The sequence below is a fragment of the Canis aureus genome, chromosome 3 (assembly GCF_053574225.1).
Source record: "Canis aureus isolate CA01 chromosome 3, VMU_Caureus_v.1.0, whole genome shotgun sequence".
NCBI lineage: Eukaryota > Metazoa > Chordata > Mammalia > Carnivora > Canidae > Canis > Canis aureus.
In genome coordinates this window covers 56,137,636-56,272,689 of record NC_135613.1, presented here as the reverse complement: position 1 = coordinate 56,272,689, position 135,054 = coordinate 56,137,636, and the positions used below count along the sequence as shown (strand labels likewise).

At 54.4% G+C, this 135,054-nt stretch overlaps 7 protein-coding genes, 4 long non-coding RNA genes and 8 other non-coding genes across 27 annotated transcripts; 8 read left to right on the top strand and 11 right to left on the bottom strand.

Moving 5' to 3' along the window:
• Positions 1-13,388: 13,388 nt before the first annotated feature.
• On the top strand, positions 13,389-23,568 carry ALOX15B (arachidonate 15-lipoxygenase type B). 2 transcript variants are annotated; one of them, XM_077892737.1, is made up of 14 exons: positions 13,389-13,615; positions 13,696-13,918; positions 14,096-14,177; positions 17,303-17,425; positions 17,701-17,804; positions 19,279-19,451; positions 19,662-19,808; positions 19,898-20,101; positions 21,090-21,176; positions 21,288-21,457; positions 21,649-21,775; positions 21,853-21,948; positions 22,034-22,204; positions 22,547-23,568. In XM_077892737.1, exons 1-14 carry the CDS (start codon positions 13,469-13,471, stop codon positions 22,769-22,771), a joined length of 2,079 nt encoding a protein of 692 aa, XP_077748863.1. In that variant the 5' UTR covers positions 13,389-13,468; the 3' UTR covers positions 22,772-23,568. The 2 variants fall into 2 exon arrangements, with proteins under 2 accessions (XP_077748863.1, XP_077748864.1); XM_077892738.1 differs by having other exon boundaries at positions 13,391-13,615; positions 22,611-23,568.
• Positions 23,569-34,696: 11,128 nt separating this feature from the next.
• On the bottom strand, positions 34,697-46,703 carry ALOX12B (arachidonate 12-lipoxygenase, 12R type). The gene is made up of 15 exons (XM_077884253.1): positions 46,273-46,703; positions 44,349-44,560; positions 41,176-41,250; positions 40,979-41,065; positions 40,696-40,818; positions 40,399-40,502; positions 39,961-40,133; positions 39,602-39,745; positions 38,408-38,611; positions 38,088-38,174; positions 37,624-37,793; positions 37,363-37,484; positions 35,474-35,574; positions 35,156-35,326; positions 34,697-34,946 (listed from the first exon to the last, which is right to left on the bottom strand). The coding sequence occupies exons 1-15, from the start codon at positions 46,417-46,419 to the stop codon at positions 34,767-34,769; spliced, it is 2,100 nt and encodes a 699-aa protein (XP_077740379.1). The 5' UTR covers positions 46,420-46,703; the 3' UTR covers positions 34,697-34,766.
• A 6,234-nt stretch (positions 46,704-52,937) lies between these two features.
• Positions 52,938-76,741, bottom strand: ALOXE3 (arachidonate epidermal lipoxygenase 3). 3 transcript variants are annotated; one of them, XM_077892729.1, is made up of 16 exons: positions 76,112-76,737; positions 75,765-75,971; positions 73,529-73,733; positions 72,388-72,469; positions 71,564-71,683; positions 71,173-71,298; positions 68,733-68,836; positions 68,117-68,289; positions 67,054-67,197; positions 66,764-66,967; positions 66,576-66,662; positions 65,905-66,074; positions 65,244-65,365; positions 60,352-60,452; positions 59,582-59,752; positions 52,938-53,990 (listed from the first exon to the last, which is right to left on the bottom strand). In XM_077892729.1, the coding sequence occupies exons 2-16, from the start codon at positions 75,909-75,911 to the stop codon at positions 53,811-53,813; spliced, it is 2,136 nt and encodes a 711-aa protein (XP_077748855.1). In that variant the 5' UTR covers positions 75,912-75,971; positions 76,112-76,737; the 3' UTR covers positions 52,938-53,810. The 3 variants fall into 3 exon arrangements, with proteins under 3 accessions (XP_077748855.1, XP_077748856.1, XP_077748857.1); XM_077892730.1 differs by lacking the exon at positions 59,582-59,752 and having other exon boundaries at positions 76,112-76,741; XM_077892731.1 differs by lacking the exon at positions 76,112-76,737 and having other exon boundaries at positions 75,765-76,105.
• A 327-nt stretch (positions 76,742-77,068) lies between these two features.
• On the top strand, positions 77,069-77,141 carry TRNAK-UUU (transfer RNA lysine (anticodon UUU)). The gene has a single exon. It is a non-coding gene; the product is annotated as a tRNA-Lys (tRNA).
• Positions 77,142-77,791: 650 nt separating this feature from the next.
• Positions 77,792-77,863, top strand: TRNAQ-CUG (transfer RNA glutamine (anticodon CUG)). The gene has a single exon. It is a non-coding gene; the product is annotated as a tRNA-Gln (tRNA).
• A 38-nt stretch (positions 77,864-77,901) lies between these two features.
• LOC144310975 (uncharacterized) lies at positions 77,902-83,915 on the top strand. The gene is made up of 2 exons (XR_013376616.1): positions 77,902-78,583; positions 80,999-83,915. It is a non-coding gene; the product is annotated as an uncharacterized LOC144310975 (long non-coding RNA).
• On the bottom strand, positions 78,340-78,421 carry TRNAL-UAG (transfer RNA leucine (anticodon UAG)). Its single transcript has one exon. It is a non-coding gene; the product is annotated as a tRNA-Leu (tRNA).
• Positions 78,915-79,001, top strand: TRNAR-UCU (transfer RNA arginine (anticodon UCU)). The gene is given in 2 exon segments: positions 78,915-78,951; positions 78,966-79,001. It is a non-coding gene; the product is annotated as a tRNA-Arg (tRNA).
• HES7 (hes family bHLH transcription factor 7) lies at positions 79,591-85,012 on the bottom strand. 4 transcript variants are annotated; one of them, XM_077892733.1, is made up of 6 exons: positions 84,751-85,012; positions 82,565-83,119; positions 82,031-82,137; positions 81,062-81,157; positions 80,366-80,453; positions 79,591-80,039 (listed from the first exon to the last, which is right to left on the bottom strand). In XM_077892733.1, exons 3-6 carry the CDS (start codon positions 82,070-82,072, stop codon positions 79,591-79,593), a joined length of 675 nt encoding a protein of 224 aa, XP_077748859.1. In that variant the 5' UTR covers positions 82,073-82,137; positions 82,565-83,119; positions 84,751-85,012. The 4 variants fall into 4 exon arrangements, with proteins under 4 accessions (XP_077748859.1, XP_077748858.1, XP_077748860.1 ...); XM_077892732.1 differs by lacking the exon at positions 84,751-85,012 and adding an exon at positions 83,610-84,400; XM_077892734.1 differs by lacking the exon at positions 84,751-85,012 and adding an exon at positions 84,222-84,400 and having other exon boundaries at positions 82,565-82,766.
• On the top strand, positions 83,844-83,914 carry TRNAG-GCC (transfer RNA glycine (anticodon GCC)). The gene has a single exon. It is a non-coding gene; the product is annotated as a tRNA-Gly (tRNA).
• Positions 85,013-91,574: 6,562 nt separating the features above from the next.
• Positions 91,575-91,656, bottom strand: TRNAS-CGA (transfer RNA serine (anticodon CGA)). Its single transcript has one exon. It is a non-coding gene; the product is annotated as a tRNA-Ser (tRNA).
• A 424-nt stretch (positions 91,657-92,080) lies between these two features.
• On the bottom strand, positions 92,081-92,154 carry TRNAT-AGU (transfer RNA threonine (anticodon AGU)). The gene has a single exon. It is a non-coding gene; the product is annotated as a tRNA-Thr (tRNA).
• A 579-nt stretch (positions 92,155-92,733) lies between these two features.
• PER1 (period circadian regulator 1) lies at positions 92,734-107,694 on the bottom strand. 2 transcript variants are annotated; one of them, XM_077892728.1, is made up of 23 exons: positions 107,594-107,694; positions 101,639-102,043; positions 101,437-101,535; positions 101,177-101,331; positions 100,959-101,080; positions 100,665-100,866; positions 100,458-100,509; positions 100,184-100,326; positions 99,718-99,796; positions 99,534-99,640; positions 99,225-99,378; positions 99,028-99,136; positions 98,802-98,933; positions 98,469-98,574; positions 98,193-98,364; positions 97,975-98,105; positions 97,586-97,762; positions 96,919-97,161; positions 95,392-96,002; positions 94,780-94,966; positions 94,418-94,607; positions 93,976-94,126; positions 92,734-93,628 (listed from the first exon to the last, which is right to left on the bottom strand). In XM_077892728.1, exons 2-23 carry the CDS (start codon positions 101,911-101,913, stop codon positions 93,341-93,343), a joined length of 3,885 nt encoding a protein of 1,294 aa, XP_077748854.1. In that variant the 5' UTR covers positions 101,914-102,043; positions 107,594-107,694; the 3' UTR covers positions 92,734-93,340. The 2 variants fall into 2 exon arrangements, with proteins under 2 accessions (XP_077748854.1, XP_077748852.1); XM_077892726.1 differs by lacking the exon at positions 107,594-107,694 and adding an exon at positions 103,519-103,677.
• A 1,772-nt stretch (positions 107,695-109,466) lies between these two features.
• VAMP2 (vesicle associated membrane protein 2) lies at positions 109,467-113,272 on the bottom strand. Its single transcript, XM_077892725.1, has 5 exons — positions 113,169-113,272; positions 112,547-112,667; positions 111,934-112,092; positions 111,783-111,834; positions 109,467-111,203 (listed from the first exon to the last, which is right to left on the bottom strand). Coding segments are annotated over exons 1-5 (351 nt in total). The 5' UTR covers positions 113,171-113,272; the 3' UTR covers positions 109,467-111,186.
• A 345-nt stretch (positions 113,273-113,617) lies between these two features.
• Positions 113,618-117,781, top strand: LOC144310971 (uncharacterized). Its single transcript, XR_013376615.1, has 2 exons — positions 113,618-114,418; positions 117,303-117,781. It is a non-coding gene; the product is annotated as an uncharacterized LOC144310971 (long non-coding RNA).
• A 622-nt stretch (positions 117,782-118,403) lies between these two features.
• LOC144310969 (uncharacterized) lies at positions 118,404-125,912 on the bottom strand. The gene is made up of 2 exons (XR_013376613.1): positions 122,872-125,912; positions 118,404-122,824 (listed from the first exon to the last, which is right to left on the bottom strand). It is a non-coding gene; the product is annotated as an uncharacterized LOC144310969 (long non-coding RNA).
• LOC144310970 (uncharacterized) lies at positions 124,888-126,620 on the top strand. Its single transcript, XR_013376614.1, has 2 exons — positions 124,888-125,902; positions 126,255-126,620. It is a non-coding gene; the product is annotated as an uncharacterized LOC144310970 (long non-coding RNA).
• LOC144311612 (U8 small nucleolar RNA) lies at positions 125,790-125,925 on the bottom strand. The gene has a single exon (XR_013377209.1). It is a non-coding gene; the product is annotated as a U8 small nucleolar RNA (small nucleolar RNA).
• Positions 126,340-128,662, bottom strand: TMEM107 (transmembrane protein 107). Of its 2 annotated transcripts, XM_077892723.1 has the most exons (5): positions 128,415-128,655; positions 128,159-128,226; positions 127,946-128,046; positions 126,857-126,953; positions 126,340-126,613 (listed from the first exon to the last, which is right to left on the bottom strand). In XM_077892723.1, exons 1-5 carry the CDS (start codon positions 128,499-128,501, stop codon positions 126,544-126,546), a joined length of 423 nt encoding a protein of 140 aa, XP_077748849.1. In that variant the 5' UTR covers positions 128,502-128,655; the 3' UTR covers positions 126,340-126,543. The 2 variants fall into 2 exon arrangements, with proteins under 2 accessions (XP_077748849.1, XP_077748850.1); XM_077892724.1 differs by lacking the exons at positions 126,857-126,953; positions 127,946-128,046 and having other exon boundaries at positions 128,415-128,662.
• Between the last annotated feature and the right edge of the window lie 6,392 nt (positions 128,663-135,054).

Sequence of the window (135,054 nt, the reverse complement as noted above, 5' to 3'; positions counted from 1 at the left end):
ATCTCAAGACCAGAGCCGGTCCCAGAAACTGGTCCTTCCAGGAGTCAAATGCCTTCCAAAAAAAGGCCAGAGGACACACCCCATGATAACATGGCTGTATAAGACATTCAAGAACTGTAGAAAGGAGAAAGCATCGGTAGATGTGTTGGGTTTCTTTTTTTGAAGAAGGGAGAAATTTTTGCCTGTTAACGGTGGCAGTGAGTGGAGAGGGACTCACTGGAGGGGGGTGACCAGGAGGAGCCAGGCTCCTGTGTCTGTCAGGGGAGATCCAAGCCTAGGAGGAGGGATTCCCTTGGGTAGGAGGAGGGGAAGCCCTTGTAAGAGAATTAGAGCAAGACAGGATGGGCCTTGGGAGCAGGTACATTTGGGGATTTCTGGAAATCTCCACTGGAGCTTTCTGTTTTCTCAATAAAATAGGGAATGAGGTCATCTTTGGGGCATGTGGAAAAGAAGGAAGGAGCACTGTTTTCTTGGGTGCTTCCTATATGCCAGAAACTCTACTAAGCACTTTACTCATGAAAGTATCAACTCCTTATGAGTATCAGGTTCAGTATCAACAACCTTATGAGGTAGATCCTATTTTAACTCCATTTTACAAACACTAACTTTAAGGCTCTGAAAGGTGATATGACCTGCCTAAAGTCACCTGTTGTTGTTGTTTTTTTTAAAGATTTATTTATTTATTTGAGAGAGAATGTGAGAGCAGGGGCAGGGGCAGGGCAGAGGGAGAAAGAGACTCTCCAAAGAACAGGGAGCCCGAAGATGGAGCTTAATCCCAGGACCCTGAGATCATGACCTGAGCCCAAGGCAGACACTTAAATGACTGAGTCACCCAGGTTGCCTGGTTATTAAATAATAGGATTGTAATTTTCCCAAGGCCCTAAATTCTATGCTGTTAATAAGGAGGCAAACACCAATGGGACCAAGTCCCTGAGGAAATGGGGAAACAGATTTAGAGAGCAGTGGCCCAGCCTCTTCCTCCAAGTAGGAGTAAGAGAGGTGCAGTCTGCAAGTGTTCACTGGGAAGAAGAATCTGCCAACGATTTTCTCTTCCTATGTCCTCGGTGTGGTCAGGGATGAAGATAACCATGCATCTGCTGGCCACAAGAGGATGGGAGCTAAGGAGTCAGGTGAAGATTTGAGGTGACTCTGGTGAGTGTGGGGATCAAAGAGGAAGCTCAAGAGGAAGGAGGTCTCTAAGAATCCCAGATCCTCTAGGGCTCTACCCCCTCAGAGTCCTTGAGTGTGGAGACCCCAAGGAAAGAGCTCCTCTCTGGTGTTCTCAAGGTGCTTTCCGGCATGCTGGGTCCCAAATAGCACGTGGACAGGAGAGGTCATTACAGGACTAGGGGAGGGGAAGCAGGTGCTAAAGGAGGTAGGGTTGGGCCAGAAGCCTGGGGCCTACAGGCAGTGCTGGGGCCCAGGCCATGGTTGGGGCTAGGGCCACTTCCTCCCCACACTAGCCAAAGCGGACTGGGATTTCTGATGACTTGGATTAATGAGTTTGGAAAATGCATAAAGGAACCACCAAACAGCTTAGGGCACCAGCCCTTCACCCGGGGATGGGAGTCCTCCCAGGTGCGGAGGCTCCAAGATGCAAGGCTGTGCTTTGCTCTCCTGTGTATTGGCAGTCCCAACCCGGGGGCCAGGAAGGGGGACGGAGCTCAACCAGGGCATCTGGTACAAGGAGGGCTGGCAGGAGGGCCACGGGGGATGGGGAAACAGTGGCTCTCCTCCCACCTCCATCACTCTCAGCCTCTTCCACAACTTGGCACACCAGCAGTAGTGGTCGTCAGCACCCTCTGACGCCAGGGAGGGGCTGAACGTAGAACCGGAGGGAGGGAAGTCTTTTCTCCAGGTTGTGTCAGCACCTCTCGTTTAGACACCGCAGTTGCATGCCCACCAAGCACACACCCAAGGCCACCCCAGTGAAAGGGCTGTGACCGAAACCCCTGCGAAAGGACAGCCCTGGATCAGCCACCCGTGTGGGGGAGTGGCCTTCCTTGTCCAGCCCCAGATGATTGGATAAGGTGTCACCACCTGACTCAATCCCAGCCACGCCATTGGTTGAAGTGTGACCAATGATGTGCCCTGGAGCAAAAAAGAGGCGTTGAGCCAATTGGAGTCTCAGTCTTGGAAACCGGAAGAGGGAAGTGTGGAGAGAAGTGAGGAGTGATTGGCAGCGCTGGAGCGGAAGGCTCAAGTTAGGAGGGGTGGGGGTTAGAATCAGGTCAATACAGGGTCGCGGTAAGAAAAAGGTAAGGGGCAGAAAAAGAGAAGAGAGGAATGAGGAGTGGAGCCACCGTGAGGAACAGAGACACCTGTGCCTTGAGGGAGGAGGTCGAGACCCCAGAATTGGCCCAGATTCGGGGGGCTCAGGGTCCCGAAGCTCCTCTGGCCTCTACTGGGCCTGGACACCCCCCCCACCCACCACCCCCGCCGTGAACAGGGGTCCCTCTCCTCAACTCCGCTGTCTGCAGCAGCCTGCACGGGCCTCTGCTCTCTCCCCAGAGAACCTACCTGCTACAGCCAGTATCCCGCAGGCAGCATGGATAATCGAGGATAGATCATCACCAGTCAACACCCGTTTTCCATCATTCCATCACCGTGTCATGATATCATGACAGTCTGGTCGGGACTGGGAGAGATAAAAATGATGTTGTTTGCACTTCTCCCACTGAAAGGTGGAGATTCCATCTCCTCCCCCTGGAAGCTACCCTGGCCCTAGGGAATGTCGGAAGGGGCATCTAAGGACTTCTAAGGCAAAAGACACCTGGGTGGCTTAGTGGTTGAGTGTCTGCCTTTGGTTCAGGGCATGATCCCCGGATCCTGGGATCAAGTCACACATGAGCTCCCCGCCCGGCCCCTGCATCTCCCTCTGCCTGTGTCTCTGCCTCTCTCTGTGTCTCTCATGAAGAAATATATAAAATCCTTTATTTAAAAAAAGGATTATCATAAGAAGCTTCTCACCTCCTGTCTGAGCCTCCTGGACTCTTTGTGACCTTGAGCCTTGTTGTTAAGAAGTCACCATGCTGAAGAGACCATGTGCACCTGTACCTGTTGACTGTCCCAGCTGAGTGGAGCCTTGGAGCCATCTGCTTCAAGCTGTCAGACACAGGGATGAACTTCTCTTTAGCCTGTATTCCAACCCATTTGCCCCGAAGAGGACCCAGTATCCTTGCCGGTGCCATAGGAAACAGAAGAACCACCCAGCAGAGCCCTATTCAAATTTCTGTTATGCAGAATCATGAGGCACCAAATGATTGCTGTCAGCCACTAAGTTTAGTGTACTTAATCATGCAGTCATGAACAACCAGAGCACACCTCTCACTTAGGAAGTCCTCTAAACCTTTGCCAAGAGCTTTGAAAGACCTCAGGTCAGCAACTCACTGACAGGTAGTTTCTGAGAGGGACTCTGCCCAGAAAAGGCTGAATAGACAGATGGTGGTTTTGCCCCCTTTTTTTAGTAGCTACATCTGATTTTCCTTTGGGGATCCACTCATCCTTCCGTCAGCTCATGTGGTTTGTGTGGAGCTAACTCCTGCTCCTGTCTTGGATTCTGTGACCAAGAGGGGTTCAATGAGGGTCAGCCCCAGGATCTTTGTTAGAGGTAGTAACAGGGAGGCACTGCACTGGTTTTTGTGCTGCGGTCGCTAAGCTGACAGGATAGAAGCCCACAGCTGCTGCAAACCATCTCTGCCACCACTTGGGAAGAGTTTACCTGAGAATACAGTCAGCACGGTTCCACACAGAAGAAAGCAGAACTGAAACAGTGAGGGAGAACAATTTCTGACACATGTTTTGGGCACTTGGATCCATCCAAGCCTGAAACCGGTTACTGCTGAACTTTCCAGTTACACAAGTTGGTATATTCCCATATTTTATCAAGCTAGTTTGAATTTAGAATATCCTATTCATTCAGCTCTGCTAATTAAAATTGTACCAATTTTTCATGACAAGTTTAAAACTCACCTCCTACAAGGAGACCTCATTGAATGATACAGGGAATATTTATTGCCTGGGATTTTCTGTTGGCCAGAAATCACTTCCTCACATACTTATGAAAAAATCTACACTATCCCCACAGCTCCTTATCACCACCAACGTGGCTGGACACACACCCAGCCTGGCATCTTGTCTGACTCCTTCTTTTTGGACAGAGGAACTTGGGCCAAGGTGGATCCTTGTCCCAAACTGGGCCACTGAGAATCCTTTACTGGGGAACTTGAAATTTGAACCAAGATGCTCTAAACCCGTCTGCTGTCTTAGACTGAGAATATGTAAACTTTGGAAATACAAATCAAAACCACAATGAGATACAACCTCACACCAGTGGGAATGGTGAAAATTAACAAGACAGGAAACTACAAATATTGGAGAGGATGTGGAGAAAGGGAAACCCTCTTGCACTGTTGGTGGGAATGTGAACTGGTGCAGCCACTCTGGAAAACTGTGTGGAGACTCCTCAAAGAGTTAAAACTAGAGCCACCCTATGACCCAGCAATTTCACTGCTGGGGATTTACCCCAAAGATACAGATGCAGTGAAATGGCAGGACACCTGCACCGCAATGTTTGTAGCAGCAATGTCCACAATAGCCAAAATGTGGAACGAGCCTTGGTGTCCACTGAAAGATGTGAAGATAAAGAAGATGTGGTCTATATACACAATGGAATATTCCTCAGCCATTAAGAAATGACAAATACCCATCATTTGCTTTAATGTGGATAGAACTGGAGGGTATTATGCTGAGTGAAATAAGTCAATTGGAGAAGGACAAACATATGGTCTCATTCATTTGGGGAATACAAAAAATAGTGAAAGGGGTTAAAGGGGAAAGAAGAGAAAATGAGTGGGAAATATCAGAGAGGGTGACAGAACATGAGAGACTCCTAACTCTGGGAAATGAACAAGGAGTAGTGGAAAGGGAGGTGGGCGGAAGGATGGGGTGACTGGGTGACAGGCACTGAGTGGGGCACTTGACGGGATGAGCACTGGGTGTTGTGCGTATGTCGGCAAATCGAACTCCAATAACAAAATATACAAAAAAAAAAAAAGAATATGTGAACATGAATGGTGTGGCAGCCATCTCTACCATGTGGACTGGGAAACAGAAAGAACTGGTCAAGGGAGAAAAGAGATGGAGACAGGGAATTCCCTGAGTTTGTATAATGCTCCAGTCTCTGCCTCTAGGCTGTCCCCAAGGCTTACCTGTATCTCCAGCTTTGTGTCCTTATAATAATTTCTCCTTTTCACTCAAGTTCTCTCTCATGGGTACCTGTTACTTACAGTCTCCCTGATCTCTGGAGTGGTTCGATCCCATCTCCCTTCTCTTCTGAATCCATATTGCCCTGGACCACACCCTACCTTGAGGATGACAATAGGTTTCATCATAAATGCCGACTCCAATCGGATGGCTGTGCTTGTCTTGAGTGCTGCAACGACAAAGATTCTCAGGTTACTTTTGTGCTCAAGAAGAAAAATACATGGGTTGATTGGCAAGGTCTGCAGTGGGCACGAAATGGGAAGGGGCTGAGTGTCCACCATGTTTGTTCTCTAACCTTGTCACACATCCTTCCCCTTCCGTACAATATCCAACTCAGTGCCTCACCTGGTCTAGACTCATATTTACTTGTTGAATGGATACATGACAAGAATGAGTGTTTAAGAGACCCATTCAGGGAGAGTGACAGGAAGTGGACAATGTGAGGATGAATCGTACAGAAGAGACCGAGGCATCTGGTGCTCTCAATTTAGGAATCAAATACATGGGTGTGGTGGCAGGTGGGTTGGAGCACTCTTCTCACCTCCATCTGCATCTTGCTCATCCTACAAAATGCAGGTGAGCATTCTTTTTTTTAAAGACTTTATTTATTCATGAGGGAGAGAGAGAGGCAGAGACATAGGCAGAGCGAGAAGCAGGCTCTCCTATGAAGAATCTGATGCAAGACTTGATCCCTAGGATCATGACCTGAGCCAAAGGCAGATGCTCAACCACTGAGCAACCCAGGCACCCTGCAGTATGAGCATTCTTACCTGAAGGAAGCTTTCTCTGATATGCCCTACTTTCATGTCTGACATGGACCTTTGTACTAGTCAGGATTCTTCTGGTTGAAAGGGTTCAAGAGTTCATGAGTATTACATCTCACTACAGGCATGGCTGTATTCGGGAGCTCACATGAGGTGTCTCTATATAATCCTCAGGTATAATTTCTTCTGTTGTCTTCATTCTCAGATGGGCCCTCCCAAAATGGTTACAGAAATGGTCAGCAGCAGCTTTAAGACTTAGAAGTATCTTGTCAACTTCACAAGTCTAGGAAATGAAAGTGCTTTAAAAAACAAAAACAAAAAACCCAGAGGTGCCTGGGTGGCACAGTCAGTTGGGCAGTTGACTCTTGGTTTCTGCTGAGGTCATGATCTCAGGGTCCTGGGATCAAGCCCCACATTGGGGCTGATCCTCACTCAGCGAGGAATCAGCTTGAGACTCTTTCTTCCTCTCACTCAGCCCCTCCCCACTTCATGTACACACGCTGTCTCTTTAAAATAAATAAATAAAATCTTAAAAAAAAAAAAAGGACAATTTCAAAGACAGAAAATCCTAGGACTGATTCTTACTGGCCTAGACAAAACCACCTATTCAACCCTGAATCAATTCCCAAACTCTGCCCCAAACTGTTTGGGTAGAACTGGATCATGTGCCTGCCCTTGGAGCCACAGGGTGAAGTCAGTTCCACTGTATCCATTTGGAACTGAGGATGGGAAGGGGCTCTTCTCTACAGGGCAAGGGGCTTGTCACCAGAAAAAAGGGTACGGGAGCTGCCATCCACAAACTGTCCTTTATGCTCCCCGTGGGCCCTACAGTTTTCCCACCAAATCAAGAGTCACTGGAGAATAAGGACTTGTTCTGCTTATCTTTTCACTCCTGGCCCCAGCACAGGGCCTAACACACAGAAGTTTGCAGACCCCTCCTAGCTAAAGACTTTGCCCATATCTCAGCAACAAAGTAAAATAACCAGAAAAGAGCTCCCTCATCATCCTCTTCCCAGACAACAGACCATCCTGCAACTGCATCCAACTAACCCCCATCTACAACAATAGAAGGTGTATCTCTCTGTTACGTTTTGCTGCCTAATCTTTCTCTTCCTCCTATTACCAACCCTTCACCTTTCCCTAATGAAACCACCCATTCTCACATTCAGCTGTGTTCATTTGCATGTAGTTGTGTATAGTTGAGTGGGACTCACCTTGGGATACTCCTTTGGTTGACTTTTGGGTTCCATCCTCTTGGCCACATTGGTTGGTTTGGGGATCCTAGTGTAACCCATTTAGAGCAATGAAAAAGGATGAGGTGAAAAGACATTCGACAAATTTTTGGAAAAGGAAAAAGTCAGCCCTCTTTCATAGGTGCTACCTAAAGAAAAGTGCCTCTGTTCTCTTAGTTGGTGTGGTGTGAGGATGCGAGGTTTGGAATTGCCCCTGTCACCGCCACACTACAGGGAACCAATGCTGCAGAAGGCAGAGAGGAGAGATGGAAAGGCAAGAAGTCTTAGTCTTATTTAGCGCGGCCATATGACAACCCCAAGGTGGAGGATGCACAAAACTGTCACCCTTGACATGCCACAGTTCAGCACTGGGGCTAGCTACCTTCCTACCCTGAACCAAATCTGGGTTCTAGGAGGAAGGTAGACAGGAGAGTAGATGTTAGATGCGTAATTCATTGCGTCTGTTAAACACTTTACCTCTGGATACTTCAGTTCCGATCATCACCTCTACTGCTAAAGTTGATTTGAGTTGGGATTGTCTATTGCTCCAACCTGTAATGGTCCTGCTGGTTGCACCCATGAGAGGCCAGTGTCCCCATCTGGGCTCTGGGCCCTACTCTTTCACCTTCTCAGGATTTTACTTCTGAGATTAGCCCTTCCTTTGCATCAGTTTCTCTCCTCATTCTCAACAACTTAAACATGCTTTAGGGCAGTCCTGGGATGAGTCCCGCATCGAGCTCCCCGCAGGGAGCCTGCTTCTCCCTCTGCCTGTGTCTCTCCCTCTCTTTCTGTGTCTCTCATGAATAAATACATAAAAATCTTAAAAATTTAAAAAAATCACCTGGGAATCTTTAAAAAAACAAAAACAAAACCGTGGGTCTAACACCCAGGCCCCAGAGAGAGACCCGAGCATTGCTTTTTCGAGTGCCCCTGGTAGTTCTAATGTGAAGCCGGGATTGAGAATCACTGTAGGAAGAATTGTTCATCTTGCAAGAACCTCTCCTTCAGTCTTATATGCCTTCTTACTGCCTCATGCCTCTGCTCACTTTCACAGCAAAACTTATTTAAAACTATTCTACCAGGCAGCCCCAGTGGCTCAGTGGTTTAGCGTCGCCTTTGGCCCAGGATGTGACCCTGGAGACCGAGGATCGAGTCCCACATCAGGCTCCCTGCAAGGAGCCTGCTTCTCCCTCTGCCTCTCATGAATAAATAAATAAAATCTTTAAAAAAATAAAACTATTCTACCCTTGTTCATTCTTTCTTTCTTATTTTTTTAAAAAGATTTTATTTATTTATTCATGAGAGACACACAGACAGAGAGAGAGAGAGAGAGAGAGAGAGAGAAGCACAGACACAGGCAGAGGGAGAAGCAAGCTCCAAGCAGGGAGCCTGATATGGGACTCCATCCTGGGTCTCCAGGATCAGGCCCTGGGCTGAAGGTGGCGCTAAACCACTGAGCCACCTGGGCTGCGCCCTTTATTTATTTTTAAACAAAACAGAAATTTATTTCTCACAGTTATGGAGGCTGGGTTCCCTTGCTGTTTCTAATTGCCTTCATTTGGTTCACTTCTTTTTATCATTTTGCAAGTTTAAAGAAACCAGTAAGACAAATGCAGAAAAAGAAAATAAAGATGAATGCAGACCTTTTACAAGGGCCCACATTTTTTTTTTTAAGATTTCCTTTATTTATTCATGAGAGACATAGAGACAGAGGCAGAGACCCAGGCAGAGGGAGAAGCAGGCTTCCTGCGGGAAGTCAGATGCGGGACTCAATCCTGTGACCCCAGGGTCACACCCTGAGTCGAAGGCAGATGCTCAACCACGGAGTCCCACCTAGGTGCCCCCAGGCCCACCACTTTTTGTTGAGGCTCTACCCCACAAAAGTCCCCACAATCCAGAGAACATAACTGTTGCCTCTTTCAAGATATAGCCTGCTTAGGCAGAAGCACACAGCAAACAACAAAAGGTAATAGAAGGGGGCCTAGGAATGAAACTGATGGGGGGAATTAGAGATGAAGAAATGCAACAAGTTGATCTTCAAAGTTATTCTGGATGAAACCAGGTGCAACACAAACTTTGACTTTTACCTCCTACCCAAGGTCCATTAAAATGGCAACAAAGGGATTTATTTATTTATGTTTTTTAAGGGTCTTGTGGTAGGTGAACTGTATTCAAAGATTCCTTCCTTTTCTGTCAAGAGTCCATTTCCCCTCCCACATCACTCTGAGCCCCTCGGTGATTTGCTGTGACCAATGGAATGTGTGGGCCCTGATGCTGTGTCAGCTCCTGTCTCAAGGCTTCAAAGCCTAGGGAATTAGAGCTTTGGGTTTCTCAGGGACCAGGCAATCTGTAACGAAGCTAGGCAGGATTTACTGAATGGTGAGAGGCCACGCGACAGAGAGAAAGACCCAGCCAGCCCCCTAGCCGCTGACATGTGAGCACAGGCAATTTGGTAGCCCCAGCTGCAGGGTATCTCCCAAGCAAATGGGAGAGAGACCCCGTCTGATGCTACGTGGAGTCTTGCCCAAACTGTAAAATCGTCAGGAAATAAACAATTCTTCATATTTTTAACTATGATTCTGGCTGGTTGGTGATACAATAGATGACCTACATAGATGGAGGCCTATCCCACAAATATCAAAAACAAATCCCAGCATTAATAACCTCAGGGAAATGAAAAATTGCAACCATGAAACACAAACAGGGCACTATTAGAGAATGTATGCATGGAACAACAACAACAAAAAAAAAAAACAGCTCTTGAAATGAAAACTATGATAGAATTTAAAAAAAAAAAAAAACGCAATCGATTGGAAGAGGAAGTTGAGGAAATTGACCAAGGGCAACCAGATGGGAACTAGGGAAGAAAATAAAAGAAATTGGAGAACCAGTGCAGGAGATCCAACATCTAAATCATCAGAGTCCAAGAACAAGACATTAGATGACATGAAGAGAAGAAAGTAATCATGAAAGAATCCCGTGGTGAAGGACATGAGCTTCAAGATTGAGAAGTCCTAGTAAGAGGCCTGAACAAAGAGGAAATGATGGCCGTGCGTCATCATGAAGTTACAGAGCCCAAGAGACAAAGGGAAGATCCTCAAAGCTTCTGGAAGGAACATCAGGTCATATGAAAAGAACCAGAAATCCAAATGGCTTTAGGCTTCTTTATAGCAACACTGCTTCCATGAGGCAATGCTCTCCAGATTCGGAACCAGAATCACTTCCAAGTTATCATGCAGGTGTGCGGGTGGATTATGGGCGTTTCCAGACATGCGAGGTCTTGAAAGCTTCTCGTCCCTCCCCTGTACCCTTTGTGAAGCAGCTAGCTAGTGAAGAGTGTGCTCCATGGAAATGAAATAAGCCGAGAAAGAGGAAAGCCTGGGGTACAGGAGACGGGTGCACTAGTGGGGACAGAATCCCTAGGGTGGGGGGGAACGATGCCAGAGCTCAGGATGACAGCTAAGTAGGGAGCCAGAGGGCACCGCACTGCTGGTGACAGCCTAGGAGTATCTGATGTGCCTGAGCGTGCTTGGGGATACAGATGAAAGGTAAAGTTAATACAAGCATCTAGACAAATAATAACAAGTAGATAATTATTACCTAGAGAAGACAGAAAGGGTTTTGTCAAGGGTTTCTTTCTTTAGGCAAGAAAAAAATAACCCTATAGTTCACTATAAAAGCATCCACCTAGTCAAATCACATGACTACTGAGTGCTGGTTTGCTGCAGTCCTACTGAACTTCTATCTGAAGGTGAGGTGAGATAGGTTTGCAGGTGTCATAGGAGCTAGGAGTGAGGCCAGCAATCCTCTCTTCCTAAAGCTGAAAACAAAACAAAACAAAAACAATAAATAAGTGATACTTGCAAGCTGTTTGAGATGTGGCAATCAATACCAAGAATACACTAAAAGAGAGGAAAGCTATTGTCTTTGATGAGAGGAAAACAGCAGGGGTGGGGCAGAGAACCCCTGTTGTCAGTGAGAAACTTCCAGAACTGTTTGTCTCTCTCTTTTATTTTTTTTTTAAGGTTTTATTTATTCATTCATGAGAGACACATAGGGAGAGAGGCACAGGCAGAGGGAGAAGCAGGCTCCATGCCGGGAGCCCGACTCGTGATTTGATCCTGGGTCTCCATCCTGGGTCTCATCCTGGGTCTCCAGGATCATGCCCTGGGCTGAAGGCAGCGCTAAACGACTGAGCCACCAGGGCTGTTCCTGTTTGTTTCTTTGAATTGTGTGCATCTACAGCTTTGATCAAAATTTTAGAATTTGAAAGAAAGAAGAAGAGGAGATAGGAAAGAAGGAAGGAAGTGGAGGAGGGAGGCAGGGAGAGAAGGAGGATGAAGATAGGAAGGAGCCAAATCATTCAGGAATTCAAAGCAGGGGCACACATCATCTGATGGGTCTTTTTAAGCTTTGAGCAAGTTCCTTTACCCATCAGGGCTCTGATTCCTTCCTCTGCATCTCAAATGGTCAGATGACAGCTCCCGGAAGACCCTGCCAGCTCATCCCGGGCTGTGGGCCAGAACAGAGGCAAATATTGAAATGCTCTGGGGCAGGAGGTCTGAAGAAGAATCACCTTATTATGTCTCTTGAAAACGTAGGTTCCCCACGTTCAATCTCTGGAGACAGCCTCCCTGGTGTGAGGTAGGCAGGCTTGGGGAGGCATTTTTAACAAGCACCCGCGGTCCTGTTATCTATGTTGTGATGCAAGTGGTCTACTTGGCATGCCTTGAACACAAAAGTGCTCTAGGCCAGAGCCTAGGAGGTGCGGGGTCACAGTGAATCACAAGTCAACTCTCATTACACCAGGGAGAGACTGCCAATACCTTGTGAATGTCTTTCCCTAAAACAAGGAACAAACTACTGGCAAACAGATCCACCTAGAGTTGAGTAACTCTGTTCTCATAGGACTTGTGTCTACTGGGACCCTCTCTATGGCAACTGAAACTGATTTTTTTTTCTTTTTTAAGATTTTACTTATTTGTTTGAGAGACACACACACAGAGCACAGCACAGGCTGGGGAGAAGGGGAGCAGGAAGGGCAGAGGGAGAAGAAGAAGCAGACTTCCTGCTGAGCAGGGAGCCCCAGGTGGGGCTCTATCCCAGGACCCTGAGATCATGACCTGGGTTGAAGGCAGTTTCTTAACCCCCAGAGCCCCTCAGGCACTACTGAAGCTGATTTTCAATTTACAGTAGTGACACAAAGTCTCCTTTAAAATAGATTCATTTAGGGACACCTGGGTGGCTACGTGTCTCTGCCTCTCTGTTTCTCATGAATAAATATATAAAATCTTTAAATAGGGATCCCTGGGTGGCGCAGCGGTTTGGCGCCTGCCTTTGGCCCAGGGCGCGATCCTGGAGACCCAGGATCGAATCCCACATCGGGCTCCCGGTACATGGAGCCAGCTTCTCCCTCTGCCTGTGTCTCTGCCGCGCGCTCTCTCTCTCTGTGACTATCATAAATAAGTAAAAAAAAAAATAAAATCTTTAAATAAAATAAAAATTCATTTAAATTTATAAAAGGGAAAAGGAAGCAGAAAGTAACAAACAAAGGGAATCCAGTGAGGTATTTTAGGGTGGGAAAACAGTAAAGCATTCCTACTTTTCCTTAGCCTCACTGTGCACCCTGGCACATGCACATGTACAATATTGACTTATACCACAAGAGTGACCTACAAATAAAAAAATTTTTAATATATTAGAGAAGTGTAGTTCTTGCATATAGTTTACATGATAAATGGAAAACCTGGCCTGACAAAGGATCATAATGCAGAATAGATAGTTTGGATAAAGAACATTAATAGACGGGACGCCTGGGTGGCTCCTTGGTTGAGCATTTGCCTTTGGCTCAGGGCCTAATCCCAGGATCTGGATCGAGTTTCACGTCGGGCTCCCCGCAGGGAGCCTGCTTCTTCCTCTGCCAGTGTGTCTCTGTGTGTGTGTGTCTCTCATGAATAAGTAGATAAATCTTTAAAAAAAAAAAAAAGTCCCCAAACCTCAGGACCCCCGGATCCTGCTCGACCCTGCACGCTGAGCATCCCTCCCTCCCAGCCCCGCCCCTCTCCGCTCCGCCCCGTTCGCTCGCGGGGCTCCAGGGCACTCGCAGCGGGTGACCGGGGCAGGGCGGGGCAGGGCGTGTCCCCGGCTGAGCCGCCAGCTTTAAAGCTGTCAGCAGCCGCAGGAGACAGCCAGACTTGGGCTGGAACTATGGCCGAGTTCAGCGTGACAGTGTCCACTGGGGAGGCCATCGGGGCCGGCACGTGGAACAAAATAGCCGTCAGCCTCGTGGGGACCCAGGGAGAGACGCCCCCCCTGCGCCTGGACCATCCGGGCAAGGAGTTCAGCGCGGGCGCTGTGAGTGCACCGCGGCGCGGGGTGGAGGCGGAGGAGGGAGCAGGGGCCGCCCCCTCCGACCCTAAATCTCTCCCCCCCAGGTGGAGGACTTCCAGGTGGCGTCCCCCCAGGACGTGGGCCCGCTGCTGCTGCTGCGCGTGCACAAGGCGCCCCTGCTGCTGCCCGCCCCGGTCGGGCCGGTGGCCCGTGACGCCTGGTTCTGCCGCTGGTTCCAGCTCACGCCGCCCCAGGGCGCCCCCTTGCGCTTCCCCTGCTACCAGTGGCTGGAGGGCGCGGGAAGCCTGGCGCTGCGCGCAGGGGCCGGTGAGCGGGTCGCGGGAGAGGAGAGGCCGGCGGGTGTGGCCCCCAGGGACCGGTGGGGACAGCCCCGTGTGGGAGCAGGGATGCTGGTAGGACCCGGGGCGAGGGGCGGAGCATCTGGGGCCGGAGGGGGCGGGGCGGGGGTCCCTGCCCCCCTGACCCTCTCCTGTGCTCTCACAGCCAAAGTCCCCTGGGCGGACGACCACCCCATCCTGCAGCAACAGCGCCAGGAAGAGCTGAAGGCCAGGCAGGACTCGTACCAGTGAGGAGCGGGCCACTGGGGGGGGGGGGGGGGGCGGCGCTGGCCTCATAGGGATGTGGGCAGCCTGGCCTGGGCTGCCCTGGGAGACACCGACTCAAGTCCCGGCCAGTGGCCCTCTTCTAAGACAACAGTATCCGGGAGCTTGTTAGAAATGCAAATTCACTGACACTCAGGCCTACTGAATCACATCCTGAGGGTGGGGGCAGCAGAACGGCTTTAGCCTTAGGGAAGACTCTGCCAGAGTGTGAAAACCAGTGCTGGGAATGCCTGGGGCTTTATCTTACATCAGCTCGTTTTATCCTCCTGGAAATCGGGCAGAACCAGAAATCCACCACGCCAAAGCCCCGGAAACTCACCCTCCAGGGCAGGTGGGAGGAGGGCGCTTCTCTGCTCTAGGCTCAGCTCCTTAGAGGCTGCCCTGGTGGTGCAGGGTGGCTGCAGGGGAGTTGGGGCTTGGGGGGAAGGCTCCTGAGAGGCAGGGGGCCAGGGACCACCTGTGCTCAAGTGCAGGTTTTCAAAAGGTTGTGGTCTGGTCCACTCGGCCACTGCCTGAAGCCTTTAGCTCCAGGTCTCTGGGGGGGGGGGGGGTCCAGTAGCTGCTGGCTCATTTGGTTCCTGATGATTGCACATGTGTTGTGAATTCTGTCCCCAAAGAAACCACTACACCCAAACAGCCCGCCCTAGCGCCATATCTGCGAGAGAACAGATATGTCTGTAATGTGGCCTTTCTTCCTTTCCTATCAAAACGAAGACCTGGGGCGTCTGGGTAGCTCAGTCGGTTAAGCTCTGTCTGCCTTTGGCTCAGGTCATGATCCTGGGGATCATCAGGGCTTCTGCTTCTCCCTTTGCCCCTCACTCTGCTGGTTCTATCTCTGCCTCTCTCTCAAATAAATGAATAAGATCTTTAAAAAAAAAAAAAAAAAAAAAAAGACCCAAGGGTTCAGAGACCTAGAGCTAGACTAGGCCCTGCCGAAAGGAGGCATCATTTAACTTTTTAAATCCTTATTTCCTTCTGCAAAAGAAGCTAAGATTACCAATCTGATCTGTGTTAGGCCCACCCACTCCACACCTGCTAAACCAGAACCTGCATTTTCCCAAAATCTCTGGGTGAATGGGTTTGTACCTTCACATTTGAGAAGCCAGGTTGGGCCACCACCTAGGACAAGGTACTGTAGCTGCAACTTGTTCTTTAAAGTTGAAAGTTCAAACCCAAAGGCAATGACTGAAGGCAATGACTGAATGAATAAGAGAAGTCACCAGGGGTGGGGAGCAGAGGGGCGGGGCTCAGCTTTGCAGGGACTTGATTTCTACCACTGAACTGAAAGTCTTCAGGCTGTATTGCTTGCTTGAGAAAGATGCCTTAGGCCTTGGGCAGAGCAAATTTCCAGGTTCCCCCAAGCTATGGAAGTCAAAGTGTCTCTCCGTGGGATGCCTGCCGAAGGCTACTGAAGCCTTCTGAACTCCCTGCTTCAAGACAGCCTCAGTCTTTGAGATGCATCTGTGTAAGTCAGGGATCTTGGGTTGTAAGGAGAAAATAGATCCTCAAGCAGACCGGAGGGGGGCTCTCAGAAGTACTGGAAGCATAGCCAGATCTCACAGGCCAGAAACCAAGCTGATTCTGTCTCTGGGGGCCTAGATGCTTCTCTCTCTTGCTTCATGTTTCTCTCTCTCTCTCTCTCTCTCTCTCTCTCTGTAGAACAGCTTTCTTTGGATCCCAGTCCTCATAGTGGAAAGTGGCCATCACTAACAAACCTTATGTTTACATGTGGTAGTCTAGAAATCCAGACTGAGACCCTCATTGGCTCAGCCCTGTTTAAAAAAAAAAAAATTTCGGGATCCCTGGGTGGCGCAGCGGTTTGGCGCCTGCCTTTGGCCCAGGGCGCGATCCTGGAGACCCGGGATCGAATCCCACATCGGGCTCCCGGTGCATGGAGCCTGCTTCTCCCTCTGCCTGTGTCTCTGCCTCTCTCTCTCTCACTGTGTGCCTATCATAAATAAATAAAAAAAAATTAAAAAAAATAAAAAATAAAAAATAAAAAAAAAAAATAAAAAAAAAAATTTCAACCAAGTACATTTGAAGATCAAGTTGGCTTTATTCAATGATTCACAAATTAGGCAGCATCCCCTGAAGCAGAAAAGAAGGAGTTCTGAAGGGGTGCCTGGGTGGCTCAGTGGTTGAGCAACTGCCTTTGGCTCAGGGCGTGATCTGGGGGTCCTGGGATCGAGTCCTGCATCGGGCTCCCTGCAGGGACCCCTGCAGGCTCCTCTGCCTGCTTCTCCCTCTGCCTCTTTCTGTGTGTCTCTCATGAGTAAATAAATAAAATATTTTTTTAAAATAAAATAAGGACTTCTGAAGAGCCATACAAAATAGTAGCCTTTTATAGGCAGATGGAGGCAGCAAAAGGAAGTTTCCAGCAAAAAGCAGAGAGTTTCAGACAAGGTCACCTTCCTGTGGGGTAAGGTGGGGAATCTGTTAGGAGATCACCTCACTGGTGATGACCCAATAATTCCAGATTGACTGATGTTAAAGGTCACATTCCTGGGAGAGGCTGAACTTGCAAATAGGTTAGATATTAAATCTTGGTTTGTGGATGTGGGCTTAGCACAAGTGACTCCATTTTGGACTCGATGTCTCTTTTTCTCTTTTTTTTTTCTTTAATTTTATTTATTTATTTGACAAAGAGAGAACACAAGCAGGGGGTGCAGGAGAGGGGGAAGCAGGCTCCACGCTGAGCAGAGAGCCCAATGTGGGGACTCGATCCCAGGATCCTGGGATCGTGACCTGAGCCAAAAGCAGATGCCTAACCAACTGAACCACTCAGGCACCCCCTCGATGTCTCTTTTTCAACAGCCCCAATCTCTGATTCCCCAGAAGAGACTTTGATTGGCCTCGTTCTGGTTAGGTGCCCAGCCCTGGACCTGTCACCTATGCTCAGGGGAGAAGTCTCACTGTGGGAACGTGGCAGCTCCCCTCTCAGCTTTGTAGGTGCCTGGCAAAGGCAGAGCTCGAGAATACTCTTGCTTGCAGAAGGTGGCTGGCTGTGACAAGGGCCTCCCTCTGCCCTTGCCCTAGTCAGTGGGCTCCTGAGTCTTCTTGTTGACCACCTTCCTGCTCCTCTCTCCAGCTGGAAGACATACAGCCCGGGCTGGCCTCACTGCCTGGATGAGAAGTCTGTGAAAGATCTGGATCTCAACATCAAATACTCTGTAATGAAGAATTCCTGCTTCTACCTGAAAGTCAGCTCCGCGTAAGGATGCCCGCTCCCTCCCGACCCTGGGCCTCAGATGCCCTAGAACTCCTGCCTTCTGCCCTCTCGCACCATCAAGGATCTGGGTCACACAGCCCTACCCAGGGCACAGCCTCTGCCCGCCACCTTCCCACAGGACAATGATTATCTCAGGGACAGTGGCTACTTCAGGATCTGGGGGCTGCTTCAAGGACCTAGGAAGGATAAGGCTAGCTGACAGGGGAGGGTCTCCCAGGGCCTCTTGCCCCCTCCCCACCCTTCATATTCTCTGGCAGGATTACGGAGCTGAAACTCAAGGGGCTGCTGGACCGCAAGGGGCCCTGGAAGAGTCTGAATGAGATGAAAAGGATGTTCAACTTCCGGAAGACCCCAGCCGCTGGTGAGGATCCCGGGCTGGGGCTCCTGACTTCTTCCCTGAGATGTCAGCTGTCATAATTGTCCGGAGCCTCAGAAAACCAAGCACTGATTCACTGCGTGACCCTGGGCAGGCCCCTGTCCCTCACTCAGCCTTACTTCCTCCACATATAGAGGAGAGAGTGTAGACTGGGTGCATTCCTAACCTTCTCATGCTTCTTAATCCAACAGACATTGGTGGGGCAGCTGCCCATCAGACACTGGGTTAGGGGCTGTGGACAGTCTTTGTCCCTATAGGGCTCACAGCCAAGCAGGTGAGTGGATGTTAGGCTCAAAATCAAAATAATGAGTTTCACTTTTTTTTTTTTTAAGATTTTATTTATTTATTCATGAGACACAGAGAGAGAGAGGCAGAGACACAAGCAGAGGGAGAAGCAAGCTCCCTGCGGGGAGCCCAATGCAGCACTCGATCCCGGAACCCTGGGGTCACACCCTGAGCCAAAGGCAGACACTCAACCACTGAGCCACCCAGGTGCCCCGAGTTTCACCTATGAAACCTGTTCAATGGCCCCAGCGAGAGTACAGAAAGGGGGGACCTGCCTAGTCTGGGCAGTGACGGGGTGGGGGGGGGTGCGGTCCCAGAAAGCTCTCCCAAGGAGGCGACTTCTGTGCCAAGACCTGAAAGTCTGACAGTACCAAAAAAGGGCAGATAGTGAATGTGAAGGCCCCGAAGATGGAAGGACCAGAGGCCTTTGGGGGGCGGGGGGTAAGGTGGTAGGGAGAAAGTCCTCTCTGCTTTGACCAGAGGGAGGGAAGAAAGAGACAGAGGGGAGGAGGTGCATGGGACCCAGGGGTACAGGGCTGTGTAGACCAGGATGGGAATTCCGGCTTTTCCCAGGCGCAGTGGGAAGCTTTGGCTGGCTGCCAGCGAAGGGCTGATGTGGCCAGATGTGCCCTGTGGGTGGCAGGTCGTTAGCAGATGTGACTGGCAGCAGGAGGAGCTGTTACAAGGCCCTAGCCTCAGTCAGTAGGGGATGGTGGCCTCAGCAGGGCAGTGACAGCAGAGACGGAGTGGACAGGTGGGGCCAGAGCACCTCAGGACGGAGCATTAGTGGGACCCGAGGGGGAGAGGAGGAGAGGGAGCTCATGCAAGGGGTCCTCAGCTGTGCCATGGCCACCGCTGGATGGAGGAGCCCGTCCTCAGATGCCAGGTGATGAGTGAGGTGGGGCCAGAGCCGCAGCCCAGTCTGTCTGACATGGTGCATTTGAGGCTGCTGAATCCTGGGCTTGGGGTGTCAGGGAGACGGCAGGACAGGTGGGCAGGGGACTGGGCCTTGCTGCTTTGGTGAAAGGCAGTGACTGAAGCCCAGGCTGAGAAAGGTATAGAGTGAAAAGCAGAGGGAGCCGGACGGACCCGGAGCAACTCCACCCTGAAGCTCCCAGATGGGGCTTCCGGGCTGACGTGACCTGGCCCCCCTCCCCCGCCGCCCTTGCCCCAGAGTACACGTTGGAACACTGGCAGGAGGACACCTTCTTCGCCTCCCAGTTCCTGAATGGCCTCAACCCTGTCCTGATCCGCCGCTGTGGCCACCTCCCAGAGAACTTCCCCGTCACTGATGACATGGTGGCCCCGGTGCTGGGCCCCGGGACCAGTCTGCAGGCCGAGCTGGAGGTGAGGGACTGGGGATCCAGGCTCTGCACACTGCCGTCCCAGTGCCTCTGGCCCATCCCCTCCTGGAGAGGGCCCTAAGGACCTGCCCAGTGCCAGGGGCACCCTCTCCCAGGCACACTCCTCTCCCTGCCCTGAGTCCTCTCCCCGCCCCACCCCTGCCTCCCTTAGAAAGCCAGATGGCAGCCCCTGCTCCCCTGCTCTGTCCTGCAGAGGGGCTCCCTGTTCCTGGTGGATCACGGCATCCTCTCCGGCGTCCGCACCAATCTCATTAACGGGAAGCCTCAGTTCTCCGCAGCCCCGATGACCCTGCTGTACCAGAGCCCCGGGGGAGGGCCGCTGCTGCCCCTTGCCATCCAGGTCAGCAGCAGGGCAGGGGGACGGAGGAGTTTGGCCGAGGGGTTGGCAGACACCCGCGGCCACCTCTCCCTGACCCGCTCCTCCTATAGCTCAGCCAAACTCCAGGACCCGCCAGCCCCATCTTCCTGCCCAGTGACAACAAGTGGGACTGGCTGCTGGCCAAGACATGGGTGCGCAATGCCGAATTCTCGGTCCATGAAGCTGTCACGCACCTGTTGCATGCGCACCTGCTGCCAGAGGTTTTCACCATGGCTACACTGCGCCAGCTGCCCCACTGCCACCCACTCTTCAAGGTCAGTGGCTCAGCAGGGTGGCCTGGATCGTGGTCTGCACCTCGGGGTACTCTGCGGCCTGTCTCCATACGGCCCTATCCTTCCAGGCTGGGGTGCAGGGCCCCCATCCTGCTTCAGCAGCTTCTCCCTGTATGACTGCTCCCCCCACCCCAACCCTGGGAACCTGCTTTCCCACAGGCCTTGAGCCTGGGTGAGGTGAACGGGGACTGGGGTGAGGGAGGAGACTGCATGTGACTTCTTGGGGCAGAGCAGACCAGCAGGCAGCAGCCATCCGCAAGCCTAGTTCTTATGAGAGCTCTGGGGCTTGCAGATGTCAGGGTGTGCACACGGCTCCGAGAGGCCAGCAGGTCTCTTGTGGACGGCAGCAGGGAGATGGAGCCCTCCGAGGGAGACCTATGTCTATAAAGTGGTTCTGTAGGTTCCCTGGCTCTGCTAAGCCTTCAGATGGCCCCAATTCCTTTCCCCCAGGGACCTGGGGCCTCTCCTCTTCAAAGGGCAGCAATTCTCCTGTGCGGAGTCCACGGCATGTTGGATTCACCGATTCTTACTTAGACAGTGTCCTGGGTCCCGGACGCAGGCCTTTCTCTATCCTCTTCGGTCCAGGCTGATTCTTTCTGACAATCTGCAGCTTCTAGGGCTTGGTGGTCTGGGGGAATGGCTCCATTTTGCTCCACAGGCCCTGCTTTTCATGGTGCCTTGGTGAATCATAGAATGCTAGAGCTGGGGGCTTGTCGTGCTCCTCCAGATCAGCCCCTCATTTGTCCAGAGAGGGGAAGGTGGTGCCAGGCCCGGGTCCCAGTACAAGGTGCTGGTGGCGCGCAGCCCCCAGCACTAGGTCTGGAGCCCCAATCCCTCTCCCAAGCTGGCCCTCTTGTCCCCGTCATCTCTTTCTATGGGTGATTTCTAAGACCTGGTGCCTCCAGGCAGGGAGGTCTGGGGCTGGGGAGACTCAGGCCTCACCCATCTCTGTCTTCTCTGACCCTTCTAGCTGTTGATCCCACACACTCGGTATACCTTGCACATCAACACTCTGGCCCGTGAGCTGCTCATCGCCCCGGGGCAGGTGGTGGACAGGGTAAGCTCAGCCTCTGGGAGGCCGAAAGAGGGTGGTGGGACACTCCCTGTCTCTCCCGCCAATGCTACTTCTGGGGCTAGGGCTCGGGCACCCAGGAGTTCTGTCTTCCAGTCCACAGGCATTGGCATTGGAGGCTTCTCTGAGCTGATACAGAGGAACATGGAGCAGCTAAACTATTCTGTCTTGTGTCTGCCTGAAGATATCCAGGCCCGTGGAGTCAAAGACATCCCGAACTACTACTACCGGGATGATGGGCTGAAGATCTGGGGTGCAGTGGAGAGGTGAGGTGGCTGTCCTCAGAGAGCTGGGGGGTCGGGGAGGTAAGAAGATGGGAGAGAAACAGGGGGTTGGTCGGGGGGGCCGCCAGGGAGGCTCGGGGCAAGAAGGAGGGCTGGACATTGACACTGAGCAGCGCTGCTCCTCAGAGAGGGTCAGGGTCCAAAGTCGGGACTGAACCCAGTGCCCCTTGCAGCTTTGTCTCCGAGATAATCAACATCTACTACCCGAGTGATGCATCCGTGTGTGAGGACGGTGAACTCCAGGCCTGGGTGTGGGAGATCTTCTCCGAGGGCTTCCTGGGCAGGGAGAGCTCAGGTATGGGGACCTCAGGCCCCTGCAGCATTGGTCCTGGGGACTTGGCCACCACATGCCCAGCCCCCCTCTTCCCGCAAGTATGCCCTTCTCACTGGAGACCCGGGAAGCCCTGGTGCAGTATGTCACCATGGTGATATTCAACTGCTCAGCCAAGCACTATGCCGTCAGTGCGGGGCAGGTGAGAGGGCTCGGTGCCAGGCCAGGGTGGCGGGATGGAGATGGGGTGGGCTCCGAGAACTCAACGTGGCCTTCTCGGCCTACAGTTTGACTCCTGTGTCTGGATGCCCAACCTGCCCGCCAGCATGCAGCTGCCACCCCCCACCTCTAAAGGCCAGACAAGGCCAGAGGGGTTTCTAGCTACCCTCCCGCCGGTCAATGCCACATGTGACATTATTGTGGCCCTCTGGTTGCTGAGCAAGGAGCCTGGAGACCAAGTGAGTATGGGGGCTGGGGGCCGAGCCGGGCCAGCTCTGGGATGTGCAAGGGGTTGTTGTTTCCCTTCTCTGGACCAGACCCAACACTGCCATCAATTGATGGACCTGGGTCCCTTCACCTCACTGAGCTTTCCCAGGGGGACACATGAGCATTGGGCATATTGCAAGGAGGGTCAAATTATCAAATGAGGTGATGCAAAGTCACCCTAGCTTCAAGGTGATTGTGCTGGGGGGTGGGGATGCCCCCTTTAAGACTCTGACTTGAGCTTAGTCTCCAAGAGCTGCCTGCAGGGATCTCTAGAGGGAGGGGCACGAATGAGGCTCAGTGGGGTCTGCTTCCAGGAGGGTGAAGGCGAGTCACACCTGTTGAGTGTCCCCTTCACTCAGCCTTGTGGTTGGTTCCCAGCGGCCCCTGGGCACCTACCCAGAGGAGCACTTCACAGAGGAGGCTCCCCAGCAGAGCATCGCGACCTTCCAGAGCCGCCTGACCCAGATCTCAAAGGAGATTCGGGAGCGGAACCAGGAGCTGGCACTGCCCTACACCTACCTGGACCCTCCGCTCATTGAAAACAGTGTGTCCATCTAACTCCCCTGAAGAACGAGGTGCTCTGAAGCCTCCCTTTGACCCATCAATCCAGGCCACCCAGACCAAAGGACTCCCCCAGAAAACCTGTGCCCCATATGCCTCACCTGGGACAACCAAGCCACCTGTAACTCACCCCACACACACAACACAACAACAGAAACAAAACAGAGAAACAAAAGGCCCCAGAGAACAGGACTTTCATGAGACAGTACCTTTTGAAGAACCCAAGCTTCCAAGTGCCTGAACACCCACAGTTCCCTTAAAGGGTTTTATAACTTTGTTTTGCTTTGCATTTATGCCTTACATTACGATGAGAGGGGGATGTAATCCTACCCCTGATCCCACTGACCGCAGCTGAGTGGACCTAATGGCCACCTCACCTCCTACAGGCTTCCCAGCAGCACAAGGGGTGGCAGGTGGAAAAATCGCCCAAGAGGTTGATAGTGACCTATGGTCCCAGCTAGAAAATGAACAACCCACAAAGAAGGGGCCACCAGAAGCAGGGCAGGAGAAGGACGACTTTCTGGGACACGCAGGCTGTGCCCACATATGCTTTCTTAAAAACTTGCTCCAAAGTTGGACAAAAGGCACCTGGGTGGCTCAGTCAGTTGGGCATCTGCCTTCAGCTCAGATCATGATCCTGGGGTCCTGCGATTGAGCCCCCAAGTCGGGCTCCCTTCTGAGCGGGGAATCTGTTTCTGCCTCTGCCCCTCCTCCTGCCTGTGCTCTCTCTCCCTTCCCCCATTCAAATAAATAAATACATGTTTTTAAAAAAAGAAAAGAAAATAGCATACCATTAATCACATACTGCCTTCCAGATTCAACCCTCAGCAGTGGAATGTCAACACTTCATACACATTCTTTCATTCTGTTTTTCTTTTTTCTCGGTCCAAATCAAGAAGTGTCCATTGAGGCCAAAATGGGTCCCCTTGAATTCACCTAATGACTTCCATCTCTTCCATAAAACAATGTGGACAGAAAGCAATATGTATTCTAATCACTGCACACACATAACCATTAAGATAGAGCAATGCCTCAGAAAGTGCCAGCAGGCAGCTCCTGAACTGTCCCTTCTCTGTCAAGATTGTGTGCCACAAACGAGTCAGAGATATAGAGCTGTTAGACTCCTTGTTTTCAAGCAATAGGAAACAATTCGTCATAACTTAAGTGATTAGATCAATAAAAATGGAAGAGAAACTGAGTATCTGAAGGGATTAAAAAAAGCATTAAGCAGGGTCCTCAGGAAGGACTGGAAACCCAGCGGGCTCTGGGCATAGGACCCCATACATCTGCCTCAGATGCCACCATCAAAATGATCATGCTCCTATCACTTTTTTGTCTTTGAATTATTTGCCTCAATTTGCAAATTCCACAAAGAAGAGTCTGACAATTTGCAGTGGCAAAAACTAGGAGTTGCTATGGCAGAAAGTTGGTGCTCAATATTTCAGATTGGGGCCATATGACCAATGCTGGCCAATGGATTATGGAGGAAGCAACATATGTCACTTCCACCACAAGGCAGTTAAGAGCTGGTGTGCCTCCCCCCTCTTTCCCTCACCTATGAGCCTACCTTAGTGGAATGTTCCAGAAGACATGAGCCCCCATCCTCCCCTTTACCACTAGACCTCAAGCTCATGAAGATAGGGTTCATAACTGCCCACCACAGCACCTGGCATACAGCAGGTGCTCAGTGAGTAGGTGTTGAATGGAGGACTTAATACACAAATCATTCCTCAAAGCCTTCTGGGTGCCCTTTCCATTTACCTGTGTGTCTCCCCAACTGGACCATGAGTGTCTTGAAGGCAGGAGCTGGGACTCATTTAGTATATATTCCTGGTGCTCAGTGCTGTGCTGACACATGAAAGATAATCTAACAAAGGTTTGTTTGATGTGGATAAAAGGAAGAATGATAGAATGTATGTATGTGTGGGGACACCTGGGTGGCTCAGTGGTTTAGTGCCTGCCTTTGGCTCAGGTCATGATTCAGGGTCCTGGGATTGAGTCCCACATTGGGCTCCCTGCAGGGAGCCTGCTTATCCCTCTGCTTATGTCTCTGCCTCTCTTTCTCTGTCTCTCATGAATAAATAAAATCTTTTTTAAAAAAGGAATATATGTGGGATCCCTGGGTGGCGCAGCGGTTTAGTGCCTGCCTTTGGCCCAGGGCCCGATCCTGGAGACCCGGGATCGAATCCCACATCGGGCTCCTGGTGCATGGAGCCTGCTTCTCCCTCTGCCTATGTCTCCACCTCTCTCAATGTGTGACTATCATAAATAAATAAAAAATTTTTAAAAAGGAATATATGTATGTGTGGATGGATGGATGGATGGGCAGATAGATGGATTAACTACTGAGTTGGAAGGCAATCGTGCTCCAGTCAATAAGCCAGTATTTGCTTCAGTGTATGTTTTTTGGGAGCAACTAACATCTCCTGGAAAAACTAAGGCAGCTCAGCAGTAGAAATCTAAATAGTCAGTCTCCAATCCTCCTTGGAGAAGCCACCACCACGTCCACTGCCCAGGCCTCTGACTCTCTTTCTCTCTGTTTCTATCTCTCCTCTGTCTCTCACTACACACACCCTTAGTCCTTGGACTCTTGGCTGACAACCCATAAGAAGAGAAGGTTGTTACAGGTAACATTCAACTCTAGGAGAGCTCTAGTTCAGAATGGTGGTCGTCTTGACTTAGGATGGCGACTTCCTCATGGACAATTAGGCATTGGGCATCCAGGTCCCAAAGTCATGCTGTGGAGACTCCCATTCCAGTTGGGCTTGCCGGCCAAAGAGAGAGGAACAGCTCCCTCTTTACCACCCCAATGACTCCAGCCTTTCAGTTCAGGAATGAGGGAGTGTAGGGCACATGGCCCTAAAAGTGGAGTGGAAGCTCAGCTTACCCCTGCCACTCCCTGCCCAGTGTTCCAGGACTAGATGGAATGAGTCACCAGAGAAGGAAGGGGACAAAGGTGTGGGTAGGTGGCAGAAAAAGAGGTAGAAACAGAGATGCAAGGCTCTAAGACAGTAGCACAGAATAGGTTAATGAAATAACGCAGAGCCAGGGTGCTGCCAGGCATAAAATTGCAGGCAAATAACAAAGAGGGAAAACTATATACAAACAGGAGCAAATATCTAAAATATATAAACAGCTTGTACAAATCAGTAACTCCCTGGAAAAGAGGGCACAAATTTTACAGGACATTCTTAAAAGACAGTCCATAAAATAAACCTAAATGTCTAACCAACCTGTGAAAAGATATTTAATCTCACTGATCATTAAGAAAATATATTCAGGGACACCTAAATGGTTCAGTGGTTGAACGTCTGCCTTTGGTTCAGTTGGTGATCCCGGGGTCCTTTTTTTTTTTTTTTAATTTTTTTTTTTTTTTTTTTATTTATAGAGATGCAGAGAGAGAGAGAGGCAGAGACACAGGCAGAGGGAGAAACAGGCTCCATGCAGAGAGCCTGACATGGGACTCGTTCCAGGGTCTCCAGGATCACTCCCTGGGCTGCAGGCGGCGCTAAACCGCTGTACCACCCGGTCTGCCCCTCCCGGGGGGTGGAGGGGGTGGGGGGGTGGGGGTGGTCCCTTTGATCAAGTCCCATATGTCTCTGCCTCTCTCTTTGTGTGTCTCATGAATAAATAAATAAAATCTTTTTTAAAAAATCTAAAAGAAAAAGTTTAACCCAACAAACCACCTATAAAGAGGAGTCTTACTGAAAATTCCCACATTTGCATAAATAAATGTTTACAACACTGTTCTTATTTATTTATTTATTTATTTGAAATATTTTATTTATTTATTCCCAGGACCCCAGGATCATGCCCTGAGCAGAAGGCAGATGCTCAACCACTGAGCCACCCAGGTGCCCTGGTGGCTCAGCGGTTTAGCGCTGTCTTCAGCCCAGGGTGTGATCCTGGAGACCCGGGGTGGAGTTCGACGTGGGGCTCCCTGCATGGAGCCTGCTTCTCCCTCTGCCTGTGTCTCTGCCTCTCTGCATGCCTGCCTGCCTCTGTGTGTGTGTGTGTGTGTCTTGAATAAATAAATAAAATCTTTAAAAAAAAAAGATTTTACACATTTATTTTAGAGAGAGTGCACATGAGTTGGGGGAGGGGCAGAGGGCAAGCGGCTGAAGGGGAGGGCCATGGGGGAGGGAGAAGAATCTCAAGTGGACTTTCCACTGAGCAGAGGAGCCTGACTCAGGGCTCATGATCCCATGACACTGAGATCATGACCTGAGCTGAAACCAAGAGTCAGATGCTTAACCAACTGAGCCACCCAGGCACCCCTGCAATGGTGTTCTATGCTGTATTATGTATAACAGGAAAAGTACTTTTAAAAAGCCAAGTGTCCCTCGGGAAGAAAATGTTCAACTAGGAAAAATAACATAGCTCATAATAGGGTCAACCCATAAACGGCAACATAGGGAAAACATCCATGATGTATTAACATAGGTGGAAAACAAGTCATACAACAATGAGCATGGTGTGATACCTTTTACGGTTTAAAAAAATCTGATTTTGTTAATAAATACCAATGCCTGGGAGGAAGTCTGGAAAGATGCAAACCCACCTGCTGGGTGAAGAAGAGAAGAGATTGCACAGCAGGACCAGGTGAGGAGTCAGGGCATGGGGACTTTCCATTGAGAGAGAGAAGAAACCCAGAAGAGATCTATGTGATCACCTGCTGTGCTCACAGGGAATATCCTTGTTAAGAAAAATTACCCAGGACTGGAGTGGGGATATGGGGGAAATAGGTGATGGGATGAGGGAGTGCGTTTGTCATGAGGTGTACCAGGGGATGGATGGAAGTGTCGAATCACTATATAGTACATCTGGAACTCATATTACACTGTATGTTAAGTAACTGGAATTTAAATAAAAACCTATTTTAAAAAAAAAGAAAGAGAAAGAAAAGCAACTCCTCATCTGATTAGGTTTTTTCATGAGATTGCAGTGATTCGGTCCCATTTCCGGGCTCTACTTCTGTCTCCTGCTGTTCCCGCCACATCTGCAATAACTTCCCCACTCAAGTCTGGACCCCCTCAAAGTCATCTGTGAGGGTTGAATCAACTTTCTCCAAACCCTGGGTCATGTTGATATCTTGACTTCTTCCCTTGAGTCACAAGTGTCCTCAAAGGCATCTAGAATAGTGAATCCTTTCCAGAAGGTTTTCAATTTACTTTGTTCCAATACATCAGAGGAATTGCTATCTGTGGCAGCTAGAACCTTATGAAATGTATTTCTTAATTAATAAAACTTCACAGTCAAAATGACTCCTTGACCCATGGGCTGCAGAACGTTAGCAGGCATGGAAGCAACACCACCTCATTGCCCACCTCCATCAGAGCTCTTGGAAGACCCAGTCCACTGTCAATGAGAAGTCATATTTTGCAGAGAATCCTTTTTTTCTGAGCCATGGGTCTCAACAGCGGGCTTAAAATATTCAGTAACCCAGCTTGTACACAGGGGTGCCGTCACGCAGGCTTTGTGGACAGCGCACAGAGTAGATTCAGCCTCATTCTGAAGGGCCCCAGGAGTCTCAGAATGGCAAATGACCACTGGCTTCAACTTGAGGTCACCTGCTGCACAAGCGCCTAGCGTTGACTTCTCCTCTCCAGCTGTGGAAGTTCTAGATGGCATCTTCTTCCAACAGAAGGCTGTTTCATCTACACTGAGGATCTGCTGCTGAGCGTAGCCACCTTCATTCCTTACCTTAGCTCCCTCTTCTGGAGCACTTGCTCCTTGCCCTTGCACTTTGAGGTCACCACCTCTCCCGGCCTTCACAGAATGGATGAACATTAGGGTCTTGCTCTGGATTAGGCTTTCGTCCTAAGGGAATGTTGGGGCTCGTTTGGTCTTCTATCCAGACCACTGACACTGCACATCTGCAAGAAGGCTGCTTCTCTTTCTTATCATTTGTGTGGTCACTGGAGTAGCAGTCTAATTTCCTTCGAGAACTTTTCCTCTGCATTCCCAACTTGGCTAACTTTGCTTTGGCACAAGAGGCCAAGCTTTCAGCCGATCTCGGCTTTCAACATGCTTTCCTCACAGAGCGTGATCACTTCTAGCTTTTGATTTGTGAGAGACGCATAACTCTTCCTTTTACCTGAACACTTAGAGGCCACTGTATGGTTATTATTCATTAGCCTGATTTCAGTGTTGCTGTGTCTCAGGGAATAAGGAAGTCAGAGGAGAGAGAGAGAGACCGGGGAATGGCTGGTCGGTGGAGTAGTCAGAACACCCACACCATCTCATATGGGTGCAGTTCATGGCACCCCAAAGTAATTGCAATGGCACCATCAAAGATCCTCCCTAATCACAGATCACCACAACAAAGATAATGATGAAAAAGTCTGAAATACGGCAAGAATTGCCAAAATATGACACAGGGGAAGTGAGCAAATGGACCTTATAGACTTGCTCAATGCAGGGTCACCACAACTCTTCAATGTGTGAAAAAAAAAAAAAAAAAGCAAATAATATCTGCAAAGCACAATAACCTGAAACACAACAAAACGAGGCATGGCCGTGAATGCCGCTAAGCACGCAGCATCCTAACTGCTCTTGGAACCACCATTACCACCTTAACCAAGTGGAATTAAACCTTTAACTTGTGTCCATTCTAATTTTATGAATCGTGTTGGTAATTTTCATGAAAATGATACTTTGACAGGTTGGAGCGAGGGCCCTGCCCCTCCTTATGTTCTTGGGGGTGCACCCCCACCTCCAGAGACAGAAGCCTCTGCTCTGTCCCCCTGGAGGACCCCAGAGCAGATCACATCACTACGGCTCATCCCCACCCCCACCGCTCTGTGGAAGAGGAATAGAAGGGGATGGAGGCAAGGAAAGCAAGAATGCAGAGAGGGGGGACATGGCACAAGGGTGGGGGTGCTCGGAGGGGTTTACAGGACACTGGCCTCCAGGGCTAGGAGTCCACTGGACAGAGAGACACAGAGGAGGAGGCATTGACAGACAGCCCTTTTTCCCCACACCTTGGAGGAGGGGACCAGGAATGTCCTGGAGCCAAAAGCAGACCAAGGTCAGTGAGGAGGCGGCAGCCTGGGCTGCAGCGACAGGAGCCTAGGGTGGGTGCTCACCCACGCAGTGACAGGTGCCTCGGGGTCTCCCCAGAACTGCCTGCCAGCCACCCCAGCACCTCTCAACCCCACGCCAGCAGGGACTGCATGGACAGCAGGTGCGTGAGGACTGGGGCGTGTGACCACCGGCCCCTGGCTGGGCTCAGGGACCTGGGACAGCGCACCAGTGAGCCTGGCGAGCCCCGTAGGTAAGAGCAGGAGAACAGGACACGCGGCCCGGTGACTCTTAAATGGGAATTGGAGGGACGGCGGGAGAGCAGCTGCCCAGGAAGGATGAGAGAGCAGGCCAGGCTCTGCTGTCTCCCGCCTTCCTCCCTCTGATGTTCCCACATGGCACTCAAATCCCAGATGCCGTCTTGGTGCACATCACATTGGGGAGCACGGAAGCTGTGCTGGGAACGGGCAGGGCTGCGGGAGTCAGTGGCTCCCTCCTTCCGGCAGAACCCAGGCCTCCAACACCCTCTCTTCTGAGAAACCGCTTACTAGTAGAGTCACCCAACCAGTTGGAGCAGCAGAAAGGGAACATCATGGTGAGACCAATGTGGGCAGCTGGAGATCTGGGTTCTCAGAGCCGTGGAGATGCTAGATGCGGGGGCTTGGGTCACCAGGGTGGCCCTCGCCACTCCCACACCCACTCTCTGCAGAGTATGTGTCTGAACATTCACAGGAGGACACCTTCCTTGCCTCCCAGTTCCTGAATGGCCTCGTTCCCATCCCAATCCAGCACCATCTCGCGTCCTGGAGAACTTCCCCATCACTGCAGCCACAGTGGACCGCTGTGCTGGTCCAGCCACCCTTCCCTCCCACCTCAGTGCCTTCAGGGCCCAGGTTCCCAATGTCCTGCTGCCCTGCGTCCCCCTCCTTTCCCTGCTAGCTCAGTGCCTCCTGCTCATCCCTGCAGGGAGGGGTGTTACTCTGTGACAGCGAGGGCTGAGTGGGGAGTGCTCTGTCCTGCTTCCTTGCCTGGATCCGCGCACTTGCAGGACACCTGCCAGTTGTCATGGCTACTCAGGCTGCCCTACAGCTGGTCCGCTGAGGCTCCCCTCTGAGGGCCAACTGGGAAGAGATGTGCCCCAACCCCAGGGCAGTGCTTCTGCTTTGTAAGCGTCACTTGTGTCACTGTCTATTCTTAAAGCCCAGCCTGACCACAGAAAAGCATCTCCAGTACTCTAGTGGGGGAGGGAGGAATATTGGGGGTGGGCCTCTTTCTTTAGAATCAAAGGGTGGTTCTGGGCTCAATGCCCCACTGGCTCCAGGGAATGAAATTCCTTTAAGTGGAATAGTCTTGGCTTCCCAACAGTTAAAAACGGAACCCCTTCTGGAAGGCATCTCCACACCCAAACTTCCACCTTCCAGGCTCTGTCCCCACACAACCAGGGATCTGGGTGACTTTGGGTTAGGACCAGCAGCCCTTCACCAGGCTCTGCCACATGCGCCCACAAGGTGGCTCAGGCCGATTCACCTCCCCGTGACCGTGTCCTCTCCTGTGTTACCAGAAGTGATCAGAACGGGGAACCTTCATACCTCGCCTAGAGCACGCCATCGCTGGTCTAAGCACCTCCCTAGATTTAACTCATGTAATCAATCTTTCAAAGCAACCCAAGGGAGGAAGGATGATTGTCATCGACCTCACTTTATTTTTTTTAAGATTTTGTTTATTTATTTATTAGAGAGACAGAGAGGGAGAGAGCACGCACAAGCAGGGGGAGGGGCAGAGGTTCTGGGAAGCAGACTCCCCACAGAGCAGGGAGCCCAACACAGGACTCCATCCAGGGACCCTGAATCATGACCTGAGCTTAACTGACTGAGCCCCCCCAGATGTCCCCATCAATCTCGCTTTATACATGAGGAACCTGAGTCACAGAGAGGTTGGTTAACTTTCCCGAAGAGACACAGCTAGTAGGGAAGTCCACCAGGTGATTTGCCCCCATGGACATGGTAACAGAGGGCACTTTCTGCAGCCAGATTCCACCTGATGCTACCCTCCCTTTGTACACTGCCCCCCAACTCCAGCCCACTGAGACATCTGCCCAGACAGCTCCATGTTCCTAACCAGGGACGTGGCTGAGGACTGGCTCCCGGCCAAGACCCGGGTCCACCACTCAGTGGTCCTGGCGCACACACGAGATGCTCACTCATCTGCTTTGAACCCACTTTATGACGGAGACCTCCTTTCTCTGCAGGTGCAGTAGCTGCCCTTGGGCCACCCCCTCTTCAAAGTAGGGAGGACCCCACACACACAGTGCCTGGAGTCCTGGGGCCCTGGGGCGGCCTCATCTAACCTCTGACCCTGGCTGTCCCTGTTTCTACTACACTGGGACATCAACGCTGAGCCCCATGCTGGGCTCCGTTCACCGGGAAAGCTCATGGAGCAGCAGGGCCTGGGGAGGCCTGGGAGCCGCTCAACTGCTGAGCCACCCAGGCGCCCCCCTGCATCCTCTTCTTTCTCTGCTGTGTGACTTCGAGCAAGTCACTTAATCTCTCTGTGTCTCTTTCTTCATCTGAACACAGGGACTAGAAGAGCACCATCTTACAGACTATTATTAGAATTAAATGTAATGTGGGGCACCCGGGGTGGCTCATGAGTCTGCCTTCGGCTCGGGTTGTGATCCCAGGCTCCTGGGATCGAGTCCCTCAGCGGGGAGTCTGCTTCTCCCTCTCCCTCTGTCTGCCACTCCCCTGGCTTGTGCTCTCTCTATCAAATAAATAAAATCTTTCCAAAAAAAGAATTAAATGTAATGCCATAAGAACAAACCTCAGGTGAATAGGAAGAGTCTCTAGGGTTTCCTTCCGAACCACAGAAGACCCCTGCAGGATGTACCTCTGGCCTTCACCCCGGTGGTGTGGCCTCCCTGTGGGTCTCCATCTCCTGCCATTAATCTGCATGACAACCTTCCTTGAGCCTTGGGATTTAGGGCAGCCCTGCTCATTAGCCTCACGAGGCTCCATGTTGGCCACACGGAATGCAGTGTCCACTGTGGCGTCTCAGCCCCTCTGGAACCTGCCTGCCCCCCTTCCCCATTCTTCTGTCTCAGCACAGACTAGAGCCAGGGGAAGCCAGGTACCCCAATGCTCCCTCTCTCCCTAACCAAATGCTGCCCCTTTGAGCCTAGCCCACATCCAATGTCCCCTTGAATCCTCAGGGGCACCCCACGGATCCACATGGGTTCATGAGTCCTAACTATGGCTGAGGCTGGATGCCAGGCTGAGTGAGGCGGATCAGCTCTGCCCTCTGGGAACTGGTGGCACAGATGGATCCAATCCCCTGATCCCAGCAGAGGGGCCCTGGCATCTGACCTTTCCCTGTGGCTTGCTCTACCTCAGGAGGCTGGAATACGTGCCTATAGCACTTGCAAGCAGCACAAGCAAGGGATGCAGGTGGGTGGGGACTGTGGCCAGGGGAGAATTACTTGTCTGATGGGGACATTGGCCACCCAGCTATGACTATAGCCAGGTCTTTAGAATTTTCGAGAGAAACCAGACATTGTCTAAGATTTAAGGGTTGGCCATTAATTCAACTTGAAAAAGGAACAAATAAGACACCTTGGCAGCCAATCCAAACACAGCTGTGGGCCTAGGTCAGGGAAGTCTTACAGGAGAGTTTTTTCTAAGACTTGTGAGCCCCAGTGAGATGTCCACACCTGTCCTCTGCCCTCTAGACCCCACAGCCCTGGGGTTTCAGCTCTGTTCTCTCCACCCCCCCCCACTTATGGGTCCCTTTTGCCCTGAGGGGAGCTCATCAGATGTCTCCCCATGACCATCCTCAACTGCCCAGCCCAACACGCTGCCACCGACAGTGGCCAGGTGAGCCAGTGCCACACCTGGGGGGATAAGCAGGGTCATGGGGGGACATAACAGAAGCACTGGTAACTCTGTGCTTACCGAGTTTGAGGGATCAGCTTGAATTCAGTGCCTGGATGCCCAATATTCCTACTGCCACGCAATCCACCCTTCCTCCCACAACCACCACCACCACCACCACCACCTACCACCAAATGCCAGACAGACCTATTGGATTCAGTCCCTGAGATCAACTCCACATGCCAAGCCCTTGTGCTCCTCCGGGATGTCAGCGATGAAACCATAAGCTAGGCCCAGTGTAGGAGCAGAAGGGGGCTATTCTCAGGTTCCTGGGGTGAGGAAGGGATCTTGGGGACAGGTTACTTGGAGGGTGCGCTGAGCAGGCTAGGCTCCTGGGTGGGCAAAGCCTGGAGTGATGTAGGTTTTGGTAGGTGATGGGGTGTAGTTTCGGGTATTATGGGTCCATTGTAGGTGGAGTTTAGGGTTGTCTGGGTTTCAAAGCGAGCATGGCTTGGATGGTCTAGGTTTCTGGTAGGCTGGGCTTAGGGTGGTCTTTTGCCTGGGTAGATGAGTAGTTTACATCTCAAGTTGGACTAGTCTTGGGTGGTCTGAGTGCCTAGGTGGGCAGGGCTGGTCCTTGGGTAGATTTTCTGGTGGACTGGGATCCTCACACGTCTGGGTCCCTAGGTAGGGGTTCTTAAGGTGAACCAGAATGGCTTTGGGTTGAAAAACAGGGCCTGGGTATGGCAGGGTCCTAGCCTGGTCCTAGCCTTCTCTCCTGCCCTCCCCAGGAGCACCTTGGCACCTGCCAGCACTTCATTCAGGAGCCTGGGGTCAGGGTATCAAGCACCTTCCAGAGCCTTCTGGCTGCATCTCACGGGACATGAGGGTGGGACCTAGGGCCTGGTGCTGCCCTGAGCCTACCCAGACCCACTCTGGTGAATGGCATGGCCCCAGCCTGCACCCCCATGGGGCCCCCAGTAAATGGCCAGGTGCACAGACAGGCCAGGCACGTTTGAAGTGAAAATTTTTTTGTTTTTTGAAAACAGGTGCAGGCAGGGCGAGGCGAGGCGGGAGAGCCGGCCTAGATGGAGATGCTATTCTCTATCAGCACCGGGTCCAGGTAGTAGTAGGGGACAGGGAGGCACTTGTTGCGCTGGCGGATGTTGTGCGAGATCTGGGCCAGGCGCCGCCGGAGGGTGTCCATGCTCCTCCGCGGGGCATCCTCCACGAAGTGGATGTCGGGGAAGTGACCCAGAGGCCGCTGCGGACACAGAACCGGGCAGATGTGACCACCCGCTGCCACCCCCCCAGCCACTCGTCTGCCCTGCCCCTGCAGCACCCTCTCTGCCCCTGCCTCCCACCCTGGACACCTCCTCTCCTGTCGCCCGCCCCCAGCTCCCAGCCCTCCCTCTGCCTGTACTCAGAGTAGCCCCCCCACCCCCGCATGCACCTCGAGGCCCCCTGGGGCACCTTGTCGTCGGGCTCCCGGCTGAGTGTCCAGAGCACCAACAGGGTGATGCACGTGGTCTTCACATCCGGCAGCGTGTCCATGTAGCTCTCCAGGGTGGTTAGCCCCTTGGCCTGCATCGGTGGGTTCCTCATGGATGAGGGGAAGTTGGGCATCCAGGCAGTGTACTCCAGCTGCGGGGGGGGGGGGGGGAGAAGAGGGGTTCTGGGTCAGAGAGCGAGCACCCCGGGACTCTGGGGTTTAAACTGAGCTGGGGGGTGAGGCTGGGACGTCGGGGAGGCCTGGCTGGGGCTGGGGCTGAGGCTGGGGAGCACAGGCACCTGCCCTGTGTTGACAGCTGCATGCTTGGCGGAGCAGGTGTAGATGACTATGGTGACATATCGGATCAGCTCCGGTACAGTTTGCAGGCACTGTGGGAAACCTGGGGGCAGGGAGAGGGCGTCAGTCCTGCCCTGGTCCCACGTGGCCAGCAGAAGAGGCCAGCAAGCCCAGGTCCTGTGTGTGTGTGTGTGTCTGTGTGTCTGTGTGTGTCCCCACCCCCACCCCATTGTCCTGCCCCTGCTCCTAGGGGCCACTTCAGGGTAGTGCTGCCCATTCATTCCACCTGCTTGGCCCTCCCGTGACCGCAACCCAACCCCACTCACCTCGCCCACCCCATCCAAGGCACAAGCCTTGGGAGGCAGCCCCCAAAGTCCTCGGCCAGATGTTCTCCAGGGCTGCTCAGGGCACCTGCCTGAGGTGGGGCCCTGAGATCTTTATTCCAGCTCCCTTAGGGGGGCCTCTCTGGTCCCAGGACACAGGAGGGACTAGGCTTTGGAGGAATCCCTGCTTTCCTGACCTGGAAAGTGCCTCACCCACACACACCCCACTACACACACACACACACACACACACACACACACACACACACTCTTCTGAGCCTCTACACTCACGCCAGTAGCCTGGCTCTTGGTCTCACATGTAACCAAGCTGCTTGTTTCTCCTTCCCATTGCCACCAGGTTCCAGAAGCCTAACACCATCATCTTCCTCCCCAAACCACTCCTCCCTCCAGGCCCCCAACTCACAGGATGACACCCACCACCCACCGAGCTATGATAGCTCCACACCTGGAAGTCATCCTTGGCCCCTCCCTCCAAACCCACCACTGAACCCCAACCAGTGTCCAAGGCTTGTCATTTATCTCTATCTCCTGGCTACCTCGGCAATCCTCTGCTTTCCTGCCACTGCCACCCTAGCCAGGTTCCTGTCACCCCCGTTCCAGACAGACAGCAGCTTCCTGAACTGTCTCCCAACTGCAAGGTGCAGCCTGGCAGGTGCAAACCTGATCTCCTTGCACACTACCCACCTTGATGGCGCCCTCTGGTGCTCAGGGTAATCCCAACGTCTCTAACCAGGCCTGCGAAGGGTGGCTGCGCGTGCTTCAGCCTTAGCTTAGCCCTAGCTTAGCCCGTTGGAGAGCCCCAGCCAACTCCCACCCTCAGCACAGATGCAGGGACCTCTAAGCAGCTCCCGGAACTCCCCCTGCCCACTCTGCCTTCCCACTCAGAGCTCTCCAACCCCACCTCTAACACCTCCGGGCTAACATCCCCATCCCTGCAGGCGCTAGCCAGATGTTAGATCTCAGCCAGATCTTAGCATGCTGCAACCCTCTGCTCTCCCCCATTTCCTCCAGCTGGGCCAGGTGCCTCCTCTGGCTCCTATGCACCCCCACCCCACCCACCCCACCCTGCACTGTAGCAGTCCTAAGATAACATACCTGTGCCTCTACTGAGTGGACCACCCTCACACCCCCCAAGACTTGAAGGCAGACACCTCTCCCGTCTCATTCCCTTTGCCTCCCAGTAACCAGCACAGCGTTTGTCACAACACAGATGCTCACTAAATATTTGCTGGGTGGTGCCTGAGTGGCCTGACTCCAGGATGCTCCACGTCCTGCTGGAGCCCACCAGCTCTCTGGCCTCCAGAACACTCTACTCTTTCCTGTTTGAGCTCATTTCTCAGGCCACAAAGGCTCGTTTCAGGGTGAGGGACTGGGGGCCCCCCAGGTCTCCCCAGAGATGCCCCTGCCCCACAGGCTCTGAGTTCACACAGTTTTCCTTCCCCAGCCTCTCTGAGATTTGGCTCCCTCCGCCCCCAGCATGACATGATCTGGGAGGACCCACCCCTTAACCCCAGGTCCCTGCGGGTGCCCGGCACCCAGGCCCATACCTGAGCTCTCACGCCCTAGGAGGCACTCCTTAAATATCTCCTGCACCCAGGACTGCAATTCCGGGTCACCTGCCACAGCCGCATCACATGGGTAATAGTAGGTGATGATCTCTGTCACGTACCTGACCAGGGACAGGCTTCAGTTTGCATCCTCTCCCTCCCCAGCACAGGTCCTCCCACCTCCCCCTGGATGCCCTGGCCTCGGCTGCCCCAGAGCTGCAACATCCCAGGGCACTCACCCTGCTGCCCATCCAGCCTCACCTCTCCAGTGCGTCCCACACTGCCAAGGAGTCGTCGCGGTAGTAATATCCCGGCAGGTCCTGGACCCCACGCTCCACGAAGTCATTGGGGAGGTAGAGGCTGTCGTAGGTTGTCTCTGATAGAGCCCGCACCATCACCTCAGCAAAGCCTTGCAGACCCAGGGACATGCCCTGTTTGGGGAGATGCAGCCACTGAGGCCAGCAGGGTCCTGGCAGGGCCTCCCCTCTGAGGATCGCACCTGCCGCACACACCCAGTGAGTGCTCCCCCAGCCCCAGCCCCAGGAGCTGCCCCACTCTGGGCCAGCACCCCAGTGAACCCTCATAGGCACAGCACCCTTCCACTGGTCCACACCCACCATGCCCCCTTGTGATCTGAAGGCAAGTGGGAAATCCTACTTTTAGTCTAAGGGCAAAGGCCCAGAAGGGCAGCAGATGTCTTGCTGGGGTTGGGGCAGGAGTCTTACCCTGGCTGACAGCCCCCCCTCATTGAGGAGGAGGGCCCGCCCGATGCTGTTGATCTGGATGGTGTACCGGGTGTGGGGGATGAGGAGCTTGGGAGGAAGCAGGAGGATGAGGAGGGAGGACCACAGTTAGCCCCAAGGGGTCTCAGCACCCACCCACCTCTGCCTTGTGCAGTATCAGACCCTCTCGCTTTGGGGGGCCCCACTCAAACCCTCCCTCGTGGGTCCCCAGCTGCCTCCCCAAGTCTCCCTGGGAACCCCCTGACTGCTGAGTGAGCCAGGTGCCTTTCTGGGGTTGGGGGGTCCTGAGGCCACGTCCATACCTTGTACAGGGGGTGGCACATGGGAAGCTGCCTCATCATGGCCAGGCAGAAGGCCTCCGCAATGAGATGCGTCTCCAGCAGGTGGGAGATGGCCTCGTGGCAGTAGAACTCGGCATAGCGCACCCACGTCTTGGCCAGCAGCCAGTCCCATTCTGAGTCGCTGGGCAGGAAGATGGGACAGTCGGGTCCAGGGGTCTGGCTGAGCTGGGGATGGGGAAAGACGGAGAGTTAGGTGAGGGCAGAGGCACACACCCACACAAGGGCCCCCACTGAGAGAAGGAGGCAGAGAAGAGTGAGCCACTCTGTGCACTCTAGGCCCTCTGGTCCCCTGAGCACACCAGGGCACTGCTCTCTCTCTTCACATTTCTCTTGCTCTCCCCTCTGCCTGTAGTTGCTTCCTCCTCTCCCTCTCTCTACCTCTCTCAGCTCCCATTCATTCAAGAAGCAGTTCGCAAGTTGCCTTCTTTGAGAAGACTTTCTTATTTCAACCCCACAGGCACCACATTCAGCTGTGCAAGCTGTGTGTGCATTGCACTAGGGCGCCCAGCCCCCCGGGGCAGAGAGAGTCGCTGCAATCTAGCTTTTGGTATTCCATTAATGAGCCAGGAGCATCGGGGGCTTGGCTGATCCCACCCCCACCCCCGGCCCACACAGATGACTCTCTCTAATTTGGATGTGACACTGGTAGAGACCTCTGGGAACACAGCACCTCACTCCCCTTTCATGCCAGGCCACTGTCAAGGCAGCGGCTAAGTCCGCTTAGCCCAGTATCTTTCCAGCAGAGGCCTGGCCCACAGCAGGAGCTGGTTTATCAAGTAACTGGATGAATGGACCCAAAGACAATAGCTCGAGCAAAGCAAGCACATTCCCATCTGGTCATGTGTGCGCATATATACACAGCACGCATACTCTACACACACAGGGACTTGCACACAAGGGCAGCCACGGGAACCCAAGTTCATGCACGGGCACCAAGCACACGGTGGTAGCACAATGATGCGCACATGCAGGGACAAGCAGGGACATCCATAAACATATGCGCATCCTCAGATGCACACACAAGGATGTACACTCACGTGGACACACACAAGCATGCAGATATGCACACTCACACAGGCACAAACAGGTACACACACACACATCTTGTATTGGCAATGTGCTCACGCGGCGGCCCCAGGCCTGCATTCTAGGCACCTGGATGGCGATGGGCATCATGTTCCCTTCGGGGCCAAAGTGCAGCAGGCAGAGGGGGGCGCAGTGATGCTGCTTCCGCCCGTTGAGCTCGATGGTGGGGATGCCGTCCAAGATGCGGTAGTCCGCCAGGTAAATGTTCCCCTTCTGGAAGAGGGCCGCAATGAGAGTGCAGGTGGGCACCAACATGGCGCACCTGTGACCCACACCTCGGCGAAGGTCATCCTGGTCCCCCAAATGCAGGGTTGGGTGAGGACCCCGGTGGGGAGTACAGCCGCAGATGGGACTCTGCAGATGGCAAAGGTGGGAGTGGAGAGACCGGGGGCCAGGGAGGGAGAGATCTCCACCGGCTCAGGCCTCACCTCCAGCTCCGCCTGCAGGCACGTCCCCTCGCCCAGGAACGGGGTCACCATGTCATTTGTGACCGGGAACTTGTCAGGGATCTGCGTGCAGCGGCGCAGCAGGCCTGGGTTGATGCCATTGAGGTACTGGTACCCAAAGAAGCTGTCCTCTGTCCAGTGCTCGGCCACGTACTCTGGGTGGGGGACCACGCGGGCGTCACCACGCGGCCGGGTCCCCCTGGGCCCAGGACGAAGACCACCGGCGCCTGGAAGCCCCCACCTCCCCTTGAGCGTCTCGGTGAGCCCGGGGCCGCATTCCCCCGAGGCCGCCAGAGGGCGCGCCCGCCCAGCCGCCCATTAGGGCCCCGTGTCCGCCCGGCTGGCTCCTGGGGTCCCGCTGCCCCGACGGGGCGTCCCGCCTCTGGCCCGCTCCGCCGTGCCCCGCCCCCGCCCGGGTACCGGAGATGATAGACTTGTGGGCGGGGAAGATTTTCTTGATGTCCTTCAGCCTCTTCCACGACTGCTTGCAGTCCACCAGGCCGCGGAGCTTGAAGCCCAGCGCCCTAGGAGACGGGGTTCAAGAGGAAGGGGATCAGACAGGCTGCCCTCTCTGCTCTGGCCCTCGGGGCTCCGGCCCCACCGCTCCGGGTCCTTCTGCGTCCAGGGGTCTGGGCAGCCACCTCTGCGGGGGCTGCGGTGGAGCAGGGACAGAGGTGCCCTGCAGGTGCCCACACCGCCCCTCGCTCATGCACTCACATGGGCCCCAGGCGGAAGAAGAAGGAGGCGGTCTTGATGAAGGAGAAGCGGAGATTTGAGTCCAGGAACTTGGTGGCCTTAATGTTGATGAGAATGGGGAAGCCGGGGATATAGCCGTTCCACCTGTAGGAAGGAGTGCAGGGCTGGGGCTGGGCACCTGGGGCCAGGCACCTGGGGCCAGGCGCAGGGTGGGGGTGGGGGGCAGGGTGTGCAGGGGTGCACCCTCGATCCCTGCCCAGGGGTCTGCCACGGGAGGGGCCCCAGGGCAGCCGCAGGTGCTCACTCAGGCCGGTTCGGGTTTCTCCGGACAGGAGGGCGGTAACTGGGGATATGCACGTAGTTGGGCAGGCCAGGAACGAACACCCTCCAGCTGCAAATAGAAGGGAGTGGGTGGGCCCTGGTGCTCCAGCCCCAGGAAGGAAGGCCAAGGCATCACCCCCGCCACCCGGCCTCCCGCAGCCCCCTCCGCCCTGCCCTCACTGGTAGAAGTCCTGCTTGGCTCTGATCTCCTCTTGTCGGTGCTCCAGAAGGATGGGGAGTGTGTCTTCTGCTCTCGTCTTTCCTGCAGGGGAGACCATAGAGGAGGCTCAGGGTCTGACCCCAGCCCTGCCTGAATTCCAGGATCAGACTTCAGCTCCTGCCCTGTAGATTGGCTCTGGGGTTCCACAGACAAGGATGGGGAGGGCTTAGGGGAGGGGGGGGTGTGTCCTCCCCAAAACTCAGAAGGATCAAAGAGCACCCTCCTCCCACTCACTCTACCCTTGGAGCGAGGTTTGCTGCTGCGAGGGAACCCCTCTTCTGGCCCCACTAAAACATCAATCAAGAGCAGTTGTGTGGCAAGTCGGAGGCACCAGGCACTTTCTGGACACTCTGATGACCACCCAGTAATGACCTCACAAGGCAAGTGACCCTTATATATAAGCCTGCGATCCCATCTCCACAATTCCAAAACCAGGAAGACCATAGAAATCAACTTTGTTTTTCTCACACCTTTGGCCCAAATTCCTCGGTCAGCAAAACCTACTCTGAATTTACCAGAGGCGGTACACAGTTCTTACTGAACTCACTTGGTGTAGCCATTGGTGGTTTCTGCCAGAGTTGACTAGGGGGTACCCTGGTGGGTACATCATGTAACGTGTGGACTGTGTGAATGCAATCGGCAGATATAGATGTATATATACACGCATATTCTAAATGAAATCTGCATTTCTCTCTTTCTAAAATTTATTCATTTGGGAGAGAGAGCAAGAGCATGAGCAGGGGGGAGGGGCAGAGGGAGAGGGAATGACAGGCACCCTGCTGAGCAGGGAACGTGATGCAGGGCTCTATCCCAGGACCCTGAGGTCATGACCTGACCCGAACCAAGAGTTGGATGCTTAACCCACTGCACCACCCAGGTGCCCCTGAAATCTGAATTTTAAGACATCCTCGACCCCAAAAATTTCAGCTAAGGGATGATATCATGGTGTTTGTTTTACTAGGAGAAAACAGCCAATGTTACCCAGAAAGAGAGCATGCGCTGGGATTTGATTCAAGGCAGTCTGCTTCTGACCACTCACCCACCATCCACAACCACCAAGAGTTGGTAAGCCTTTTAAAGCTCCTGTTAGGGGCTCCCGGGTGGCTCAGGTGGTTAGGCATCTGCCTCTGGCTCAGGTCATGATCCTGGAGTCCTGGGATCGAGTCTTGCTTCCAGCTCCTTCCTCTGCAGGGAGGCTGCCTCTGCCTCTGCCCCTCCCCCAGCTTGTGTGTGCTCTCTCAAAAATAAATAAATAAAATCTTTAAAAAAAAAACTAAAACTTTTAGAGGCTATGTACCTGGATTCTCGCATCCTCCATATGACGTAGGCTCTGCTGTTAGCCCCATTTTATAGAGGAGAACATTGAGGCTTAGAATTCAAGAGTAGGGGCACCTGGGTGGCTCAGCGGTTGAGCATCTGCTTTCGGCTCAGAGCATGATCCCGGGGTCCCGGAATCGAGTCCTGCATCAGGCTCGCCACAGGGAGCCTGCTTCTCCTTCTGCCTGTGTCTCTGCCTCTCTGTGTGTCTCTCGTGAGTGAATTAAATAATAATAAATAAATAATAATAATAATTCAGAAGTAGACCCAGCTGTCCAGCTAGTAGGGGGTGGAGCAGAGATCTGCACCCGGCCCATCTCTGTCCAGGGTCCTGGCTGGCAGCCCCATCCCTTTCTTTGAGGCCCTCTCCACCCCTTCCCCTTCCTCCATCTGCCTCAGCTCACATTGTGTTCCGGGTGAACAGTGCCCCCTGGGGTTGTGCAAGCCAGAGATGCAGCTCTGCTTCCCCTGGGCGGGTGGCGGACTCCTTACAGGGCCCAGTAGGTGACTCAAGCCTCCCGGCCCTGCTGTTGCAGGACAGCTGCTCCACCCAGCGCCATTCCTGCACCACCACCCCGCATCATCCTGCCCTTCCCCTGCTTCCCTGCCACTCAGATCTGCCGCTGTGGGACGATGCTCTGCCTCCTCCCCACCCCAGGGCGGGGGGAATCTCCCCCTGGCCTCCCCATCCTCCTCCAGCCCTGCCTCACTCTGCCCCCCGCCTCTGTCCCCAGCTCAGGCTCTGTGTCCCCACTCCTGGGGAAACAACAAGTGCAAGAGACTGGTCAGCTGCTGGAAGGATGCATCTCCAACCCCCAGACCCCTTTGGCTGTGCCCTCCCCTCCTGCCCACCCTGACGGAGGCCAACAGAACCTGGGTGGTAGAGCCAAGGGGACAAAAGAGGACCAGATGCCACCTGTTAGGATGCCGACCCAAGCCCGCCAGACAAGGGCTGTGGCGGGGGTGGGCACACGAAGCTGAGAGTCCCTGTCCCTTTTCCAAGGGAGTAGCCAAGTGACCAGAATAATACCCAGCAGCCCTGACCGGACACTAAAGAACACCCAGTCAATCTACAATCAACAGGTGCTCCTACTGGGCCGTGATGGAGCCTTACTGGGTGAAGGGGGGCCCCTTGGAACAGCAGTGAGTCCCATTAGAGACATCAGGTGTCCTGATGGAGGAGTACAGAGGCCCTTGGAGCCACAGAGCACCCCAGCCTTCTAAAGACTGCCCGGTTGGAGACCCAGGGCTCTTATAATAAGGTGCCAAGCCTCCTGTTATGCACCACCAACCACAGTCCCACCCAGGTGGACTTCTGAACAGGGCTTCTGAACAGAACAGGCAGGAGCTGGTGGGGGGCGGAGTCCTGTCAGAGGGACAAGGCATCCTGTTGCAGGAACAGACCCCGCTGGAGTACCGGGGAGTCTTGCTGTAGTGGCAACACATGCTATTTGGCGTGAACAGAACCCCTCCCCCAGGCTGTACTCAGAGCAGCCAGGGGTCTTTGTAGCCTGGCAGGTGTCCCATCCCAAAGGAGGGGGGGGCGGTGGCAGGACTGCAGGGGGAGCTGGTAGAGAGTGCACTTGTCTTCAGCCGAGACCTGAGGTCCTGAGGGTGGCCCTCAGCTGCCCTCATTTCTGTCCCTACAGGGTGCAGCCTCGTGCTGGGGTCTTGCAGGGCCAGTGACTGAGGGTGATGTATGAGGGTGGCAGGTGGTCCCAGGAGTTCCCACAGGGCTGGCCCCAGAGTGACTGGACCAGGCAGGGGACAGCCATATGGGAGTCGGGGGGCCTGGCCGCAGGGGTGGGGTGCTCAGGGCTTGCCTGTAGCCTCCCTGAGGGCCAGGGTCTCGTAGCCATCCATCCACCTGTAGGCGGGGAAGTGGTAGATGCGGCCGTCGGGTGCACAGATCTGCACGTAGTTGCAGTACCAGGAGTTCTTGGGTAGGAAGGAGTAGCGTTCCTTGTGCAGGCGGATGATGATGAGCTCCCCCAGATCCTGCTGACAGCGGACGGTGTACTCATCCACCTGTCGGGTACAGGCCCCAATGAGTGCCAGGACCCCCACCTGTCCGGCCCCTCACCCAGGGTCTGCTCCCTGGAGACCCAATCGCTGGGCTCTCCTCTCCAATGGGCCGGCACCTACAGGGCCCACCTGCCCAGGGCAGAGCAGGACACTTGCCCCACCTCCATTGGGGGGGGTCCCCTGCTGGGCCCACCTACCCAGGGCTGAGCAGGACACTTGCCCCTCTCCATTGGTGGGGGTCACCTGCTGGGTCCATCTACCCAGGGCTGAGCAGGACACCAATACCCCCCTATTCCTAGGCACCCCCCTCAGGTCCCATCCTCAGCCCCCATCCTCAGCCACCTGAGGCTGTGGAGGCCATGCAGGCCCCCAGGGGCAGGTCTACAAAGATGCCCAAGTGGGGTCCTGGGCCCCCCAGACCTCCTACAGTCTTAGATGGACAGAGGTGGTGCAGCCAGCCCTCTTTCCTCCTCCTTATCAATGAAGATGTGGAGATACAGACATGGCCATAGGGGCAGAGTGACCTACTAAGATGACATAGCAGCGGGTGGCTGGACCTGACTGAGAATCAGGGCCAAGGGGTGGCAAAGAGTGCCTTCCATCGTGGAGCTGGCAGGTGCCACTGGACAGGCTGGTCTGATGCCATTTTAAATCACAGATAATCCCATGTGCTTTTAAGCCAGTTGTGATGCAAGTTAACTTAGGAAGACTGAGGATGGGACAGAGAGGGATGAGGGAGAGGGAGAGGCTGTGGGGAGGGATGTGGGGGGAGGGCCCGAGGGAGAGGGGGCCTGAAATGAGAGAGATGAGGGAGGGGGAGAGGACATGGGGAGGGATGAGGAAGGGGCAGAGTGATGAAGAGGACGAGAGATGAGATGAGGTGAGACAGGGTGGGAGAGATGAGAAGTGACCACAAAGGGGTGAGAGGTGCCAGAGCAGGGGTGAGGCAGGACGGCTGAGAGAGCAGGGACTGCTAGGAGCCTCGTCTGGGGGGAGGGCATCCACAGCCCCCCTGAAGCCAGTTTTCAGAGTCCTTCATAGTGCCCCATCTCTTCCTGCCCATGGCCTCCCTCCCCTGCCCACCCCCGCCCCACCTCGTGCTCCCCGACACACACACATACACACACACAAACACTCACACACAGTACACACACACATACAACCCATATACACACAGCACACACAAACACGTACATACCCTCACACCACACATGCACTCATGCACACATACATTCATATACCACACACACATATACACAGACCACACACACCACACACCACACACAGTCACTCCCAAACACTCACATGCCCCATGTTCCCACACTGCACATGTCACTCACATGCCACACACACATCACATACGCTCACACCACACATACATACACACATACCACACATTCAGACATACACACACAGACACATACACCACACCACACTCACACTCATCACACTCATGCCACATACCACATACACGCTCACGTATATATAACACACACATCCACGCGTATCACACATACATATACCACACACATGCACACACCACACACAGACTCACACGCACCACACACATTACACACGCACATTCACAGACCACATATACCGCAGACACACGTGCACAGACACACACACATACGTATGCTGTATACATACACACACCGCACACCATACTCACACACTTCACACACACACACTCACACAGACACGCACATACTCACCGCCCCAGTTGCAAAGTCTCTCCCAAAATGGTTCAGCAGCTGCTTATGGCTCTCTCCTTGGGTCCCCACAATGGTCAGTGAGATGGAATCCATCGTGCCCGACAAGAGGTCGGTACCCGTGGCCACCTTGACTTTGTAGGCGGCCATGGCTGCTCTTCAGGGGGTACAAGGGAGGGCTTGAGTCTGGACACCGTGGGTTGGGGTGGGGGGCCACACGGGGGGCCCAGGCCTGGCAGGGGAAGCTGGACGCAGGGAGGTGGACGGGGCCAGTCTCCCAGAGGGAGAGGTGAGGCAGGGACGTCTGGCCCACGGGCAGCCAGGAGCCTGGAGAGGCGGGGAGCGGGGAGCGGGGCGGGGCCAAGTCGCAGGGGAGCCGCCAGGCCTCCAGGAGCCGCGGGGAGGGACAGCAGACAGCGCAGCGCTGGGCTGGCTTCTGAGAGGGTGGATGGAACATGCCTCGATGAAGGAGGCTTCAGGGTGGGGGAGCCAGTCTGGCCTGAGCCGGGGCCCCAGGGAAGTGAGGGGACAGGGCTGGGCGGGGCCCCCAGATCTTTATCACCCTAATAAGCGCCTTCCTCCTGCCCGCCCCCATGGGCTGCAGCACCGGACACCCCTGCTGAGCAGATCCCTGGGCAGCGGGTTACCCCCCTACACGCAGTGGGTGGGGGCCAGCACACGGGGCACAGCACATGGGGCCAGCCCATCCCCCTCCTGTCCCAGGGCCCAGAGCCCTTGAGACGAAGAGTGGTAGATGCCCAAGTGGAGCTTGGGCTGTAGGGAGCAGAGAGGCTCCAGGGAGCGGTGATCAGGGCTGGGGGAGAGGGTGCCGTCCCTTCCAGCAGGACCAGGATCAGCTGAGATGAGGGACAGATGTACAAACGACAGTAGTGACAATTGCAGAGAAACTGGGACCACAAGAAGTAAGCCAAGGGGCGGACATGTAATCTGTAGCACAATCCTAACAGAATTGAGTGGGTTCAGAACTAAATCATTGCTTCCTTCTGCCTTTGTTCCTTCAGGAGAAGTTCAGGGAGCACCCAGCGTTCCAGGCTCTGTTTTAGGCACTGCAGATATGGAGAAAAAATGAAGTGCTCACAGAACTACTGCAGATGGGCGAGAAGGGGACAAGCGTTTTGTCTGTGGTGGGCTTGGATATTATGTGCTCTGCAGAAAATCCAGAGCAGGAAGGGAGTTGGGGTCGAGGTCGGGGGTGATTTTGGGATAGAATCACTGAGGTGGGGGCCATGAGGAGTGGCTAGGGCCGAGGCCCCAGGATCGAGCTGACTTGGTGTCAGGACCCTGAGTAGATTAGGAGAGAGGGTGGGAGTTCTACTCTCAAGGAGAATGAGGGGGCTCCCAACCAATGGGCTCCCTCGGACCTGCCCTCTCTCCTGCCTCCCGGGGGCAGCTCCTGCCAACCAGGAAGCACCAGCCCAGGCCCCTGCTGAGGTGTCACCCTTTGGCCACCATTGAGGGAAGGTCACACAATGCCCAGGGCCAACTTAGAGCCAAAGAGGGCTGGGATTGTGAGATGGAGAGAAGATTCCAGTAGGTTCTGGATTGGGGGAGGAATGGGGATGAGGTTGCAATTCAGGGTGAGCTGAATTAGGGACAGGGATGTGATTGGAGATGGGGAGTGAAATGACACCCCCACCCCATCCAACCCCAGCTCAGGCCTGGCCATGGCTCCTTCTGACCTTCTAGATAATGACCTCATCCATTCCCTTAGCTCCTGTGGCCTGTCTCCGAGGTCTGTCCCTGACCACTGTCCCCTTTGCTCCCCTTCCATTCACCAGCTCCAGATACACCAATGGGTGCCTTCCATTCGCCAGCTCCAGATGCTAACAGAGCCCCTGCTGTGTGCCCAACAGGCCCTAGGTCAGGCCCTAAGTGTGCCCTGTACCCAAAGCAAATCCCCACCCTTCCTCCTGGAGCTTGCATTGTAGCGGAGGAAACAGACAGTACAGCCTGCTAATAAAATCAATAAAATATTATATTAAATAGTGATTAAGCGCTGGAGAGAAAAAACAAAGGAAGGAAGGCAATTGTAAAGTATGAGAGAGCAAACATTAGGTAGAGAGGGGTCAGGATAGTGGCCTTTGACAAGGGGACTTTTGAGTAAAGGCACCAAGGAAGTGAAGTCAAAGCACCCCCTCCTTCCAACCACAGGGCCCTTGCACATGCTGTCCCACTCTGCGTCCTAGACCTGGTTTAGTTTCCTCTTCCCTTCTGAGCTTAGCTTGATAATGGCTTCATTGGGGATCCCTGGGTGGCTCAGCGGTTTAGCGCCTGCCTTCAGCCCAGGCGTGATCCTGGAGACCTGGGATTGAGTCCCACGTCGGGCTCCCTGCATGGAGCCTACTTCTCCCTCTGCCTGTGTCTGCCTCTCTTTGTGTGTCTCTCATGAATAAATAAATAAAATCTTAAAAAAAAAAAAAAGATAATGGCTTCATCAAAGAAGGCCAAATTTAACTATTTATGACTAAGATTTTCAATTGATGCCCATCTTCCCAGCTAGAATGTCTGTCATTTGGTTGGGTTTTCTCCCCACTTCCTGGCACAGTACCTGGCACTTGGGAGACTCTTGAAACACGATTCTCTTTTTAAGATTTTATTTATTTATTTGACAGAGAGAGAGAGTACGAGAAGGGGGAATGGCCGGCAGAGAGAGAGGGAAGAATCAGGCTCCACACAGAGCAGGGAGCCTGATATGGGACGATGCCAGACGATCCAGGACTCCATCTCATGACCCTGGGGTCATGACCTGAGTCAAAGGCAAATGCTTACCGGACTGAGCCCCCCAGTCACCCCAAACATGGTTCCTAATGGTTGGGTGGGCTGGTGTGACAAGGACCAGGTCAGGGCTGCGAAGTGCATCAGAGATGGGGTTGGATTAGGGGGAGACTCAGAGAGGAGAGCTCAAGGAGGGTAAGCACCAGGCAGGGGTGGGGTGTGGGTGGCAATGTGGAGGGGAGAGGAATGGGTTAAGGGGACAGGTTGCGGGGGTTGGCCTGGGGAGAAGGCTGGGGGTAGTCATGCCTGTGCCGGGTGACTGGCAGGGCTGTCTCATCTGCCAGGGCACAGGGCTGCCCTGGGCTGAGGACAGGAGCTGTCAGGCAGGTCGGGCCTGCCCTCCTGGGCTCTGCTCAGCCACGGAGATGACTCTGAGGGGGGATGCTAGGAGCCTGATGGTGCAAATTTGCATCATAAGATGCAAATTCCATGCAGGGCAGCTCTCCCAGCCTCCTCTGACCTTGTAGCACCACTCCCCTTTCCTGAGACTGTGCCCCAGGGGGCTGCTTATCTTGGTGAGGAGCTGGGCTGGGCGGGGTGGCCTGGGGATTGAGGCCTAGGAGTTCGGGAAGTGGCACTTGCAGGCCCCTCTGGGACCAGACTCCTGGGCAGTGGGGGTGAGAGGCCGGCCTTGACCTTCTAATCCAGTGGTAAAATCACACAGTGGAGTGTGTGGAGGAGGCAGGGGCATGAGAGGGCCTGCAAGGGGAATTTGGGGAAGCGGAGCAGGGAGCTAATGGTGTAGAAGTGTTTGGGTGTCATCACAAACCGTGGGGATCTACCTCCATCCCCCAAAAGCTGCCTTCTCAAATCATAACACAATCTCAATAAGGTCTCCCTCTGCCAATCTGTTTTTACCCCCCCAAAACAGCAGGAGTGATGGCTGTTGAGTGATGGTTTGATGAGGGCAAGAGTCTGGAGTTGGGAATTAGGTCCCTAAAGGAAGCAGGCACAGTGGAGGATGGTAGGGATGCAAACTTGGCTGGGGACATGGATGGGACCAAGCATGAGAACGCAGATTGGGCACTTCCCACTTAGGGCTAAAACGTGGACACTGTGTGCTTCTGGGTACGTGCTCACTGGGCTGAAGAACTGGTTCTCCTGGACCTGGGGTGGACCAGGGAGCAGGGGAGGTCTCTGGGAAGGATGCGAGCTTGCTGAGTTGGCTCGCAATGGCCACCCACACAGGAAGCTGAGTCCTTGCTGCTGAGGCACCCCCTGCTTACCCCACCCCAAGTCCTGCAAGGCAAGCCCCACCTCCCTAGGACACAGAAAAAAAATCAAATGGGGTCACTCTCCTGCTTAAAACTCACCAGAGCATAACACGATGTTGCCCTTAGAATCAAATCAAGGGGTATCTCAGTGGCTCAGTGGTTAAGTGTCTGCCTTCGGCTCAGGGAGTGATCCCTGGGGTCCTGGGATCGAGTCCTGCATGCATCGGGCTCCCCACAGAAAGCCTGTTTCTCCCTCTGCCTGTGTCTCTGTCTCTCTGTGTCTCATGAATGAATAAATAAATGAATAAATAAATGAATAAAATCTTAAAAGAAAAAGGAATAAATCCAAGGAAGTACTGCAGACTTCAGGACTATGCATGACTCTCTCCTATCCACCCTTCAGTCACCTTACCCCAGCCACCCTGGCTTTCTCTCTGTTCCTTGAACACATGGTCTGTGGCACCTGCCACCCCACCAGCACCAGGCTGTTTCAGTGGGTTTGTTCAGTCATCTGGGTCTCAACTGGCTGGCACCTCCCCCTAGGGGCCTTCCCTGACCACCAGACCTAACGTCACCCCACCGCCAGTCAGTCATGCTGACACACCACCCTGTTGCGTCTCCCAGCCCCACCCGCAACTGTCTGAAAGGATTGATTTGTTTGTGTGCCAGTCGGTTGGTCTCCCCACAAGCCGGAGGCAGTAGAGATGGGGCCAGGGGACTTCATGACTGCTTCCCTGACATGGAACAGCGTCCAGGGACACAGGAGCCGTGAGGCAGGCAGATCCTAGAATGCCTGCTCAAAGGGACTTTCCAGGTCTTCTTGGCCTTCCCCTTTATATGACACATTGGGGCCACTGAGGCTGAGGTGCTGGCTCAGAGCCAGCTGGGGAAAGAGGCTGGTGTGCTCCCTACTATACCAGTTGCTTTCCAGACCAAACAGTGTACAGGGGTCCAGAGTGGGGCTGAAGGAAAGCCCCTATCTGACAGGGCTTGAGCCCCCCCCTACCCTCCATTCTGTCCCCAGAGCGGGTGCAGAATCCCATTCATGGCTGGGTGTGTCTCCCCAGTAAATCTTCCTCCAAGCTGGCTCTCTGGGAAACCAGATTCTAATGATCCACCCCCATCCCTCCCTCTCCAGCTTGGGGTCATTTTTAGCTTGGGCATGCCTCGAATGCTAACTCCGGTGGACACCAAGGAGTATCTGGCTTCCTGGAGGGACAGGCTGCGTGAGTGCGCGCGTCCCGCCACCACCGTAGCATAGCCTGTCATACTGCGCTAAGCCAGAGCCCAGGCGTAAGGGGCCCAACTGACCATCCAGCCTCTGCCAGGGTCCCAGCCCCAAAGGGGTGCCTCTGGCCAGTTCTTAGTCCTTTGATCTTGTTTGAAGGTGAACGGAATCTGGAGATTTGGCAAAATTCTCGGATTGGAACCTACCAGTGAGATGTTCCCAGGTGCACCTCCTCATGCACCGTGGCTCTGGGATGCTCTTCCCTGAGGGTCACAGGTGCAGGAAGTGAAAACCCCACCTCCAACGATGGCCCAAGACTGTCCTTTCCTGCCCCCAGCACTTGTCCCCTCTCACCTGTGGCAGAGGGAGAAGGGCTTTGGCACTCCTGTCATCCCCAACCTTGGTGGCCAAGGCCATGGCAGCTGGAGGACCCCACTCCCGAGGCCCCGCCAGGTGGGGTCTGGAGCAGGGCTGGGAGACTCCGCAGTCTAGCAAAACCCTCACCCAGGGGATTCTCTGGATGGGTCACCAGTTAGGGGGCAGTAAAGTCATGTGATTAAGTCCCCTGCCACCATAGCTATAGGGATGGAGGATTAGTTACATGTCACTGGCTGAAGACACAGTGACTCTAGCCAGAGAGAGGCTGAACCCTCTATGCCAGGGTTCCTCAGGCATAGAATCTGACTCCACAGGTAGAGTAGGTAAAGGGGCTGGATCTGAGGTCAAGGAAAACGAGGAACAGAGGAGGGATCATTGGATACGGATACGGAGGGCTAAGCTGAGGGCTTTGGGGGCTGGAAGTGAGTGAGAACATCAGACTCCCCAGATCACCATCTGTGTCAGTAATCTTGCAATGACGAGTCATCCCCAAATCTCAGAGGTGGGAGACCCAGTGAAGGCATATTTCTCGCTCAGCTCTGCATCCAGCCCTGCTCCATCCTGGTCCCTTTGAGACAGGAGCGGATGGCTACGCCGTCTCCGCGTGGGCTTCTTCTAAAACAGCAGAGGCAGAGAGACGGGAACTCTGGAGGGGCTCGTGCTGGCGGCTAAGTGCCCCAGCCTGGAGATGACCGCATCCCTTCTGCTCAGAGCGGCTGGCCAGAGCGCATCATGATTCCCCCCATCCACGAGGGGGCCAGAGACAGAGCTTTCCCTGCATCCAGAAGAGGAACCAGATCCCAGGGGCAGACTAGAAGCAGCAGCTGGATTCTCAAACTTTGCAAAGTACCTACTTTTTTCCTATCGGCCCCTTGAATCTGGATATTCCTTCACCTCTGGATAGATGACACGCTCTGGGAGGTAAGGGCAGGACGTTAGGGCCTGGCTAGGTGGGGGGCTGAGCAGATGACCCAGGGACTACTCCCTCCTTCTCCCATCCCCTGGCCTCCCAGACAGATACACATACATACATCAAAACAAAAAGAATGAAATGGGAGCCAAATGTGTTTGATTTTATTAAATTCATTGAGCTCTAGGACAGGAAAATAGGAGGGAGGGGACAGGGCGAGGGCTGGGAAGGCCAAGGAGCCTGGCCCTGAGGACTATGGCTATAAGTCCAGGTAAACTGCTCTCTGATCCTAACCCTCCCCTTAAAGACGCTGAGGTCAAAGGGGACCACCGGGCAGACCCAGGGCAGATGTCTGTTTTTGCCCATTTCCCAGGCTCTCCCAGAAAGGGGAGTTAGACTGGTCAGTCCTAGGTTTGGAACAAAGCAAAAACGAGGTGACCAGGTAAGAGGAAGAGTTTGGGGAAAGGGGAGAACTAGAGGGGAGAGCTCAAGAGTCCCTGTGGGGCTCCCAAATGGGAGGAGGTAGGTTTTCTTTTCTTTTTTAATATTTTATTTATTTATTCATGAGAGACACACAGAGAGAGGCAGAGACACAGTCAGAGGGAGAAGCAGGCTCCCTGTGGGGAGCCCATGTAGGGCTCAATCCCAGGACCCTGGGGTCACGCCCTGAGTGGAAGGCAGATGCTCAACCACGGAGCCACCCAGGCACCCCAGGAAGTAGGTTTTCACAGTAGAGGGAAGTGATGGGGTGATGGGGTTCCTTCCTCTCCAAGGGCCTGTTGTGCATTTGATGGGAGGCAGCGGCTTCTCAGCCCGGACACTGCTGTACTGGTCCCTCACGGCTCAGGGGCCGCCCATGTGAGGCTGGAGCCATCCTGGAAAGAAAGGTCCCCAAGTGCAGAGAAGACTTGGGTTGACTGGGACCAAGGACGGGAGGCCTGGAGGACCCTGACAAGCTGGCCCTCCGCGAGTCCTCATGTTGGAGCCTTTCTTCCAGGGCTGTAAGAGGAGGGGGTCAAATGGAGACGCTGTTCTCGATGAGGGGAGGGTCCAGGTAGGCGTAGGGCAGCTCCAGGCCCTTGTTCCGCTCCTGGATCTCCCTGGAAATCTGGGCCAAGCGGATCTGGAAGGCGGTGATGCTCCGCCGAGGGGCCTCCTCTGTGAAGTGTTCATCTGGGTAGGTGCCCAGGGGCCTCTGGGAGAAATCGGGGTGACATTCAGGATGGGATGAAGGATAATGAAGGAGCAAATTTGCCAACACATAGTCAAGGTAGCTCCAAGGGCATGATGCAGCCACCGCTACCGCAAACGCAAGTCCTCCAAACCCGCACTCCCCCACTCCAGGCTACCTGCCCGGAGCAGCCCCACCAACACCTTGACACCCCAACACCCAACACCTGACACCCAGGGAGTGCGTTGGGGGAGGAATGGGACCGGGCACCCAGAGCCCAAGGTTAGTGCTCCCTCTGCTGGTAGCCCTGGGCCTGTTCCTCAGGTCGGAGACCATTTCCGCACCTGGGCCTGAATGAAACTGGGGACCAGAACACCTGTAAAGGCCCCTCCAGGGCCTGGCCCACTGCTCTGTGAACTCAAAGCACACAAGCAAGCACTTCTGTCACACAAATCAACACGACACATTATGAAATCAACATAAACACGTTCCAGCAAATACGACCAAGGAGACACCTGCTACCCCACCGTTGCACAGAATTCAACCCCCCAAGACAACCGGGTCTGAAGGCATCTTGCCAATGCGCCCAGCACCACAGCCCCTTCCAGCTCGCCCTACAGCACGGCAAACCACTTGCCCAACCACGGCCAGGATCGCAGTGAGCTTGTAGCGGATGCCATCCCGTGGCAGTACAGGGCCCTCACACACCCCCTGCCCCCCTCTCCGTGATCAGCCCGCTCAACCAGCTCACCTCCGCAGTCCAGCCTCCTCCCCAACACGCGCGCCTCCCATCCTCTGTACCCTTCATACGATGTAACCAATGTAACCGTTGCCAAGAACCCTGATGCTTAAAAATTCTTGGTCTCGGGGCACCTGGGTGGCTCGGTCGATTAAAGCATTTGGCTCTTGGTTTCAGCTCAGGCCACGATCTCCGGGTTATGAGATGGGGCCTCGAGGAGGTGGGCTCCGTGATCCCTGTGAAGTCGGCCTGAAGATTCTTTTCCTCTGCCCCTCCCCCATCTCTAAAATCAATCAATCAGTCTTTTTATAAACACGCCTGGTCTTGTTTTCCTGCCTGGGCAGAGCCCTCCAGAACAGTGCTACGTCAGGGCAGTCCGGGTGCACAGTACTTTGCTGTTGGCGAGGCCTCTGCTGCTTCACCAAAAAGACAGTGTTTCCTGAAATATACTTTTTTTTAAAAAAGATTTTATTTATTTATTCATGAGAGACCCAGAGAGAGGCAGAGGGAGAAGTAGGCTCCCTACCGGGAGCCCGATTCAGGACTCGATCCCGAGACCCTGGGGTCACGACCTGAGCTGAACGCAGGCACTCAACCACTGAGCCACCCAGGCACCCCCTGAAATATACTTTTAATCAAAATTCAGTAGAGGGGGGCACCTGGGTGGCTCCATGGGTTAAGCCTCTGCCTTCAGCTCAGGCCTCCAACCCTGGGTCCTGGGATCGAGTCCCATGTCAGGCTACCTGCTCAGCAAGGAGTCTGCTTCTCCCTCTCCCTCCACCCCGCCCCTGCTTGCGCTCGCTCTCTTAAAGAAAAAAAAAAAAACACCTTGGCATGGGAGCTTCATTTTACACTGAGTTTTCATTAGAAATGACTGTTCGCACTTACCACACACTTCCTTCACATACTGAGATGATTACACGGTGTGTTTCTTTATTGATGTAAGAAATTATGCTGTTAGATTTCATCAGATTGAGCCGACCTCTCATTCCTCTCATTCCTAGAATAAACTAGACCTCTCATGTCGGATTATTGTCTTATTAGGTAGCACTGGCCTTCGTTGGCTAATGATATATTTTTAAGATTATTGTAGCTAAGTGAAACAAGTTTGTCACTTCATTTTCTTAATTACAGCTAACGTGTCGCAAGCACTTTACGCGGACTCTCACGACAGGGCAACAATCCTGTGAGACGGCTGCTCTTATCATTCCCACTTTAACAGATAAAGAAACAGGCCCTGGAGAGGCCTAATTGCATATCCAGGGTCACACGGGTGGGAAATGTGGATCTGGGACTGGAACCTTCTACGGGAGACCTACTTCTTAAGAGTACTCCTCTGCCGGGTGCTGGTACCAAGGCTCCCAGTAAAACGATCTGGGGAGCTTCCACTTCTTTTCTAAACTTTCGAGCCATTTGAGTGACTTAGGAATCACTTGGTCCTTGAAGGTTTAATATAATCATAGAATATCCCTTTGCAAGGAGAGGGATCAGATCTTTTACACCTTTTTCTATTTATGTGTGGTTTTCATGTCTTCCGGCATCAAAGTTTTCTTTATTGTTTTCCCAGAAAATCACCTCTTTCACCTAGATTTCCAAAGCTGTTTGTGCAAAACTACAAGTAGCATTTTCTTCTACCTTCTCAATTATTGGCTGTTTGTCTTTCCACTCCTACCTAATGTTGCACTTCTCATTTCTCTTGATTGGGATTGTCTCTGGTTTCTTCATTTTATTGGTCTTTTCAAAGAATCAGTTGTGTGTCTTATTTACCAGATTGACATCTAATTCCTAAAACTATAGTGTAGCTTTCCAAAAAGCAGAACGCAGAAACATGACAGGCTGGGTTCAAAGCCTATGTCCTAGCTCTGTGACCTTGGGCAACCTGCTTAGCGTCTCTGAACCAATTTGTTTAGTTTTCTTCCCTTTAAAATACAACTACTATTTGGGGCACCTGACCCACTCCATCCGTGAAGCATGTGACTCTTGATCTCAGGGTTGTGAGTCTCAGGGTCTTGATCTCCTCGTTGGGGGTAGAGATTAATTAAAAAAAAATCTTTAAAAAAATGCAAATACCATTTATTGAACAGTTGTATGCCAGGCACTGTATTAAGCATTTTTTTGTATTAAGCATTTTAAATAAGTAAGCTTCTTACTTACTTTGTGTCTTAAAATAGCATACGTGAGGTATCTGATTTATTTTTTTATATAATTTTATTTATTTGAGAGAGAGATTGAGAGCAAGCATGAGCAGGGTGTGGAAGGGCAGAGGGAGAAGGAGAAGCAGTCTCTCCACTGGGCAGGGAGTCTAATGTGGGGCTTGATCCCAGGACCCCGAGATCATGACCTGAGCCAAAGGTGGATGCTCAATTGATTGAGCAACCCAGGCACCCAAGATACCTGACTTAATGAGACCCCTCACTGGCTTCTAGGTGGGAGCCCTTCACCCTCATCTCTTGCCTATCATCCCTTGCTACTGTGATATTGTGATTTACAGTAAGGAATATAGATTTGGGCTTCCTCCCATTCCTGGCACAGAGCTCCTAAAACCCTTATAATTCTGTAAGCGTTAGTGTTAAAGGCTTCTTGTTATCATAATAAGGCCCTTTCAACCACACCTGAGTTTACGTTAATAGGGTGTTCTGGAAAGCCCGTAAGGATGGGGGTGGTGGCCAGGAGAGCCAGCTACATGCTTAGAGGGTTGGAACTTTCAATTCCTGCCCCCAACCTCCAGGGAGGAGAGAGGAGCTGGAGGTTGACTTCATCCCCCATGGCCAATGATTCAACCAATCACACCTAGGTAGTGAGACAGAAAAACCCTAGCAACAGGAGTTTGGAGGGCTTCCAGGCTGGTGAACAGGTGGAGGTGTTGGGAGGGTGGTGCACCCAGAGACTGCATGGGAGCCCAGCATCCCCTCCCACACACCCTACCCAGCACATCTCTGGCTGTTCCTGAATTATGTCGTTTTATAATAAAGCAGTAATCTGGGGCATCTGGGTGGCTCAGTCGGTTAGACATCTGTCTTCAGCTCTGGTCATGACCCTGGGTCCTGGGATACAGCCCCGCATTGGGCTCCCTCCTCAGCAGGGAGTCTGTTTCTCCCTCTCCCTCTGTCCGCTGCTCCCCTTGCTTGTGCTCTCTCTCTCTCTTTTAAAAAAATACTAAAGTAAACCAGTAATTTAATAAGTAAACTGGTTTTCCTGAGTTCTGTGAGCCATTATAGCAAATGACCAAAACTGACGGGTGCTGGGCAGGGGCGGGGGTCTTAGAAACCTCTGATTTTTAGCTGGTGGATCAGAAGCACAGGTGACAACTTGGGCTTGTGGTTGGCATTGGGAGTCAGGGGGGCAGTCTTGTGGGTCTGAGTCTGAACCCGTGGGATCTGACACTATCTGCAAGTAGAGTTAAATTATCTGATACCCAGCTCGTCCCCCACACATTCAGTGGCCAGAAGTATTGAGTGAGAGTACTGGGAATAGTCATAGAATAGACCAAAAAACCCAGCATGCTTTCCCCTATAATGACAATGAATGTCTCCAAGCCCTTGGGAAATGGGACCAGGAAGGAGCAGGATCCAGGGACGAGTTCCTGGCATTCCTAGGCTATGAGATTGTAATTAAAACTTGGTAGGAAGATAACAGACATCTGCACGGAACAGAGTCAAGTATGAGAAATGAGGACATTCCTGTGACATCAGAGAGCTTGTGAATAAGACCAGGAGGGCAGAGGCAGGACCGATGACCCCATGTGTGAACAGAAACATTGGTAATTGGGGATCAAGGGGCCGCTCCCCTCGCCAAGCTGACCTGACAGCCTCCTTGTCTCATCTGTTCCTCCCTAGAACTGCCCCTCCCAACCATCCACAGAGGTGCCCTTGCTTAAACACAGATTTGGCCGCGTCACCCTGGGGCTTAAAGTTCTTCAATGGCTCCCCATCCTCCTCTGAATAAACACTGTGCCCACACTGAACCATTTGCAATCCTACCAACACACCAACTTACCTTCACTTTGTTGCACTTGGTTATGTCCTTCCTCTGCCTAGAAACTAACCCTGCCCTCCCTCTGCCTGCCAAGTTCCTACTTGTCCTGCAGGTTTCAGCTTTGATGTCACTTCCTCCAAGAAGCCTTCCCAGGTTCGCCCACTCATTCAGGTTCCACAAGTCCCCATTCTCACCTCTGTTACAAGACTAAGCTCATGAGGAGAGGGTTCATATCTGCCCACCAATGTCTGACACATTGCAAGTGCTCAAGATGTATGTGTTCATACCTAAATGATTCCTACAGCACTGTGGTACCTTTCTCATGTTCCTGTATGCCTCCTCAACCAAACCATAGGATTCCTAAAGTCAGGAAGGTCTCATTCTGCTTTATATGCCTGGTGCCCAGTGCCATGTTGACATGTAGAAGGAATCCAAAATAATGTATGTTGAATGTCTAGATGAATGGATGAGCAGTTAACAGATGAATGGTTGATGGATGATGGATGGATAGATGGGTGGGTGAGTGGGTGAATGGATGAATGGATGGACGGACAGATGAGTGGATGGATAGATGGACAGGTGGATGGATGGATGGACAGATGGGTGGATAGGCGGATGGATGGGGATGGATGGGTGGTTGGATGGATGGGTGGATGGATTGATAAACTGGTGAATTCAATAGGCATTGTGCCCCAGCCACTAAGCTGGTATTTGCTTCAATGTATGCCTTTGGGGATCAACTACCATCTCCTAAAGAAACCGAGGAACCCAAGACTAGTTCAGCAGTGGGCAAAAATGGCAGCACTCAGTCCCCAAGCCCTCTCTAGAACAGCTACTGCCACTGTCACTGCCTAGGCCCTGTAAACCATCACCCCCACCCCCTCCCACATCCTGTACACACCTGGTCTTTGGGCTCCTGGCTGACCAACCAGAAGAGGAGAAGGTTGTTACAAGTGATGTTCACTTCTGGGAGGGTGTCTAGGTAACTCTTCAGGGTGGCAGTCCCCTTGGTCTGGGGTGGAGGCTGCCTCATGGATGACGGGGTGTTGGGCATCCAGGCCCCAAAGTCATGCTGTAGAGACCCCACCCCAGTTGAGTCAGCTGGCCAGAGGTGGGAGAACCAGTTCCCTCATCATCCCCCATCCTGCACCTATTGCCCCAGGTCTGGCAGTTGGAAAAGGAGAGGATGGCGGAAAGGGAAGAGTCAAAGAGGTATAGGGTAGGAAGTTCCAGATGTGGGGTAGGAGGCTCACCCCTTGTCACTCCCCACCCAGTGTTCCAGGACTGGGGGGTTGCAAATCACCAACGAAGGAGCAGAGTCCAACAAGGGTCGTAGCAAAGGGTTAGCACACCACCCAGAGCCACCTGATACTCCCCCTTAACCTCATCCCCACCATGACAGGTCCAGGTTCTACTCCCCACACAACACCAGCTGGAGTCACCATTACCACCCTGAACCCCGCTCCACCCCAGTTCTCATCCAATACCAGCCGGCCCTTCACTCATTCACTCCACCCAGTCACCACCCAACCTCAGCCCCAATCCTAAACCCATCCCAACCCTGACCCACCCATGCTCTCAACCCCAACACTGGCCTCCTGTGCCATGCTGAGCCCAACCTTGCCTAGCCCAGTGCCCCCAGGCCTGCCCTCCTACCCCCAGCGGCCTCACCTGCCCACTGTTGACAGCGGCGTGCTGGGCGGAGCAGTTGAAGATGATTGCAGTGAGGAACTTCACCAGTTCTCCTGGAGTGCACAGCCGGTGTGGGAAGCCTGGATGTGGGAGGAAGGAGAAAGGGTGTGGAGGGAGGGGACTGGATTCCTGGGGGCAGCGTGGGGCTGGGGCTTACTGCAAGGGGAGATTGGGGATGACAGGGCTGAGCATTTGGCCACCACTGTTTTTTGACTAAGATGAGGGCTGGGCTGAGGTTAGGGACGGTCATCATCAAGGTCTGTGGTCTCTGAATGGGGTCAGGATAGGAGCCAGCTGCTGGGATCCAACCAGAAAATGTCCAGCCAGGAGAACTCGCAAGGGAGGAGCCAAGTTCAAGCTGACAGCCAAGCTGGCTCTTCTCCCCGACTGCCAAGGCACTTTTATCTGCAGCCCCCGATAGCACTTGATTTATTTTAAAGATTTATTTGAGAGAATGAGAATGAAAATAGGGGTAGGAGGCAAAGGAAGAGAGAGAATTTCAAGCAGACTTCCTGATCCCAAGAATCCCGAGATCATGATCTGAGCCAAAACCAAGAGCCAGACACCCAAAAGACTGAGCTACTCAGGCACCCCAGCACCTAATGATTTAACTTTACCCTGTTCACCAAGATTTGTCCAAGTACCCAGTAGTGGAACACCCACAGCTGGGCTTTAGCGAGAGAGGTGGGTGACCAGAGTATGTTTCTCCTAAGGTCCCAGTGATGGAAGCAGAAGGGGTCCCCAAGGCCAGGTTTGGGTCAGAATCGGGCACTGGGGCTGAGGTGCTTAGGGGAGACTCCCCAGCAGGAAGAGACGGGGCTCCCCCTGAGCTGAAGAGTCAGTGAGCTTTGAATGGGAAAAAGATGACAGAGGAAGGCATTTTCAGGCTCAGTCCTGGGTCCTCTCCTCTGTCAATCACTCCCCTCATCCAAATCAATGGCTCTAACCGCCTCCTGCTGGCCAACGACTCCCAAAATCACACCTCCGGCTCCTGCAGGCCCCTGAATTCTGGCAGGAAATCTAGGGCTGCCACCTGACACTCCAAGTTGGGTGTCAATAAGGTCTCCCAGATGTCACATCTGCAAATCTGCAGAGCCTGATGCCTGCCTTGCTCCCTACACACAACACTCCCATCCCCGTCTCTATCCAGTTGCTCAGGCCACAATCTGTGTGCTCTTTCCTCTTTTTATCTCGTACCATGCATATCGGCAAATACTTCCAGAAGCCAATCTCATCTCACCACCTCCGGGGGGCTCCACCACCAGCCACCCAGTCTCCAATGTGTAACTCTTGCAGGGATCCAATTGCTTCCACCCTTGCCCCCGACAGCCCGTTCTTCACACGACGGCCAGAGTAACTGATCCTTTAGGAGCATAAATCTGGTCATGTCACCTCCTTGCTAAAACCACTGATCCACAGAACAAGCTCTCTCACTTCCTTCTGGTCTCTCCTCCAAACATCACCTCCCCTAAGAAGCCCTCCCAGACCGACCACCTACCTGAAATAACCCCCCTACCTCAACATGCCAATTCCTTTTCCTGAGCGCTCTATAACCAACCACCTAATACAATTGTTTGTTGATTATCTGAATCTCCCCACTGAGAATGTGAAGCTCCATTGAAGGCCAGGACTTTTGTCTGTCATATTCACTACTGAGCCCCAGCACCCGGAAAAATACGTAATATTAAGAGCCCAGTAATTATTGGTTGACTGGTGTGAATCCTAAGAAGGGAAGAAGGCAGATTGAGGCAGTAGCAAGGTGAGGGGGCAGGGAGGGTAACTCACTGGAGGCGAGGTCACAGCAGTGCGACCAGCCACACAGTTTCTGGGCAGAACTTCGGAGGACTGCCAGGGCAGGGGGCCCACGGACCTGGAGTGTGGGCAGCAAGAGGCTGGGGATGGTGAGGCCTATAGAGAAGCAGCTGCCACTGTGCAGGAGTATGAGGACCAGGACTGGGTGGTGACAGTGGGACACAAGGGGGACAATAGGAATTGGCCACCCAACTGGATTTAGGGAAACGGGAAGACAGAGGGGAACATGAACCAAAGACAGCTTCAAGTTCAGCAGAGCAGGCCCAGAGGGCTGGAGGAAGGACTGGGCGTCTGCCAGGGAGCCTGTGTGAACTTCCTGAATGTTCCCTTTGCGGTAGATATTCTAACCTGGAGGGCTGAGATTAAAAGGCAAGGAGGTTGGACTACCTGTGGGGATTGTTCCGTAGCTCCTCTTACTTATTCGCTCCCCTTGAAATGTGGAAGCAAAAGGCACACTGACTGAAGTTAATTAATGAGTGTGCCTTGCCTTAAAACAGGAATCTGCGATAAGCCTGCACAGAGATGTCTGTCAACCTGAAGAAGGCTCTGATGTACTGAGTCAGAGACAGGTCGAATAAGGTAAGATAGGAGAGTCAGCCAACAGTAATTAGACACCCCCCTACTCCAGGTCTTAAGTAGGAAACAGCCCCAACTAGAAAAAAAAAAAAAAAAAAAAAAAAAAAACCTGCCATGGGGGAGGTGCAGTCAGGATCAGGCCAGCCCAGGATTAGCAGTGGGTTTGTAAAGCAGGGATGGGTCATCTTTTAAAGTTCCAAAGGAAAGGCGCCTGGGGGTGCTCAGACAGTGAAGCATCTGCCTGAAGCTCAGGTCATGATCTTGGGGTCCTGGGACTGAGTCCCATGTTGGGCTCCCTACTCAGTGGGGAGCCTGCTTATCCCTCTCCCCACTGCTTATGCTCTCTCTTTCTCAGATAATAAAATAAAATAAAATATAAAATAAAATAAATAAATAAAATAAAATAAAATAAAATAAAATAAAATAAATAATAAAAACCCAGAAATCACTCTTGGCATCACCAATAGTAAGAAGACCTGATACTATGTGCCTCCAACTATGATGCATCATGGAGAACACAGCATTACTTGAGAAATATTCTTTTTTTTTTTTAATTTTTTTTTATTTATTTATGATAGTCACAGAGAGAGAGAGAGGCAGAGACACAGGCAGAGGGAGAAGCAGGCTCCATGCACCGGGAGCCCGATGTGGGATTCGATCCGGGTCTCCAGGATCGCGCCCTGGGCCAAAGGCAGGCGCCAAACCGCTGAGCCACCCAGGGATCCCTACTTGAGAAATATTCTTGCCAAAAACATTTAACCTTTACATATCCCTTCCAGTTGACAGGAAACCATTAGATAAATTCACGGAAGGTGGGACACTGCAGAACAACTAGTCCTGGGTTTTTGATGGCAGACATCATGTGATTTAAAGAGGGAGAGGGGCCATCTGAAATTTAAAGAGACTCGTGTGGTCCTTGATTGGCTCTGGAATCCACAGGATCAATTGGGGAAATGTGGGGAAAGTGGGAAATTTGAATATACGCCACATTGGAGATTAATGTCAATTTTGTCGAGCGTGATGACAGTATCATGGTTGTGTAGAAAAAACTTTTTTTTTAGTTGCATACTGAGCAACTATTTTATTACTGTGCAGTAATAAAATATGAAATATGTGTAATATAAAAGACTTCAGCAATAAAGAAAAGCAACAGATTGATCAAATTAGCGCTTGTTGAATCTGGGCGGTGGGTGAACAGGTGTTCATTACATTATACTCTCTACTTTTCTATATGTTTAAAATTTGTTGTTTAAGGTGGGGGGGATGCCTCAGAACCTATTATAGGTAGGGTTGCAGTAGTTTGTTCTATTTGCAGGTGACAAGAGACCATCCCTCCTCCCTGGGTCTCCCCAGCCAGGAGCCCCTCCATGAAGCCACCTATGCACTAAGTCAGCTGAGAAGCCGCATCCCAGGCCCTGAGAGTCTCCCACCCTGGGGGCCAGGGCTGGGGGAACTGCAGGGTGGACATTTGTGCCACTTTGAGCTTTTCCTTGTCTTTCACTGCACCCAGGTATGAAGAAGGCCTGTCTACTTTTTCCAGTGTCTGGAGTCCACATAATACCATGACACGAGGGAGGAAGGCTACAAAGAGAAGCAATAGGGTATATACCCTGAGCAGGGCCAGAAGACAACTGATGGCTTATAGATTTTGTGTGCTGGTCTCAAAGGTGACGATGAGACAGCTAAAATGGAAAGTTCTTCAGGGAATGGAAGGAAGGGGGATTTGCAAGTATGCAATCAGCTACCGAAGAGAAGCCAAGAAAGGATCACTCCATTATGAAAGGGTAGAGAGGAGATGGAGACCCAGGCAGGACAAGACAACGGCGGGGGTGGGGACATGGCAGGGGCCTGGGAGGAGGTGGGAGGCACAGAGGACATCTCCTCCCTGGGGCCAAGGCAAGATTTTAAGGGAGGGTGGCCTGAGGCATCTGCCTGGCACTGAAGTTGAGCAAAGCAGGCTGAAGAGGGAGCCAAAGCCTCTCAGGCAGTGTCAGAAGAAGAAGGAAGAGTTAAAGCCAGGTGACAGGTGTTAATAGGGAAGAATCAGGCGGCATCAGAACCATGTCACTCATGAGGCCAAATGAAATGAAAGAGGTCAGTGTCTAGAGGGGACAAGCATGAGGAAGTATGAGAGAAGGTTCCAGAAGCCTCAACATTTGAGGCTGGACATGGCTCCTACCACATGATGGGACACAACCACAAAGCTCAGCAAGCAGCGGTGAATGGACAGGCTCAAGTAAGTCGAGGAGGAATGAGAGGGTCACAGTGTAGTGGTTGAAAGCAAGGACTTTGGGGATGATGAGAGCTGGCTCTGGATCCTGCCTCTGCCACTTACTATCTGCAAAGCCTGTTCCTCATCTGTTCAGTGGGGTTAATAATAGGATGGACTTCAAACCCTTGTCCATAAATAAGAATTGAGTCACAAGCGAGGCCAAGGGGAGGGAGCACAGGGTCACTGGGAGCCCGAGGTCGGGGGTTGGTACCTGAGCTTTCCCGGCGTAGGAATGCATGAGTAAAAATCTCACGGACCCAGGCCTGCAGCTCCGAGTCCTGCTGCACAGACGTATTGCTGGGATAATAGTAGCCCACGATTTCTGAGACAAAGCTGCAGGAAAGAGATGCTCGTGCTGAGGGGGTGACCTTGGGCTCAGGCCTGCCCTGAAATCCAAGATCCAGTGCCACTCAGGCTGGGGAGAGCCAGACAGCCAGTGTCCATTGAGAGCCCATCAGGGCCCAGTGGGAGCCCCCAGATCCAGATGGAACCCGAGGGCCAGGTTTAGGCATCCCTGAGTCATGCGTGCTCGGGGCCTCCTTCCCACCCAGGGATCTGGGGGTGGGGAACCCCTGAGGAGAGCTGGAGGGCCCCAGCTCAAACAGTTGCACCTGCCCTGATTCCTCTGGACACTCTGTCCTTTCCTTCCTCCACGGGGCCCATGCACAGCCCAGCCTCTCCCCAGCCCGTGGCTACCTATCATTTCATTAAGTACCCTGACCCCAACTCTCACCCTTGGGGTGCTCCCTTCTGGGGCCTGAAGCACCTGTGACCCCCAGCACCAAGGGCCCCATGAGTACATGAGCCACACTGCCCTGCGCCCTCTTTGGGCCAGACTGGCTGCAGGAGGGGCCCAGGCCCGCACCCCACACCTCTCAATGGCCGCCCAGATCCTCAGGCCGTCGTCCCGGTAATGGTAGTTGGGGATGGCCTGGACACCGCGGGCCCGCACGCTGTCCGGAAGGCAGAAATCCGTGTAGGTGAAGTGGGCCAGAGCAGTGCTAATGAGGTAGAGGAGGCCTTGCCTCCCGACCGAGGTGACCTGAGAACACAACACCGCTTGGCTTGGGGTCCAGACAAGGCCAATGACTCAGCCCAGAGGATTTTTCACGTAATCAAGAAGTCCAAGACCTCGGGCCGAACCCCCAGGGGGACCGGCTGGGGCTGCGGAGGTGGTGGCCCTACTATGTGCATAGGAGGAAATGCTTGGGTATTTGGTAACCAAAAGAAAGCAGTGATGCGGGGTGGGGGGTGGGAGTGGGAGACGCGAGAGCTTACTGGGCGCAGGGCGGGCCGGGGGCTGTGACCGAGGGGGGCTGCCCTGCCCACCTCCTGGAGACCTTGGAAGCTGGGCCCGAGGGGGCGGGGCCCGGGCTTGTGGGCGGGGCAAGCAGGGGACCGGCGCGGAGAGGCGGGGCTTGTGGGCGGGGTCTGGCGGGGGCCGTGGAACCGGCTTGGAGGCCGGAGATGTTTGTGGGCGGGGAAAAGCTGCCTCGGAGGGGGCCTCGGCGATGCGGCGGGGCTTCAGAGACGCGGGCCGCACCTTGTCCACTAGGCCCTCGGGGTTGAGCAGCGTGGCCCGCGCGATGGTGTTCACCTGCAGCGTGTAGCGAGTGTGGGGGAGCAGGAGCTGCGAGCGGGATGAGGGCACAGGGGCCGAAGGTCAGGGCAGCAGGCCGAGCTGGACCGTCCCTTCTGGGCCCGCCTGGGGTGAGGGGATCCCACACAGACCTTGTAGACTGGATGACAAAGCGGCAACTGACGCAGCGTGGCCATGGCGAAGGCCTCGCACAGCAAATGCGTGCACAAAAAGTGCGTGTTGTTCTCGTGCACCAGGAACTCCGAGTTGCGCACCCACGTCTTGGCCAGCAGCCAGTCCCAGTAGGAGTCAGTGGGCAGGAAGATGGGGCTGGCGGGCCCGGGGGTCTGGCTGAGCTGCGCCCAGGAATAAGAACGGGGTGAGGCTCGAGGCTGCTAGTGTGCCTGCTGGGCCCGCCTCCGGAATCCCGCCCAGGTCTCACCTGGATGGCCAAGGGCACCAGCGCCCCCTGCGGGTTGAGCCACAACAGGCAGAGCGGGGCGGCCACGTACTGCGGGCGGCCGTTGAGGCAGTGGACCGGGGCCTCCTCCAGGATCCAATAGTCGGCTAGGAAGATGTGCCCCCTCTGCGGAAGGCACACCCGCCCTCTGACCCGCGCTGCGCGCCCCCTCTTTTCCCCGCCCACTCGCACCCCAGCCGGGGCCTCAATAATGAGCGGTGCCTGCACTCATGGCCCGAGGCCGGTACCCCACCCTCCGCAGAACTACCGGAATGAGGTCCAGCTGCGTCCCGCGTTGCACAACCTCGCGCCTGGATAAGCTGGCATCCTCTCCCGGTCCCCCCTTACCTGGTCCTTCCTGCCCTCTCAACGCAGTGACCCTGTCGGTCTATCCAACAACAGGAAAATGGCCCCACACTGAGAATTGACTGTCACATCTCCAGCCTTCTGGAGGATGCCTGAGGGTTTGGCTGCCCCAGAGAGACTGAGCATCATCTTCTCCCACATCCTCCGAGCTCCTAATCTTCATGACAGTTCCTCTTATATCTAGTGGCACTGCCTTCCACTACCCTAAAATAGCTCCCCCCCCACCCCGCCCCAAGATTTCACCTATTTATTCATGAGAGACACAGAGAGTCAGAGACAGGCAGAGGGAGAAGCAGGTGCCTGGCAGGGAGCTGGATATGGGACTCGATCCCAGGACCCCTGGATCACACCCTGAGCCCAAGAAGGACACTCAACCACTGAGGGACCCAGGTGCCCCTAAAATAGTTTTCTTTGGGCCTCAGCACTGGGGCCCCAGAACATAGGCAGGGCCTTCTCTTTGACGCCGTCCTGCTCACTCATACCATTCACCAAGCCTCACCTCTGGCTCCCAGTCATGCTCACTGTCCCCGCCCCCCACCCCCCGGCTCTCATCCCACCTGCTCCAATTCAAATGTGCAAGGGGCCTCCCAGAGGATGAGGCCTGCAGGCTAGATGCAGCCCCAGCCATCCCACTCCTACCCTCCACACCCATCCCTTGTCCATAATGCCCCTCACTTACCTCTAGTTCTGTCTGCAGACAGGTGTTGGGTCCCAGCAAGGGGGCTACCATGTCATTGGTGACAGGCAGCTTGCTGGGCAAGCTGGAGAGGCAGTGGAGCATGACGGGATTGACACCATTCAAGTACTGGTACCCAAAGAAGGAGTCCTCACACCAGTGCTCTGTAACATACTCTAGGGGGGCAAGAGAGGGCACTGTTCAGTCTGGAAAGTTCTCCCCTAGAGCCTGCTCGAGTCCAGCCCTTTGCTCACTATGGTTTAGGCTTTCCTCACAGCAACCCTACGAGGTAGGTGTAGCCTGGCCCCAAAGGGGAAGAGAGGTCAGTGCCCCTGATCGGGATCAGAACTCCCTAAAGGACCCCTGGCCATCTCCCAGGGAAGCAGAGTGTCTCTCTGTCCTCATTCCCCTATTCTTGTCCCGTCCCAGAGAAAGGGGAGGTGACGTGAGCTCCCAAGGGGAATATGTGAGGTTGCCACCCATGGAACCAGGAGCCCCACCCACTAGGATCCTGCAGTCTCCCTGAGGGGGCTGGGAGAGGGTCCCCTTCCCAGAATGGGGCAGAGGGCTCTAAACATGGGGTCAGGAGGAGGCTGGACATCTGCCTGGCTCTGCGCACCTGAAGTGACTGTCTTGTGGCACCAGAAGATATTCCGGATGTCATCCAGCTTCTTCCAGGAGCCCTTGCGGTCCAGCAGCCCACGGAGCTTCATGCCCAGGGACCTGAGGGCAAGGGGAAGCGAGGGTGTGGCCTGGAGCCACAGGGGCACTGTGCCCCCTGCCTAGAGGCCTGCAGGGACCTGACAAGGTCACCGTCCAGAGCAGAGGCACCTAACAAGGGTGAGAAAAGTCTAGTGGCCCACTGAGGCTTCGTAGGGTGGACTTCACACGTATACGTGCCACTTGTGGCAGACAGGTCACCTTCATGGGTGCTTTGGCCTTTTCCCCAAGCTCCCGTCTTGTTGCCGACCATCACTGGCTCCTGGCTGGCTGGTGCCCCACCTGGTGTGTATCTTCCACAAAACGCTCATCACTCCCTGTGTTACACTGTGAATCCCATGTACTCCTACCACCTGGGATGACACAGTATACTATGGGCCTCTTAGGGCCAGGACTGGCCCCGGATGCCCCGACATACTGGTTCATAATAATCACTCACTGACTGCATCAAGTCAAATGGAAGGGAATGCAACATCTAATAGGTGGGTGTGTGGCAAGCGGTGGGCAGGTGTGCTCAGGTGCCCTGAAGGGTGGGGGTGCCATGACCTGACAAGCCCAGGGACAACTTCCTGAGTGTCCACTGAGTTGCCGGCCCCTCAGTTCGCAGCATTTGTTGAGCAGCTGCCCAGTAAGGCCCCAAAGTCGAGGGGAAAGGGGCAGGAGACCGGTGTTAAAGCAGAGAGCAAGGAGGGGCCCCTGGGTGGCTCAGTGGGTTAGGCATCTGCCTTCAGCTCAGGTCATGATTTCAGGGTCCTGGGACCAAGCCCCATGTCGGTCTCCCTGCTTGTTGGGGAGTCTGCTTCTCCCTCTCCCTCTCCTCCTACCCCTCACTCATGCTATCTCTCTCAAAGAAATAAATAAGATCTTAAAAAAAAAAAAAAAGGCAGAGAGAAAGGAGAAGAAAGATAATGTCTTCCTTTTCCAAGGGTTTGGTGCAACCGTCCTTCAGAACACCCTGCCATTGCCCACATGGAAGCTCAGCTACCAGCCCTCCTCTCTGAATCCCTGATGGCTGCCCAATGCCAGCTCCCTCAGCCCACAGGCCCTTCTCTGAGCCCCCCGCAGGCTGTCCTAGTGGCCTTCCGGGCCTTCCCTGGCCTAGACCCACATGTCCATCTGGGGACCAGCTCAGCCGATCCTGGTCCCTCAGCCCTGCCAGGGCCTCGCACGGGTCCTTGCCCTGAGGCCCCGAGCTACCTGCAACTGCCTTGCACTCCAGCCCAGACACCCCCCAGCTCCCTGCTCACCCCACCTCTGCACCTCCCACTAGTCCTTCTCCCAAAGAATCAGTTCAGCACAGAAGCCCCGAGGATGAGGATCCAGCCCCTTGCCCTCGACTCCGCCTTCTAATGGGCCTTCTAATGCAGCTACTGCACCGGTGGCCAGGTGAGCCTCTCCGTCCTCTGGCCGAACCAACCTGGCTTTGCCCAGGACCCACCCACTCTCTGCTCACTTGTCCTCTCCATGGCCCAAAGCCTGCTTCCATCCCACCCGCCTCCCCGGAAGCCACCTCCTGGCCCCGGCTCACCCCTGCTGACACTGGTCAGGAGTGTGGACTGTACCCCTCCACCAAGTCACACTCAGAGCCTCAGCTATGGACTTAGTCTGCTCACGGCCCCACCGGGTCCTAACGAACTGTGCCACATGTCTCCCTGGGGACACGGAGCTCCTCGAGGTGGAAGATGACATCCTAATGCTCAGTCACATCCGCTGAGAGATTGTTTGGTACTTGGTGTCATCTGGCTTACTCTCCCCTAGACCAAGGAGGTAGGCACAGCTATTACCATCATTTACAAGTGAGGGAACTGCTTAGAGGCTGCGGATGAAGGTCACACAGCTGGAAAGTGTGGGTGCTAGGATGCGAAGGCGAGGTGGTCTGACTTCACCTCCTTATGGCTTCAGAGCAGAGGCACCTAACAAGGGTGCCTCCCCATCCTGTCCCCCATCCTGCTCCCTGTCCTACCCACCTACGCGCCTAGGACCAACCTCTGCACTGAGAAGGCACTCAGCTCATTTCATAGATTCAAGGAATAGAGAGAGAAGTGATGACAAAGGAGCAAAGAGGAGGTGATGGGAAGATAGAGAATGGGGGAGACTGGGGACAGAGAGGGGGGATGGAGGACAGAGAGGGGGAATGAGGCAGAGAATGGGACATGGGGACAGAGGGGGGAGATAGGGACAGAGAGAGGGACATGGGGGACAGAGAGGAGGACATGGGGGGCACAGACGGGGACACAGGGGACAGAGAGGAGGAGACAGGGAGACAGAGGGGGGATATGCATGGCAGGGTGGAGGCCAAAGGGACAGTGACAGGAGTGCAGGGAGGGCAGTGGCCTCACGCAGGGATGGCGTTGAAGAGCAGGGAGGCCGTCTTGGTTGCCGAGTAGCGAATATTGGGCTCCATGTGCAGCAGGGACGGGAGGTCAATTTTCATGGGGAAGCCAGGCAGGTAGCGATTCCCGCTACTGCGGAGGGTGGCGGGGGAGGCAGAAAGACGGACACTGGTCAGGGGAACCTGCAGCCCGCTCCCCTCATTCCTGCCCTGGGCCCTCCCTTGGCTCCAGACTCCACCCGACCCTGTCCACCTGTAGCCACCTCCCCACCAGACCCTCGGGGTCACCCTGCCCCTGCTGCCCTTGCCTCTTGGATTTATTTCCCTGCACCATCCTCTTTCCCGGCCTCCCGGCCCCATGGACCCAACCTTGGTCCCCAGCCTGGGCCCCCCTTCACCTGTCCCCTTGGTCCACCCGAGGTGTCATCTTGGTCAAGGCAAATTTCTTGTCTGTCTCCATCTCCTCAAAGCTGCTGACGTCTATAATGCCAGGGAAGCCAGGGGCATAGACTTTCCAGCTTTCAGGGGAGAGAGGTCAGGGGTGGCTAGTCAAATTCAGGGTACTAATAGACTTTAGCTTTTAAAGATGTGACTTTGGGGCACCTGGGGGTCTCAGTCTGTTAAATGTCTGCCTTTGGCTCAGGTGACACACGGTCCCAAGGTCCTGGGATCCAGTCCTGCTTCGGGCTCCCTGCTCATCGGGGAGCCTGCTTCTCCCTCTCCTCCTCCTCACTGTCTCTGTCTCTCTCTCCCAAATAAATAATGACTTTAAATTAAAACTCTCAGAAACCCCCACTTTCTGGGTAGGTGACAAAGAATTGGAATCTTCTCCCTGAAGGCACAGATCAGGGTAGCATTTGAGGATGACTAGACCTGAGTTAGGTTTGTGTTGAGATTAAGACCATGGCTGGTTTTCGGGGTGAGAGGTGAGGCTGGGGCTGAGACTGGCCAACACCAGGGTCATATCTGACATCCAGGTGATATCAAGAGCATTATTGAGGGAGGTGGGGGTTGAGTGTGGAGTCACGGATGGTATAGGGACAACTGTCAGTACTGGTGTTCTGGGTCTAGACTTAACCTTAGATGGAAGTTAGGTTAACACGAGGATCCTGATTGGAGCCAGGCCCCCAAGGCTGGATCTGAGGTCAAAGTTAGTAACAGTCTCATTGAGGCTGAAGTTAGAATAACGATGGGAAAAGAAGTCAGGTTAGGCTATCCTCACCGGTAACAGTCCTGTCGGCCCTGGAGTTCCCGAGTCCTGTGATCCAGAAGGAGGGGAAGGGAGTCCTGACAAATCGTTTTCGCTGCAGGGAATGAAAATTACTCATTATACAGGTCTCGTTTCAGACGCCACCACCTCCAGTAGAGCTGGCCTGAGCGCCCTAACTCTTGAACCCAATTACTCAGTGACATTGATACCCCGTGCCCTCAAGAGTATTCATCAGCAGAAGTGACTCAAGACAATCTTACCCCAAAGTTGTAACAGCTGTCCCAATTGTTTGTATGTTTGTCTCCTTCCCAAGACTCTTTCAGGGCAGAAATTGCAGTCATTTTGTGTCTTCCCAGCACCTAGCATGCCACCCCGGCCCTGTGCACATAACGTGCACTTGACAAATGATGAATGAACATTTTTGGGGAAGTGGTGGATGGATGGACGTGTTATGATGATAGGTGGGGATTCTGAGGTCTGTGAAGAACTCGCTAGGGGGTGAGTGACCATCACTCACCTCATCTCATCCCAAAGACTCATGTCAATGCTTAGACCAGCCCTGGTCGTGCCTCTGGGGATCAGAGGGCTCAGGAGCCAAGGGAGTCCAGACACCAAAGGAGCTGGATTCGGTGTCCTTGAAAGCCCCCACCCCCCCACACACACAGCGGCAAGAGAAAATCCTAACAGCACCTCACAGGGACATCTTCCACACCAGGAAAGACAGTAGTAGTCGGCAGAGCCTTCCCAGCTCAATTCTTTCAACATTCAGGGCTTCTGCACCTGTTGGCACCCAGTTACTCTGCCTGCAGCTTAAGTCCACTCTGGATGCTAGAAGGATTCACTCGGAGTGCAGAGGGAGTCAGCCCAAAGCAAACCATGTGTGTCTGTGTCTGTGTGTGTATCTGTGCCTGTGTGTAGTGTGAGTGGATGAGAGTGCGTGTCTGGTCTCTAGAGGGGTATATACGGCCCAGAAATTCCCTGCATTTCAGAGCTTTAGAGGCTTACTTTGGCTCAGAAAGCATCTACTGGGGACTCCAAGGTGCAGCTACCCTAACCCCACCCCTGTCCCCACAGCCTGGGCTCCAGGAGGCCCCTCGCCCTGACCCCCATGGGTGCTGTCCACCACATAGGCCAGCCACTGCCTCTGGCCCACCTGTTCCTGGGCGCAGCTCTAGGGTGCAGTAGCCCTCAATCCACTGATAGCACGGGAAGTGGGAACAGGTGCCATCGGGGGCAGTGACACGGACACAGCTGCAATACCATGAGTCCTTGGGGAAGAAGGCATAGCGCTCCTTGTGTAGACGCAGCAGCAAGAGCTCGCCCAGCTCCGTGGAGCAGCACACCTTGTACTTCTGCACCTGAGAGGACCAAACAGCCAGCAGGTGAGAGGCAAGGACCCGCGGGGGCCTTCTGACACCTTGCAAGGAGCATCTACGCCCCCACCTGTCCTGGCATATAAACCTGAGCTGCCACTCACCCAAGCATGCCTGTGTGCGAGTTAGGAAAAGGCGATCAATGGAACAGAATAGAGAACCCAGAAATGGGCCCTCGACTCTATGGTCAACTAATATTCGACAAAACAGGAAAGACTATCCCCTGGAAAAAAGACAGTCTCTTCAATAAATGGCGCTGGGAAAATTGGACAGCCACATGCAGAAGAATGAAGCTAGACCACTCTCTTGCACCAGACACAAAGATAAGATGGATGAAAGATCTAAATGTGAGACAAGAATCCATCAGAATCCCAGAGGAGAACACAGGCAACACCCTTTATGAACTTGGTCACAGCAACTTCTTGCAAGATACATCCACGAAGGCAAGGGAAACAAAAGCAGAAAGGAATTATTGGGACTTCATCAAGATCAAAAGCTTCTGCACAGCAAAAGAAGCAGTCAACAAAACTGAAAGACAACCTACAGAATGGGGGAAGATATTTGCAAAGGACATATCAGATAAAGGGCTAGTTTCCAAGATCTATAAAGAACTTATTAAACTCAACAGCAAAGAAACAAACAATCCAGTCATGAAATGGGCAAAAAACATGAAGAGAAATCTCACAGAGGAAGACACAGACATGGCAACAAGCACATGAGAAAATGCTCCGCATCACGTGCCATCAGGGAAATACAAATCCAAACCACAATGAGATACCACCTCACACCAGTGAGAATGGGGAAAATTAACAAGACAGGAAACAACAAATGTTGGAGAGGATGTGGAGAAAGGGGAACCCTCTTGCACTGTTGGTGGGAATGTGAACTGGTGCAGCCACTCTGGAAAACTGTGTGGAGGTTCCTCAAAGAGTTAAAAATAGACCTGCCCTACGACCCAGCAATTGCACTGCTGGGGATTTAACCCAAGGATACAGATGCAGTGAAACGCCGGGACACCTGCACCCCGATGTTTCTAGCAGCAATGTCCACAATAGCCAAACTGTGGAAGGAGCCTCGGTGTCCATCAAAAGATGAATGGATAAAGAAGATGTGGTCTATGTATACAATGGAATATTCCTCAGCCATTAGAAACGACAAATACCCACCATTTGCTTCGACGTGGATGGAACTGGAGGGTATTATGCTGAGTGAAGTAAGTCAATCGGAGAAGGATAAACATATGGTCTCATTCATTTGGGGAATACAAAAAATAGTGAAAGGGGTTAAAGGGGAAAGGAGAGAAAATGAGTGAGAAATATCAGAGAGGGAGACAGAACATGAGAGGCTCCTAACTCTAGGAAATGAACAAGGGGTGGTGGAAAGGGAGGTGAAGGGGGGTTGGGGTGACTGGGTGAAGGGGGGCACTTGATAGGATGAGCACTGGGTGTTATGCTATATGTTGGCAAATCAAACTCCAATAAAAAAAAATACAAAAAAAGAAAGAAAGAAAGAAAGAAAGAAAGAAAGAAAGAAAGAAAGAAAGAAAGAAAGAAAGAAAGAAAGGAAAAGGCTCCCCTCCGTCCAGGCAGAAGCAGCCTGGCTCCCGGAGGCATGCTGGGTGAGCAGAGTGGATTCCGGATCGCCCAGCCTCCTTGGCCCCCGCGCCCTTGTACAGGCCCCCAGCACATGATCCTGGGGCCTGGCAGGGAGGCAAGCAGGTCCCTTCCAGAGAAGAGAGAGCAAGCGACTTGCCCAGAGCCCACCTTCAGTTACAAGGTGGGGGAGCCAGGAAGCAGGCAAAATTCTCGCGACCCCCTCTGCCCAGGGCTCCTTCCTGGCAGTCCTGCCTGGGTAGAAGGTGTCAACAACCCCAGCAAAGCCAGAGACCAGGATAGGATGGTGAGGAGCTCAGGGCGGGCTCCCTGAGTTCTGCCCGGGGGAATGACCCTCCCCTCTGACAGGGTCCCCTGCTGGCCCTGACCCTGCTGGTCCCTCCTCCCTCTCCTCCATACTTACAGATCCAGGGGCGAAGTCCCTGCCCAGGCGATCCAGCAGCTGTTTAGGGCTCTGGCCACAGGTGCCCACCAGAGTGACAGAGATGTTGTCCAGTGTCCCCGCCATCAGATAGGGACCCGTGGTCACACACACGCGGTACACGGCCATGGTGGGGAGGAGGGAGGGAGGGCTGCCCCAGAACAAGCGGTGGCCACAGCAGCAGCCGGCCTGGGAGGAGGTGAGTGTAGAGAGGGCAAAGCGGGGCTGAGCGGTGGCTGCGGATCTGCTGAGTGGGGGATTGGGGCAGGGACAGGGGGGCCACCGCGGGAAGGCCCAGCTCTCTCTGGGATGCTCTGGGGCTCACTCACCTCTCTCCCTCGAAGCTCCCAGTCTCTGTCCTGGCTCACTGCTGGCTCCCTCTCTCCACCCTAATAGTTGTTTGTTTGCCTCTGGCACAGCCGGTCTCTCTGGCTGGCAGGACAGGGCTCACCCAGATGGATATCAGGAGCCCGAGTCCCACTGGGGAGGGAGGGACCAGAGGCTGGGAGCGAGGCGAGGAGCAGGTGACACCTGTATGAGTGGGACCCTGCCCTGCTCTCGGTCAGGGGCTCACCGATACCCTGGGGCCCCAGTCTGCCCTGTCACCAACTTATCCCAAGACCCCTTCCCCCTCTCAGCCGGGCCTGGGCACGCGGCACCCGCATTCCCTACTTGCAAGTCATCCACGTGAGTCAGGCTTTGCAAGTGAGCCATCCTCGGGATAAACCGCGCGTGACCAGGCGAGTGGCCCTGGGGGCACCGTGCAGAGGAGTCAGACAGCTCCCACCGCGCACCACCGCGCACCACCGTCCCCAAGCGGCGCCCGCCCCCGGGTCCCCGCGCCGCCCGTCCGATCTCGGTCCCTCCCTTGGGATGGGGCCGGCCAGGGCCCCAAAGTGCTCCCGGAGCTCCCGGCTCCTGAAGGCTCCCGCGCGGCTTGCAGGGCGGGGGTGGGTGCCGGGGTGGCGGGGATCTGGGTCAGCCCGATGGCAGATGAACCGCTTCGCCGGGGAGGTCCGCAGGCGGCAGCGGCCCCGCGCGGCCAGTCCCGGCACCGCAGCGGCCCGGCCTCCGCCGCGCTGCGGCCCCGGCGGTCCGACTCGGGAGGGGACCTTGCTGGAGCGAGGCCGGGAGAGCGCAGGCGGCAGCCGCGGGGCTGCCCCTGTTTTTTCCCGGCGCGCGCCCGGGGCGCTGCGCTTGTGCATGCAATCAGCCTGGGTTTCCAAGAGCCTGGACTTCCGTGGGTAGATAGCTCTTATAGGCAATAGAGCAAGCAACAGACAAGAGCCCGGATAGCTCAGTCGGTAGAGCATCAGACTTTTAATCTGAGGGTCCAGGGTTCAAGTCCCTGTTCGGGCGTTCGCTTTTTCTCCCCCTCTCAAGGAGCATAGATCTCTTCTTGTATATCTATATTCTTTTAAACAAAACCAAGGGGAAAATAAATAAATAAATAATTAAATAATAAATAAACAAAACCAAGGGGAAAAGGATCGTGAAAGTGCTGTTACATAACTTTATTTTTTTGTTACATGATTTTAAAGAAGAGATATGATAGTAACCCCGTCAAGGACTTTAGTTTTCAAAAAGTAGAACGAATGACCGTGGAGGGAAAGTAGAGCTCTTTTATGATAATTTAAACGCGCTAGTAGGCACAATACAAAGTAGAAAGAATCACGTGAGATTAATTTTTTGAGACTAATTTTAATAACAATTTCTTTAACCCAATGAAATCTTATCATCCTAACACGTGATCACTATTTTTAAATTATGAATGGATCTTAACAACCTTTTCAGTAAGCCCCGTGTCTTCTGAGGATGGTGCGGATTTTAAACGTCACAGCGCATCTCAATTTGTATTTCAGGTGCTGCGTAGAGGTGTCCACTGCTTCCGGCAGGCATATTATTTTCTTCTTTTGTCTCCTATGAATGGCAGGATGGGAGGGGAGGGAGCCGCGCAGACCAAGAACTTCAGTAATATGTGCACTCCCAGAAGCAGCTTTCCCGAAGTTGGTTCCATGGTGTAATGGTTAGCACTCTGGACTCTGAATCCAGCGATCCGAGTTCAAATCTCGGTGGAACCTTGCATTTTAGCCTCTACCCAGTACCCACTGGGCTCTGTTATGTATCAGCCTTTTTTGTCTCTACTGGGTACCCTCTGGACTCTCTTACGTATCAGATGCGTACGTGAGCAGCTTTTGTCACCCGAGTCTGAGAAGGTCAGCAAACGAAGGTGCTGTCGTTTGAGCTTTCAGGACCTGGGCACTGGAGCCCAGACACCGTCAGAACACTCGGTCAGCACTTACAAAATTAGCAGATCGTTCTAGTTTGGGGAGAGAAGGATGCTTTTTGAGGATGCATCATACAGCGGAAGTGCCTTATGCAGAATGGAAGGTCACTTTGGCAGCTCCCACCGCGTCCTGGCTGGCACCTACTAGGCCGACCAGAATGCCAGAGAGGAGAGGATGGTGAGTCCTCGTAAAAACAAGGAGCTTACATCCCCCGGAGGAGAGGGTCTTAGGAGTTCTGGGGTGCCCAGGCCACCAGAAAAACTCCATCCTGGCAGCGGTGGGATTCGAACCCACGCCTCCGAAGAGACTGGAGCCTAAATCCAGCGCCTTAGACCGCTCGGCCACGCTACCTGCGTGGAAGAGAGTCCTCCCCGTAGTCCTCCTAAGAGACTAGAGGGGCGAGACGGGCTCGCGATACTTGTGCCTGCGGGTCAGCCGGCCTTCTTTAGAAGCCGCAGAGTGGTGAACAGCGGGCGGCGAAGCCGACGGAGCGGAGGAAGCAGAGACACACCGGTATTTACAACCGAACGAGTTTATTTCCACGGGGGGGGGGCGTATCTGGGAGTGGGGTGCGCCGGGGCTGGAAGCATCCCCCAAGAGGGCAGCCGGAGCTCTGGGCTCGCTCGCTGCAATTCGGTTATGCTCTCTCCCTGTCTCTTCCACCTGTGCGCGCCCGCAAGCCCGCGCGCCTGCTTTGGGCCCGCTGCCGCTCGGGAGCAGGCCTGCGACGTCCCAACCACGCGCTCTCGGCACGCCCCGCCCAATTCCCTCGCACCCCTCTCCCTCCCCGCCCCTGCGCCCGTGCTAGTACCCGTAAGCCGTCAGACGCCGCCGCCCGCCAGGTGGCTCTGTGGCGCAATGGATAGCGCATTGGACTTCTAGTGACGAAAGAGCGATTCAAAGGTTGTGGGTTCGAATCCCACCAGAGTCGATTTTATTTCAATTTTTTTTTTAATCCCCCTTCCTCTTTATCCGGCTCTTCCTTAAAGGCTCCCATCCCTTCTCCCCTACCCTATTTCAGTGTTTTCCACCTGGTGTCAGCTCCAACCTCAGTCTCCGCTCTGCTCTCTTCTTTACTTACCTGTCTGCCCCGGGGCTTGGGCCATGGAGAGCAGGACTGGGGGGGGGGGGGGAAGGGAGGGCGGGAGACAGAAGGAAAGGGAGACAGAAGTGGGCGTGGACGCCGACATAAAGGCAGGCCCCTGGCTCGGGGATACACGGGGATTTAATAACCACTTTATTCCATGCACTAGGGACTCGGGAAGGGGCTGGGGCTGGGCCGGGGGCAGAGAGGGTACAATCCTAGACGCAAGGGGGACAGGGAAAAGGGACAGGAACCAGGGAAATATATATTTATATAGATACTCTAATATAGACCACATCTCACCCGCGCGCTGCGCCCGCGCGCCCCTCCGCCCTCCCCAACACCTGCTCGCCCCGACGCCCGGGTCCCTCTGCTGCCCTCGGGCTGGAGTCTCTACCTCACCCCCAGCCCCCGCCCCCACCCCACCCCCCCAAGCTCAGGGCCAAGGTCTCCAGAAAGCGGGTGGCGGGGGCGGCGGGGCCTTGGGCGCCCCGTCTTGTCTGTGCGGCGGCGGCGGCGGCAGCAGTCCGGTGAGGGGCGCCGGCACGCCGGGATCCCCGGCGCGGGGCGAGCAGGGGGACGGGGACCAGGCGCAGCGCGGGCTACGGGGGCCCTGGTGCACTGGGGGGCGCTGGTGCAGCGCGGGGCCGGGCGCCGGGGCGGCGGGGTCCAGCGGAGGGCGAGGCGCTTGGGGCCTCGGATCTACCGGCTCCGGCCGGGGCGGCTTGGGGCGCAGGTAGCCGTGCAGCGCGGAGAAGAGCTGGGCGCGGGCGGCCGGGCTGGCGTCGTGCGCGAAGGCCGCCAGGCGAAGCAGGCACTCGCGGAAGCCGGACAAGTAGCAGCTGGCGAGCGCCTCGGCGTCCTGAGCTGGGGACCGGGGAACCCCTGGAGCCGCGGCGGCGGGTGCGGCCGGCGGGAGGACCGGCGGGCAGGGCGGGGGCCCCGCAGGGGTGAGGGGAGGGGCGGGGCGCAGAGATACCGAGGCCCGACAGCCGCACAGACAGAGACAGGAAGCCAGATGGACGGACAGAGGGAGCAAAATGAGGGAGACACAGAGACAGACACGCGCGGGCGTTATTAACCTCGCCTCGGAGCAGACCTACCACTCCCCAAGCCCCCCCGTCCATCGCACGGTCCGCCCCAGCTACCCCGGCCCGGGCCTCCGGGACCCCCCCGCCCGCCCTCCGCGGCGCCACCCCCCCGCGCTGTACCCGGGGGCTCCACCCGGCTCGGCTCCCTCAAGTAGCCCACGGCGAACTCCAGTATCTCTGCTTTCTCCAGCTTCGGGTTGCGGAGGTTCTACAGACGGGAGGGGGGTTGGGCGCAGAGACAGAAAGGGGTGGGGAGAGAGGGGGGAAGTGGCAGGGGGAAGAAGGGAGGGGGGGATGCGGGAGCTGGGGGTGCCCCCCGATCGCGTGCGCGCGCTGCGCACGGAGCGCGCCACCAAACGCGGAGTTGGCGATGACCAAGAATGGTCCTGGGAAAACCTGGAGACCACACCGTCCAACCCGAGGGGATGAAACCAGACCCCACAGTGTGAGGAGGGGGGTTTGAAAACCGGCAACCCCCGGGCCTGAAGTTAACCACCCTGCAGGCCGTTCTGAGGGGGGCGCGGGGGAAGAGGAGGAGGGAGCATTTACAGACCCAGACGTGGGAACGCTGACCGACCCTGGGAGTGAAATTTACAGAGCCCCGTGTGAAACTTACAGACCCGAGGGGCGGCCCTGAAGATCGCGTTCTGAGGGCGACAGGGGGCTCTGGGATGGGATTCCAAGGGCGGGACTCGGGTCAGGATGCCTGGGGGCCTGGGTCGCCAATGCAGCATGTGTCCCCCACCCCCGTAGGAAAGCCATGGGACGCGAGGACCCGGGTGCTGGGGGCCGTCCGGGGCCGGCAGAAGGACTGACCTGGTCCCGGGTCCGCTCCAGCAGCAGCAGCCTCAGCTCTTCCAGGCTGCGGTTGATGCGGTCCCGGCGCCGCTTCTCCACCAGCGGCTTCAGCATCTGCGACCAGCAGGAAAGGAAGAGCGGGCCGACCGGACCGGGGCTCAGCGCGGCCGCGCCGGCCTTCGGGTCCCGCGGCTGGGATAGTCCCGCCTCCGCCCCCACCGGAGCCTAAGGCCGGGCCCCTCGGGGATCCCTCTCCGCTCCCCCTCCCGACGCCCCTAGGGTCAATCAATGCCTGTAGCTCGCCTCCTCTTTCCCGGGTCTCGTCTCGTCCTCCCTCCTCCCCTCTCTGTGTCTCTCCTTCTCTTTTCTCTCTACGTCTCCGCCTGGTGCAGTCTCTGTCTCAGTGGAGAACTTTGGGGGGCCCTCTTTGCGCCCAGACACGTGGGCCGCAAGGTGCGGGCTCTGAGTTGGCGGCCCTGAGTGTAGAAAGGGGGATAACCAGCGCAACTGCGCCTCCTATTCCCCCTCTAACGCATCTATGCAGTCACCTTTCTCCACTGGTTCTAAAATCTTCCGCCAGGTTTCAGGCCTCTGGAACCAGTGCCTTCAGGCCTTGTCTATAAGGCTGCCCTGGGCCAACTCTGGGCACGCGTGGAGCAAGTGCCTACCCCCTCGGCTTTTTGTTGCCATCCATCTCTGTGCTCCCCTGGCTTATTGAACTCTGACTCCGGCCCCTCCCACACCCTCCAAGCCGCAAGGTGCCAAACCCCATTACCCAAACCCAAGACCTCTACTTCTGCACCCCAGCAGCTCCTGCTCTGACCTGACCCCTTCATCAGACGTCGCAGCCTCCTTCCCAGCTCTTTGCTCCTTGGGTCCCCCCACGCATCTCTCCCCTCTTCCAACTCAGCGCCCTCTCCGGGGTCTCAGGGACGCTGTCCCCTGACCAGACCAGGGGCCTCTGCTCCCTCCTCTCCCGCCTCTCACCTTGGGGCCGTCCCTATTCTCCGCTCGATCCCGAGTGACCATCGCTCCTCCGGACACTGGTGTGGACCGAGCCCCTGCCCGCCTTGTGCCTTATATCTCGCCGGCCCCTGGGTTGGGGGGGGGGGGTTGGTCCCGGACCCGCCCCTTTCGGCACCGAATCCCGCCCGGCGCTACCCCGGGCACGAGGCTCCCGGAAAGGGGAGGAGCGCAAGGGAGAGGAGAAGGCGTGGAACTGCCTGGGAGTGTGGGAAATGAGAGGCCAGTGGAGCACCGGCCGGTTTGAGGCCCTTATGGCTGTATAATGAGGCGGAACCCAGCTGAAGGGAGGAGGTTATTAGGGAGAGAGGGAGTTGAAGTGATTTGGGACAGGACTTAGGAATGTTCAGAGTCCACCCCCCTCCACTACCACCTCCACCACCACCACCAGTCGCAGCTTTCTTAGGAGCTCACGGTTCCCCCCACCGACTCTGAAATAAAAGTTAGCACCCCTCAGCCTCCCAGTCTGGATCATATGCACCTTTCCCCAAAATTCACCTCCTAATTGGGTAAGGGTGTCATCTGAATGTGCTGGGTGAAATCTAATTCAACTGAGGCTCTGTCTGTCCGGAGGTGAACAAGCCCATTGGCTCCATCTAAGTGAATCTTCTTCTATTCCCACAACACTGCGCGCACTGGTCTAGGCTGGGGTGGTTCATACTGACATATGCACCAGATGCCCAGCTTAGCTCTCCAGGATCTAGTGGAAAAGACGATGTGACATCAAGTCGCCAGTATAGAAGCAGAGTGAATTAGGTGCTGGGGAAAGGGTCATACTGACGGGTGGCTGCACGGGGGAGTAGGGGGACGGGCCCTCAGGGAAGAGGAAGCAAGGCTTTGAAGCCTGGGCAGGACGTGGGGACATCTCCCCACGTAGAAGTATTTGGTTTTTTTTGTTTGTTGTTGTTGTTGTTGATTGAAGTATTTGATTCAAAACTAATTCTAGAAGATTCAGGCCAATGGCTTCCAGGACACCTGACACCAGTAGAGCTCCGGCAACTTGCTCCTGGGGACCCCTCCCGCCCACAGTGGGGCAAGGGGCCGGCAGTCTTCCTAAAGGGACAAGAAAGAGATACGAAAAATGATCAACACCCACCTCAAGCCAAGAACATGACCCTCTGCAGAATGATGCGTGAACACCTGGAGGCTTCAGAATAAAGTATGAGTAGATAAAATCAGAGATTTCACGGAACAACCAGACTGCCCAGGACAAGGACACAGGGAGACAAGTTTGCAGACTGCGACGGAAGATAAGCTGCCGAGTCCCAGCTGATGAGGCCCTCAGAGCCCTCCCAGGGCCTCTCCACACCTTGAGGAGATTTTTGTTGTGGTGGTGGTTGTGGTTGTTTTCACGGAGCCCTCCTTGCCAAAGCCTGAGCCTGGAGAGACATAGACTTTGGGGTGGGTGCTCCCATTTGGGATCAGGGCCGCCAGCACATCCCACCTCCCCCTACCTGAGCCAAATGGGAGCGCAGATGTGTGGCCCCAACAGCCCCCCGGCCCCCCTCCTTGGGAACCTGCGCTCGGGCTGAGTTTTTCTCACCTGCACGCGAGGCTTGGGGCCCCGGGCTGTTCGCACCCGGGTGTGGGGCCGCCCCTGGCCATATGGGGCGACTTTATGGCCGGGTGGCCGGATCCGGGCGGGAGGAAGGATGGCCTGGCGCTCCACCCACGTCAGCTCCTGGGAGCACTCCTTTGCTGAGCCCTGGGCCTATACCTTCTGCTGGACCAGTGTCCTCAAGCTCAGGTAGGGCCACCAAGAAGACAGTTACTACTTGCATTGGTGGTTCAGTGGTAGAATTCTCGCCTGCCACGCGGGAGGCCCGGGTTCGATTCCCGGCCAATGCACTGACTTACTCCTTTTTTTCCCCCCCCTTGCCCCCAAATGGGAGAAGTCTGATGAAGTGTCAGAGAAGCATCTCCGTCCAACATTCGTAGCAAATATTAATCCTCAATTTTTTTACCCTGTGGCAGAGTTGGAGGCTCTGGATCCAGATCCGGATTCCCACATGCTCCCACTCCTGTCCTCCCACCCAGGGTTGCTCCTGCTGCCTTCCACACCCTTCCCTCTACGCCTCACCCCCCCACCCATCCTCCCGTCCCTGAACCTCCGCAGGCTTGACCCTGAGAAAGGCCACGCAGCTCGGATCCCTACCCCGGGGGGCCTCCCACCCTCCGCGGGGGCGGGGCGGGGCCCTCCTGGCCATTTCTCCTCCTCGCTCCGTCTATCCTAGTTACTATCCTCTCCGAAGCGCGCCTGCTTTTTCTAATCCGCGGGTGGCGGCCTTCCTGTGCGCCCGGCCGCCCCTGGGCGTCTCGGCAACGTCCGCGCGGCCGGGCTGGCGGTGCACCTGCGCGCGCTCGCCTCTAGCTCCCTCTCCCGCCCGCGCCACTCGGCTCCCGCGCGCCCCGGTCGCTCGCTGATCTCTCGTCGTCTCTCCGGGTCTCTGTCGCCTTCCGACACTCTGCGCTCCCACGCTCCTGCCAGGCCCCCTGGGAGGCTCGCTCACACCTCCTGGCCCCCGCCACCTCCCCGCCCGCCCCTTCCCGGCCGCTTTGATCCCGCACGCGTCGGGCCGGCGGGCGGCCGGGTCGCCCCCGCCAGCTGCCGCGGCCACTTGTGAGCGGGTAACGGGGGCGGGAGCGACCCCCAACCCCCCCGCCCCCCCCCCCCCCACACACACCGCGGCTTGCCGCGCTGCTGCCCGCTGGGCTCCTGCGGCCCGCAGCTCTGGTTCGCTGAGACGGGGTCTCTCCCTGGAGCTCGCCCTGGGCCTGCTCCGTCTCTGGTTTCTGCCTTCTGTCTCTTGCAGCCTGTTTCCTGGGGGTTTCCTATCTCTGGGTTGTGTCCGTTACCAGGGAATCCTCTCTTCACTGCTGGCAAGGCGAGAGTGACTTCCAGAAGGAAACTGGGCAACAATCTGGGCATCTGTCTGTCCTATTACTCACTCACTGAGGGTGCACTGGCTCAGGGCTCTCCTGAAGCTACACGATGGGGGGAGAGGAGACCAGAAAGTAACTAAGGAAGCAGAAAATCATATAACATGGTTATAAGGTTGAGGGAGAGAGGTGGTACAACCAGACAGGGCAGTGGCTTGAGAGCACAGTGCTATGTTATTCCGGGTGGCCAGAGGTAGCTTCAATGAAGTGGTGCTATTTCAGCCCAGCCCAGCCCAGGCAGACGAAAGAAACAGATGACAGGTACAGCAAGTGCAAAGGCTCTGAGGCAGGAATGGACTTTGCTGGTGGGAGCTAGAGAGTGAGTGGTGAGAACCAATGTCCTTGAGACGGAAGATTTGGAGTGCTGCAGAGATAAAAGGGAGAGGCAGGCATGTCCTCATCACACAGGGCTTTGCAAGCTCAGCAAGGACTTTGGATTGTACTCTTATGTGCAATGGGAAGCAAGCAGAGGGTTTTAATCCGTGAGGTCATGTTCACTGGCTTCTGTTTAAATGACTGCTTTGGTTGCTATGTGAAGAATGGAAGCAGAGAGAGCATTTGGGTTGCTGGAGCAGCATTCTAGGCAAGACATGGGTGGTGGCCTGTGAGGCAGAAACAGTGGAGACAGAAGTGAATGGGTTTCTTCTCCGTTTTTGGCTTAAGTAACTGGCTGGATGATGGTGATGCCTTTTACTGAGTTGGGAAACGCCAGGAATGTGGAGCTATGGGAAAATTTTGGAGAGAGGGACCAAACATTACACTTCAGCTTTAGGCAGGGTAGTTGAAATCCCCTTGGTTATCCAAGTAGGCCAGGGATATATAAATTTGGGGGTCAGAGCTGGAGGGTAAATGTGGGGCAGTCCCTGGGAGATAGGTGGCTTTAATGCTATGAGACAAAGGCACCCAGGGAGAGATGGTGGAGAGAAGAGAGGGGCTGAGCAAGGAGCGCTGCCCCCCCACCTCCCCAACACTTAGAGGCCAGGCTGAGGAGGAGAAATTGGCAAAGGAATCCAGAATGACCAGGAAGGTAGCAGAAAAGCCAGAGGAGTTCAGACTTCAAAAAGGGAGCCAGTGTCCCTGGGACAAGCATTCGGGAAACCAGGAACAGCAAGTATATGAAGGAGGGAGGCACCAGTTCTAGCTAAGCGGCTGGGGGGTCAAGTCAGGACAAGAGAGCTAAGTGAGCATCAGTTTAGCATCTTGGACATCATGGATGACCTGGGAGGAGAGGTGACTGGGTGCAGTCCCACCAGGATGGGTTGACAGAGGAATGACAGTGAAGGCATGCAGACAGCAGCTGTAGATATCTCCAGCAAGTTCTGCCACAAATGGTGAGCAGAACAGTGTGTGGTGGGGAGGGGTACTGGCCATCCGGGAGGCTAAAGGAGGGGGGTGGGGAGGGGGGCAGGGGCAGGGCAGTAGACTGCAGGGCCAGAAATCAGCCTCAGGTAGTAGGAAGACTCCTCACCCACAGGGAGATGAGGGGAGATAGAGGGTGTGGATCAGTTGGGGTGCAGGAAATGATGAGACAGTTTCTTCTGGTTGCTCTCATGTCCTCAAAGAAGAGTCCAGCTCACTGCAGGTCGTTTGAGGAGAAGGAAGGTGTGAAACGATCATTTTGGAGAGAAGGAAAAGCCTTGGAGGCTAGAAGAGTAGGATTTCTAGGCAGGTTGAGAATCCATCTAGATGTGGGATCAAAAGTTTCAAGTGCAGAGGCCAATTCACCATGAAGCTAATTAAGTTTATGCTTCAGGAACCACCCCCACCACCCCCCACCCCCCATCCCCACCTCAGGCTTCCCCAGGCTCCTGGGAGGGCCCTAGTAGATGCATTCATGTGGCCATGTGCTTCTGTAAAATTTGCAAAAGTAAGAGTTTTTAACTGTAAATGGTAAAGACTGCTGTCTCTCCACTCTGCTTGCCTGTCACTCCCTCCCTCTGTGGCTATTCTGGGATCCAGCTATGGGACAGGTGATTCAGAGAGACATACAATTTACTGTGTTGTGGGATATGTTAAGTGGGTCCATGTAGAGTGGGTTAGGAACGGCTTCCAGAAAGCTCCCACCACCTATGTTCATCACCAGGCCCTGGTGATGTGCTGTGAAGGTGCAAAGCCAGAGGGCACACATGATATGCATGTATCCAGTGGCTCTTGTCACCTGAAGTACGTGGACAGTGGAGGAGAAGCAAGACTTGAAATTGAACCAGTAGCTAGTCTGAGGAAGGTATGATAGCAATGTGCAGGCGGCTCACTAACACAAATAAGTTGTTCTGGACTTTGTGACATCTGTGGCATTGGTCAGCGTTTTCAATTTGTCAGTTGTTGCGATCTCTCCTTGCACCCTGAGTATTACTTTGGTACCCACTTTTGTATGATTTCCTTGAAAAGCCTTCCTGCTAAATGATACACATTTCAGGCCCCCCAAATCTGAGACCTGTTGTCCTGGCTGCACTATTTCTCCAGCTGTCACTCCTGCACACAGATATGTGGCCGAGAGCAGATGGCCAGTGTTTCTGAGGGTTTGGGGTGGGGGTCTCCATGTGGGTGGCAGGCTTCCGATGGCCTGGGCCTGGGTGCAGGTCCCCTGCACATGGTGTGCATATGGGTGTCTGGGCCTCCAGTCTCTTCCTAGCCAGTGGCCATCTCATCGGAGACCGCATCTGGGCCTGGGGGAGGGGAGCTCGTGTCCCACACGCGCTGGGCCCCTAGGGAGGCAGGAGGCACGGCAGGAACGGAAGGGAGACAGCACAGCTGGTGGAGTGTCTGAGCTTCCCCTCCCCCGCTGAGCCGTCTCCCCGGCCTGGGTTCCAAGGCTCAGCATCTCCCTCTTTGTTCTTCAAAGGGGAGGCTGGCTTCCTGGGACCCCCTGGGTCCCAAGGTAGGGGGAGTTCCTGGAGGGAGGGTTGGGTCCTGGGGCTTTGGGGGTTGGGAAGTAGGAGGACCAGGCCCCTAGGGGCTAAGGGAAGAATCAGGATAGAAGACCCCAAACAGTCCAAAACAAAACAGGATAATCCCGGATCCTGATGGGCCAGATGTTCTTGTAGGGGAAACAGTCACAGGAACATTATGCAAACCTTATTCCTCAGATGGTGGTTAAGTGCTTTGGAGAAAAGCAAGCAAAGGAGTGGAGAGTGGGGATTGTCATTTCAGAGAGGGTATGATCAGAGAAGAACTCAATGAGAAAGTGAAATTTAAGAGGAAAGAGGGGAAGAGCACCCCAGGCAGAGACCAGCTGGCAGGAAAGTCTTGAAGGGAGGACATGCCTAGCTTGTCAGAGGACCAGATGGCGGCATAGGAAACGGTTGGCATGGCCACAGTGAAGGTAGTGCTGGAGTTGACATCAGAGAGATTGGGGAGGAGGGGGGTTGCTGATCACCTAGGACCTTCTAGGCTGTTCCAAGGACTTTGTCAGGATTCACCCATTTCTGAGTGAGATGAGAGCCCATTGGAGGTCTCTTCCCCACCCCCACTCCAGCCACAACTAGCCTTTTTGTTTTGTTCTGTTCCTGGCACTTTTCATTTTTATAGAATTTCAAACCTTTAGAAAAGTCCAAGAGTTTTTTACATTTGCCCCATTTGCTTCGTCACTTCTTTCCAAATACAGTATGAGTAGAAAACATTTGCTTTCGAAACCATCTGGAAGTAAATTGGAGCCATCAGGCCCTTTTGCCCCTAGTTACCTCGGTGTGTAATTCTGAAGAACGAGGACATCCTTAACACAATAGGACAGTTCCCAGTTTCGAGATGTTAAAATTAATATAATGCCATATTCCATCCCCTGGCCCACATTCAAATATCAGGGTTTCAGTGATGTCCTTATAGCTCTTCTGTCCTGATCCCAGAGCCAACCCAGGATCACACGATTGCGTTTCCTTGTTATGCCTCTTCCATCTCATTGAATCCGGAAGAATCTTCATTGTTGATCTTCACAGTTTGGAAGAGCTCAGGACCATTATTTTGCAGAGTGTCCTTCCGTTTGGTCTGTCAGATGTTTCTTCATGGTTAGAATCAAGTTATTCAGATTATACCTTCTTGGCAGGAACATCACCATGGATGCCAGAGCCTTCTCAAGTCTTCCACATCACATCTGAAGACACATGTAGGTTTGTCTCAACACCGAGATGCCGACTTTGGTCACGTGGTTAGGTGGCGTTGGCCAGGGCTGTCCACTGTAAAGTTATCATCCCCTCCCCCAGGAATAAGTAATATGTAATTTGTCAGAAGATACGTTGAGACTTTTTGCTACTTATAGCTCCATTAACGTTCACTCACTGCTCGAGTATTCATTGGTGGTTTCTCTAACTCTATATTTATTAGGTGGCAGTTTACTGTAAAAAGAGCTGTTCCCTTCCTTCTCGTTTTATTTATTCATACTGTTAGGAACTCTGGAGTCTTACCTGATTTAAGGAATTATCATCCATCACAATCACTCCTTATTTTAAGCCCCAAATTGTCCCAGATTAAACCAACAGGAGCACCTTTCGCTATAATCCCTAGCTGTTATGTTGTTGTTGTTGCTTTATAGATATCCAATATTCTTTGAAAATTTCTTAACTTTCTTGCAACAAAATGTTCCAAAACTGTCTTATAATTCCCTAACTGCAGCCCTGGAATCAGCCTTTTTTCCTAGGAGCCCTGGTTCATTTTAGAGGAGAATGGTCTTTAGTAACCACGATCTGGGCACTTGATGTACTTATTGCTATTTGTGTATCATACGTTCCAGGCTAGGAATATATATATGAATATATAGAGGAAATATATATATAGGAAATATACACAAAATTTACTTCCTAAGCTAGGAAATAAACATAGATGTATATATCCTTATGTTTATGTATGTATGTTTATATGTTACTATAACATACATTTATTTCTATATCTACACACATTGAAAACCATGAATTCCTATCAACATGCCATGGGAAGATGGTGAAGAGACGAATGACAGAACCTGGTTCATGTTTTAAAAGGATCACTACGCCCAGTATGTTCCCAGCAGACTGTAAAGGAACAAGGAACAAGAAAGGAAGCAAAGAAATAATTTAGTGGCTATTGTAAGAATCTCGGTGAGAGATGTGTGTGGCTTGGACCGGGGTGTTATGGTGACGTGGTGATTTTAACATCTTTTAAATAAGAAACTGCTGACTGCTTCAATGCAGCGTGTGTGTGAGGAAGAGAGACTCGGGGACTATCCTAAGGCTTTTAGTCTGACCTACTGAAGAAATGGAATTTTCTTTCCTTTACTGAGATAGAGAGACTACAGGTGAAAGAAGCCAGGAGTTGGTCTGGCCATTTTGTTTGTGATCAGATATCACAAACAGAAATTATATTAGATATCCAAGTGGGAATGATAAGTAGATGGTAGTATATATGCATCTGTAATTCAGGGAAGAGTTGTGGGGCTGAAGATGAACATATTGGATGTGTTAATATATTATTAGTTGATACGTAAAGAGATCGTTAAGGGAGTGAGTACAGATAGAGAAGAGGTTGGGAAGCTGAACCCTGGGCATCTCTGACATTTAGAGATCAGAAGGTGATCAACCAGCAAAGGAGTCTGTGCATGAGCTGCTGATGATGTTGAAGGAGTATCAGAGGCCTTAGGGTGTCCCAGAGGGCAGGTGAAGAGAGCCTTTCTAAGGGGAGAGTAAGCACCTGTAAGTAGTGATCGATGGATTTAGCAACACATAGGCATTTGGTAACCTTAGCAAGAGCATCTTTGGTGGATGGGGTAGGGGAGGCACCTGATTAGAGAGGGTTCAGAGGAGAATGGGAAGATGGAATTGGGGGAGAGTGGGTATATTATACCAGGTTTTGCAGAAGAGGGGAACAGAGAGACAGAGTGGTAGCTGAAGGGGGATTGTGTAGTTTCAGGAGAGCTTCTGGTGTCCTGCTAATCGGGATGCCTTTGGGTATGTGTGCGGGCTGGTGGAAGTGATCCAAGTAGAGAGGAAAAGTGTGACGGTGCAATGTCCTTGAGCCCCTGTGGGGCAGGGAATGGGAGCTCTAGGAAGCTTAGGGGTGGGCCTGGGTGCCTGGGTTAGGTGATGGAAGGCTCACCCACACCCCTGAGGGGGAAGGACCGGAGTGGAACCACAGACAGGTAGGCAGCCAGGTAGGTAGGCAGGTGCGACTGTGGGTATCGAGGGGACATCTATCCAGAAAGCCTTATTTTCTCAGTTGACACAGGGAATGAGACTGAGGGAGGAAGGATGGACTCATGGTCTAGGGTGAAAGGAGAAGGGATGAAACAGTCAAAGGGAGACTTGCGGGGAGGTAAAGGGAATGCAATACGATGGCCCAGTAGCACCGAGAACACACACACACACACACCCCAGTCGGCTGAAGACAAGAAGTCAAATTAGTGGTGAGGTGCCTTTTTCAGGCACAGCCGTAAGAGGAGGTGCACACCGGCGCGTGGGGCCCGCAAAGGGGCGCTGAAGGGCTGGTAGCGGGGGCGGGGCGGGGGGAGGTTCCGAGGAACGGGCGGCGTCCTCCTCCCCGGGGGGAAGGCAGCACTAGGAAAACAAATAGCTTTCTCCTCCGCACGCATTCCCAAAAGTACACACGCTGTGAGCAGGATTCGAACCTGCGCGGGGAGACCCCATTGGATTTCGAGTCCAACGCCTTAACCACTCGGCCATCACAGCCGCGTGCGGCTTGGGGCCTGCGCCACTATAGCTGCCTATCAACGGGCCCGCCTCCCGCCGACCCCGCCCCTCCGCCCGGGACGGCTGTGCGCGTGCGCCGCGGCCCGCACTTCCCCCTGCAGCCGCCCGCGCCTCCCCTGCCGGGGCCGCGGTGCTCCCGCCCCGGCACGGCCCCGGCAAAATGAGCCCGAGCCCCGGGCCCCACGCCCTCGAACGCGGGATGCCCGCGTCACCCCGGTTCCTGGAAGCAAAGTGGGGTGTCAGGCTCCGGATTCACGCTAAAAGTGCGCGGAGCGGCAGCTCAAAGTGGGATCAGCTGGGGAAGAATAAGAATCTTCCGGAAGGCGCTGGCCACCCACAGGCTCTGGAGAGGGCTGGAAGCGCGGTGTTCTCGCAGCAATAATATACTGCTTCTTACGGAGCCAGGCACCGCTGGGATTCGAACCCAGGATCTCCTGTTTACTAGACAGGCGCTTTAACCAGCTAAGCCACGGCGCCGGCGGAAGGCGCTTTGCCTCTGGAGGTAGATGAGCTATCGGAGTACTCGGGAAATGAGACGCAGCCTGAAGACGATGGCTCCTGCGGGTCCCGCGGGTCTCCATGACCTCCCCACACCCTCCCCAGGTCCGAGCCGGAGGGTTGACGCTCTGCCCCGGCCGTCCCCCACACCTCGGGGGGCCAACCGGAGCGTTGAGTGGGTACGTGAGCTGACGCCCCATAGCCCCCGTCGACGGGGCCCTCTGCTGCGTGGGATCCGGTGCCAGAGCAGCACCCTCACCTGCTTCGGGGCCCCTGCACGCCGGGCGGGCTCCCCTCTCTGCGGGCGAGCCCGACGGCACCAGCCGCCCGGGGCCGAGGAGATGCTACAGGCAGGGCAAGGCCCTTCTGCCCGCAGGGGTGCCCCGCGCCGAGGGCTGGGGGCACCAGGGCAGGGGGCGGTCACTCAACGCTCCGCGCGCGCGCGCGCGCGCGCACGCACACACACACACACACACACACACACACACACACACACACACGAAAGCGGGGCCACACCTCCCCCCAACCCTACATTTCATTCCACAAAGGCCGGGGTGGTTTGTTTTTCTCTCTTTGTATTAAAAAATAACAAGACACAATATCAAAAACACAAATGCCATCGGTAGAGGGTACAGCTGAGAACACCTGGGTCCCACCTGAGGGGCAGCACCAGGGACTCCATGGTCCACCAACCTCCCCCACCCTGGAGCAGCTAGGGGTTTGGACCGCTGGGTCCTGCTTGGGCCTCAGGCCCTCCTCCTCCCACCCAGGGAGGAGGTGAGAGAGAGCTGTCTCCCCCCAATAAATAAGTGCAGCCCCAACCCTCAGGGACCGGGACTGGGCTCAGCCGGGACTGGGCTCAGCCGGGACTTGGAGAGACCACTTCAGCAGCTTGTCAGCAACCTTGCCCAGGGGAAGGAAGGGCTCTTCACCAGAGGTGGGAAATGAGGCTTCTCTGGGCCGGGTTTATGAATCCCACCCTGTGTCCCCTCAGAAGCCCTGGCAGCCCCTGTACCCTGGGCTGCTGGCGGGGGTCCCGCCCCCTAAGTGGGAGAAGCCAGGCCAGTCTCCTATTGGTTGGTCCAGCCACATCCGAGTTCTGAGAGGTGGAACATGGGAGAAGGAAGCTTCTCATGCACTCTCGGAGGGGGCCCCCAAATGTGGTCTAACTGGTGCCATTTTCTGTGGCAGGTAAGGCTGGACTGGATGAGCTCCCCCCTTGTTCCTCCTCCTCCATTGCCAGGTCCTGAGAGCTGGAGACTCTGGCCCCAGCTTGAGCCTGGGCCTCTTCTCCGCCCTCACCCTCACCACCCCCACCCTCACCTCCACCCTCGCCTCCGCCCTCGCCTCCACCCTCCTCCATAGGCTCCAGTCCCAGTCCATCCAGTTCTGAGAAGAGGGGGTCATTGGGGTGGCCGGGGTCTTGGGTGCTACTACCGCAGTCCACGCAGGCCTTGGAGGGAGAAAGGGGAGAAGTCAGGAGGGATTCTCACTGCTCACCTGCCACCCCAGCTCCTCGTGTCCCCCAGCCCAGGAGCACTTCCCAGAATGTCCTCCCAAACAAATATACTCGTCTACACACATGCATGTGGGCCAACAAGATGGGAAAGTGTACTGTACCCTGTTATCTAGAACCCACCACAAGACAGTGTCCATCTGCATAGCGTTGGCCCAGAAAAGGTCTACAAAGACTCGTGTGGTTAAATGCTATCTAACCCTGCAGCAAACATCCTTCAGAAATCAACCCCCCCGAGGACAAGGAGGGGATCAGCCCCCAGCCTCGATCCTATCGTCTCTCACCATCACATCGAGGGCCCGAGGCAGCTGACCCTTCCGGACCCAGGAGTGCACAGCACCCAGTTCCCTGCGCTGGTCCTCTGAAAACCGAGGCTGCTGCTTCTGCATGGCCCGCAGCCGCTCCCGATCCTGCTTCAGCACAGTGGCCATGTCCCTGCCCGGGGAGGGGGTTTGGACGGTAGAGGCTAGGAGCCAGGGCCAGAGCCCACAAGGCTACTATTCTTCCCACCCATGCCTCCTGCCCTCAACCAGGGCTCAGGGAGTTCAGGGCTTCCAAGACCCAGGAAAATTTGTTCTGAAAGGAACTAATGGTGGGGCTCCGAGGAGCAGGGGGCAGGGCGGGAAGGCCTAGGGCAGAGCCAGCCCGGGAAAAGAACCCCCTAAATTCGGTGGGAAGTGAGGGTGGACTGGGAGGTGGACAGAGGGGGCCTCTAACACTCCTCACCTGGAGGGCACCTGGTAGGTCATCATGACACGCTGGTCAGCGTTGGCCATGAGCAGCCAGATGGGATCCTGAAGCACGTACTTTATGACCTGGTCCCCAGGCTCAGCCCTGGCCTGAGCAGCCCCTGCTTCAGCCTCTGAAGAGTCGATGCTGCCAAAGTACTTGCTCGTGTGGCTGCTCTGACTGCTGCCTGTGAAGCAAAGGGGGGGCAGCCACCAGAATCAAGCCACTGCACCCACCAGTGAGCCCTTGCTCAAGGCCATGTCTGCAGCCCCCCAGGCCTGCAGGAGGAGGGCCTGGCCTCCCCGTTCCACTGCCCTGCCCTGAGGTGCAGGCGTTTGGGGAGGGAGAGGGGCACTCACGTGTGATGCTGGCTGAGGTGCTTCCTCCCTCATGGGAGCCTAAGCCAGACCCAGAGCCCAAGCCGGAGCCCAAGGAGCCCGAGGCAGCAGAGCCTGTGCCAGATCGAGAGTCCTCCTGCAGCAGCAACTCCAGCAGGTCACTGGAGCCGGACAGCGCGTCCTGGTTGGAGGACTCTGTCACCTCCACCTGGAGGGGAGTGGACAGGACAGGATCAAGAGATCAACACCAAGGCTTCCTTTGGCTGGGGGGGTGGTGGGGACACGGCTGGGCCCAGTGCTCCCTGTTCCCACCCCATGACAGCAAGGCCAGCTGGGGAAGAGCAGGGACGAGGTGCCGGACCCTTCCTAGGAGGCAGGAGTGCTCTCAGAAGCTACTGGGATGTCCTCGCCACCTGTCAGACAGGACTGTCCCCACTCCACAGATGAGGCAGTGGATTTCTGCCTCCTTCAGAAATTAGCTGGGGTTTCCCACCCTACGACACCATCTTCTGGAGACTGAGACAGTGAGACACAGGACACAGGTCAGGGACATGTGCAAGGAGGAGGAAGAAGGAGGGAAGGGGGCTAAGTGGGAGCTGGTGAAAGGACACAGGGCAGGGGGTCAGTGCTCACCAGTCTGGCCTCTGGCTCAGCAGTCTCCTCACTGGGAGGCGGGGGCCCAGCACTACTCCCAGGGCCCCCCGCCGTGGCACCCCCCTCAACACGGGGGGGCTCCTCAAGCTGCAGCAGGTTTAGCTGGAGCGGGGAGCTGCATCTCGAGTTGAACAGAGGCGAGTCCGACCGGCGGGGAGGGCTGGGGGGTGGTGGGGGCAGGGACGGAGAAGGGGAGTGGGAGGCAGGGGTGGGAGGCCCTTCCACAGGCGTCTGGGGGACCCCATAGGGGTAGCCAGACGGGGTAGGGAACAGATAGTTAGGAAGCACCAAGGCCACCATTGGGGTCACGAGCGGGGCAGGGAAGGCTGCAGGGGGCCCAGCTGTAGGGGCAGAGGCAAGAGACTGGGAGCCTCCCCGAGGGGAGAACACCGGGAGAGGGTAGGGCTGGACGACAGCCGGGAAGGGAGTAGTGGCAGGTGGGGGGGGCCAGGGGGCGGAGGGTGACACAGGTGGCGGGTGGGAGCCATAGCAGGGGGCTTCGGCCCGGGGGGTCTGGTGGTGGCGTGACCGCTTGGCTTTGGATCGGCAGTGGTGTCGGCGACCGGGGGGAGCGGGGCCATGGTGGCAGCCTGTGGGGAGAGACCAGGGTTATCAGCAAGGGCCTCAACCTGGCCGTCGGCATCCCTGCCACCCTCACTGCCCTGCCACTCCGACCAGGGTGAGGGCAGGAGAGGGCCCCAGGAAGAGCTCGGCCCCCGGGCCACACAGAACAAGGAGGGACCCTGGGGAAGGAGAGGGAACCTTCAGGGAAGAATCACAGGAGGCAGGGCCACGGGGATTTATTGCAAAAGGAGCCAGGAGAGGAAAAGTTACAGGTGGTGGGGAGCTGGGGGTGTACGGAAGACGGGGGCACGTCGGCCGATGGGAGGAAGCAGGGCGGGTCCGCGGATGAGGGGGCAGGCGGCTCCGGTCCATCCGCCAAACTCCCACAGCAATGCCAGCCTGGGCGCTCCTCCTGCCCGTCGAGGCCGCGCTCGGCCTAGCTCGAGCGATGAGGCGGGCGGGAAAGCCCAGTCCCAGGTCCTGTGTCCGCCTGCAGGGAGCCTCTCTCAGGCACCTGGAGGGCTGACATCCTGCCCTTGAAGCCCCAACCCCAGCGGGAGGTGTCCCAGCTCGCCTGGCCTGACTTCAACCAGGAGTCTCTATGGGTCTCTTAACCAGCGACAAGTTGGTCATAGGAGGGCGTCCTTTGGCCCCTGGCCCCAAACTCGGCTTAAAACTGCTTACCTGGAGCAGAGCAGCTCTGCCTGCCTGTCTCAGTGCCAGCCCCCCTCAGGGCTGCCCTCCTCTGGCTGCAGCCCAGAACCCCAGCCTTGTGGGGAGAGGCCAGCTGGGGGCCTGTCCCTAAGCCCGGCCCTGGCAATGGAGGCAGCACAAGCCCAGGGCCCTGGAGCAGGACTGTCTCCCTCAAGCACCCCCTGGCCCCCGAGAGTCTGGTCCTAGACTGAGCAGAGGACAAGGCTCAGGGACATCCTGGATGGCTACCTCGCTCGCCAGGGGCCAGGGGGGCCGGGGAAGAGCTGTCGAACGCCCGCAGTCGGCCAAGGTCTCGGAAGCGGCTGAGGAAGGCCTGCTCCTCCTTCTGTGTGTGCAGGGACAGCACGGCCTTGGTCAGGCCCACTGGGCGGTAGGCATCTGGGGCAGGGTCAGGGGCTACCGTGGGGCTGGGGGCTGGGCTGGGGGCTGGGCCCGGAGCCAGGCCAGGCAGGTCCTCCATCATGATGATGTCTGAGAAAGGGGAGACAGGTCATTGGAATTACCTCAGGCATTCCTGCAGCCACACCACAGCCTCCCCTCAGTGGCCCAGCCAACCCCTGGCCACTGCCCCACAGCCAAGCCGGGGCCCAGGTGCATCTCTTGACCTCCTCCCCACTGAGGACCCGTTCTGGGTCCTCATTTCTGTGCAAAGTGGTCCTGAGCAAGAGAGAATAGAGTCCCCTCCAGTGACAGTGCCTTAGGGTGACACCTCCATGCCTCTCCTCTCTCCTCCAAAGGAAAGCTCTCCACCCTTCACCCTTCCCTCACATGTATGACGATGCCCAAAGACCCTCTGGGGGTTTTCGACAGCCCTTACCCTCAAACACTGCAGGCACCTGACGCCTGAACCCCCCCCATCCTAGGCTCTGTGTGCGAACTGACGCCAGGCCCATACCCGACTCCGGGGGCTTCTTGTCTCCCACATGGACGATGGTGGAGCTGAAGCTACACTGGCTGGTGACAGATACCACGCTCTCTGCCTTATTGGCCAGGGCGAGCGGGCTCAGGGCGCCTCCCACCACTGGCTCCTTCTGCAGGCTGGCCCCCTCCCCAGACAGCACTGCCGGTGGATCTGTGCAGAGAGATGGTGCCAGTTACCCCCAGGACATCTGAAGAGGAAATCTGGCAGGGGTGGAGGGAATGGACAGGAGGCAGGAGTCTGCATATCTGAAGGCCCAGAGGGGGACAGGGTATAGGAAGGTGGGGGGCGCCAAAGGCAGATGTGTAGAGACACAGAGCCAGCAGGACAGGGCAGCAGGGGCAGGGCACACGCCAGGTCTTTACCTTTCTTGGTCCCCAAAGGGACTGGACCCGTCCTCTGCTTGTCATCGTCGGAGGCCGATGAGGTGGTGCAGGAGGAAGAGGAGGCACATTTACGCTTGGTCGTGCTAGGGATGTTACAGCTCTCCAGGTACCTGTGGGGCCGGCAGAGGAGGTGAGAGTGGGGCTAGAGGTGGGGTGAGCCAGGGCCCGAGTGGGGGAAGGTTTCACAGTGGCCTCACCTGAGGATGCTGTCCAGGCAGTTAATCTGCTGGTAGGAACAACTGGAGGCTTCTTTCCTTTCAGCCTCCTCAGGGGTCAAGGTGAGTGGGGCTGGGCCTGGAGCAGGGACCATCTCCAGTTCTGGGTCCGGGAACTGACCAGAAAGTGTCTTGGCCTTGAACATGCCTGTAGCTGGGCCAAGGACAGAGAAAACAGAGAGACAAGTTTGTCTGGGTTGGGGTGGAAGTCAGGGAACCTCCAGGTCTCACTCCTCACCCACACCCCAAACAACTCACCAGGGAGGCGGGGCCGGGGCATAGGCCGAGCACGGGACTCAATAAAAAGTTGCTGGCCCTGGTGCTTCACCAGATGCACATCCTTACAGATCTGCTGAAAGGTCACCTGTGCGACAGAGCAGGCCAGCATTGGGAGCGTCCAGCCAACATCAGAAGCCCAGGGCACAGAGTAGCGAGAGGTACCAGTGAGCAGGCGGGGAGGCCATGGTGAGAGCAGGACCAGAAGGAAAAGGCAGAGAGATGGGGCTGAGCTCCTCTGGGCCTGGCCATGATGGTTCTGAGAGCACCAGGGGAATGCAAGCCTGGAGGGTGGAGTGGAGGAGGGACACTCACCGGTGCAGGAGGCCCAGGCCCCTCGGCATCACCCCCGTTGCTATCACTGGAGGAGCCAGGGCTGAGGAGAGGGCCTGGGGAAGTGATGGGGCCCACTCCACAGAGCCCACTGGGACTGGGGCTGTGCACAGGCTGAGGCAGGAGGACAAACGGGTTAGATGGCTCAGCCCTGCTCCCCACCCCTACCTCATCTCCTCATTTCCAAGCCCCACCCCTCCACATTCACCTGTAATAGCAACCGGTGGATCTGCTCCGAGAGCTCCTGGATATCAGAGTCCAGAGACAGAGCCGGGCTAGGGGCCGGGGGAGTGAACACATCCTCATTCAGGGGTGCCCTGTGGGGTGGGGGAGGGTAAGCTGAGGCCTGCCCCCTCCTGCAGAGACGCAGCCCATGGAGCCAGCCCTGGGGCATGGCCCACTTACGTGCGTACTTTGTGGCGGCCCAAGACAAAGGCCACCTTACGGCTCCAAGGGTGCACGAAGCCGGCCCAGCTGGTGTCCATGGTGACATACTCCCCATTGCGGGCGCAGAAACGGATAGGGGAGTGGTCGAAGGGCTGACCAGCCAACTGCAGGACTGTAGGGGTGGGAAATGAGGTGAGGTTCAGCAGGACGGAGGACCACCCCCTGGGGACCTGGGAGACCAAGGCCCTGAAAGATACAACCACAAGCATGGCCATCGAGAAGCCCTGCAGATAGCTGAGAAGGGAGAGCAGGATAGAGAGAACTCACTCTTCTTATGGATGGCCAGCATGAGGGGTCGGTCCTCGGGATGCAAGAACAGGAGCACTGGAGCTCCCAAGAGGTCCTGGGGGAGGTAGCCCAGCAGTGGGGCAGCCCTGAAAAGGGAGGTGGCATCAGAGTGGCCATGGCCTCAGCCCTGGCCACCCCATTTTCTTCCAGGTCCTGAGCTCACCTTTCATCCACATCCTGGAAGAGGCAGCTGGGTGTATGCCGAGTGGTGAAGATCCTTTTGTCAGGGGGGATCCGGGGAGCTGAGGCACAGCAAACGTGGCCATTGGGTTCTCTCCAGAAGGGTCCAGCTTCCCTGCCCGCCCATGCCACCTAGGGCCCAAGCTGGCTGGCAATCCTCCCCACAGCTCAGCCCGGGGCTGTGTAGCCTACAAAGAGGGTCTGGAGAATTCCCCTACTCCACACCCAGAGTGAACCTGAGGATCAAAGCATACTCCTTTCCCAGCTCCTAGCTCCTGGTGCTCGTCCAATGTTCCCTCTAAAAACGGCCTCAAACCCTCTAAAAACGGCCTCAAACCTTCTTCCTTCCGGTACCTTCTCTGTCCCAAAATTCTGAAGGATGGAGACTTCACCCATAGCCCAGGGAAGTCACCCTGCCTCCTACTAGGCCAGGCCTGATGCCCACATACCTTCATAACCCGAGTGGATGCGCTCAGCGATGAGCAGGCAGCATGGCTGTGCAGGCGCCCCGTCTGAGACCCGGATCTTGGTCACATATGGCGTTAGGCGGAATGGCTGGTACCGAGGCCCTGAATCCCGGTCAGGACCTCCTCTACCAAGGGAGAGAAAGAGGCATTAGTGACTCTCCGTGGAGGGCCACCCACCCTTCACCTCAAGGCCACCGCCCACGCAGCAAAGAGGCAGGGAGCGGAGGGTGGGTGGCTTCCCACTTCCCCCAGCTACCTGATACGGCAGAAGACAGACTTCTCCTGGGTGAAGTCCTTGAGGCCCGAACCTGGAACAGACCAGAAAAGCACTAAGAATGACCCCTGCCAACCTCACCCTGGGCTGAAAAGCACCCAGCCAGGAAACGCTGGGGTCCCTGGGTCCCTCACAGCAGGAGCTTCCTGGGACTGCTGGTCCCTCCTCGCAGGCACTTGGGAGCCTCACCTGCTGAGGCCCCAGCACCCCAGGTGGGCAGGCGAGAGGGGGCAGTGGAACCATAGAAGACGCCCACGTCCTGGGGAGCCAGCAGCTCTGAGAAGCGGGTGCCCCGGAACACATCCCGCTTGCAGCGCAGCAGGACGCCTGCCTGCTCAGAAATGTAGACGATGCGGCCTGTCAGGAAGGAGACAGCCACGGAGAAGGTATCCTAGGCAGGAAAGTGAAGATGGAGGAAGATTCAGCAGCGATGCATGTGAGGAGGGTGGTGCATAAGGACAGAGAGGCCGGGCTGCGGCTCACCTGGTTGCGAAGCGTGTACTCAGACGTGACGTGCTCCAGCTCCTCCAAGGTGTAGACGGACATATCCATGGCACAAGGCTCACCCTCCTCCAGGCTCCACTGTTGGTAGTATTCCTGGTTGGCTGCGGGGTGAAGGCAGTGAGGTATTTAGTGCGGAGACTGCCCTAGTGCAGGAGCCCAGGACCTGGCATTGGCTTCCCCGGAAGCGCCACACTCACCCTGCACCTGCTTGACACAGGCCAGAGCATACTGTAGCGTGGCCAGGGTCCCAGAGCGGCCCTTGCCCCGGCGCTCTGGCGGCAGCCGAAGCTTGAGCTCCCGCAGAGCCGTCATAAGTTCCTTCTGGGTCCTTGCCCGAGCTGACTGTTCACTGCTGCAGGGCCCACAGGGAGGGAGGGGGGTAGAGACATTAGCCCCAGATCAGGGCACAGGCTCCCCACTCCCCCCACACTCTCCTCTGGCCCCCAAGCCCACGAACCTGCAGCCACTGGTAGACGGGTTGTCCTGCTCTGAGCTGGCACTCAGGAGGCTGTAGGCAATGGAACTGCTGGGTGGGGATGGACTCTGAGAGTTTGTGCTGGGGGAGAAGCAACAGACCCAAGATGAGAAAGTGGCCAACAGCATAGGCCTATCCTCTAGCTCAGCTACTCCCCTACCCTGCAATATACATCCCTACACACCTCTTGCTGCTCTCAGTGGTCTCCAGCAGGGCGGAGTCCTTGCCATTGCCAGAAGAGGAGCTATGGGAGCTGCGCTGAGATGCTCCCCTGGACTCTGGCCCATTGGATTCATTGCCGCTGGAGCCATTGCTGTTGGCATCTGTGTCATCTGCCAGGCCAGGGCCAGGGCAAGACGGGTGCTGTAGAGGCCCAGGGGATGGGGCCCCTCCAGGGCAAAAGGACTCCCCTGGCCCTGGGTCCCCTCCCCCATCAGCCCCTTCTAGGGGGCCGCTCATGTCTGGGCCATGGGGAGGGCAGGAGGAAAACAGGGAAGGCAGAGAGGCCACCACGAGCACACAAGGGGGCCGGGCGGCCTGGCTGGGGGAGTGAGGTGAGAGGGTTGAGAAGTTCGATCACAGACAGCACCTGGACAGGGAGACCAAAGAAGGCAAGCTTGGAGAAAGGTGAGCAGCCGGGTTTCACCCAGACCTCCCCCGTGTGCCCCCGCGTCCCCGGAGACCCAGGCATCCCGCCGACAGGGAGCCTGGGCAAGTTCTGCTTCCCATGCGGGTAGGGGGGCTGCTGCAGGTGGGAAGGGGCCTTTCTCGGGCCTTCCTCCATCCACGGCCCCTGCCACCGTGGCCCAGGAGAGCGGAGCCAAAGCCCGGGCGCTTTCTATCCCCAGATCCCCAGCAGGCCCCCACTCTGCCCGGACTGCGAGGCCTCGGGGCAGGGGGCAAGCCGGTCGCCTCCTATATTTAGGCCTCCGGGCTAATTTTATCCGGGGGCGGCACCACCCCCGCCGCACATGCGCACGGACTCGCGCGGCCCCACCACGCGCTTCCGCCGCCGCCGCGGTCGCCAAGGAAACCGACGTCAGCAGCTGAGCTCAGCGGTTGCTGGAGGGACCACGGGAGGGCGGGAGGGGCGACCCCTCCCCCATTTCCCGACGGAGCCGGGGATCGACCCACTCCCACGCTGGCGGGCGCGGCCGCGGGTCGCCCACCTCGAATGCACCCTCAGGCCCGGGAGGGCCCGGTGGCCACACGAAGAAGGGCAGCCCATCGGGTTTCCAGCGGCCGACCCTGGTCCCCAGGGCAAAACACAACTGCCACCGCCCTCGGCTCAAAGGCTCCTCCGCCCGGCGCTCGCCGGGATCCCGGCCATTCTGGTCAAGACGAGGCGACACCGGCCCCTGCTCGTTCTCCCGGCCCCCAGACCCCACGCCGGCACCCGCCATTGTCAGGGACACGGGAATCCTCTCTCCTCGGCCCTCTACTTTTACAGATTCCACCCCATCACCCCACCCCTATCCGAAGCGGACACACTGAGCTGTGAGCAGGGGCCACACCGCCGCCAGAGGGTAGTTCGTCCCCTACTCCTCGTCCAACCACACCCCCAACCCCCGGAGCATTTTCTGAGCGCCAGTAGAAAAAGGAAGGCTGTGGCCAGCAGCAGGAACTAGCGCCGGGAACGGGATGTTCCAGCCTGAACCAGGCTTACATCACGGCCGGCGCGGGGCCAGGGCCTGGAGGGGGGAGGGCGGGGAGCGCGGAAAGCCTGAAGGGGTCCCGGAGCCGGGGCAAAAGCAGGGACCCCCGAGTGACGAGAAAGGCGGCGGGGGTCTGCCTGCCGAGGTTCGGGTGTGGGGCCGGGCTCGCTGGGAGGAGAGGTCAAGGCCGGGGTTCAGGTAAGCGGATCAGGCGCGCGGACAGCCGATGCAGGGTTGCGAGGAACACCTCGGTTCCCGACGGCACAGAGGGGGTGGGCCGCGCCAGGGAAGGCGGATTGCCGGCACGCGGTCCGAGCGCCGGGGCCCAAAGCAGAGCCTGAGGCTGGAAACGGCGGCGGCCCGACTCGGCGCAGGAGACCGGCCCCGGGGGGGCCCTGGGGATGCCTACCTGGCCGCGCGAGCTCTCTCCGGCCTCCTGCCCGCCGCCGTTGCAGCCCTCCGCCGAGTGGAAGCTTCGCGGGGCCAGGAGGCGGGTTGCATAATGCCAGGCACTGCCCCTCATTGGCCTCCTGCCGCGGAGCCGCAGGCCCCGCCCCCGATTGGCTGGGGATCCCGTCCCGGCGCCTGATTGGCTACTGGCCCCTACTGAGGTCAGGGCTGTGTCACACACACGGGCGCACGTGGACCTGGGTGCTGGCGCTGGGCTGAAGGGCCCCAGACACCACCACGCAGCCAACGGGCTTAGAACGCCTTGCACAGTGAATACCGGGAGGGAGGGAAGGAGGGAGGGAAGCAGGAGGGAGGAGGGAGGGAGGAGGGAGGGAAGGAGGGAAGGAGGGAGGGAAGGAGGGAAGGAGGGAGGGAAGGAGGGAGGGAGGGAAAGAGGGAGGGAGGGAGGAAGGGAGGGAGGGAAAGAGGGAGGGAGGGAGGAAGGGAGGGAGGAAGGGAGGGAGGAAGGGAGGGAGGGGTCGGGAGGTAAGCTGCCCTTCAGGAGAATCGCCGGGCTGCGGTGGGTGCTTAAGAGAAGTCCACTCCCTGGACTGTACAGCCCTGCAGAACAGGACACCTTGGCCTTGCCAGAGGTGGGGGAAAGGAACGCAGACCCTGGGGGTGGGCCAGGCTGGATGAGATGGCTGGTCCCTGGGAGGACAGGTGAGAGGGGGTGGGGCACACAGAAACCCAGCTTGGCCTCTCCTGGGTTCCTCCGTCCACCCTTGTCATCACAATAAAGCCATTTTATCCAGCCTCTTCCTCTGAGACTTCAGATCCTGTGGACAGCCACGACGATAGCAATTGAGAGTTCCCATGTGATAGGGGGTGGAGTGCAGGGGAGGATGCAAACAAAAGGGGCAGCCAGGGTCCTTAAAGGCTGTGAAAGGAAACAATGCCAGGTGCTTCCGTACCCAATGACAGTTGCTGCTTCTCTCCTGAGGATGCAGCCACCCACAGTCAGGACTGCCCCAAAGTGGGGGCCAGGAAGCCAGTACTACAGGGAAACAAAGGGAGTGGCCAAGGGAAGAGAGCAAGTGGGACCCTAGAGAGACACAGGTGGGCGGCAAGGGCTTCAGATCCCCACCACTGGGACAATAGAAAGCCGAGGACCTCATCTGTCACCTCACTGTATTCCCCAGTACCCAGGACACAGCCTGATGTAGCACCATAGGTGATCAATAAATACAGTGACTTTGTTGTAAACAAGGATAGATTGAGGGAGGACAAGGGGTCTCAGCGATGGAGCAGGAGCTGGAAAGCATGCTTTCTGTAAAGGGGAGGGGGACAGAACACTGAGTCCTGATTTGGGGAAATAAAGTGCCAGGATGAGCTGGGGAACAACCGCAGTGACACACTGTTCCATCCAAGACCGCCATGAGTAGTGCCTCCCAGGGCTCCCTGTTACTGTGGGTGGCAATTGAAGAGGTCCCCAAGCTGACGCTGACATAATCAGATGCTGGTGCACTCCCTCACTGTCACGTGGCCTAAGCTCTCCTTAACAATGGCCATCCCTGTGGAGGGGGCAAGGGGAGGGCTCTGTGCAAAAGATGGGGCACAGCGGGGTCATAAAACAACCCAGAAAAACCAAAGCCAGGAAACACAGTAAACAAAGGACTCAGGAGTCTGGTTCTTCAGTGTCATCTCCTTGGAAATGTCCCCCCAACTCCTAAACTGTGGCCCGGTCCCTTGTCTCATGTGCAGACACCTCTCCTCTGGAAACCCGGTTTTCCTTGCTCCCCGGCTCTCCTCCGGGGTATGGGTGTGATCTCCGCATAAACGGGCAGCCCGGGCTCTCCTACCCCCACCTCCACGTCTGTGTTCTGCGTAGACAAAGGGGTCCAGCGCTCCCGCAGCCACCCCACCAGTTCCCAAGGCCCCGGCTGTCCTGCCTCCCAGTCCCCACAGTAACCAGGCCCTGCTGCCGTCAATGGAGGAGAGGGGGCGGGAGGGAGCGGTGACGTCAAAGCGGAGGAAGAGGGCGGAGCAAGGCAGCCGGGGAATGTGGGACGGGGAGGCTGGAGAGGCAGCGGTTTGGGAGGCGGCCAGCCCGAGAGGGCGGCGGCCAGCGCACTTGGGAACATCGTGTTCTCTTGGCCGGCGGCCCAGGACATGCACCCAGCCTGGGCGCCTCCCCCAACCGAAGACAGCCGTCCTGTCCCAAAGCCAGGGATTCCTGGAGAGAGGATTAGGAGGAAGGGGTCCCCCGCCCCCGCCCCTGCGCCTGGCTCTCCTCTCGAGATTCGCAGCCGCCCTCCCCTCGGCCTGTTCTCGCAGCTCCTGGCACTGGCTTCCCCCCTCTGCCAAACTGTACACATCTGCTGGCCGTATCCCAAAGAGCTGGGGCGGAGACGCTGGAGGCCCAGGTTCTGCGAGAGAACACGCACCTTTGCTCCTTCCCAGAGGCCCCCTCGGAGCTGGAATCTCTTGTTACTATGGCAGCAGAGAGAGGGGAGGAGGGGCGCGGAGAAGAATGGGTGTAGGATGAGGAAAACGAACTGGGACAGAGCAAGTGGCCCAGGTCGGGGCCTGGATCCTGGGAGAGGGTTTGGGTTGGTGCCTGACCAACAGAAGGCCAAGAGGGAAATGAGGAGGGAGTCACCAAAATTTGTAGAAAAACTTGAGAATGAGAATAGTTCCCAACCACAGCATTCCTGTCACTGTTGTTTTGAGATCCTATAGGCTTTTTTGTTTTTTGGGTTTTGGTTTTTTAGCTAAAAGCCAAACAAAAACATTAGGCCATGCCCCAGGCATTGCACTAAACACCATACGTCTATTATCTTATTTAATCCCCAGAACAACCCTGGGTGATGGGGATTACCCTCATTCCACAGAACCAACTAAGGCTCAGAAGTTACTGAATTTGCCTCACAATGTGTTCTCGGCTGTTAAGAAATGGAGCCCACGGTTAAGCTCTGAGCTCTGATGATGGCTTGTCATTCTGGCATCTTACCTTTTGGGCACCTGTGCGGTGATTCCCAGCATTTGGGGGATCAGCACTTCTCTAATATACAGCCGATTCTAAGTTTGGTGCCTAGAACATAGATCTACCCAGCCCCTTCTCTCCCAGAGCCTGGTCTCAGACATCCAGTCTGCACTCCCCACATGCGCCCCCGATCATCTTAGCCCCAGTTTTCACACGCTCACAAAGTCCTTGTGATCACCCCAGCAGCCACTGAACCCAGGGATTTCCTAGGGGCCCCACCGGCTCACTCTTCCACCCAACCCCGGGTCACCATGCCACAGGTCCGGCTGTTTGTACAGAAAGCAAAGCTATACGGAGAGGTTGGAGCCTCCTGGCGTCCAGGGGCTCAGGAAGACACATGCACAGACAATCCGCACAACCCTGCCCTCCCTCTCAGGACAGTAGCTACTCCACCTTTACTCCCAGGGAGGGCTCTAAGGTGGGCCTCTGGAGCCCCTCCGCTCTACGCAGGAGAACGATATCCAGATCCGCTACGGATGCGACGGGCTCAGGATCACACACATCATCTCACCACCCTTTCTCGAATCACCATGTCAACCCTTTGGTACCCTCCGACCTGCCCTCTGCCCTACCAGGGCCTCCCTCCAGCCTCAGAACCCCTGTGTCAAAAAAAAAAAAAAAAAAAAAAAAAAGAACCCCTGTGTCTTTTAAGTGCTTAGGGTGCCTATCTAAACAGTAGCCAAGGGCTGGAACGGCTCCCACGCACTGTCAGGGACCCCGGGGGTAGGGGTCTCGGCTCCCTCGGGTAGCTGAGGGCTTCCGAGCCCACCTTCCCAGGACCCCCTGGGCCAGTCGGGGTTGAGGGTGGGGAGTGGTCCAGGCACCTAGAGCAGTGAGGGATCTGTCAGATGTCGGAGACTCCCGCCCTCGTCCCTGCGGAGCTGAGCCTAGGGTCCCATGCCCCACGATCCTCAGAGCTCCCCCCGCGGCGATCTTGCATTCGATCGACCCCCCGTCCCACTCCATTGATACCGCCCCCATCTGGACGCAGCACTCGGGAGAAGCACACACGGCCGCTGCTCGTCTCCTCCCACCCGCGAGCACTCACCCTGGCGCGCAAGCAGAGGCCACGGCTTCTTCCCCTGCGGAACCGAGGCGCCGGGACAGGCTTCCCCCCACCCCAGGCCCGCCCACTCGCCACGCGGCCACGCCCCTCGAGCTCATTGGCCGGGGGGCCCCGACCCATGCCCCGCGCCGCGTGCGGCCGCCCGGCCCCCGCGCAGCCGCCATTGGCGCCCGTGGCCGCCGTCATCTGCTCATTGGTCAGCTTGCCCGCCCGCAGCGACAGCTCCACGTGCGAGAGGGGCCGCCCCGGCGCGTTGATTGGGAGCCTGGCCGAAAGTCACGCCTCCATCCACTTCAGAAGTTCTTATTGGCTGTGGCCCATCCTCCGACCTGCCTGTCCCGCCCTCCAAAGTTTCTCATAGGCCGGGAGGTCTCGGAGCTGTAGAGGACACGTGCCGGCAGTCTCACGCGGCAACTTGTTTACCTGGAAGCTGGGGATTTTCCTTGACGACACTCTAACCAGAGCCCGCGGAGTGTGCGCAGGCGCAGCGAATGTGACCTGCACGCAGGCGCCGATGTGAGCGGCGGTGGCGTGGTTGGGGAGCTTTGGGCCGAGACCCAGGCGAGCCGACCCGGGCGTAACCGGGGCGCCCCCCCGCGCTGGGTCTCCGGCCCTGTGTCTCTAAGGCCCCGTGAAGCTGGAAGGGGCCGGCCTAACTATGGAGCAGCCTTCAGACCTCAGCGCTCCGTGATGATGATGATGATGATGATGATGATGATGATGATGATGGCGGCTGCCCCCCGGGTCGTTCTCTGTGGACCAAGCTAGGCGCCTGTCACAAGCCCAGAGGCCGTCCCACTACTACTCCGCCCCACAAAGGAGCCTGGGCTCCAGAGAGGTTGCATAATCTGTCTGGATTAACACTCCAGTCAGGGATCAGGCCGCAGTTTAAAGCCAGGTCCCTGACACTGTAAAGGGGCGGGTCCGGGGCAGCAGGGAAACCTCCGTAGATGCAGTACGCGAGCGCCCTGAGCACCGTGAGGAACGTAGTCCTCGTTGAACGAGGCTTTTAGGACGGCGTAATTTTAAGATCACCTGGGACCCTTAGAACGTTTATTTGTTTTTTTTTTTTTTTTAAGATTTCCTGTTATTTAAGAGAGAGCACAAGGGGTGGGCAGAGAGAAGCAGCCTCCTTGCTGAGCAGGGAGCCCAATGGGGGGCGGGGGGAGTGTCTCGATCCCAGGACCCTTAATGGACCGAGCCACCCAGGCGCCTCTAGACCTTTTTTTTTTTTTTTTTTAAGATTTTTATTTATTTATTCATGAGACACAGGGAGAGAGGCAGAGACACAGCCAGAGGGAGAAGCCGGCTCCATGCAGGGAGCCCAACGTTGGACTTGGATCCTGGGTCTCCAGGATCACGCCCTGGGCCAAAGGCAGGCGCTAAACCACTGAGCCACCCAGGGCTGCCCTGCTCTGTTATTTGTTAACCCCTCCAGGATGCCAGCCCTGTGTGAGAGGCACCAAGGGGAGGGGACGTTTGCAGAAGTTGGCCATCTACTTCAGGCCTAGGAATAAATGACCCCGGGAGCAACTGCAGAGCATCTGGGAATTAAATCAAGGGGTAGAGAGGGAGCCATAAAGCGCAAGAGCATGCCTCCAGAGAAGAGAAACCAGGGAAGTTGGGAAGCTGGAGTCTCAAGGTTCACCAGGCTGACCGTGGCAATCGACAACACTTCCTCCAGCAGCGCCTGATGCCCACCCGTGGCCACTATGGGAATCACACTTGGCTCTGCCCAAGGTCAGGCCCTCCAGCAAAGCTCAGTCCATTTCGAATGTATCTTCTCAACTTTCCTGTTAGACCTGCAGATCCTGTACCCTTCCCACTGGTTAAGAAAAGGTCTCAGCACACACACTAACTGGTTACTCATTACACATTTATTGTACATTTTCACAATCTGGATGCGTCACAGAATTGGGGGCATGGGGGGAGGGAGGGAGGGGGGGCAGGGGACACTGGGATAATATGGGGGGGTATAGAACACAGCACCCCCACCCCCAGCATCTCTCCCTACCCTTTCACACCACAGCTTAGATCTCCCTGCTCCCCCTCCATACAGAAACCTTGAGTGTGGGGGGAAGAAAGAGTTTGGGGGGGTCCCCTCCAGGTTAAGGGACTGCACCCTCAGACCCCTAAAATTGTGCCATTTAAAGACATTAGACCCTTCTTCTATCACTTCACCTAAGGAGAAGACAACTCTCTGGGCTCAACTGCCCTGGAGAGGGGCGAGAATCCCCATCTTCCAGCAAGTCCCATACACACATTGGCAGTGACTAGTACCCCCGCCCTGAATTCAGGGGGGCAGTCAGAGGAGCTGGGCAGTGATGGGAGCAACACCCCCTCAAATTGGGGAGGGGAGTTTTCAGTCCAACCCCCAGCAAGGGTGGGGCCAGATTTCAGGCAGGAATTGGGGGGATTCTCTGCCCTGCCCCACTCCTCCCCAAGGCAGTGATGACCCCCCACACACTGGCAGCCATCTCCCCCAAAGAGTCAGATTGTGGCCAACCCCCAAACTCTCCTGATGGGAGGAGGAGGAGGCAGATCAGGAGGATGGGAGGGAGGGAGACCCCATGGGAATGTCGGTTGAGTGCCCCACATGAAAACTGGGGAGCAGGAATGTGGGGAGAGACTCCAAGTGGCAAAACTATTGGTCCATCATGACACACTGAACTCCAAGACACTTACACACCAGCTGGGGGATGGGGGAGGAAGGGACAAGAGGTTTGGGAAATGGGGATAGGGAGGCAAACCAGACTAGAGGGGCCAGGAGGGGGTGATTCTGGGGGGCCGGAAGGGCCTGGCTCCCCAAAAGCCCAGGCTCCCACCACCTGCAAGTAATGTCATGCAAATGAAAGACTGATACAAGGACCGTGGGGACTAACTCCTCAGTAAAAAAGAAACACGGGTTCAAAGAATGAAGAGTAATGGAACAAAAAAAGAGGAAACCAAAAGGGATGTCAGTATGTAAATGAATGCTAATTAACATGCTGGAAGCTCCCAGAAGACCTTGGGATTCTTAGGACCAAGTGGGGCCAGTCTCAGGGCCTCCCAAAGATGCAAAGATGCACCCAGGGAGGCCTGGACAGTTGCTTTTTTTTTTTTTTTTTTTTTTCGTTTTTTCTTTTTTTTTCCTTTTTTTTTTCTTTTTTTTGTAGGTAGTGGAGGTATGGGGAAGGCCAGGGTAGGAGGAAGGATCTGCTAAATCCAAGGGAAGGAAAAGAGGAAGAGGGACTATTGCATAGCAGATGCAAATGAAGGGATTCAGGGCTGGTCAGGAAGAGACAGAAGGGGAAGGAGGAAAAGAGAAAAGAGATGGGAACCTCAGGAAGGGGTGTTAAGGACAACCGGAAAAATCTTCTAGTAATAAAACTACAAACAGACCAAATATATATAATATTATATATGTATAAATAACAGCTGGCTATTTACAGGGGTGCACACACACGGGGACACACACACGCGGATCCAGGGGAGGGGGCTGGAAGATATGGCTGAGAGGTGGAGGAGCTGCTGGGGATGGGGTGGGGGGAGATGGGGAGAGGCCCTTCTCTGGGCAGGGCGGGCTCCTCAGGGGTTTAAGAGCTGAAGTAAACTGTAGAGAGGGAAAGAGAAGGAAGGAGAGAGGGGGGAGAAAGAAAGAGAGAGAAAGCAGTGTATCAGGCCTGGCCCTGCTCCCAGCCTCCCCACTCCCCAGCCCTCTTGGCCTTAGGTTCTCCATCTGTAAAGCAACAGACTGGGCTGGTAGGTTCCAAGGTCTCTACAACTCCACAGTATGGCCTTGGGGCCACAGACTCCAATCATCTATCTGTGTGTCTGGCCCACAAGCTCTCAAACAGTAGGGTGTTTGGCTTCCTAGCCATGTCTCAAGCCCCTGGGCCTCACCTGCTCTCCCACTTCCCAATTCCAGGGTTCCCAGACTAGGTTTAGGCCCAAAAAGGATCCTCAAGGGAGCAGTGCTGATCCACCAGCTTTCCTGTTTCCAAAAATCTTAACAAGAATTGCCTAGAACCAAACAAAGTGCAGCAAGGTTTGGGGCTCTAGATGAATCAGAGCTGCACTGCCAGCTATATATACTTTCTGCTGAATAGTACAAACTAGGTTAATGACCTTCAAGACCTAGAAGGGGAAACCCCTCCAGAGAAAGGGCCCTAGCCAATCCTGCCCTACTCACCGATGATGATGATGAGGATGATGGCGCAAATCACTCCCAAGATGATCATCATCTGGGGGCGAGAAAGGGGGGAGGGTCAGTGATACAGACCGTGACACCCTCGTCACCCACCAGTTCTCATGCCAGCCCTCTTGCGTGCCTCCACCCTTACCTTGAGGTTTTTCCACCAGTATTTGCGCTTGAGCTTGGCTGCGCTTGTTTCAAACTGGGAGGCCCCTGCCTGGAGTGCATCTGCACGGTCGTCCAGCTCGGACAGCTTCTGGTCCCGCTCCAGGACCTTGTCCACATTCACCCTCATGATGTCCACCACCTGAAGGAGGGGCCCACGAGGCAGGGGGTGTGCCAAGGCCGCCTCAGTGAGGGCACAGTCCTCAACCATGCACCCACAGAGTGAACATGCACCCCGATGCTGCCCGGCTAACATGCCAAGGACACACAGAGAACATCCCTAGCACACCTGGGGACATGCAAGGAGCACACATCAGGGGCATGCTGACAGCCAGACAAGACATCTCAGATGTCAGAGCAGCACCCTCTAAGCAGCCTGTCCGTCGCCAGACCACACCTGCCGGGACCCAAACTCCCCAGCCCATCAAGGTTGACTAACACCCCAGGCCGTTCCAAATGCAAGCTGAGCTGGGCAGGGGCAGGGTACGTCTTTGTCCCTAAACTCATAAACTCAGCATCTCCAACACAGGATGCCCCCTCCCCACCGGTGCCAACCGTCGGGGTCCTTCCCGCCGCCTGACACCCCCCACACTCACCTCATCCACCTGGGCCTGGGTCTGCTGCAGTCTCCTGTTACTGGTGAGGTTTGGAGGGGGCGCCGGGGGGCCTCCCTCCCCAGCCGGGGCGGCAGGGGGGGCGGTGGCAGCGGTAGCCGACCTGAGGGGCAGGGACGGAGTAAGACCCGAGGCCTGGAGCCGCCGGCCCCAGGCCAGGGCTCCGCCCATCCTCCTGTCCATCCATCCGTCCCTCCCTTTCTCCTTCCCCGGAGGAAGGCCACCGAGGGGAGCCCTGCGCGGCGTCCGGCCCCACGGCCGCCCAGCTGCGTGACCTTGAGTCAGGCCCCCTCCCCCCTCCTGAGGGGGCCTCAGTTTCCCCGTCCGTCAAATGAGGGCGACCTCCAAGACAAGGTGCGGGGTCGACCCGCAATGACGGGCGGCGGCGAGGCCAGGGGCGGCGGACGGCGGGCCCGCTCCCTCCCGCGGCCTCCGCCCGCGCGGCCAGCCCGGGACGCGGCGCTCTCTGCAGCCGCCCGCGCGCAGTCACGGGCGCCGGCCTGGCCTCGGGGCGCCGGCCGAACCCCGGGCGCTCCCCGGACCGGCTCCCAAGGGCGGCGGCCGGCGCGGGCAGGCCCGGTGCGGGCGCGGGCGGCCGACTCACATGGCGGGGGCGGCAGGCGGACGGCTCGGCGGCGGCGGCGGCGGCGGCGGCGGCGGCGGCGGCGGCTCGCGCTGGCTCCGACTGGCGCTGGCTGCCCGGGACGGGAAGATGGCGGCCGCACGTCACCCACATCCGGGCACTGCGGGCGGGGGCGGGGCGCGGCGGGCGCGGGGCGGTGGGGGCGGGGCGCGGCGGGGCGGCCCCCCACCTGCCGCAGCTTGGGGAGCCGCGATCCCCGCGCATCCGGCCGCAGCCCTCACGGCAGCCCCACGCCTCTCCGTCCCCCGCCTCCGGCCTCGAGGGTGCCCGTGAGCCCCAGGCTACGTCCTCCCGCACCCGCGAAACCCGCAAACCAGTGCGCACCCCCCACACACCGCGAGGCCTCGGCCTGCGCGCTGGCGACCGGCTCCAGCGTTTGCAGCCGGCTGGGTGGGCCGTGGGAAGGGGCAGGTGCAGGTTGCCGGGCCCCCTGCTGCTGCGGTGGGCCAGCGGCGGCGGGAGCTGGGGCCCTCCCTCCCCCTCCGCCAGCCCCGCAGGTGGACAGCTCAGGGGAGGCCTGGCGGGCTTGGGGCCCCGGCCGCTGAGTTCGGCTGTGAAGGAAAGCAGAAGAGGCAGGCCGCCCCCGCCCCCACCAAGCCACTGCAGGGTGTGTGAGCTCCTCACAACCCAACCGGGGCGCACACCAGAGGTGCTTGACCGAGGTAGGGCAAGGTTAAGGCCGACGGAGGAGGGCACTAGGCTGTCCCATGCGGCTGCTTCACGTGGTGGCCGTGGTGGCTGCGGACCCGGCCAAAACCCAGCTCTGCCCCAGAGTTGGGGCCGCTCCCAGGTAACAGAGGAGAGCTCAGCTTCTGATCCCAGACTGCGACAGAAAGGGGGTTTTGGGGGTTTTCTCTTCGTTCTGTTTTTCTTCTTCAAGGGGAAAGACAGTAGGCAAGGGCTGCCTACCCCCTGCAGTAGCCAGGTACAAGGTACTACTTTACATGTGCATTAGCCTCATAGGTGTGACCTTGGCCAGTTCCTGTCCTATCTCTGGACTCCACGTGTATTACAACTGTAGGCACTAACACATATGTTCAGTGGTTTGATCCGGAACCTGGTAGGAAAGGATTATCCACTCCCCCTCCATCCCTGACTGGTCTCTCTTTAGATCTTTTAAACAGCAGCTCCACACACTCAGTCCTCTCATCCCCAGCAGGCCTGGCTCTTCAGGGACAAGATGGGACCAGATGAGCCACCTATCTTGTGAGGTCGGTCAAAGCAAGCCTCAAAAGTGAAGAAGGAGGTGTCTTAGTGGAGGCATCATGGCTCTGGGGCAGGGGTGCTCCTTCCATACCTGGAAGGGGAGCAGAGGGAGGCTGGTGGTCTTGGCCTCTTGAAAACAAACAGGAGCCAGCTTCTTCCCTCCCCCACCCAGGCTTCCCAGGGCCTCTGGTGTGAGAGCCTCCCTCATGCAGTGCCCCACCCCCTCCCAGCAGAAGCCTGGGGACTGGCTCTGACACCAGAGGTGTCATTTCCCAGTTGTCTGGGGGAGGTGAGTGAACAGGGAGCTTGTGTTGGGTGTGGGGACTCAGCAGATCTAAGATAAGATCCTCTCAGCTCCCTCCCCCTACAGGGAGCAGCCACTTCCTTGGTCCTGGTGTACTCTGGCACAGAATGGCTGGCTGGCTTGGCCTATGTGAAAAGGGAGAAAAGAGTGGCTTGTCTGAGGGCCCAGATGGCACTATGGGATGCTAGCTTTTGCTTTTTGGCCCCTAGACTAGTCTATTTTCTAGCCCGACAACAAAGATGCCAAATTCCAGGCTTTTAAGTTCAAAAGCTGCAGTGTCTGGGTCTGGGTCTAACACGAGGAAGGAGGTACAAACAGGCAAAGCCCCCACCCCCACCTGCCCTGCTACCCTGGCCCTAGCTGGGGAGAAGCTACTGGAGGACCAGACAAGGCATTAGACATTGTTTTAGCAGGGATCTTCATTTTCCCCAATGGCCATGTGAAGAGAACATGGAAGGGACAGAACTCAGAATACATCTGGGAAGCCAAGGTCGTGGAGTGTGGCTTTCAAAGCTGGCACATCATTATTGAGGTCCTGGGGGCTGTAGCAGCAGGAGCATGGAAACAAGGGCATGGATGATCCATGGATGTGAAGACCCAGGAAAATATAGCTCAGAGCTAGAGCTCTCCCTGCCACCCCACCTATGCTGCAGTGCTAAGGGGCTCCCCCAAATTTAGATTAATGGTGGAGGCAGGAGAAGGGGTGGCATGGGATGGCAGTTCATCTGGAAGTGGGTAAGGTAATGTTTTCTGCAAGCAGTAGAATGGAGACCCAAAATAGAAGCTGAACTAAAGAAAAATAGAATAATATATTTGCAGACTGAGATGGTGGCTTCTGTGTTTGCCTATTTCCAGAGGGTTCTGCAAACCAAATCTCTGGGCTCCACTCCCAAGGCTCATTCAAAAGATGGGGGAGGGGGGCCCAAGTTCATTTCTAACAAGCACCTCTGGTGCCTGGGATGTGAGACGCACAGGGAAAAACTTTAATAAAGGTTTTCTTTTATGTTTTCCTCTTCTAGCAACAACGGCTGACTTAGAAGTTGGGATGGAACAGGGCTGGGTCATTCTCACACTGACTCATAAACTTGCTCCATCTGGGAGTCAAACCTGACCACATAGTAATTAATTTCAGAAACTTCGTGTGTCCCTCAATGCTTATAAGGAAAAGGCCTTCTAATTAGGAACAGAAGGAGCACGCCCTTGGGAGTGCTGCCTGGAACAGGGACCCAGGGGCTTGCCCCACCTCTATCCCAATCAGCTGTCAAGCCTTGTGACCCCTGAGACTTCTGGCTGAGCCCTCCAGTTCTGGAAGACTTCGGGGCTGCCTGCCCAGCCCTGGGCTCCTGGAGGGAAAACAAACTCCCAGGAGCCTATCCTGTGCTAGGTGCTTTACAGGGATTGCCAATGGACTGCTTTTTAATTACACAAAAAATGTGACTGCATTCTCCCTTATAAAATATTAAAACATTAGACATAAAGCTGAGGTTCCCTTGGCCACTCCCCAACTCATCTTTTTGTTTTATGCCCTAGAAAGTTTTGTGTATTCTTCTTTTGGCAGGGAAAAAACGGTTTTTGTGATTTTTTTTCCTTCCCCAAAATGCAATTTCTTCTCTTATCTCTCTGACGATAATAATTATATTTCCATTATTCAGTATTAGATTTTATTTTTTTTAATATTTATTTATTCACGACAGACACAGAGATACAGGCAAAGGGAGAACACTTTCCCTCCAGGGAACCCAATGTGGGACTCGATCCCAGGATTCCGGGATCACCCCGAGCCGAAGGCAGACGCTCAACCACTGAGCCACCCAGGCATCCCAGTATTAGGTTTTAAAATAGGTGATAAGTTACACAATCAAAACTGAAAATTCCAAGGTTCAAAAGAATGCACAGCCAACCCTCCTGAGCTGCCCTCAGACCCCTATGCAACACAGCTACTCTCTCCAGGTTTTTAAGTCCTCCAGAATGCTTGGTGCAGAGACAGAAAGATATAGAAACTTCTTTTCTCTTTTTAAAAACACAAATGCTCACAGACTATATGCATTAAGCCCCTTCCTTTTTTTTTTTTTTTTTTTTAGCTTTCCAATTATAGGCTATTTTTTCTTGCCCCACCCCCCATCTCTCTCAGTCTCTTCCAGGTTTTTTGTTTTGTTTCGTTTTTTGAGAGAAAGAATGAACAGAAGTAGGGAGAGAGGGTTAGAGGGAAAGAATCTTGGGCAAGTTCCACACCCGGCGTGGAGCCCAGCTCAGGGCTCAATCTCACAATACCAATATCATGACCTGAGCCAAAATGAAGAGCTGGATCTTAACCGACTGAGCCACCCAGGTGGCCCTGTTCCACTTTTTTTTTTTTTAATTTATTTATGATAGTCACACAGAAAGAGAGAGAGAGAGAGGCAGAGACATAGGCAGAGGGAGAACACCGGGAGCCTGACATGGGATTCGATCCCGGGTCTCCAGGATTGCGCCCTGGGCCAAAGGCAGGCGCTAAACTGCTGCGCCACCCAGGGATCCCTACTTTTTTTTTTTTAATTGTGGATTTTTTTTTAATACATGGGAGGATTCTCTTTTTCATTTTGCAGGTGTGCTGCTCCTTGGCTTTAATACGGAGGCACCAACAGGCTGATTAGAAGATGTGTGTGTGTATTGGGGGAACATTCACGGGCCCTTGGTTTTCCTGCAGGACAGTGGAAGCCTTTTCACAGGGACTCTGAAATGTTGATAAGTAGCAGGCTTTCTGCTGGGGCTGTTCAGAGAGAAGCATATCCTCTCCATCCCTCCTCCCTGTAAATGGAAGGGGCAGAATCTGGAAAGAGGGTTGAGGCTCCTGTTTGTAGCCTCCAAAGCCTCTGGTCTTTGCTCCTGCCATCTCCAAGTCCAAAGCCTCCCTGAAAGGACACCTGGGGGGCTCAGTGGTGGAGCATCCGCCTTGGGCTCAGGTCATGACCCTGGGATCCTGGGATGGGGCTCCCCGTAGGGAGCCTGCTTCTCCCTCTGCCTGGGTCTCTCTCTCTCTCTCTCTCTCTCTCTCTCAGTCTCTAATGAATAAAATAAATAAATATCCCTTAAAAAAAAGCCTCCCTGAAAATCGGGATGTGGGGGATGGTGTGTGGGACTAAGGTGTGAGAGGTGAGGGAGCACCAAGAGTCTCAACACTTGTGGTTTGGTTTGGTTTTAAGATTTTTATTTATTTGAGAGAGAACACAAACAGAGTAAGGGGGAGGAGGAGAGAGAGAAACAGGCTCCCCGCTGAACAGGGAGCCCCATGGGATGCGGTGCTGGATCCCAGGACCCCAGGATCATGGCCTGAGCCGAAGGCAGACGCTTCACTGACTGAGCCACCCAGGGGCCCCAGAGTCTCAACGCTTTGGATCTGGGCTCTCAGCCTGGCCTTGACTAGGGATCCGGTGACCTCCGGGATCTCTGGATGTCCTGTCCTGACACCCCCTGCCCTTGCTCGTGCTGCCACCCCCCTTCAGCCACTATCCAGCCTCCAAAGCTTTGTTGAAATCTCTCGTCCACTATTGTCTCTCCGGTCTCTTGGTCCTTGTCAATTTATCCATCTTTGACTCCTCTCTCCTGTGATTTATTTCAGTTTTGGAGGGGAGGGAAGACAAATGCTCATGGCCGACTTCCATATTTAGCCAGAAAGCTCACCACAGTTTAGTCCTTCAGATATCAGCTTTTAGGTTTCCAATTCTTTTGCTCCTGTAACAGTGCTCTTAGGAATGCTGTTGTAAATCCTATGATCAACCACGACCATGTGAGGTCTTGATTTTGTATTTGGGAAAAATGAGGCTCACAGAAATGCCTTGGTGGAGTCTTTTTAAGTTGGTAATCTACTTTCTTTCACATACAGAATACCTCTTTTAAAAGGTGTTTTTTGTTTGTTTTGTATAAAACAGACATTGACAAAGCGATACCTTTTCTGTTCTCCCTACACAAGTACCAAGCACAGTGCCAGAAACAAGGCAGGCGTGTGACTAATGAACAGCAGTGGACTACAGTTTCAGTGAGGAGTGTTTTCTATTTTTCCTTTTAAATATTTAATCTAATTATTCAGAAGAGACACACACACACAGAGGCAGAGCAGGGTCCTCACAGGAAGCCTGATGCGGGACTTGATCCAGGGACCCCCGGATCACACCCTGAGCCAAAGGCAGACACTCAACTGCTGAGCTACCCAGGTGTCCCAGTGAGGTGTGTTTTCTTTTCTTTCTTTCTTTCTTTCTTTCTTTTTCTTTCTTTTTTTTTTTGGGGGGGGGGGTGTTTTCAACGCCAACCCAGCAGAGCGGTCAGATGGATTGCCAGTGGTGAGTGCCTAGGCACCTGTTTGGGGAGAAGGGGTTCAGGCAGGGCCTGTGTGCCCCCTATGTCCCTGTCCTGTGAGGACAGCCCTGTTTGAGCTGGTAAAGCCCTGATCATTTGCGGGCAGGGTGGCCAGGGAGCCAGCTCTTGTCAGAGCTGCAGGACAGGCCTGGGCCTCAGAGTAGTGGGAAACCCAGGTGCCAGAGCCCAATGTGGGTAAGTCAAGACATAGGCAGATCACAGTTTTCCAGACCTGGGAGATCTCCTGGTCCCAAATCCTGACTCTGCAACCCTCTATTCATTAGAAACTCACTGGGGTTAACAGGTTCCTCTGGGTGGTAGGGGAGCTCCAGACTCCGTGGTTCAGGATGAACCCACATCATCCTTATTTCCCCTCCATCTCACACACCATGTCCAGAGCCTGGGAGGTAGAAGATGCTAAATGAAGACTTCTTGGCTTTTTTTTACTCCCAGTAATCTCACACCCAACATGGGGCTCAAACTCACAACCACAAGATCAAGCGTTACATGCTCTACCACCTGAGCCCCTCAATGAGGACTGATTGAGTTGAGTCAACTGATTTGGCCTGACAGCTAGAGACTCGGGTTCTAGCCCCAGCTCTCTATTGCCGATGAAGGTAATGGCTTTCTCCTTGGGCCTCATGTTCCTCATTGGCAAACTGAGGACTTTTTCATTCCACTTCGCTCCGTGCTGGCACCAGGAGCAACAATAATACACAAGAAAGATCATCAAAACACAGTATGTCTGTCGGTTAGACCTCATAAAGCTGGGGGGAAAAAAACAACAAACCCCACACATGGCAATCTTTGATGGAAGTAACAATCAAGACACTTGCCAACACAGCTCAAACAGATTTATTTTTATTTTTATTTGCTCAAACAGATTTAAACCAAGGAGGAGAAGCTGAGGCCTCGCATATTGCAACTTGACTGGAAAGTCTAAGTTAACAGACACTCACAGGATGTCATCAGGGATCTGTCTCTCTAGCTTTGAGACTGACTTAGCTTCATTTCCAGACAGGAAACATCGGATGCTGTATGCTATGGGTTCACATTCAAATGTTACAGTTTTGTCTTTTTATTTTTTTAAAGATTTTATTTATTTATTCCTGAGAGAGAGGCAGAGACACAGGCAGAGGGAGAAACAGGCTCCCTGTGGGGAGCCTGAATGTGGGACTCAATCCAGGGGACTCCAGGATCATGCTTTGGGCCAAAGGCAGGCGCTAAACCGCCAAGCCACCCAGGGAATCCCCAGTTTTGTCTTTTTAAATAATACATGTGCTTCAAAACTCCAAAAGTTTAAAAGAGCACCTGGAGAAGGTCTCCCTCCTGTCCCGACTCCCCACCTCCCAGCTTCTGCCCTCAACACCAATCTTCCATAACCTTGGCCTCCTTCTAGACTCAGTGCAAGTGCAGTGCGGATGGTTTCCACTTCCACTTTCTACACAGATGGAGGCAAACCATAGGAACCATCCCACAAGGTCCTTTTGTCACTTAACGGATCTTGGATATTGGGTTTGTTTTGTTTTTTTGTTTTTTTTTTTTAAGTTTTCTCTTTATTTAAGTAAACTCTGTACTCCCAGGGGGTCTTAAAGTCATGACCCTGAGATCAAGAGTCCCATGCTCCTCCCACTGAGACAGACCCCTCTTGACCCCTCTTGACACTGTAACATAATTCAACCACTCTCCTGTGGACAGGCCTACTTTTGCCAACTCAAGCCAAGCTGCAAAGAACAATCTGCATGTTCCCATTTCACCTATGTGTCAATATGCAGGGCTAATTCCTAGTAGTGAAAATCCTAGGTCAAAAGGGCATGAGTGTTTGTGGTTTTGATTGCTTTGGATTTTTGTGGCCTTTGCCAAATTGGGCACTGTGGGTACATGACCCATTTTTACTCCCACCAACCAACAGGTGAGACCTGTTTCCTTAAACCCATACCCTCAACTTTTTTTTTTTTTTTTAAGGATTTTCTTTCTTTCTTTGAGAGAGAGAAAGAGTGATAGCTCCAACAGGGGGAGAGGGAGGGAGTTTGAGGGAGGCAGGAAGGGAGAGGAGAGGAGCAGATGCCCCCAGTAGGGAGCCCAATGTGGGCCTCTATCCCAGGACCCTGAGATCATGACCTGAGCCAAAGGCAGACGTTTAACCAACAGAGCCACCCAGATGACTCTCTTTAACTCTTAATGAAACTTTTTGAGGGTTACAAATATAAGATAAACACGATTTACATTTCTCTTATGGTGAATGAGTTTAGGCATCATATATTTGAGTCCTTTTATTTCCTTTCCTGTGAAATATGCATACAATTCTTCTGTGCCTTTATTATTGGATTGTTGGTATGTTTCTTATAGATTTGTAGATTTTCATGTTTCAAAATTAGCCCTTTCTCTGCAATATGAATTATATTTTCCCTAGATTGTCATTTATCTGTTAGCTTTTGCCTATGATTCTTTATCATGTATACTTTTTACCTTTTTTTTTTTTTTTTTTTAAGATTTTATGTATCCATGAGAGACACAGAGAGAGAGAAAGAGAGGCAGAGACACAGGCAGAGGGAGAAGCAGGATTCCTGCGGGGAGCCCAATGCAAGACTGAAACTCCAGGATCACACCCTGGGCCGAAGGCAGGCACTCATCCCCGGAGCCACCCAGGTGTCCCACTTTTTATCTTTTTAATATGTATTTAAATGCATCAGGTGGGCGCCTGGGTGGCTCAGTCAGTGAAGTCTCTGCCATCGGCTCAGGTCATGATCCCAGGGTCCTGGGATCCAGCCCCACACCCATGGGGCTCCCTGCTCAGGAGGAGTCCACTTCTCCCTCTCCTTCGGCCTGTAGCTCCCCTTGCTTGTACTCTCTAATAAATAAATAAATAAAATCTTTAAAAAATAATACATTTTTCAAAAAAAAAAAAATAATACATTTTTAAAAATGAATTCATCAGGCTTTTCTTTGAGGACTTCTGTTTTGTTTTCGTACTGTGATGTGAAATCCTGGATTAGAGCCTGAAGCAGAAAGGGGGCATTAGTGGGAAAGCTGGCAAAATTCAAATCAGAGCTGTCGATGAGGTCATAGTGCCGCATCAAGCTAATTTCCTGGTTCCCATAATCATGACACATCCATGCAAGATGTTAACACTTGGAGGAGCTTTGGGAAGGGTATTCAGGAAACTGTACTATTTTGCAACTTTTCTGTAGGCCTGACATGTCAAAATACACGGTTAGAATGGGAAGTTTTCTTTCGGATCTCTTATGCTTGTGTTTTTTTGCACTGTGACCTTTGATCTATCAATAATAGTGGTGGTAAGGTACTGATCCATACTTTTTCCCAGATGGCTACTAGTTTTCTAATAACCTTTATTAACAGATTTCTCTTTTCCCCACTGGGGTTTTTATTTTTTAAATTGTTGATTTAATTTCTAAACTGTCAGAAGTAACATACCATGAAATTTGCCATCTTAACCATTTTGAGGCATGTGGCTCACAGCGTAAAGTACGTTAATATTGTCTTACAACTGGTCTCCAGGGCTCTTTTCATCTTGCAAAACTGCAACCCTCTTACCCCCGCAACAACTCCCAACCCCCTACCCTCAGTCCCTAGCATCCACCATTCTACTTTCCCTCTGTAGGACTCGGACTACCCTAGTATTTGTCTCCTGGGACTGGCTTATTCTGATTGATGAGCCACTGAATTCACAATAAAATGAAAGCCCACTTCTGATGCTAGTTGGCAAAGCCTCTGGTGTTGACTAAGAGACGGATAGTTGAAGTGCTCATAGTACCTACTTCTGGAATGTGGGTGAAGGGAGCTATGCAGTGCTCATAGTACCTACTTCTGGAATGTGGGTGAAGGGAGCTATGCACAGAGAAGTTAAGTGACCCATTGCCAATCACACAGCCAAGAACAGGATGAACCCAGGATGGACTCCACAGCTTGTTCCCATAGGCTGTGCCCTGGACAAGGGCTCATGTAAGAGAGCCAATGCTTGGAAACCAGCGGCATTTACATGGACAAGAGGCAGGTGAAGTTATCCAGAGAGCAGCGTTCAGGAACACATAAGGGGCAAGGGCAGGAAGCAACCCAGTAGCATGTCCCCAGGGACTGACCAGCTGTAAGCACAGTCAATATTACACAAGCCTGAGAAGCAGCCAGAAGAGTGGGAGGTGAAGGAGGGGAACTATTTTTCAGAGGCCAGAGAACAAATTTCAAAAGGCAGGAGTAGGGCAGCCCTGGTGGCTCAGCAGTTTAGCTCTGCCTTCAGCCCAGGGCATGATCCTGGAGTCCCAGGATTGAGTCCCATGTCGGGCTCCCTGCATGGAGCCTGCTTCTCCCTCTGCCTGTGTCTCTGCCTCTGTGTGTCTAATAAATAAATACAATCTTAAAAAAAGGCAGGAGTGGTCAACATATTAGATGCTGAAAAGAGATCATGCCAAAGTCTGAGAAATGCCCTCCAGATTTAGAAACAAGGATTGGTGATGAGCCATTTCTTGGGATGGTGGGGGCAGGAACTGCTGATAAATGTTTAACTAGCTATCTGGGAGCACCTGGGTGGCTCAACCGGTTACGCCTCTGCCTTCAGCTTAGGTCATGATCTCAGGGTCCTGGGATCTGGCCCTTTCAGGCTCCCTGTTCAGCGGGGAGTCTGCTTCTCCTTCTCCCTCTGCTACTCCCGATTGTGCTCATTCTCTCTCTGTGTCAAATAAATAAAATCTTTAAGAAACCCCCAAAACAACCAGTTCTCCAGAAATAGTATGAGCTTATGTATGTGCGTGTTTATTATCTTACTGATACAAAGGATGTGTAACACAGAATTTACAAGTAATAATAAAAGACAATATTGTTTATTGTAAATTCCACTTTTGTTTTCATGACTTCATAGATGGAGTTGTGTCCCAACCACAGGAGTAGCTCCAGTATGAATGCTGGTTGATACTTTTATTTATATTTTTGAGGAAGACAAAAATGAAACAAACCCTGAGAGTATGTAGAGACTTCACTCTTTCTTCAATGACTGACTTCTTTGCTGAATCTGACAATAATGTTCAACCTCCAGGGCAATATGTCCTCCATTTTGTGTGCTATTCACAATGTAATGGTTACAGGCAGGACATTTTATGTTTTTAAAAGATTTTATTTATTTTATTTATTCATAGAGACACAGAGAGAGAAAGAGCAGCAGAGGCACAGGCAGAGGGAGAAAGCTCCATGCAGGGAGCCCAACATGGGACTCGATCCAGGGTCCCCAGGATCAAACCCCGGGCTGGTAGCGCTAAACCACTGTGCCACCAGGGCTGCCCAGGCAGGACATTTTAAAATTTAATCTGCATTATTAACATTTTCTCCATTGTCTTCTTAAATCTAGACAACAAAGCCTGATGCACAGTGTTCGCCAATTTCTGTAAATACTCCTACCAGGGCCATATTCAAAATCCCAACTTGATGTCTATAAGTTGTGAAGAGATACACACAAGTAGTAGCCCATTATTATATAGCACTCGCACTATACAAATATGATAAATGTAAATAAGCTCAAATAGTAAATAATACTATTTACTATTAGCACATTATAGTAAAATGTAGAAGATAATCAGGAACCTGAAACTAATGGACTATTGCGCATCAACTATATTCAATAAAAAATAAAATTCCTAACAAACTTAAAAAAAAAAACAAGAAAAATGAATCAGGAAGTAATGAGTTTGAGTATTACCTCTGTTTTTGAGTATAATGTTAGTTTGCATAATTTCTGATAATAGCTGTTATGCAACTAGCCCACAGTGTTTCTGAAAAACAAGCTGGCTTTCAGAAATCAGTAAACCACACCAATAGCGGGGGTGGGGGGATGGGACTTTCCTGAACCCATAACCTTGGCCGGGCCCCAAATGTCCACCGTCCTGGCCTCAGGCACAATCTGACCTAAGGCAGACTGCTCCTCCAGGAGCACCAGTCCTGTCACCCGGGGCAAAAGATTCCCTAGACCAGGGCATCTGGAAGTCTCCGTGGTAGTTCTTCCCACAGTGTGCTGCTCAGTGCCTCTGGGAGTAGGGGAAGAGCGCTTCTTGTTCCTCTCCATGAGTCACAGGATCCGTGCTGGCTGAGGCTGAACTTGGATCAGAGTCACAACTATTCCCTCAGTACCTTCCCGGATGCTCTGCATATACTTCAGTGCTCAGTAAATATTCATTAAATAAATGCCCAGGATAAAGGGCTGCCAGAAGGGACAGGCGTGAAGGGAAGGGCCTCCCCAGAATGCCTGTCCTTGGAAGCCTGCTTAGGATGCCCTGGGCTCCACCATGTAGGAGTGAAACTATAGAGAGCAGTTTCGGGGACAGGCACTGAGCCTTCGGTGGGCATCAGGACTTTGGGAACATCCACCCTGGGACACCGGCAGGGCCTGAGCCTCTGCGGCGCACACACGGCTCACGATCCTGGACCGCGGACGCAACCCCGGGGAAGAGGTGGCCGGGGACCTGAGCTGGTGCTCCTCGGCCAAGGTGAGAGGAAGAGTTTACAGCGCCGCCACCGAATCCGAGCGACAGGAACAGGGCTCCGTACCGCACACACAAGTTCTCTACAGTGAATCCAGACCCTGAGGTCCCGACACGCGCAACCCCATCCCCTGCAGAGATCCCGTGTTTCCGCAAAATATCCGCACCGGCAACGAAAGCGCGAACAACCCATCCGCCCCAGGGGCCGCCGAAATCTGCCCGTTTACACACACATGAAAGAAAAGATCGTCAGGAAGAATCAGATAGGAGCAGCCGGGGTGTTGCAAGTCCCGACTACGCAGAGACGCTAATCACGAGTCATGCGAGCTCCAATCATCATGTTCCGAGCTGCCCTCCCGAAGGAGGAACAGGTAAGGATTATCCTACCTGACGATAACCAGCTTCCGTGCGCCTTCCTTACTCAGGGCACACCATGCCGCTATCGGCTAGGGCGAGTAAAGAGCGCGCTAGCCCCAGCAACCTACAGCTATCTAGGATCTGCCATCTCTATTGCTATATGTCTTGCAGATATTAAAAAACATCCCCCCCCCCATTTGGCTGCATAAAAACATAAACCAATCTCTCCCAGAATGCTCCACTCCAGAGCTTGGCACGCTAGCCGCGGACGCCGCTGGATATTTACATATCCCCGCCCACCCCCTTCCGCCAAACGCTACCGTAATAACCAAAATAAAAGCGATACCTCTGATTTTTTTTTTACAGTCTGCAAGGCTGGAAGAGAGCCTTCCGTTTCTCCAAGTAGTGTGGCTACCCCAGGACTCCCCTAAAAGTTTTGTAAGTCTTGATCTTACTCTAAAATATATTTTATTACAAAGCACTAAATAAAACGATGATCATCGCAGGTTGGAGTGATAATTACCCTAACGCGAACACTGACATCTTCCAACTGCAGGGTCAGAGGGAGAACTGTAGACTGCCTTCCTTGTTCTGGCAATGCTGAGTGGTCCCCTGCTCCTCCAGCCTTCATCCCTGTGCTCGCGTCAGGAAGGTATCAGAAAGGTTTCTTTTTCAGCCCAAAGACACTGACGAATAATGCCATTTCGGTGACAGCTGGGAGGGCACTGCGGACAGAAGGTGATGGGTTCAAGGCTCCTTCCAAGAAAATGACCCACATTCCCAAACTACAGACTCCACCCTCAAAGTGTGGAAGTGGGGGACTTCAAGGGACTACAGGATGTGGAGTGGGTCTGGTTTCTTCTGCATGGGCATGGAGTAAAGGCCTGGGTAGTGGGAGGGGGGGGAGAAGAACCTTCAGATTGAGTAAACCTTCCTCCCCCATCCCCAAACATCGGATGCTACCGTACCTGCAGAAGACAAAAATGTACCAGTAAGTGGTGCACTCCCAACGTTCGAATATGAAAAAGGATAGGGCCACCGAGGCACTACAGTGAGCTGCAATGGCTTGGGAATGCACCAGAGTCAAGGAAAGCCTTTAGTTCAATAGGTAGAATAAGTAGTGATGAGCCAGGAAAGGCCATTGCTGGGACTGACACCTGCAACTCAGGTTCCCTTCTTGCTCCCTCACCACGCTGCAAAGGCCAGAACCAGCAACCCTGACTTCTAAATTTAAGGACAGCCATGTGAGGGGCGCCTGAGTGGCTCAGGCAGTGAAGTGTCTGCCTTCTGCTCAGGTCATGATCCCAGAGTCCTGGAATGGAGTTTGGTGTCTGCTTCTCCCTCTTCCTCTGCCTGCTGCTCCCGCTGCTTGTGCTCTCTCTCCCCCTCTCTGTCTCTATGTCTCTCTCTCTGTGTCAAATAAATAAATAAATAAAATCTTAAAAAAATAAAATAAAATAAAAAGAAGAAGAACCGTGTGAGTAGAGACCAGGGCTGGGCCTGCAGCGCTGGGACCCCAGGCTACCCAAACCCCGGTATCCAGGGGCTAGCCTGGACCATTCAGGTCCAGGAGCTGGCTCCCCATACAACCCAGGCACACAAGAATGCTCACAGTGACTTGATACACCGCTGGAATCACCATGCAGCACCCTGGTCCTCCCCGTCTACAGTTCAAGCATCAAGAGCCTTCCCTGATCCATCCTCCTCATTTCTGTCTTTATTTCTGTATTCATTTTGCTGTCTGAGTTTCTATAGAGCTTCAAATCTTGGCGCACGCCCTTAGCACAGTGCTTCTCACAGTGAATTACAGATGTCTGTGTCTCTGCCTCTTCCTCGAGGTACAAAACTGTTTTACTCCCGTTTGGGATCTCCAGCATCTGGTGCATCGCGGGGAGCTTAACAAACGATTGAAGATTGTATTAAGTCTTCCACACTGCCTAAGATGATCTATCAACTGGACAGACTGCCCACCAGAGCACACACCATTGCGCCAGAAACGCCTAGTTAGGTAGCTCCCCACCTAGGAGGGAAACAATGGCCTGTGCATAAAAGGATACAGATGAGGCTCTGGGTGCTGTTGAACATGGAAACTCCTGAGAAGAAACCGGCTAGCTCTACGGCAAAGAGGCCCAGCGTGACAGAGAGCGCTGCCACCAGCCTGCAGAGAGGAAGGAGGCGGGCTCGGGCCTCCTGGACTTCGTCAAAGACCCCTCCACTCCCGCTGCTGCTGACTTCTGAGCCCCCACCCCGCCCCCACCCCACGTGCTCACTGAATGTCCTGCTGCTCATACTCCTCTGGGGTGAACGTGAGAGGCAGGCAGGCCTGGACGTTGCTGTCCTGGGGAGCAGGGCAAAGAGGAACAAAGTGAACGAGGGGCGGGCTGCGGGGCAGCACTGGGGTCACAGGGGATGGGAGGACCCTCCACGTACGGCGCTGGGGAAGGGGCATGGGGGGCTGGGAGCACCCCAACGTAGGGATCCGGTGGGGGCGGGAGGGGGCGAGAGGGGGGTGGCCGTGGGTCTTACCCGCGACCAGAACAAGGTGATGACGACCACTAGATGCGCCAGAAGCGTCAGGAAGCGAGAGGGTACGAGCCCCGAGATCCGCCCCATGGCCCCGCCGGCGCAGGGGAACCGACGGGAGCGGAGGCCGCACTCGGCGGGGCTCAAGGCTCGGGAAACGCCCTCTGCTCAAGCCTCGCAGGCCGGCACGCAAAAATTCGACCGACGCCTCCTTCCCGCTCGCGCCGACCCCGCCCAGTTGCCTTGGCAACCGCGTCCACGGGCGTTGCGGCGGGATCTCGGCAAATCTCGCGAGAGCAGTCCATTCTCGAGCGGCGGCGGCGGCCCCGGGCCGTGACGCAAGCCAGGGCTCGGCTGCGGGGGGCGTGGCCCGGAAAGACCCTCCGCCCGCGGTGCTCTAGTGAGACAGCGGTCCCGCCCTTGCCGGCGTGAGGGCGCCGCCGGGCCTAAGGCCGGGTCTCTGCGTCTGTGTCTGTGTCTGTGTCTGTCTCTCTCGGGAGGTGGATGTCCGTGCGTCGTCCGGCCATCACTCCTTAGATGATCACGGAGCCCGAGGCTGTCACAGGACCCGGGACCGGAACCTTCCCTGATCCTCTGACCCCCGCCGCGAGTCCCCAGACGACTTTGCTCCGTTTGGGGGGCGGGGGGGATGGCAGAGAGCAGAAAATGGCCAGCCCTCTGCGTGGCTGAGGGGCGCGTGTGGGGAAGGGAGCAGGTGACCGGCTGAGGGCACGCAACCCTGCCGCCCCCGGGGAGGCCAGGCTGCAGTCTCTGCTGGGATTTCCTTCCCCTGACTTCGCCCAGCTGCATCCCAGAAGCTCTGCCTGTCGGTGTCCTTGGTGACCTTGGGGCCCCGGCTGCGAGATCTGAGACCCTTGCAGAACGGAAAGTTCTCCTCAGCCCGGCTTCCAGATCATCTCATCGCAGTGCTTTCTGGCCGAGCTGAGCTGAACACGCACGCCGGGGGGGGGGGGGGGGGGGGGGGGGGGGGGGCCGAGGCGGGGGGGGGGCTCATTTCTAATTTCGTGCAACAAATATTTATGCAAGTGCTGGGCTCGTGTTCTTCACAAGACAGAAGGCTCACTGCCTTCCTGGAGTTTTTTTTTTTTGTTTTTTTTTTTTAAGATTTTATTTATTCATTCATCAGACAGAGAGAGGCAGAGACACAAACAGGCTCCATGCAGGGAGCCCGATGTGGGACTATGTTCCAGGGTCTCCAGGATCAGGCCCTGGGCCAAAGGCAGGCGCCACACCGCTGAGCCACCCAGGGATCCCGAGTCATTTATTCTTAAACTTTGTTGTAGGAAACATCAAAATTGAGAGGAAACGCATTTCTCTATTTGAGGACCCCAATATAATTTCCTTTTTTCTAAACCAGTGCATAAAAATGCAGCTCAAAGAGCACAGAGATGTTTGCCCAAGGTCACGAAAGAGGAAGACTGGAAGAACTCTTCCAGATTTAGGGAGACTTTATAAAGACCTGTGACATATTTGACGAGAACTATCATGAACCTGGGACGAGAAAAAGAAACCCAAAGACTTTCTTCTCTTTTATTGCAAAAGACATTAGTGGAACACTTGGCAAATTGGGAATAAGGTCTCTAGTTTAGGCTTCAGTATTATCGGTGTTAATTTCCAGATTTTTTATAATTCCGCCTTTAGGAAAGAGAATGTATTTTCTTGCTAGAAAATACACTCCTGAAATAGGAGTGAAGGACCATTATGTCTGCAATTTACTCTCAAATGGTTTAGAAAAATACATGTGTGTCTGTAGAGATAGAAAGAGAGGCAATAATAAAATGAACATTGAACATTGTCCTGAAGGCACATGGGAATTCTCTTTATTATGTATTTATATTTATATCTATTTTTATAAGTAAGCCCTCTACCCATCTGGGGCTTGAACTCACGACCCCAGATAAACAGTCACATCCTTTAGGGACTGAGCCAGCCAGGTGCCCCTCTATATTATTTTTGCATTTTTTCAGTAATTCAAGTTATTTAAAATAAAAGGTTTTAAATGACAACCCTTTCTGTTTTCCTTCTGGGTCTTCTGTAGTAGTATCATTAAGGCATTAAGTTGCTTTATAAAAAGAAGGAATGTTTTCTAGGACTGATGGTCCCTCATGTTGAACTCCTATATACTGAAACTATGCAGTGACATTTTCACATTAAACCACCTCTTTAAGATTAAGGCAATACAGCCTTAATCTCATAACAGAGACTATGTGGTCACCAAAACTTGTAAACTAAAAAACAAAATCTTTTAGACTTTTCAGAGGAATTATTTGTATAAAGGGTAAGAGTCAGCCAAGTCTCTTATTTTTTTACTCCTAAAATTTTGGATGGTAATGAACTATTCCCTGCATGGGTTTCTGAGCTCTCAGGTGTGTAGGGGAGGTTCTCTCTTTAATTGTCGAACTGTTTTAAAGTCCTGAAAATATTTTCAAACCTCCCCCACCTCAGGAGGGGAGAGACAGGCAAAGTACAGTGGACCCAACTGCTTCTCACCCTTGAGGTGACCTTCACCAGCATGAGACCCTCAATACAGTGATAATGTTGACGTCCTAAGTCCAATGAGGGGGGCTCCATGTACTCTCCACCATGGGAAATACAGAAGTCAGCACAGGGAACACGGAAATATTCTGAGCACACATATAAGATGCAAGGACTGAAGGTTGCCTCCGTCTGACTATAACTCACATGATTTTTTTCCTAGGAATGGGAAGCCCAGGTCTTCAGAACAAGCTCCCCCAGTGACAGTTTATCAAATCTGACTATTCACAAAAAAAGCACTATCATCCAGTGAAAGGGAGCAAAACCCAGGACCTGTTTTTTGCAAAATTTTCCAAGGTCCCAGAACAAACAAAATGAAGAGGAGTCAGCCGTGTGGAGATGCTGCGGGAAAAGAACTTTCCAGGGAGAGGCAGAGCAAGTGCAAAGGTTCTTAGGTTGGAAGGTGGCCAGGCCAGTGTGTGTTCATTGAGCAGAAAGGAAGCTAGCATATCTGAAGTCTAGTAACCAAAGGGGAAGAAGAGATCAGGGTAGAGTGGGGTGGGGTGGGGTGGGGTGAGCAGACAAGGTGCATGGCTTTGCCGCCATGGGAACAGACCCGGTAGGTCTGTATTCTAGAAGATGCAACACGGAGAATCGATTTTGAGATGTTAAGTAACAGGCTTGTGAAGAAGCCAACAGACAGAATGAGAGTGGACCAGGGTGGAATAAGGAAAGTGGAGCAAAGTGTAAGGAATCAAGAGATCATTAAAAGATAGGAAGGTCTAAACACGGGGCTCCGAGTAGGTGGGAAAAAGGAAGGGGTCAAGGTTGACAGTGAGTTAGATTTTGGGCTCCCGCAATGGAAAGTTTGGGGCATTCTGTTTATAATAGGCTTCCTGCCCCGGGAACCTACTAGATAGTAAGAACTCGGTAGTCACATTTCACATTATGAATTAATAAACAGTGAGCAGGCGTTTAGGTCTATCCCCTTGCTCCCCCTGACCTTCGTTCACAGAAGCGTGCTCCGCAGAGGTCACACAAAAGTGAGTGTTAGAGCCACCCCGTGGCCGTCGGAGGTACTGCTGGTGACCGGGTGTCCTTCCCTAAGCGGGAGACGGGTGAGGTGAGGGGCGGGGTCACCTGGCCCCAGCGTCGAAACCCACACCTCCTAACATTTGATTTGGTCAGAAAAGAGCTTAGGGGAAAAAAATATTTTCATCATGGAAAAATTCAAATAGATGTAAAAATAAAGAAAATCGGAGGATGAACCCCTTCGAAGCCTGCCATTCTGCTCCGACGGTTGCCATGACGCGGCCACCCTTGTTTCAGCAAGACTCTCCTGGCTCCCTCCCAGGCCCACCAGGTTTTTGCAGAGCAAATCCCAGACATGACCAAAGAGCTCAGGTTGCCCAATACCCATCATATGTACATATGTCCATACGTTGCACTTGGTTGATATGTCTCTTAAATCCAATCCTTTCCTTTCCTTTCCTTTCCTTTTCTTCTTTCTTTCTTTTCTTTCTTTCTTTCTTTCTTTCTTTCTTTCTTTCTTTCTTTCTTTCTTTCTTTCTTTCTTTCTTTCTTTCTTTCTTTCTTTCTTTTCTTTCTTCTTTTTTTTCTTTCTTTCCTTTCTCATCTTAGATTGTTCCTTCTTGTTCTCCTTCCTTGAAGTTTCTCTGATCAAGACACGGGGCCCTTTATAGGCAGTGCTCTGGTCTTGCCATTTAACCCGTTCCTCCTCCTTCTTGTAAACTGGTTGTTAGATCTAGTAGTGGTTGAGAGTCTCACATTCGATTTCCTGGTAAATAGACACCTTGGGAGTTGGCCTGTCCTTCCTATTCCATCACATCAGAAGGCTAATCCTGGCTGCTTGCCTCTCTCTCTTTTTCTGGTGTTAAATCTGAGCGCTGGATTCAGGTGTAGTCAGACTGAGGCTGGCATTATAAAGTTCCCGTCAGCTTTTCACCTACTGCTTTCATTGACCACCACTGCCTCGCTGCATTATTTCATGAGGAGTTGCAAAACAGGGATGTCTTAATTCCAACCTTCCTCTCTGTGCTTGTCACCTGTTATTCTTCTATAGGTAAGAATGTGCCTTCATCAACTCATTGTTTACCTTGAGATATAGGTCATACAGGAAAAGCTGGATAAATGTGTGTTTCTTTTCCCCCATTACTTACCAGTTTTCAGAATAATAAGTTGATTCCCTACCTTCCTCCACAAGGGACCAATTCATTATTCTTAAAATCATTGTGAACTGGTAGATTTAACATCTTTTGTGGGTTTTGGGAGACAGCAACTACTCAGCTTCAACTTCAGACAGTTGTTTTGAGGAAGGAGATAGAAGTCCAGCATTACCAGATTCCTGAGAGTTTTGTTGTGGTTGTTGTTGTTTTGTTTTAAGAGAGGCCAGAAATCCAGATTGTTACTCCAATTATAAATGTTAGTAGCCAACTTAATGGTGGAAAAAAAATGAAAAGGAAGAAAAATAACCTTGATGACAGCATACAACATACGACAGCCTCAAGCCACCAGCTTTCAGCCTCAGGATCAGCTCTGTCCAACAGAACTTTCTATGATGACGGAAATTTTTCATAGTGTTTTCTGTCCACTGCGGTAGCCAGCTAGCTCCATGTGGCTATCAAACCCTTGAAATGTGGCTAGCAGGACTACAGAACTGAGTTCTTAAATTTCAACTTAGTTTGAAAAGCCCCATATCAAATAGCCACCCTAGCAGGTACCATATTGGGCAATGCAGCTCTGAACAGAATAATCTATTGGTTTCTAAAACTGGGAAACTGGGGTAGGATAAATGGAGTCTTAAACCTCCAAGTGAGTACTCTGGATAGTGACTCCTGGACTGATGATACCTCACCCCTCCTACAGAACCTTTCTCAGCCTAGAGATCAAGTCCACATTCCCTGATACGTCCCTTTGTGGCAAAAATTTCCACCTCTTCCTATGCTCTCCAGCTACTCAGACATGACTCCTTCCTCTGTAAAGCAGGCTTTTGTCCACTCTAGGGCTTTCGCTAATGCCATTCCTTCTTAATTTCACAAATGCTTATCGAATACACATTATACTCCCGGAATTATATGGGGTGCTGGGAATACGTGTTTCCTTCTCCTGAGTAACTTGCCGTGTGGCGGGGGAGACAATTAAAAGTAGTGTTCTCAGTGTCACCCTGGAGGAGACACATCACGAGCCTCCTCCCCCAGAGGTGGGGAGAAGTCCGGAGGAGGGAGCTTCTGAATTGAGTCTTGAGGGGTATGTAAGGGTCATCCAGGTAAAGGAGAGTCAGAGACAGTGGCAAAGAGGCAGGGAGGAAGGCTAAAGTGAGTTTAAGGAACTCTAAATGAGTCACCACGGTTGCTAACTGGGAGGGGAGGAGGCAGTGGCCGAAGAATCAGGCAAGGGCCAGATATTAATAATAACCATAATAACTGATTGTGGCCAGTCAGGTTCTGAACACTTTATCTCAGTAAATAAACTACTAGTGATCCATTAAGGTTTTTACCATTTTCCATATGGGGACATTGAAACGCAGGGAGATTTCATAACCAACCCAAATCCCATGACTAGTAAGTAGCAAAGCCTATGTGTGAATACTGGCAACCTGCTTCCAGGGGCTCACTTAAGAAGTGTGTAGCCCTGGGGACCCTGCCAATAAGTTAGGACCTAATCTCCAAGGGAATGGGGCACTGATTTTCAGCCACAGTGCGATGGGATCAAGTTCGCATTTTAGAAAGATGATCCTTTTTGGCTATTCCGGAGGCAGAGCCATCAGAGAGGAGTCTATTAGAATAATCCAGCAAGAGAAGGTGAGAGGGTGGCAGTGGGGATGGGGAATTAGGGCTAGCAGGAGAATTATGAAGGAACATGGAATTGACGGGAATTTGGTGACTGGAAATGGGGAGGGCGGGAGAGGGAAGTCAAGATAAGACTCCCAGCCTTGGCTTAGCCACTGGCTGATGGTCCAGGAGTGGGGAAGGAAGGGTGACAGGGTCAAGTGAAGATGTCCAAGCAGGTGCTGGAGGTCTGAATCCAGAGGTGGGACCTGAGGACTTTTAGGAGCACCACTGTATGGGATGTGCAGACATTTGACCTGGGAAGGAAGGGGTGAGACACAGCATGACCTCCTTCTCCA

Coding starts and splice junctions, on each gene's coding strand:
- ALOX15B (XM_077892737.1), top strand. CDS start 13,469: ATGGCCGAGTTCAGCGTGACAGTGTCCACTGGGGAGGCCATCGGGGCC. Junction 14,178..17,302: donor GCCAGGCAGGACTCGTACCA/GTGAGGAGCGGG, acceptor TCCTCTCTCCAG/CTGGAAGACATACAGCCCGG. Junction 19,809..19,897: donor TGCTGCCCCTTGCCATCCAG/GTCAGCAGCAGG, acceptor CTCCTCCTATAG/CTCAGCCAAACTCCAGGACC.
- ALOX12B (XM_077884253.1), bottom strand. CDS start 46,419: ATGGCCGCCTACAAAGTCAAGGTGGCCACGGGTACCGACCTCTTGTCG. Junction 39,746..39,960: donor GCCTGCAGGCGGAGCTGGAG/GTGAGGCCTGAG, acceptor GCCCTCTTCCAG/AAGGGGAACATTTACCTGGC. Junction 38,175..38,407: donor TGTGCCACCCCCTGTACAAG/GTATGGACGTGG, acceptor CTTCCTCCCAAG/CTCCTCATCCCCCACACCCG.
- ALOXE3 (XM_077892729.1), bottom strand. CDS start 75,911: ATGGCCGTGTACCGCGTGTGTGTGACCACGGGTCCCTATCTGATGGCG. Junction 66,663..66,763: donor TTTGTCATCCAGTCTACAAG/GTCTGTGTGGGA, acceptor TCCCGCTCGCAG/CTCCTGCTCCCCCACACTCG. Junction 60,453..65,243: donor CCTACGCCGGGAAAGCTCAG/GTACCAACCCCC, acceptor TCCCACATCCAG/GCTTCCCACACCGGCTGTGC.
- HES7 (XM_077892733.1), bottom strand. CDS start 82,072: ATGGTCACTCGGGATCGAGCGGAGAATAGGGACGGCCCCAAG. Junction 81,158..82,030: donor AGAATAGGGACGGCCCCAAG/GTGAGAGGCGGG, acceptor TGCTGGTCGCAG/ATGCTGAAGCCGCTGGTGGA. Junction 80,040..80,365: donor GAGCCGGGTGGAGCCCCCGG/GTACAGCGCGGG, acceptor CCGCGGCTCCAG/GGGTTCCCCGGTCCCCAGCT.
- PER1 (XM_077892728.1), bottom strand. CDS start 101,913: ATGAGCGGCCCCCTAGAAGGGGCTGATGGGGGAGGGGACCCAGGGCCA. Junction 101,332..101,436: donor CCGTCTACCAGTGGCTGCAG/GTTCGTGGGCTT, acceptor TGGGCCCTGCAG/CAGTGAACAGTCAGCTCGGG. Junction 98,106..98,192: donor TGCCTGGACAGCATCCTCAG/GTGAGGCCACTG, acceptor CCGGCCCCACAG/GTACCTGGAGAGCTGTAACA.
- VAMP2 (XM_077892725.1), bottom strand. Junction 112,093..112,546: donor CCCAGGCCCAGGTGGATGAG/GTGAGTGTGGGG, acceptor CCCCTCCTTCAG/GTGGTGGACATCATGAGGGT. Junction 111,835..111,933: donor ACTGGTGGAAAAACCTCAAG/GTAAGGGTGGAG, acceptor TCTCGCCCCCAG/ATGATGATCATCTTGGGAGT.
- TMEM107 (XM_077892723.1), bottom strand. CDS start 128,501: ATGGGGCGGATCTCGGGGCTCGTACCCTCTCGCTTCCTGACGCTTCTG. Junction 128,047..128,158: donor TATGAGCAGCAGGACATTCA/GTGAGCACGTGG, acceptor TCCTCTCTGCAG/GCTGGTGGCAGCGCTCTCTG. Junction 126,614..126,856: donor TACATTTTTGTCTTCTGCAG/GTACGGTAGCAT, acceptor TTCTGTCCGCAG/TGCCCTCCCAGCTGTCACCG.